Genomic DNA, 124,602 nt, shown 5'->3' with positions numbered 1-124,602 from the left:
AAATAAAACCATAATGTAATGAAATAAAGTCATGTATATATAGATTCACTGACAGAAACAACCACAAGAACCTTAAAACTCTTATTAAGTGTAGTACTGTACATGACTGAAGGACTTCCCTACTTATTGTGCCTGCAGTTTTGGCTGTTGCGCTTCTTCCAACAACTGCAACAAATTACTGTTTTATATCGTTGCAAACCGTGCATGTGACCAAATAATATCGCAAACCCGCTTCCGTCCACTCTGAATGAAACAGACTCCAGCTTAGCTGGTCCAGAGAGCAGAAGGCCTCCACAGCAAAACCTCACTGCATTCCTGTCATACACTGGTATGCCTGGGAAAAGTGAATGTGCTAATAAAAATGTGAAGTTGCACCACTGTAAGGATGTCGTGAGCCAGCCAGTGTTTGGGGTGACATGGGCAAGGGGCAAAAGTGAGAAAGAGACAAAGAGAGTTGAGTCACTTCCTCTCCGAAAAAAAGCGAGAGTGTTTACTTTCAGTCACTGAGGAAATGACTGCATGGGCCTACGGAGAGTTCACAGGCCGCTCTAACATTTCTCTCTGCCTCTGCTACTCGCCATCACTGCATCAGCGGCTGCCAAGACACACACACAAATAAACCGTCCCTGAGTATTATTAGTACAATATAATTACTTCCCCTCTGAAACTGAAATGGTGGCATTACTTATTGCATCAGACAATAATGACAAACACAAATAAACAACCCTATTACACAACCTAGAGATAAAAACAGATGTTAACATAGAGAAGGAACTTTGTCTTTCTGAAGTGTTTATAGCCTTTAATAAAGTACAATTCTCAATACCACAATATAAACACAAGTCAAACTCTGGCATTCAAAATTTTACTTGGATAAAAGTGATCAGCAAAATGCACTTGAAGGGTCAAAAGTAAATATAAATACTCTCAATGCAGCAAAATGGCCCCTCTATTACAGATGCATTAACATGCAAGTAGCATTTTATATTCACAGCCTACAGCCAATTAAACATGTAACCCAGTTTTTATTCATTCTATAAATATCTGTAAACAATTCAGACAGTTTTGAGATCTGTATATTCTCAATACTCCCTTCAGTTGTAAAGAGCCGCGCATTCCTGCCACATTTGACAGATGCTTTATTCAGGGCTTGGCCCAGTCATGGGGGTCTGTTCTTTCAAAGACGTGTTCATAAACGGCTTATTTTATTTGGCTTATCATATATTTATATATGTGAATGTTCGGAAATTCAATATCTCCAGGTCACAATTCTTCAGAATTTCAACAAATTTGCAGCTTCACAAGATAAGATAAGATAACACTTTATTGATCCCCGGGCGGGGAAATTTGTGTGTTTTCTCTTCAAATATCACTCATTTCCTCATTTCACAGCCCTCAGACACACTCCTAGACTCAGTCATTGAAACCGCATCTTCCAGAAAGGGAAAGGTAGGTAACATATTCTTTATCAATGAAAGAAAATATGACAAGTCTTCACTCCCTTCAAGGCCAGTGGGAGGGGGATCTGGGTATAGAAATTTCAGAATCCATTCTGGTCATAGGTGATGGGGGAATATATTCATCTTCGATATGGTGGAAAATACTGTTATGCAGTTTCAAATTTTCCGCCAACTGCACTGGAAGTCAAATGAATCCAGTTCGAATCCAATATAGATCCCATGAGTGACCATTTCAAGCAGACCCAAGCCACTTTAATTCACATGTTTTGGGATTGATCTATCAGATAAAGCGTATTTATACAGTGAATAGTAAAGTATTAACAAATATTTCAGAAGTAGCATTTTAATGTTGCAGCAGGCCAGGATATAAAACTATTACAGGTATAAAACTAATATATGAAACAATTTCACATATTGTGCAGTAGTTATTTACTGTGTACACACAGTAAATAAACACATGATATTTTGTATCAACCAGTATTTGCAAAGTAACTACTAACCATAGCTGTGCAGTGAAAAGTACAATAGTTCCCGCTCAAATTTAGGAGAGTACAAGTAGTAAGTACCTCAGAATTGTACTTACGTACAGCAGTGGAGTAAAAGTACTGGGTTACTTTCAGCGACTGTTTATTCGAAAATGAAATGTAATTCATACTATACTAATTTATACTAATTTATAGTGTGAAACCTGCCAATAAGCATCAGATACTGCACCCAGTTTACTGCAGGTGAAGTTTATTTTGCAGTAGTATTTTCTGAGAGATTTACTTTTTTCTCTCTTCCTGATGTCACTAAAATAGCTGTTGTGTGACTTGTGTAAATGCACCTTTATCCCTCTAACCACTCGGATGCTTCACTGTGTCGTTTGTCACGAATCATGTGCTCTGCACTGCGTGAGCTTCCACTGATGCATTCAGGAAAAATGTTGTGTTCCAGTGCCCTCCACATCACTTGCTTCAGCTTGAAGTCATCGTAACTCCCATTTGTGGTCTGTTTCATCGAAACGAGTTTGCTTCCTTCCACGTGAGTCTCTGTTTGCCTACCATCCACTGGGTCTCAGTAAAAGTTAAAGAAACAGTGGTTTATCATAGCGACTTCAGATATTTCTGCAGCAGTTCCTGTTCTTCTGAAACAGCAACAAAAACACTACAGCGCTAAGAACCATTACCATAGTCATGTCTTAAATCGTAAAACATTGTTGCACAGGCATGGTAATACAGTAGTTACACAGTGTATTGTTTGGTCAATTCTAGTAGTTGGTAAATGTATCTTTTCATTTTTTTCCCCTGTAAAACACTGGATGGGTTTATCGCTTCGGGTTTCTAAAAATCATTCAAATTAAACAGACAATTTGAGCAGGTAAACAAATCCGAAATATGAGGAAATGCGTAAGCCTTGGTAAGGGGCAGGAGTTGCCTTTCTATAGTTTTCAAAGGGCACAAACAAAAAAGTTTGGGAACCACAACCCCCAAATTTGCCCTTCAGACAGATTGAATTGATAATTTATCTGAAAACTATGTACAGTATAATCACTGAGTTGACAGACTGCATTTAGGACTTTTGCATCGAGGAAAGCATAAATAATGGCCTAAAGAAAACTGCACTGTATATACCACTGTACATTATTGATGGTATTTTAACTATACTGTACATCAGTGATACCACTATCTTCTCGATGTACTATTTGAATTTTGTATTTGTACATGTCTTCAACAGTATTTCATGTTAACACCGGGTGGGAAAGACCAGGATAATCTAATGACTTGAAGCCTTAACTTCACCATATCTATACAGCCGGTGCAGTGACGGGATGCTTCATTAAACCAAGTGCATTAAGTACAGTATGATCGCAAACCGACACATATCTTAAAGCTGCGATGTAATCAGGAGGTCATTTATTCTGCGCTATGTTAGACAACCTTCAAAACTATGGAGGCACTTGCAAATTAAGATGAAACCATGAAGATCCTGTATGGAAGTTTGCAGCATACTCTATGTATCTTTTGGAATTGGAAAGAAGGAACTAGGCAATACCAAAGCATCACACAAAAGTTATTGGTACTATGGATAACATGCCACTATATGCTCAAGTGTTTTTCAGTTCCATTTAACCTGATAAGCTTCTGTAATCACACCAAAGGCCGCCTCAGATAGCAGTTTGTGTGTGTGAAAACAGCTGCCATTACTCAGCACTGAGAGAAGAGTAAGGTGTGATTTGGGATCTGTCTTTGGGTGTGTCCACAGCACCTACACTGTCAACATTTCAGACGGTGTGGTAATTTTCCTCCAGGGTTAATGGGGTTTTCCTGCCACGATACAATGAAATGTAGTAACTCAAACTGAAGTATAACGCTGGAATAAACAGATGGAATGATCTAAAATTAGGATGTACTTGTGGTTTCATCTTGGAGCGAATTGCCACACTGCTAGATTGATTTACTGTGTTTTTAATTTGATCTCAAAAAGTTTGACAGTAAATTTAATCAGTAAGACTCATATGGGCGTTTTTGGCTAAAAGCATAGAAACTCATTATTTCACAGAAACTTCTCCTTCATTTTGATATATTGAACAGAAAGCCACAGAGCAAAAAGACATACAAACAAGGCCCTTTAATATAGTAACATTTACAGTAGGTAACAGGATGAATGTGATGTGAGGGAATATATTTTGTACACAGAAGCATAAAAAAGTAATTCATTTCACATTTAACACTGACCTGTTGGGGAAAGAATGCCATTTCAGTTGAAACCTACATGCAAATTCCCCCCGTATGTAATACAAAAATCAATAAATATGATTATCTGGGATAAAGACTACCTTGGCAAATTGTACTGTGGGTATACAGTTACATATATTCAACATTTTGAGTGCCTTGTAAAATGACTTACACTTGTAAATGTACATAGAGATCATTATAGTAGTAGTATACATGGTAAATGACACCAGAGACCTACAGTATAGCTCAAAAGGCTGTGAAGAATAATGCTCTGTTGTTAAACCTGATGCATCAGTCGTGTCATATCAGAGCATCAGGAAGAACATCAGGAAGAAATTTAATAAGGTTTTATATATTTACATTGTATATTAGCATACCGATGGTTACAAAGCACGTTACATTAAAAAAAAAAAAAAAAGTAATTGTTGCACATTAACTTTTCCACAAACGTTAACCCTTATTAAACTGGATAAAATGGCTAAAACTACATTCTTATATACAGAAACACCCAGGAGGCATCGTTGCCAGCGGAGGAACAAATATGCACATGCAAGCACCAAAGTCTGTCTGCTAGTAATCGCTAGTAACTGGCTGGTAACAATAATATAAGTCTGGGAAAGGAAAGGTTCTATAGACATATAGTAGCAGCTTGCATGATAAACAAAAAACAAAAACAAAAATGGAATGCTAAGATATGGTCCAGAAGAGAGAGATGATAATCGGACAAGAGAAACAGTAAAACATCTTTTAAGCTGTGTATCCTGGTGCAAGCTGATGTTCTGGATCTCTTGAAATAACCCAGTATGTTTTGGTGCAAAAATAAAATGCCTGTACTTATATCTTCAAACTTAAGATATGCTTGACACAGATAGCTTCAGCTTGACAAAATGTTACGACTGTGTAACTGATGAGGGCTCTGCACAGTGAAAAGAAGAGATAAGACAGAGCAGAGCAGGACTTAGAGAGGAGGGGTCAAACTGGTTCATGCCTCATCAAGTCACACACTCATGACCGTGTAAATTCACTCAAAAATCCACCCGGTTATGTCAGCTAGGAATTATTTTTGTCAATTAAATGTTTTTTTTACAGTATTTTTGTAGTCATTAATTACTACTTGAGAACAACGGTGACATGTGTGGCATTACAATAATATTCAAAAATGTGCTTTGGTCTTGAATAAGCATTGGGTCCTTAAAATGTGACTGCATCCAACCACAGTGGGACAATCACTGGGAGAAACAATTTAACAGACTTATTCATAGAATCATCTTAATTATGAGTCAAAGCAATCAGATGATATAAGTAAACTAAAAAAGGAGGATGAGTACTGAGGTAGACCTGGGAGACATATTGATAATCTCCATATCATAATAGGAGCCTGTTATCAAGTGGGATTTTGGTTAATAGTGCCAGTTTAAATGTTGGATTTTCCTGGTCTTAAAGGATGAAAGTGAAAAAGATCAAGTTACAATGTTGTTGTTCAGTTTCTGTTGTAGATTCTGTTGGATTCAAAAAATACTGTGTGAAAGCACCAATAGTAGAGATCCAAACGTGAGCACTCTGCCAAGATCAAAAACTTGAACCATAATACTGTGATAATGGGTTTAGTCAAAAATGCCCAGCTACACAATGAACATGGTTTGTCCTACACATGAGGCATGAACCAGCACTATGCATCTATTGCTGTGTACTATACTTGAGCAGCTCTGTGTGCTGCCAAAAGCTTTTTTTAGAAAATCATGTCTAGAGCTTGTCCTGACTAATGTTCCAGGTGGGGACAATCTTAAACGGCAGCAGCAGCAGTGACTCAGTTGATGGTTGAGTGAGTGTTCAAAACACTTATATTTTTAAAGTGGGGAACCAAATCTTGTCCACTTCTGCCATCAATTTCCCAAATTATTGTCGGGAAGCTGGAAAACCAGCAAATGCCTGTGCCAAGAACAACCTTTACTCTACTGCTGCTGCTTGATTAATGTCCGGGAAAAAAAGAAATACTTGCTGCTGACATGAAAACATGAAAATGTCAGATATAAACAAAACTTAGGCTAGTGTTATACGTAGCCCAATTCTTCACTCTAACAGCATGGAATCCATCATGTTAAACTAGAGGAACACCTTATTCCATGTTTTATGGTAAGATTACCAACCGACAGTTACTCCTCTAATCATCCCCTACACACAGTCCACAACTGAGCTGTCGTCTTCCTCTGCTCCCCACTCCCCAAACCTCATCTGAGGGGATGGAGCTGCGGGATGGAGGTTGTTTATGTCATCCATGGCATCTGGGTCTGTGTCATCACTGGCACCAATTCCCATGTGACCACCTTCCTCCCGGTGCGTGCGGATGTGTTTCCGCAGCGCTGCAGGCTCCTTGAAGCTGCGGTTGCAGAAGGGGCAGCAGCACGGCCTCTCTCCGGTGTGGATGAGCTGGTGGTGTTTGAGGTGCTGCAGGCGGCTCAGGCGCTTCCCACAGATGGCACACACGTAGGGTTTCTCTCCGGTGTGCGTGCGCCTGTGTTTGCGCAAACCGTCCAAGTGGCGGAAACAGTTTCCACACTCAGAGCAAGAGTATGGCTTCTCACCTGTGTGTATGCGCAGGTGGGTTTTAAGAGCTCCTGACTCTCGGAAGCGGCGGCCACAGACTCCACACGGGTAGGGCTTCTCTCCTGTGTGGATGCGGATGTGCTTCTTCAGGCTGGAGATCAAGCGGAAGGTCTTTCCACACTCCAGACAGTGGTGAGGCCGATCTCCCGAGGGCTCACCTGCTGTGTCAGGGGCTGAAGGTCCTGCCGAGTCCTCTGCTCTGCCCGGGGAAACACTGTCTCCTCTTCCAGCTCCAGAAGTCCTAGCCAACACTTTCTGTCCATCAAGTCCATCCTGCTGCATGGCAGCGCTGCATTCGCGCACAGGCCTCTGGTGCCGCAGGGGGTGAGTAAAGGAACGCTGAGAACCTCCCTCCGCAACTTGAACGTATCCAAGGTCACCCACGTTGTGGGTCGATCGTTCTCCGTCTCCGACTCTGTTGTCATTACGCAACCCAGACTCCTTCCTGCTGGGCTGCCCGGAGCCTGAAGCTGGTCCCTGCTCCTCTTTAATCTCAAACCTGGATGCTCCACCTGGTCCCTGAGACTGCCTCTCATCTAAAAGACAAATCCAAACAAGCAGGGACAGTTAATATAGAAGTATGATTATAATAAAGAAATGAATCCATGTGTCAATTTACGGTAAGTTACTGATTCATTTGTTTGGACTCTCAGGAATCCCACAGTTTACAGTTTAACACAACAGCACACACTTTGTATTTACCTGGCCTGCTGGAATCGGAGCACATGTGAGAAGTGTCGGATGCGAAGGAGTCCATAGCGTGGTTAGTTACAGAGCCATCTGGTTGGATTGAAAGTTGGCACATTTTGTAGTCATCTCTGGGCTCAAACCCATGAAGCGATTCATCCACAGATCCACCGAGACCCAAGTCAACACCGGCTCCGTTCACATTCCGGGGGTTCTGGTGGTCCCGGTCCAAGCCTGAAGTCAGTGAAGCCATGGAAGACAGCGATGGGGCGAAAACCGACTGATTAATCGTATGAGGGCCCGAGTATGAGATCTGAAGCTGATCTATGAGCTTCTGAGCACTACACAGGCACTCCTGTAAAGTCTTCAACTCCCTCTCTGACACCTCGAGACGCACTTTGAGTCTTTCATTCTCCTGCTCCTTGTGCAGCAGCTCCTGCTGAGTCTCATTGAGCACAAGCACCACTTCGCCCAGCAGAGTGTCCACTGCAGCGGACATGGCAGTTTGAATGGTCGGGGCCAGACGGGATTTCAGCGACGTTACAGTCATGTTGCCCTGCGAAGCTCCGTATCCTGTCTTGTCCGGTTTCCGGTCATAACAGGACTCTGCCCCGGTCCTGTCGGGAATGTTAATTATACTTTGTTTACGATTTCCACTGTGGACCGAGCTGCTGCCGCTGTTTGACGGGGAGGAATCCATGCTACCAGCATAGCCTGTCCTCCTGGAAGTCATGATGTTAATGCAGGTAGCTAACGTCTATAGGCTATGCTTAGGTTTAGTGTGCTACTAAAAACAGTCCGGATTTCTAACGCACTGGGTTGTTTTACGCGGGTTTTGTTGTTTCTGTTGCTGGTACGCGTCACCAGTTACATCCGCCTCATTAGCACTTTAACTGGCGTTGCTAACAAAAACACTGTAGTGAACTCTTCGCTGGGCCTGGCCCCGCTCGCTAACATTAGCCCGCTAGCTTTGAAACTAACGACGCCAGTCGGTCAGAAGACGCACTCTTGCAAACACTGTGACTCTACGGCAGAAATGTGCTGGTGGTCTTTAACTGCGTCACTCACGTACATTATTGTTCAGAGACTCTGGTACCACGGCCCTCAACGGCGGCTCGCCCATTTCCAGCTTCTACCTGCAGGACTGCACTCTACTGTACACTGAGGCCTGTCGCACTGAGATGATGTAATCCAAGCGGCGACTCGGTTCGTCTATTTTGCCCTGGGTATTGACATGAAGGGAGTTTCATCGCTTCTGCGGAGCATTGCAAAGAAGGGTGGTGTTAGATACCGAGCCTTGGGAGTAGATTCTCGGGAGAGTGAAGTCTGTGTCCCCGTCCCTAAACCTGAACCTAAATTTAACACGGGTGTTGATAATTCCAGGCGGCTTTCCCTTTTTCTTTAATTGACTTACCTTCCGTGTACCAAGCCATTTTTGTTTCAATTCAATTTCATTCTTGCATATTAAAACGTTCTTTTGCATTGATCTAATAAAAATCTAATATTTCATAAAATGTGTTTTTTAAACACCACATTCACAAAATGACCAGTTGCGATCTACTACTGTACATTAAAAAAAAATCCAGCCTCATCTTTTGTGTGCGCACGTTCAATATTTCTCCAGCAGGCACAAGTTGGTGAAATTGACAAATTCATTTCCATTCATCCTTCTGATATTCAGTCCGATCCGTTTACAGTTGGCTGATCAAGATACAGAGCCACTAAACATGGACTGAACTCTCAGAGTGACAGGAGTGAGTTCCCTTTTAAAGATTGTTGTTAAACCAGTATGGAGGAACGTCATGTAAGGGGTTTTATAGGACACCATTCATTTATACTTGGACAATAAAAACACAAATGAATAAAATATTTTCTCTTTTTCCAAATGAACTGATTTATCCAAAAACTACTAGGTATTTCATTAATACAAAAAAAGATGGATTTATATAACAATTTAAACATGAATATTTTTAATCCACCAATAAATCCATTAAATTAGAGACACAGTCGTCACCATAGGCCATTGTAGCCTTTAATGATTTATATAAGTATTTATCCTTTCTGTTTTTTAGACCTGTTTTGCAGCATATTGGTTTTTGTTGCGCATTTAATGCAACATTATCACAGCACTTTGTATTGTTGTATTGTATTAAATAACAGGCAGTATAGTATATGATTTAGTGCCCTTCTGAGCGCTCCTGGTAGCTAGGCTACTTGTAGTTACTTTCTTTTACTAAGGCCTGACTTTCAAGTCTGACTAATGTATTTATTAGGGAGCCGGCAGTTGAGTTCGTGTACAAGAGTAATATGCAGCCCGTTCGTCAGCCTGCAAGTCAGAGCTCGGGATGGAAATGTCCAATAGTATCGTGGTGCAGCAGCCATTTGGGGGGGGGAAAGAAGTTTAAAATTACGCTTCCAGGGTTCAAAATGTAGAGCCCCCGCAGGCCGCCGACCTCTCTGCGGCTTATACCAACCCGGGAACTCGTGGAGGACACCGTTTACAACCGTTTACTCCACACCGACGGTCTGCCGGAGGCTGCGCTTGAAATGCAAGACGCTGTGGCCCGGTTGTTTCCATTTCGCAACCGGACCAAACGTACCATAAACCCGCCAGTGCTTCGCAGACGATCCGCTCATAGCAGCGCAATCCGCCATGCGAACGACTTCATGTCACGCACACGCAGTCACAGCACTGAACGGCCACGGGCCGAGTCTGGCTCTGTTGCTCGAGACAGCCAAGAGTCACGTTTCAAGTACGTGTCTGCGTGTGTGAATGCGCGTGTTGCTTCTGATCATTGGTGTCGGCTCTAGGGGGCACTGTTGACTGACTTATTAGTGAACGGTACAGAGGCCGTGCAATAAGCCCTACATTAGGCCTAATCATTTCCCGTTGGAAAAGCTCCTCACAAACCTCGGAAACACCGAGCGCCTGTTTAGTATAAATCCATGGTTCACTTTTTCACGTTATTATTGGTTGTTCAGAAAGGTGAGGTGAATGAACTGGCTGCAGGATCCATTACATTGTCAATGAGAATGTGTGTTGCAGTGCTGGATATTTTAATGATGAAATGAAGTTTAAAAAAAAAAAGAACTGAATACAGAAAAAAAAAAACCTTGGCTTGTTAATGCTGGTTTTTACAGATCACCTTTATCTCATTCAAGGGGGTCAGTGGGCCAAAGCTGAGTGGGGTGGGGAAAAATGACATGGTCCGTGACAAAGAGGGATTGTTTATTGTGGGCTTATGTATCACGCTAACAAACAGTTCGCGTCTGCCTGAATTAGTCTTGTTTCTAGTGAAATATTTCTTCCTCCGTGACTCCAAGTTTGTATCCTAGTCTCCCGCCACACCATCTTTTTTTCCTGTTTACTTGTAAAAATGTTTGTCTCAGCTTCTTTTTCACTCTGCTAGAGCTGAACAGGTGCTTTACCATTAACAACACGGGTAAAAATAGATACATGTTTATCAGTATTAGATTCACATGTTATACATAAAACCAACCCATATTACACAACATATAAACATGCCATTACTCACACACATCCTAGATGCGAATACATGCCTCTCCTCCACACACCCACACTCTTTTTTGTATGTTCTTTCCTAGACCGGAAACACATTCGCTCACCCCCAGATAGACTCACATACACGGAAGAAAGAAAGTCAAAAAGAACCTGTAAATATATAATGATAAAAGAAATAAAGGTCGTACAATTTTTATGTCGGGGAAAAATTAGATATTCACAAGTTTCTACCTGTCAACATACTGGTTCCAGCAGAATGACATGAGGGACAGGAACTATACCGTGGCAGGAATAGGATACATCAGTTAAAACAGCTTTCACCGAGCTGTTGTTAATCAGTCAGAGCTGACTGAGATAACTTCATCAGTTTTGTGAATTTCTCTGGCACAGGACAATGCGAGCTAATTGCGGTCACTTTTTGTGCAGCCTAAACACAGAAGCAGAGTGGATATGTGAGTGTACAGCTGGATGTAAAGCCTCAGCTATCACATAAAGTGGCTTTTGTCACATCAACAAAACATCTCGTTCAGTTCCTCTCATCCCTAGACACTGGAGGCACTGCGTGAAGTTTCCTTATTGTGATGTTGGTGGTGTCTCAAATTAATTACCACCCCCTTGTTATTTTACCTCTTATTTTAATTCATTTCTGATTTTTTTTTTTCAAGAAACGGAGCAGTTTGGGAATTCCACACGTCTCGTGTCATTCCGGGAATAAATCCAGTAAGGTTCATTGCCAGTCTTTATGGAGCCAACTGCACAACAGTTTTGGTCCTTTCAGGTTTGCTGCGCCGTTTCCAGTTAAGTCATAAATTTTATTCGGATGAAAGGTTAGGCGTCTTAGAAGTTCAGGCTGTCTGCAGACTCTAACATATGTCATGCCTGACAAATTCCTATGAATCAACAAAGAGAACTGACATAGCAAACCTCCCATGTTATTCAATTTCCCCCACCCCTAAAAGGAAAATAACAACTCATTAATAAGTGAGACATGCTCTGAAAAAACCTTCCCACTGCAAAGGAATGCACCAAGAATTCATGCGGTTAATTTCATCACAAATAAGATGACAGACATGCAACTAATAGCAGACTCTATTAGTGCCACTAATAGCATGCACATTCACTGACTCAGTCATTCACATTACAAAACAATTTGGCAAGGAGGGAGGTGGAGCTGGTGCAGCAGGACCGGGAATGGGGGGGGGGCTGTTGTTGTGGAGAGGGAAAACATATAAAGAGGGAGAGAACCAGACAGGGAGCAAGTGGAGGAAAGACAAGGAGAAAGGAGCTCCCTCACATTTTGATAAAGACTACAAACTTTTGCAAGCAACAGGTAAGCTAATATCTTGTAACATTTTACACATTTTCACTCTTTACACAAGCAAATAGAGTTAAGCTGTGGCAAAAACAAAGCACATAAGGTAAATTAGTATTCAGGGGGGATGCCTGCTCTGTTTTTCATGCAGTTAAACACAGACTTATTTTTGTGTTTGTTTTTTTTTAAATGGACTTCATTGATATCTCTCTATGACTCTTCACCACAGAGCCTATTTCAGGTATGTTAGCGTGGATTGTTGTGGAAATCGAAAATGTGGCCTCACTGTAACTTGATCCAGCTGCGAGGGGGCTGCCTGTATCTTGGGTGTGTAGGCATTTAGACCCGTTGCGCAAAACCTCCTGGAATGCCGAATTAGTGTCAAGTACCTCCAAAGCTTAACAAATGAGGATTATTCCTAGGAGCTCTGTATACAAGACCATAAATCATTGACAGAATGATACATTTCAACTAATTAAGTTTCCACATTTTTTTCATTTGCTTACTCAAGATTCAAACAGTGTGCTCTAGTTTTAAGAAATGTATGCTTCAAAGTTATGGAGATTTTTTTATTTTCCAACCGAAACACAGTCTTTCCCTCACAGTCATATAATATCCAAAAGACACAGGGTCAGGGAACAAATAACTTTTATGTCCTCATTCAGGCTTTTTCATTCAAGGCAACAAGAAACCGACTCTGAAAGTACACATAGCTGGAAACGCAAGGGGATGATACTTTTCACTGCTATGCAAAAAACAGATTTCCCTACACACTGAATTTTACTTTCTCTGATCTCCAGACAGCACGATGGCTGCCAGCAGAGATCTTCCTTTTATCCTGGCCATCATCAGCCAACTTTTCATCCGAGGCTACTCTCCCCTGCCTATGATGTCACGAATGACAGGGACAAATCCCATGAGACCCCTGAGCCCAGGTGGGTTTTCGAATGAGGCCCTTCTGTTTACTACAGAAGATTACACTCAACTTGAGGACATAGTCCAAACTATTCTACCCAGAGCAGTGTCTCCACATGGAGGGAGGCCTCAGAAATGCAACTACGATCCCTGTTTGGAGAATCACAGCTGTGCTGAGCTAGGAGCTGCCACTGGCTGCCTGTGTCCGGGGCTCACTCCATACAATATTGTTCCAGAGGCTCCCAGGTTGAAATCAGTGTCCTGGAACGGGTCGGAAGTTGTTATTCAGTGGTGTGCACCTAATTCATATGTCAAAGGTTATGTTGTGACAGTATGTGGGAAAGAGAGGCAGATGGTTGGGAAGGACCGAAGGAGCAGTCCATTGGGGGATATAAACCACTGTAAAGACATTTGTGTGGTTGCAGTGAATGACGGTGGAGCCAGCAATGGGTCATGTGTAGAATATCCTCCCGGTGACAAAAGCCTGCCTCTGAAAGCAGGACTCATCGGGGGAGCGCTGGGCTTCCTGCTGCTCCTCTTGTTGGCTGTCTTGCTCTTGAGGCGCAAGAGGCAAAGGAAACAGGAGGCCATCGTCTCTATGCATGACACAGCTGAGACACAGTGAACAGAAAACAGAGCAAGACTGGATGTTCAGTGAGATAAGACTTTGTCCCATCAGACTCTTCAACGTTATTGCAGTTAATTTACTTCGACTCCATTATAATGTCTGTGGTTTTCTGCACAAAGAGGCTTTTCTGAAAGCGCAGGGGAAAAAACATAAATACGCTGTATCTGACTGGTTATTTTCAGTGCTGCAAATATTTTTGAAAACCCCTTGGTGTCGATTTGAAAACCTGCCATGGAAAATATTCATCAGCTGTGTTTTCTTAAAATTATACTCAGGATAGAAATTACAAGACCATTGCAGGACAGACAATGTGAATTTGCTCAGTTTTTGCACTTAAAAAATTAGCTGTTGGGTGGACAGCTCTGAAATATCAAGTGTCAGGACTTCAAGGAACATCCCAGCATGTAGTCCCTGCTTGCAACAGCTGTACTGTGTGTCTCCAAAACATCACATTTTCATGAGCTAAGAAAACTGTCATGTTTTCAGCTTTGTCAGTGCATTTGTCCAGTAATCCAGTGAGTTTTTACATTTTCTTATTTTTTGCTTAAGAATTAACAGAATTTTCTCACTCAAAATCCTTAGGAGTTTTTCTGGTTTTCTTTGAACAGATGACTAAAACGAACTGATTCAAATCAGACATACGCACTAATACAAATCAGGAATTAATTTACATTTTTTTTTTTTCAAATGAAATTTGAGACAAGACAATAACAAGAGCTTTATACCAGATACAACAGCTGATGGGTACAAAAATGACTTGGTATTATTTGTGTTCATGTTAGAATAATTTAATTAGGGTTAGGTAGAAGTTGTTGTATAGTGTATATAGAAATATATAGTAAATATTATTTATATTTATATATATATATATATATATATATATATATACACGGTGGTATGAAGTTCCTTTGAAGCTCTTTGTGAGAGATCCTCATGTTATTTGATTGTGATTTTATGGACTAAAAGTAAATGATGTGCTGTATTATGTAATGTATAAATGGTTATCATGACCTTGTACATGTTAAGTGTTTGATTCTTTGACAAGTTTCCTTGAACTGAAGTTTGGAGGCACTGTTCAGTGCACCCATGTGTCAGAATGTGTAGTTACTTTACACCCATCCAGGGATTGTTTTTCCATCAGTCTTATTGTTGGAACTTGTGTCAGCGCACTGGATGAGCACAAGTGTTCAGTGCTGTTTTTCCAGCTGTCATCATACAATAGCCTATCAGCGGATATGGATTTTGTGAGGCTTGTCTCATCCCAGCTGAGACTTCCAGTCATCCAGCACCGGGCAAGTGAGAAGCTTCAGGCTTTTTTTTTTTTGCAATGATGAGAGAGAGAAGAAAGTCCAATATTTAAATCCTCCCACTTTATCTCATGTTCAACCTTCCATCTGCATGTCTCCAAGCTATGTTATAATTCCTTTTTGCTCTGGTTGCTGCCACAGAGTGGAGTTGTTCCACTGCTTCTAGCATCTTTCTTATTCCAAATGCACTGCACAACTTACACCACACAGAGCTGTATGGAAGTCAGCTAACATCTGTAATTTGGAGGCACAACAGATGTTCATTTCTGTCGCTGAAATGGCCTCGAGATGTTGCTTTTATGACACACAATCAGCCTAAGTGCAGTCACTGTCAAACTGGGAGGGAAATCTTTGCAAGAATGGGCCATCGTGAGATGAAATGCAAAAACATGTGTTTTACAATATCATGTGGGGGTAGCAGCCTGTTTTGAAATGAAGGAGTAATGTAATTTAATTATGTAATGTACTTGAAGCAAGTGCAGAGTATGTTTAACTAAAACCACAAACAGTGACAGAGCTGTGCTGTTCTGGTGATGGCAGCATAACAGAACAGAACGTGTACATAAAAAAGAAAAAATAAACATATTTCAAAACTAATGTGTTTTGCCTTTTTAAATAATATACTTTTACGAAACTTTGGATGTTTTTGAATGTACATGAAGCAATCAAAATTTACCTACAGTATTACAAAAGTTTAGAACGTTCTCAATGAGCTAACTGGCATCGAGTCATACGGCTAAAAGGAAAATTAGGGAGTTGGGTGTAGTTAGAGTTAAAATGCTCATGAGCCTTTTGATCATAAGAATGCACAGACAGGATATCTGTAACGTCAAGTTAACAATAGAAATCTTAAATGACTGTAAGGAAAACTGGGAGGGGAGTTGGTAAATGTTTCTATTTTCTCTTTAAGAGACTCTCATAATCTGCTGGTATGGAGGCAAAAAAACGACTGTAATAATCTGAATTTTAAAAGCAATTGAATACCTAATTTTACAGTAAAATTTAACTATTACTGAACAATAAAATTAAAATCCCAAATTTATAGAATTTAAATATTTAAAATTAAAATTCAAATGTGCAGGGCTTCCAGTGGCTAATTAGTCTTGGATCACATTACTGAAAGAACATTATACCTGATAGCACAGAGGTCTGATCAGTTCCATTGATTCTGTATTGTTTATCCTCTGTAGCTCAAATATTCAAGTTAGAATTTTTAATCTTGAATGTGGGTATCTTAATTTCACCAGTACAATTAGAGCAACCTGGTTTTTTGACTTGACTTGAATTTATAGTTCAGGAAACGACTATTTAAGCAATGTGAATGTAGTTTCTGAATATTGGACACTTGAATTTTTCTTAAAAAAACATTTAAACCAAGATTTCAAGACAGCAAAATGTGAGACTTCCCTTATCAAGGTAAAATAATCCAATGCAGTATTTCAACAGTAAGTATTCAGAGTGATTGAATTTCCAAAATAGGTATTCAGTTGTTTATTAGAGTCAAATCCTTCCGCCCTTTCTTTTTTGGCTCGCTGGTGATATTATATTTCTTGTTAAGAATCCCATCACGGATTGAAATTAAGGATGGTTTTGAATGGAAAAATTTGAAGATGAATTTTTTAATTAAAAACGTCACCTAATGACTTTAACCACATATAAATTGAATAAAAAGCAAACTAACTCATATCAAATGAACATATGGCACACAAGATACACGGTCTGTTGCATGACTTTGCTACTCATTTGCTGATGCTGATTTTTACTTGGAAATTTAGTGCTTCTAAGGAATGATTCTCTTGAGTTTTACAGTGGAAAAATTACACAATTTTACACAAGATAGACAAATCTCCTCCCTCACAGGCAGGGAGCCTCTCTAAATAGCTTTTGATGTTCGCAGGAATGAAGGGAAAGAACCATCCGGAAGACTCACAGATGTGAGGTGCAGAATGTAGGTAGGAGAAATTTACCATCAGTTCTTCTGCTCTGTTCCTCATGTGATGCCGGTGTTGCTGACTCTTTTTTTGGTCAATCCAGGCGAATGTTGCAACAAGGTCAGTGCCAGGGATGGGTGCTGACAGGCCACTTCTCATTCAAGACAAGCCATGGTGAATCATTGCTATCTCGTTCAGAAATCTGGTGACTCATGTTACTTTTCTGATGAGGAGGTTACTCTGTAAACAGCGAACTAGCTTAATCAGGTTTGTGGAATTTTACAGGAAAATACCGTGCCGGCCTCTACCTGCCACTGAATTCCCCAGGTTTAGTCAGTCTGTGACTAACAATGATACTAATCAGTATTTGTGTGGTCTATGGACTGATGTTAGAAATGCTCTTATTTGTATTCATGAAGTTTTGGATTCTACCCGCAGGTGTTGCTTGATGTTATGTGGCTAATGATGATTAAATAGACAGAGCTGAAAAAACTGCCTCACCTAATTAGCTCTACTAAATATGAAAATGTCACGCAGGCCCTTGAGCAGACGTGACATTTTAAAGGAATATGAAGCAATCCAGGACTTTCATCCGTTGCTTTTTCTAGGAACCAAGACAATTTTTAGAACAGAAACAAATATATTTTTATTGAAGCAGATATCCACAAACCGAAAGGGTATATACAGTGTATCAAGATGCATAAAAAGCACCTTTTACAGGCCTCTTTAAGTGCCTTCAGGCTTGGGCAAAAAAAGTCACCTTATTGCCCTTTGCTGGCCACATTCAATCCCGAGAGAAGAGGCCTGATTGTACTAAAAGGCAGAAAAGGACGTTAGCCTTTGCTGGCTGGAAAGCAGCACTTTGAAAGATGAGGTTTCAAAGCAACATAAGACAAAACAGATCTTCAAAGGGGCTAAGTCACCTGCACTCTAACACTGCAGGTCTATCAAAGTACTGCAAAATTAAAGGTGTGAGAAGTATTTAGATACTTTACTTCCAGATGCTCTAATTAATATTTTTATATTAACAATGGATCAAATGATGGTGTGTAATGAAAGATGTTGTACATACTGACAAACCCAATTCTCACCTGACTCCACAGCTCCCCTCAGCTCTAAATATTTAGTTAGAAGTAAAACATCCTGGTTTCAGAATTTTCCTTACATTAACATATGCAAATATTGTCAGCAAAATGTGCTTAACGTACCCAACGAAAAAGTACTCATAATGCAGAGTAGCCCCTGTTACTGTTTTATTATATGTTGATGTGACTGATGCAGTAAGATGAAAGCAGCAGTTTAATGATGTAGCTGGTGCATCTCTCTCTCTTTCTCTCTCTCTCTCTCTCTATAGAGAGAGAGAGAGAGAGATGTGATAATAATGATACATAATAACAAAAATATATCCACTACTGTGCAAACGTATTTAAAAAGTCAAAATGAACAGAAACCATGACAGCGTAAGTTAAACACAGAAAAACTGAAATGACAAAGAGGAAAAGCTGTTGAAGTTGAGACTAACCTTCTACAATATGATGAATAAAAAGAGTTTATACTGAGCCAAATGTCAACCCAATTCTATCCTCTCTTATAGGGGATGCAAAATTGAATTCTTGTGTTTACATTATTTTGTCTACCCTATGTGTTGTATATGACATTACACTGAATAAGGAGTGATTATTTCATGTCTACATAAAAGCCTCTCCGTTTATTGATGGTATTTTTAAGGCTACAGCTTGTAGCTGAGGCTTTAAGAGGCTTTACTGCAATGAAAGTAATTGTAGGTTGTAATATTATGTTGATCTCATAACATTATACTTGTACCTATTCAAAACCGTCATTCATTTTCAGGCAATTAATTATTCATGAAAAATTAATCTGGATTTGGCCCTCCGAAAATGAATGTTGTTTTTTACGGCTAGTATTCCAACAGCAGGGGCACTAATGGCTGCTCTCTCTGCCCGCTGGGGTCAGCTTTTACAGGGCATAAAATGTTCAAAGTAGGTCAGGCATCCATCAGTGTCCATTACCGGAACCAAACCCTCCTCTACACCCAGCCAAGAAATCTGAACATATACCGGTTTAATTCTCATGTAAAAAAGTTTCTTTTTCTTTAGTCCTCTAAGCATTTTGTAGACAGCACAATGAATTAAAAAGAACGGCAAATGAAAAGGTGTCAATAAAAGAAGTTCGTGCAAGATGAGCTTGGTGGTGTTCAGCATTAAAAGCTGGTTTTCGACAAGGGGAATCTGGGCCATGTTGTGTTTAGTCTGTGTCTTTCTGTCTTGGCTCAAACCACAACACTGTAAATTAAAGGTTACCGCCTGTCTCTGGGTGTAATTGTGATTTTACTGGAAGGATTATCAAGGTTTATGTAAATGCAGCAGGAGATATTTTTGATTCGATTTTGGCATCATCGTCGATAACTAAACAAGAGTGTGGTATCTTTCACCATCCGGACGTCTTCCAAAATGGGCGGTGTGAGTCCGAGCTACCTTTATTTGTTTTCATAGGGACCACTAGAGGTCATTATTGCAAAGAGCACTGAAGAAATTAAAGCCACCTCTGGCATGAACTCACTGATCATGAAGTGGAAATGGAAATTAGTTGCTCTAATAGGGACGAAAATGAGTTTGCAGAAGTAATCAGCTCAGCCACATTTCTACATCACAGGAGAGAGTAAGAGTTTGTGTTTGAGGAGGCTGCTGAATGTTTTCTTTCTGTCCCTGCTTCCTTTTTACTCAAAAACTTTCACTGACTGCGACAGGCAGGTCAGCGCTCTTCTCTCAACTCAGCTCAGAGCGTTTCATTAAGGAGGGGAGGACAAATTCATTTGCTTTTCATTTCCTTGTATGAAGAGCTAGGGTAACCATGGCAACCTGGCATTATACAGGACAGCGCTGGCGAGGCTGAAACTGAGTTCAGCTTGGAGAGGAGAGTTATCAATCACTTTGGCATCAGCAGTGTCGCAAGCACACGCACGTGCACTTGCTCTTTCACCCACATGACTTCACAGGCCAGGAATCATGACAGTTTTCCTTTTTCATCAGAGTACAACAAAGTCTTCTTCCGTGTGCCAGTGTCCAGTGGATGGATCTGGATACAGAAAACACTCATGTTAATGGTGTTTGCAGGTGCCCGAGTTCTCAAAACCATTGCCAGCTTGCCAGATTATGATTCATCATCTTTCGGTCACACGAAAAGAGTCCACTCCAATCATAAAATTAATTTGGTTAATGTATAAAACAGAAAAAGGAAAAATCTTGAAATCATAGAAGAACACGATCTCTCAGTTTTTATTCTTCCTTTTTTTAAAAATTTTTATGCTTCACTTTGCTTTGCATTAGAAAGACACAACTGTTCTTTGTGCACTTACGGAAAAAATTGGTGGACAAATTGAAGATCTCTATGATTTAGAAGCTTACAATGAATATAAATTAATTCAAATGTTTGATTTTTTTAATGTCAACAAACATGAATAGATTTATAACATGAATAAAGAGCAAAAACAAACCCAAACCCTGCAAAAATAAAAAATAAAAGCGACCAGTGTTTCAGTTGCAGATGTATTTCAAGGGCCCAACATGAGGGGAATATTTTATCATTAGAATGCTGAATATTATAATACATGCAGAAAGATTTATAATGATAACCATGTGATGTCCTGTAATTTCATTGTAATGTTTAATAATGTGTTCATATCTAAGAGTGGACATTTAAATCTGTTGTGTTTACCAGCTTTTAACATGCCACAACATCTACAGTATGTCACATGTCATAAATTACTGCAACACTCCCAAGCTCATTTATCATTTTTCCCTCCTTAAAGTCTATTTTCATACACATCATCTTGTCAAACTAACTGGCTGCATATAAAAGAAAAATGTTTGCACATTCTTGATACAAGCATGTATTAGCTTTGTATGCATGCTTTAAACGTTTGACAGCTGATTTGTTTTGATTGAATTTGTAGAAGGCTTCAGTTCCAGCTCTTTAAGAGCGCAGGAAACCCGGAGGGACATGGAGCTGGAGCTGGTGCTGTATTTAACCATGTGAGGTTAGGTAGTTTTCCCAGAGCAGCTGCATTGTTCCAGTCCCCCTCTCTTCTCAGCTGATCTGGAGGAGGTGGCTCTTAATTCACTTTATAAAATAACATGTTGTTTCTTGCCCCAAAGGAGAATCTCCTAGTTTAAAGCTGACAGTGTAAAAGCTGCATAGTTCTGCCACTCTGTCCAAGGAGACACCTTGGATAGGCAGCTAGTCTGCCATCAAATCTCCACTCCAGGAAACGTGCATGAAAAAATGGAAGTGAAAAGTCCAAAAACTGAACACCAGTCCCTCTTCATCAGCATCACTACAACAATATGACAACTTTGAATTGGGAATTTTTTAAATACAACATGCAGAAAGGTAGTTTTGTGCACGTAAATTATTATTTTATTTTATTATTATTGAAAATTGCTTTCCGGTCTAATAAACACATGCAGTTTGTTCATAGAATACCTTTAGATGAGATACTGGGGCATTAACTAAAATCCAGGACTGATGCATGGCCAAATGTTGAACAAAACAAATCCCACTGACCCCTCCCAATCCTGCTATAACAAAATAAATAAATAAAAAGAACACTACAATGGGGCAGGAACAAGCACTGGAACAAGAGATGAATCAGGGACAGATTATTCAGGACAAAGTCACGGGGGATAGTGAGCTCGAGAGAAGAGCAATGACTTGACCTTTTCTGAATATTCATGATGAGATAAAAAGAGACATGTAAACTGTTTCTGTGAGCTAAAACCTTTGTGGAGTCTAACAACGCAAGGCTGCTAGTGATTGCAAACATAAATATATCTAGCAGAAGTAACATCAGGATATCTTGGCTGTCTGCCAGCGAGAAGGATCAATAGCTATTAACACCATCATCCATGCAGTCAGAGGACAGCAAGGATCTGTGCTTCTGCAGAGTATTTCATCATGATGAGAGGCGGGTTGGAGCTTTAGTTACAGTAAGAGCCTTCCTCTCCGCGCTGCTGAGAGCGATGCTTTCTGACTGACAATGTCATCAGTGTGCTGTGTATGTAAACACATCCAGCTGCCTGGAGAATCTAGGTCATTTTCTGGCTGGGATGAGATGAGGAGGAGGAGCCGTCTGGAGACACACCGGGCCACAAATGCGTGCTGTGTTCATGTGTCAGGAGTCAGGCTGTAATCCACACGCACCTCTTTTATCTGCTTCATGAATCAAGTGAACATGCCTCCAGTGGTGATGAAAATCGCTGAGAGAAACAGGTAGTGAAGCGGAGGGTAGGAGGAGGGGGGGGGGGAGTGGCGAATGCTTGTAATTTTTTGCTCCAGTTCTCTTTGCTTTAGCACTGAGGACACATTGTTCATTAAAAATCCAAGCCTTCAGTCTTCAGCATACACAAAGCTCTGTGTCATGTAATATTGACATTGGCTTGCATAAATACCAGGAAGCAATGCAACCATGTGGCAGGAATTACACACTGGATCTGGAACATCATGTGCTGCATCGCTACAGAGACTGTGGTTATGCTGAGGTTGTTTTTTTTTTTTTGTGTTTGTCATTTCAGATCTGTCCTTGAAGTTCGCTGCAGCATCAAAAAAGATTTCTCTTGAAGGCCATTAAAGTGTCAGGGCATATAACACTCAAATCCATTTAAAAATCAATTAATGCTTTAAAATATGTCTGAGAACAGTGGGATGCTTTTGTAAAACTCAGACTGCACTCAATCAGGTTTGAATGCTGGAATAATTACTGAGGCAGCGAAGTGGGCTCCATCGTGGTATAAATAATTTTATATTGTGTTATGGATATATAATTGGATATAGTAATTTTTTGGAAAATCAGTTGAGAAACAGTGAATTAAATGCATGACAAATCGAGGTACTTTATCTCACTGATGCAAAAATCATAACAAGACTAAGAGTCTACAACCATGCTTGAAGCTCTGTGAGCCTATAATTGAACAGGTACAGTATTTACTAAGTTCCCCCATCTTAGTTTTGTGTTTTAGCATGCAAACATTTGCTAATTAGCTAAACACAAAGTACAACTGAAGCTGATGGGCATGACATTAGTTTTGCAGGTATTTGGTCATAAGACAAAGTATTGGATATAAACAACAAATGTTCTGATGATGGCACTAAGGGATAAAAGATTTTACAAGTCATCCTCTTGGGACAATGAATGTCACAAAATTTGATAACCAAACCATCCAAAAGTTGTCGAGATATTTAAACAAAAACTAAAAATTTCAGCCTTATGGTGGTGCTGGAGGAAAAGTCAGAGGATCACCAAAGTCATGAGGATTCCTCTGGGGACCATGAATGTCTATACAAAACATTTATGTCAATCCATCCAACAGTTTGTGAGGTATATCAGTCTGAACTTCAGTGACGACTGACTGACGGCTCGATAGACCAAGGTTACTGTCCCCAGCGCCATACAGTGGGGGTGGTAATATCTCTTACAGCTGGCAAATTTAAATAATCTCACATTACATTGCCAACCACTCCTAATGAGCCATTTTATTGAGAGAAGCAAAGCATTATATATATATATATATATATATAAAATATTTTTTTTTTTTTTTTTTAGGAAAATTGATCAGCCTTTATATATAAATATATATATAATATATTTTTTAAGGAAAATTGATCAGCCTCTCTCAATAAACTACACAGAAATGAAGATAGGCAACATATTGTCAGCCCCTTGCTAGCCTTCCTGGAGCGGCTCTGTGCTGCCTTCTCATCCTTCTTTTCCAGGTAGGGTAATTGTTGTGGTTGTGGGATTGATTTATATACAGCGCCACTCCGTCTTCTCTTTCGACTCTTCTGCCTTCAGATCCAGGTGATACAGGGGGTAGATGGTTAACAGTGTATGATTTATTTCAGGGAAATGTCCAGGGAAGGATGCCACTAAATTTCTACCCTTTCATCGTCTTCTGTCGTTTATGCCTTTGCTAGCAGCTGAGCCTGTTACATTTTTGTTATTTTGTTCATTTTGTGGCTTTCCATCGTTGGATTACAACTCAGTATTTTTAAATTTGGAAGAATGATGCAAACTGCTCCATCAAAAGCACTTAACAATAAGCAGCTGCACAAAGCAGAGCTCATGAAATGTCACAAAAGAAGGTATTGATATATCACTTCTCAAAACAATGGGACAAAGCTTCAAAAAAAAAAAAAAAAAAAAAAAACTGAAAACACCACCACTCACTGGGAAGAATCACAGGACAACTGCGCAGGTCATGCTATGAAGATACACATGCAAAAGTTACATTTTGGCCAAGAAAAAATAAACTAACACATAAGAGCTCTAAAAGTAAAAGTGAATCATTAAAAAAGGCACAAAAAGAAAATGTCCAGGTCATGAATTTAAGACATGTAAAATAACCTGAAATGATGGCAGTCCTACAGCTGAAATTTTGTTGCCATGAACAACACGGGAACAGGCATTAATATTTTAAAACAGAGGCACTACTGCAGCACCTCATTAATGGAATGTAATGAGAATATAATGAGGATTTAAGGCTCCACACCAAACTCACCTGATGATTACACAAACCTTTTATTCCTGGTAACAGCACAAGGCAGACGTCTCGGTCACCATATGCTGCTATTAAGGCTCTAATCGTCCAGGAGCAGGTGGGCAGACTGTGGGTGACATTACCGTCTGTCTTGATGCCAGGGAGAGAGGCGATGGTGGCGGAAGTGCCAGTTTCCAGTTCACATTGGTCAGCAGTATAATGTTTACATCACTGGCAGGCAGTTTGTTGTTGTTCAGTTTTCTTTAGCTGACATGAGCAGATGGAACAAGCCTCTGACCACTGACAAGGCTGATATTTAACTCAAGGTAGAGTCTGGAAAGTAATCTTTGATTGTACTGTAACAAACCAGATTAAGAATTTTAATGTTTTAATCAAAGTGTCTACCATGTCTACCATGCAGTTTAATCTGCTAATAAAAGTTAAGTAAACTGACCATTCCCTGCGTCTTTTACTTCCCATTTGCAGCTCATTCATCCATTACAGTGAGGTTTATAAAAGCTTCTCTCCAACAGCTGATAAATGACCACATATCTTGTACCAGTTAGGAGGCTTCAGTGAAATCATCAACAATGACTGCAATCCAATTACTCCCACTGTATATACATCAAATCCAAACCAACCACTCTACTCACTATCAAACAAAATCACAAAAAAAACACATTCTATCCTGTGGAAAGAGCTCTGAAATCTCCACATGGAGGCAAACAATTTAAGTCAACATGTTCAACCACACAGAGCTCAACAAGAGTTACACTGTAGGTGCATGTTCAAGATGTCAATCAGCTTCCTGAATCTGCTCTAGTCAGTAATGACGACAACATTTAATTACTTTCAAAATCATGTTTATTAAATTTAGAAAACACCATTTTGTTAACAGTTTCATAGCAACAGCAGGAAAGAACTGAAACTGTAAGAGAGAGACGTCGATGGGGCCTGGGCCAACCCCTGAGTTAAAAACCAGCTGTGTTTTGGAGCTCATCTGTCCCTACGCTTCTGCTCTCTGGGGTTACCTGCATCTAACCTGGCATAGCCTAGAAGAGACAGTCAGTGTGGTAGTCAGCATCTCAAGGTAGAACGCCTAAAGAAACGAGACATAAGAAAACTTTGTAGACATCAGGTAGAAAAGTTGATTTGCAAAGTCACTTTTCAAGTCAAGGTATTTCCTGCCAAAATATACCGAGTATGCAACATTAACATGTAATTAGGTTGCCAAACCGTATCGGTATGTAGGTTTAACCACTTGGGGAGGGGTTTCTGCACAGCTGGAGGGGAGGTGGAGTTGGAGGGGATACTTGGGGATGCAGTACAGATGTAGTCCAAAGAGGAAGTGCAAACAATGTCTATAAGGTGTGTTTGTTGAGGGGGATGGTTGGGCGAGGGGTTACGGGGCTCCCCCCCTTTACTCATCAAGGTGCTGAGAGGGGCGACTCTCTAGAGGGTGAGCCTGAAATATCCTCAGGGGGAAAAACTGTGAGTGTGCAGGCACGGATCCCGCCCAGCGACTCGGGCAAGTCAAACACTTTGTGCCATTCGTCTTTCTCAGGGTCATACTTCTGTACTATTTCCACCATGCAGCGATTGTTCCATGAGTAGCCCCCCACCACATAGATCTTATTCTCAAACACAGCCACGCCCACGTCGCTCTGGCCTCGCAACATGGCAGCGATAGGTGTCCACAAGTCAAGGGCAGGGGAGTAGTATTCGCAGCTCAGCACGTCGTCGTAGTCGCTGGTGCCCCGGAAGTGATTGCCCCCAATCACGTAGAGACGGTCCCCCACTGTGCACATGCAGTGCAGGCCACGCACTGTCGTCATGGGTGCTTTCTGAGTCCATTTATCCGCATCTGGGTCAAAGCACATTAGCTCCTTCTGAAAAGTGTCATGAGTAATTCCTCCTGTAGCAAGGAAAACAAAACAAAAAAACAAAAAGGTTGAATTATTCTCCACACTGATCATTTTGGGGAGGAAAACAGCTTTGTAGACTTGTGAATCAGACCATTCGGTGACTCATTCACTCATGTCAACCTACATTTTCATTTATCTGGGCCATGCGGAGCACCGCCCATGACGCTCAGTACCATTATGAAGAACAAGAATCAGGATTATGATACAATCCCCATTTTTGAACCTTAACTCAAACTCAACAACAAATACACAGGGTAAACCTTCATTTTAGAAACTAGAGTGACATCAAAATTTGTTCAGCCTCTTTTCTACAGTGTGAAATAATGCTGATGATGAGCACTCAGCACAATGAGGAACACCTTTACAAAGCGTTCATACACATACGCACTTACTGTAGACGCTGGGAGGAAAAAAGCTGAGGGAAAGTGGGGAGGTGAGGTTTAAAAAAAAAAAAAACAAAAAAAAAAAAAAAAAAAAAAAACAGGACATGTCTACAGGGAAGGCTTAAAATAAAGAGAAACACAATCCCAGCATGCATTTGGGTGGAAGCCAACCCCCTGCCCTCCCCCCGGCAGAGTGACTAGGAGCAAATGCAGTGAAGATTTGCAGAGCATGCCGAATAGAGGCAGAATCCCTCTTTCGCTGCTTCCCAGTGATCATGCGCTTGGTTTATTGTTACGGCCTAAGCTGTCTATTCAGCCGCCATGACTCAGATCTGTGATGCTGTGCCTCCTTAACTGATCAAATCCAAAGATAGCCTGACTATCCATTTTCTTTATCCAAGTAGTCCACAGGACAAGTCTGCTATTAAAATCCTGACAAGAGAACAGTGCTGGAGTTGACATGGGGTCCTTCTAATTCCTCTCAAGAGGCCCTGCTGTTATTCTAATTCAGTTCAAGGGCTTTGGCCTTTCCCTGATACAATGATGTCTGATTAGTATCCCGGTATTCTAATGTCTAATCAGTTCCATTAGTGAGACATTAAGAGTGGACAAGGTTTTGCCAAATTGAGCCGAAAAGCTTTTGGTCTTCCAGAGACAGCACAGGACAGACTGGGTTATGGTTTGTATAGTCTGCTACATATGCCCATAGTTTACCATATAAAAACATTTCCCTGTTTAGCCTTGTTGATATAAAATAGAGTCCCCCTTTGTGACCTGCTTGGTTGGTTGAATCAGTGCTGGCACAGCCAGGACCAAAAGAGAAGATGGAGAAGACACATTTAGGCGAGACAGAAAAAGGGGGCTCAGAATATTCCAAAAAACACCCCATAAAGGAGTAAGGGCATCCAGACTTGAACTTCAACTTCTAACAATCTGTACTGGTGTTTGAACAAAAATGTACAGTCAGATACCTGAAGGATGCACATTGCTAGACACCCCCAAGTTACAGCTGGGATTGACAGATTTAAAAAAAAAAAAAAAAAAAAAAAAAAGGATGGCTAATAAGATCATACATTCAAACAAATTTAAGCGGTTTCTAAAATCACTCCCTTGCTCACTAGGTCATTACTCTCTATATAACAGACAGTCATATATATAGTGAGCACGAAATTGAAATTTCAGACACTTATGACTCATCATTTTGGGTCATCACTGAATTTTTTGAGGGGACTATATTGAGCATAAATTTCACACACAGAATTTGGACACTCAAATAAAATGGCAGAGGAGGAATATACGGCAGTGTAGGGGTGTAGTCTCGTGGTTGACTACTCACCCAACCTAATAGAGACTGCTAAGTCTAACTTATTTAACATTTATGAACATTTACTCGGCTCCAAACTAACTGACACCATGTCAAAGAAATCGCTGGTGTGGCTGCATTTTGTTAAACAGATGACCACAGAGTCAAGTGTGCACTTTGCAAACAGCAGTTTGCATATCACAGCTCAACAACCAACACGGCAAATCATCAAAAACGGTAAGCTAACTTGTCTGCATTAGGATGCTCTGTCAACTTTCATGTTAAAGTTCTTGTGATGGGATCACCAGTTCATATAGTTCAATTTTGGGAAATCATATGAATTTGAGTCTGTTATTATCATTTCAGTGTAAAATAATTAAGTTAAAATTATTTAATATGCTGAAAATACTGGCTTTTGTGTATTTATAAATAATTTAGGCTCATAAGGCTACCAGGTAGAGTGCACTCAGTGCAGTGTGGCTGGTATGGAGATAACACGCAGTTTTGTTTTTTTTTCCCTGCGACCAATTGATTGGTTTAAGAGTAGGTACGATTTCAGTCGGCCAAGATTTTCTTTCCGGTGTGATTTTGGACACAGTCTAAACTGATCCCCAGATTATAAGAGCTGAAATTATAGGTCGTCAATACATGCGATATTTCAATAACGATCAAGTGGGGTGAATTCTAGCAGACATTACAGATCGCCACCCTTTTCTGTATAAAATTCTCATATTAAACAGTTATGAGGACATTTAAAAAAAAAAAAAAAAAGCCTTCTTGTAAATACCATTAAATGCCAGAAATTACTTCCAAAATGACTTGAAATAAATCACAAATCATAACAATAACTGTAAAGTCTGGCCTGCGAGGATTCATCTGTCACAACACCCGCATCTAAACTACTAAAATCATGCAGTGTCCATTTTGTAGATGACTCAATAAACAACTTAAAAAATGAATTGCAAGACAACAGCTTCTTCATACCAATCTTAATCTCTCAAATAAGACTCTTGACCAGAGGCAGTGTGGCGCTGCACCATTTCAGTACTCATGTCTGTACGCTACCACACCACGTGAGCTATGATGTTCTGTGGGCAGAGTGTGTTTGTCAGGTTCATCCAGCTGACAGAATACCTTCAGACAACGCAGCACAGCTAGACTATAACCTTTCAGACTGTGGGTGGTACAATAGGGCCTCAGCGCAAAAAAATTCCTCTAACCTGTATCTTCTGCATTAAAAGCACTACAGTCTGTTCAAGACAGTTTTCATATGAACCATGTATGCCTGTTTCTCAGGTTATAACCCACAGCTGTATTCACAAAACTGCTTGTTAAGCTCTGTTCTGTAACACACAATATTCACCCCCCCCCATGCACGCGCACACACGCGTACTTTTAGCTGCTGCAGGTGCAAAGCGTGACATTGTGTCACAGCTCACCCAGCAGTTACAACGGTGAGATTTACCAAGCTATTGGCTTGCTATTAACTGCTTCACTGCAACATGACACCAACAAAAAAAAGAATCCATTGCTACATCAAAAGGGTGAGCAAAAAATACCACGAACTGCAGAGTACAACCTGAGGCAGAGAGATTGAAAAAAAAATTGGCTACTAGCAGATTAGCTTAGTCCGTGACTAATATTAAAATAAACTGACCTGATGAATAACATAAGTAAAAATGTGGCTCTCATTTTTGCTCCATTGCAATGTCAGGCTTGCCAAATCGTGGGGTCTATACAGTCCCAAATAGGCCCCAGTTCTTGTGATTGCCAAGTGAATTACTAACTAACTAAAAATGTTATAAAGTTTTGCTTTTTGTTTATATAAAAAGTTGATTGTAATCATGTATAAAAAGGTAAGTAGTTTCTGGGCTGTTTCCAAAATGTCAGCATAAGTTAATATGTAATCAATTGATAATGATAAAGGTTTGCAGGAATAATGAGATCTGTGGATTATGAAACTGAATTCATTGGTGTTGTGCAAAGTAATCAAAAATCAGGGAGTGTATCTAGTAAAACTGTGTATGCTGGTGCGCACCTTACATTGTAAATAAGCTTAATAGGACTGCTAAAAAGCTTTTCAATATTTTATTTTCATTTGCCTAAGCCTCCCAGGTGGTATTGTAAGTACAGTATGTGACTAGTTCAAAGATATTAATTTATGTTAATTCAGCAAGGCTACTAATGATACTAATCTATGCCCAGTGCCAATATACCACCTTTTTAAATATTCCATAGATGCTAAAATGCATCGAGTGAAATTCTGACATGATTATTTGTAGTTGTTTTACTACTCGACGAGCTGGTGTTTATTTCTTTGGTGATATGTGTGCACAGATTTTCACTAGATCTTGCTACAAGTATCTAAAACTGATGATGATTTGAACTGTGATCTGTGCAAAGCACTGTAACTGGTGCTTATTACCGGTGACAATCAAGAACATATGCATTGTACGTGTATTAAGAGATAACACCTCAATTGCATTTTTTTTCTTCCCTGCCTCTGTCATGCTGTCAGAGACAGAGAGAGAGAGACAGAGAGACAGAAATCTACACTTCTGGAAACCTCTGGTGATTTCCTTTTTCATATTTGTGTTGTAGAAGGATGCCGGTACCCACGGCCAGGAGGGATTAACACAGGCTCTTCTGTGTTACACCTCCTACACAGGCTTCAGTCCTCTACTTTGCTCCATCCTTCCCAATTTGCCTTCCACATCCCCTCCTCCCCTTTCTTTGTAGCATCACTCTGGATTAGTCACACTGAGAAACTAGGGCTCATCTCCATAATGCAGGATTTGTTTTCAAACCTACGAAGTGAACAAGTACTGGGGTGAAACCTAAAGAGCAAGTACTGACTGCCAAAAGGCCCCATCTCAGTGTCCACCCACTTCACCTGTTAGCTCAGCATAGATGAATCAACTGTGAGAAATGATTTGTGAAGTGTGAAGGACCTTAATGTATGCATGTACTGTGTGCACTATTTATTAAAAACCGAAACAGCAAATTCCTGATAAAATAATTTTAATAATACCGACCTGTGTTTTATTAGTATGACCCCACTCCCATTACAGCCCTCTATTTCATTATGTGTCGATCATAAAATTGAATAATTATTATCATTAATTAGTTTGAAAAATTTAATTGAACATGAAAAAAAAAAAAAAAAAAAAAAACAGACATAGTCCTCTCTGGATAACTCATGGCAATGCATTACACATGCAGTGGAGCTTGGAGGAAAGACATCAGATGAGGGAACCATAGAACAGATTTTATGGCCTTGAATATAATAATATGTAATCAGCTGTTTTCTGCCATGAAATACCTGGGATAACTGGATATCACAAACAGAAGTTCATTCCAATTCCACTTACCTGAAATATACATATAACCACCATACACTGTCCCAGCATGGCCATAATGTGGCTCATTCATTTTGGCAACATATGTCCATTCATTTGTCCTTGGGTTGTAGCACTCCACAGTAGCTTGAAGAAAAGATTAAAAAAAAAAAAACGTATTAGTAGAAAGTAGGTCAAGACACAACTAAGGAGGACAAACAGCAGCAAATGAGGCCTTGGAGGGTCTCAGCATGGGAGCTAAAACACAGATTTAAATACAGAGTACACATCCCCACAACCCGACCAGCACTGAATACACTGACTGCACAGGAATGAGGGAGATTGTAAGATCCTTTATCTTCAGGTCCCTAAGAATAGTTTTACTTTATCTGTGAGAACCAGGAATAAGGACACTGGGATTTATGAGTGATGCTTGTACGTGAGCGACTCCCTGTCCTTTTTTTTGGGCGCAGAGCAACTTGGAAAACCAACTGGAGTTGTTTAGACCTAGATATCTAGGGTTCTTCACCTCAGAGTGTTATAATTTAAGATTACAACAAGAGTGCATGCTTTGTGCTTTTTAGCCTTTGTATCAAACACTATCATCAAATAAGCATAATCTTCTTGTTCGTATTATCTTCCCAGCTGAGGGAAGTCTCATCAGCATATAACAGGATAAAGAGGCACTGTATTTTTGGTTGCATGTCACAAGTGTGGTTGGATGGAATTCAAAGAATAAACTCAAATTATGTATTTTTTTAAAGGCTTTGGTTATATCAGTTCCTTGAAAAATGATTAAAATTTATCATACTGGTTCAAAAATACAGTCGTAAGCTCAGGACCACAAAGGAGTGTGAGCCATCTCTGGGCCAGCTAGGGAAATCTCAGCGGGGTAAATGAGTGAACACCTTGCTCCGCTTGCTCAACAACTACCAAAGTCAGCTTGGGCGGTACACAAAGTTGTGCAGCCACTCTGTGGAAGTAGTACAGACATTTTAGAAGACAATGATTGTACTGAACAGATCTAAAAACACAGCAGTTAAATTGTACGGGTTGGACTGAAAAAAAAGAATGCAATTACAGGTACGCTGATTTAAATTGAACATGTTTTTCACTCAGTCAGATTTAAATCAGATTTTACTATGAATAGCTGAAAAGGTTTCATTCCTACTTAGCATGAATGTCTCTTTCTGCAGGCTGTTCACCAAAAATGAATGGAACACTCCGAGGATCAAGCTGGTAGCTGGTGATATCTGGCAATGGTCACTATGAAGCATTATTCTCTGGCATACAGCAGTGATTCCCAACATGGAGGTCAGGAATGTAAATGATCTGTGGAGGCTAATCGGTCCCAGTAACCTCAAATGATTAGCACGAGAGGAAAGAAGAAAAACACTGTGCAACACAGAATCCTCCTCTGTTTTTGTAGACTTTAATTTTAGCTTTAGATATTGCTTTGTTTGAAAGGGTGGGGATCCCCAAAAAAATGAGAACCACTGCCCTAGAGATCTTTGCCGATCTGTATATTCTGCTTCAGTAAAGTGGGTCATAAAAAGAGCCTATCTAAGCCTAAAAGACCCTTAAAGCAAGTTTACAAATTCCTGAGTTCAGCTTTCCTTTTACATTAAAGAATATGCTGCCTCTGGGTAAGAATATCATATACAATCACAAAATTAAGAATTTTTAATATTTATCAAATGCCAATGTAACACTTTGTGAGAAAATATTTTCTTCTCTCATTCATCTGACTGAGGTAAACAATTAGTTGTTTTAAAAGACCTATTCAAGATCTAACATTAGGGTAAAACAGACAAATTTGTCTGACAAACCTGTAATCAAACGTAAATTAACTACCCCACCCTCAAATAAAAAGACATAGCAAGGGATGACATCTTAAAAATGAGACCCTTATATTTTTGCCATTTAAAAAAAAAAAAAAGATAGAAACAGCACAAAACCTCTCTACGTAACCAAAAAAATGCAAAGTATACCAGTTAAGATTAAAAGCTTCCTCCTGTAAATATCTGTCTTGACATTGCTGAGCTTTTTTTGTTTGTTATATATATATAAATATTTTTATGTATAATCTGAGCATTTCAGATGTAACATCAAAACCACACCCATATGACCTGCTCAGAGTAAACAAATATTATGTAGGGGCTGGGCACAGCCAGAAAACACAAAAGATAAACCACATGCAGTGAAAGAGCAGTGGAACGTAAAGCAGGAAAAGTCAGTTGCGTAGACAGGCAGTGAACTGGGGCTGTGCTCTTTGGTCTAATTATAACCCAGAAGAGGAGACTGCTCACACCATGGCCTCGCTCTGTCCACTGCAGTCACAAAGCTGAATTTAAGTACTGGGTGGCAACTCTCTGTGGTCCACAGTAACGGGTGAAGAGATTCCAGGCTGGTTACTCACCATCAACAACCAAACTACAATAACCAGATTTATCTCAATTCATTGAAGTGTTACGGGTGTAGGCTGTGGCTTTGTTGTACTGGACTGCACTATATCATAAAAGGTGAGAGGGGGGAAAAAAAACAAAAACAAAAAAAACCTTACAATATTATATAATGAACCCCAAAACAACACCTCACCAAAATACAGCCCCAGAAATGATGGAACAACACTTCTGACACAGTGAGAACTAAATATGAACATTTATGTTTACACAAGATTCTGCATGTGTTGAAATGTTCCTGTATTGGATTATATTTCATAGTAAAAAGGTGTTCATGATAGTGTGCACATCCTCTTAGATAATGCATGTGACATGTTGAAACAGCAGATGATGTGCTGGCACAACACTTGAATACTAACGTGAGTATGCTTGCAGCCCTCTCCTAATGCTCCTTGACATTTAAGTGTATAATCTCATACAATATTAATTAAAGATTTCCATTGTAACTTAAAAGTAAAGACAAAAACACACATGCAGAGAAATAAACTCACCGAGCTCCCCGGCAGCGTTCCTTCCACCGACCGCATAGAGATGTCCCTTGAGTGCACTGAGGTGGAAAAAGGTACGTTTCTCATTAAGGCATGCCACCTGGATCCACTTGTTGTAACGAGGGTCGTACCGGAACACAGTGTCCACTGCTGTTTTGCCTTTGGTGTCATAGTTGCTTTGGCCACCCACCACATAAAGAAAGTTGCCAATGACTGCAATGCCGTGTTGGTAGCGGGGTGCATCCATAGGTGCCAGCGCCTTCCACTCATGAGCCTTCTCATCAAACAGACGCAGCTCCTTACTCACAACTAGCTGCTGGCGCAGAACGCCACCCAGGGTGACCAGGTGGGCACTGTCTGAGCGGATGGCTGTCCGTTCTGACTGCATAACTGGTTGCATGTAGGGCATCATTTGGTAGTTGCTAGCTTCCAGGAGAAGGTTGACACAGGTGTTGTCCGTACGCATAAAGTCCACTGTCTGCACGTGATTGATGAGCTCCTGTGGGTTCATGAGGGGAAAGCGGATGTTCTTCATGAGCTTTGGGGCATAGTCCATACGACCATCTTCGTAGCGTAGCCAGCGGCAAGCAGCCTTGAACAGGTCCAATTCAGTGCAGTGTTTCAAGCTGTTACTGGACAATACAAAAGCCAGTCGTTCCAATGGTAACTTGACAAACTCGCCCGTGCCCAGCAGTGAGGGGAAGTTCTTCAGGATGAAGTTGTTGACATATTTGTCCACCTCTGTGAGGTTATACGTGTTGGCAATGCGGCCCACCTCTACACAGTTGTCGAGAGAAACCTGCAAGGAGGAAGATATCAAAATCTTGGAAAATTGTAACTAACACTAAAAACTCATCTAAAGACATGATCTTCCCAACTTGTATACAGAAACTCATCTCCTTAGACAGAATGATTTCTAATTAAAAAATAACAACAGTTATTTAGCTTTGACAGATGCTGCAATCAGAGACAAATTAACATACAGTCTACACCTGTAACACAGCGCATACAGGTAAGTAGGGCATAAGAGTATTTTCTGCTTCTGTTTGTTGTATATCATCATAAACATATTACCTTTTAGTGTTTAGACATTTGGCAAGATACATAAACCCTTTTAACATGCCACTATGGCTCTAGTGAGTATTCATTAAAAAAATACGATTTAAAAAAAAAAAAAAAAAAAGAAAGAAAACCAACAATTAAAGTTATCGTTAGTTGCGGGCCTAATTTGTATCCACACTAAATTAGTTTTACTGACATTTTAGCAATGTATTCAAAAGGAAAAAACAAGAACATACCTTTTGAACATGCCAAAGTCCATATACATTGATTTGGGTAATTCTGTCTGACTGCTGCCATTTTTTCGATAATAACACCTTTAACAATTTAGCTGGAGCTTTTCTCACTTATTCATCAAGTTTGCTGAATAAGTGCACTAAAAACATGCAACAACTCTTTTTATTCAGTTCATGTTCCAAATTTTAGGGGTTTCTGGGTTTTACATATCAAGGAGGCAATCCTGCCTTATGAGAAAAGCCCTGAATCTGGAGCTACTGGTCAATATATTCTTCAGCAGGTTGATCTAACATGAGTGTAGCCTACCAGAATTTGTCCACCTTATCGTAGCTCTCTTCTTCTGTATTGCCTGACACTAGTCCTTGTTGCTGTCAGTCACTGATATCTATTCAGCTTTTTCAAACCACAGTTAATTCTTGACTGTAAGACAGTAGGCAAAGCAAAATGAAGTCTTAATGAGAGCAGATATAATTATGAAAAAAATATATATCTTCTGACTGAAAATTTATATGTAATGATAACAGAAAACATCAGTTTTCTTTTATCATCAGTAAAACCAAACCCTTCTTGATATGTGCTTTCATGTATGTGCTTGCCTCCTCTAACTCACAGACACTCACAGGACTTCTAGAGCAGCTTAAATTCAAAATACTTTGGCAAAAATTAATGACTTTAAACCACTGAATTTATTTTAAATTTGGTTTGAAATCCTAATATCCATTATTTCAGCCAATGATCTTAAACATGCTCAACAGCATTTTGTGTTATTAGATACAACTGAATCGGACAGCTAATTTATAACTTGTGAAGACTATAGGAAAGCTGCGTACTGTACAGAAATGTACAGCTGCTTCCTTACCCCAGATATAAGAAAGACCTTGCAGAAGTCAAGCACAGGAAGGATTTGTAAGAAGCTGGCTGCCTCAAGTGTGTCTTGTAGGTTCTCCATGTTGAGTGACAACTTGGCTGTGTAGATAAAATCAATGATCTTCTTCAGGCCTATTCGGTTAACTCCGTGAAGTTTGATGCACATTAAATCCTGTTCTTTCATTCCACCTGCATCAGGAGAGAGTATGGGATACATGAAAGCAGATGCTTATACTTGGTACAGCTCATACATAATCTTATTTGACTGACAGATCTGTTAGCAGCCACACCTATTTGATTTTTTTTAAAGAACTTGAAGAATAAAGCTCACATGGCTGTACAAATTCAATTTAGGTGAAAATTAAAAAAAAAAAATACATTACTTCATCTAGATGCATATGCCCTTATGTGTAAATGTCAGTGAAAAGTTTTCAGTGTCAAAGGATTTATGTTCAGAAAAGACTGAAGGTCTTAGGGAGAAACCTTTGCTCAGTATCTATGCTCACGGAGCTTCCTTATCACTAATAAGAAATCCCTCACTGTAAGTAGTTTCCCATTACCTCTACTTTAAAGTATATGATGAAGATAAAGAAAGTTCTGCAATGAGAACAGAAGAAGAGCTTGTTAATGTCCAAACTTACTTCTGCTACTGCCATTAAATGAGATCCAAAGTAACCCTGTCAGCTGTTCCAAAATTAAAATTCACTTTCACTGCTCATTATATACTCCACTTCGTAATGTAAATGAATAGGGTTCTAAATTCAAAGCCCTGTAAAATAAACACCTTAATTTAAAAAGGCTACCACTTTGTTACCAGTTTTCCTTGTTTTTAACTGAAAAAAAAAAACCCATATAAAACCTTGTACAGTATATGACAGGTGTCTTTAGTTTAATTACCTTTTGCATCCTAAAAAAAGTTTCCCGTATCTAAAATTGAGGCCTATTTTTTCTATTCCTGAGAAGAGCTTTCACACTGTTGTATGTATTTCAAAGCACTCAAGGTTCTTCTGCCTCTGCATACAGTATGCCAAGGAGATGAAACATGACCGTTTACATGAATTCATGACATTGACTTTACCATGTTGGTTTTATAACATAGAAACCTTTATGACACACACACACACACACACACACACACACACACACACACACACACACACCGACATTTCTCAGGAGACAAAATGGCAATGACATGTCATGACTGTGTTAAAGCATGAAAATGTTCATTATTTTAAAAAATGCCTTACTAAAGAATACAGTGCAGGTGGATGAAGATATAAAGCACTCAAATGCAAAGAGTCAAAGCAACAAGAGCACATCCCACATAAAGCCTTAACTGGTACCAGTAAAATAGCTAACCCACTGTTGAGCAGATGATGTGGTCCATGTGAGGCTTCATAGACCCACCTGTGAACATGGCTTTGAAATAGTCGGAGGAGGAGGCCATCATGGCACGGTGTACAGGGAAAGCTTCATCGCCGTCCCCGGCCACCAGCGTGACGTCACATAGCAAACCCTCTATCCTCAGCTGGTCAAATCCCTAAGAGAAGAGGAAAAAAGTGAGAGACGAGTGTTACTGAGCTATGCAAAGAGGACCTGAAATATGCAATGTTTTTATTCCAGAAAAGCAGACTGTCTCTGTCTTAGCCACCGCATTCAAGCATGGTACAAAATACTGTTTGGCCACCGTCAGTCAGATGTGAGCTCACACTATGTGGTGGCTACTTGGCCTGTCTGACTGACTGTGGCCTGCTTGTTTTCTTGACAGTCTTGCACATAACTGGTTCGGAATTGTATTTTTAGAGAGACAGCTATAGTGTACCCTTGTAGGTATAGCAAAATAGAAGGGAGTTATTCAGCATTGAGGAATTAGCTACAGCTTATCAGCTTTGGCTTCACACAATTGTTGATATTTAAAAGAAACAATCCCACTCTTATACTTCAATCAGTAAGTTTTGTGGTGACTTGGAAGGCTGTACTGTTCATTTACATGATGCAGTCAACCGCAGCGACTCTTTACGGAGTCATATTTGCACTTTTTATCATTGTCTAATCACTTGGCTGCTGCATGCTTAAGATTACAAATTTGTGGTCTGAGCTTTTTGTCACCCTCACACCACATTCTTCACACATGCAATCAATGATCCACACACTTGATTTCACTGACAACCACATCCAATGAAAAAATGGTTACAGCAGTTAGTACTTATGTTGTGCAAGCCAGAAAGTATATACAAAACATGCCAATCCTGTAACATACTACAACAACTCAAATTCTTGTAATAATCAACTAGTTTTTAGGTGGGTTGCTTCCAAATGCACCACCTAACTGAGACTAACTGATTGTTCTGTCAGTGTGCAAGATCAGATGACCTAGAAAAATCATTATCATTCCATTACTGTGCCCTGACATCAGCAGATTAATGAGCAGAAAAAGCAGCCAACGGCCAGTCATTTTCAGTGGAAAGCTGGTGACGAAGGGCAGCCACTGCTGTGGCAGCAACAAATAGCGCAATTTTAACACACCAACTACAACTTTATGGTGATCGTAACTACATGCAAATTGGTGACATACTGAAGCAGTCTGCCTCTCCATAGTGGTGCAATTTTGATAGATTATTCAGTTTTCTGCTATATGGGGGCTATTTTTTCTTGTTCTTTTTGTGAGCTTGGCTAGCATTAGTAAGGTGAGATATACACCTCAGGAAGAGAGTAGTTTATATTCTTTGTCAATATGATGCTATGTACTTCAACTGTTAAGTGACTGCTTCAAATACAGATCAATTCAAAAATATACTACATTCTATTAAAGCTTTTCTGATAAGAAATATATCATAATATTCATGTTGTGCTCACTCAAATTGAGAGATACCAAACCCAATATGCTTTTGATTTATCAATGCAATATTATCTAAGTTATTAAAAATTGTACCCAGTCATGGGCTCTTTGAGGTACTTTTGTTTTTGTAGCGTGGAGGTTTTAAACTGTAAAGAAACTAGATTCTAGTTTGCAGCCCTTTAATAGGAATAGATTAACTTGGATAGACCTCTTTTCTAATTTCAAAAACGCTTCTAAGAAATCAGAATCATGGTCTTGCCAGCCTGCAATATAGCCTACATCGCTTGCATGAAATATAAAAGGAACACAAAGAAAAAATGTAAACATTATCATCATCGGACAATGACAATATTTGACTTAACATTCACTTCTTCACAGGACACTGTCACTACATGTCTGAACTCTCACCTGAAGAACAACTGAGCTGTGTGTGTTGCTTGTGAAAAATCTAGTGTTTCCAGTCTTTGATGCCTGAAGGTGAGCAGAGATGCCCATATCACCATAGCCCAGAGCAACTTTCATGTGAGCGTCGTCGTCCTCCACGAGGGATCTAGGAAAAAGGAAAAACGTTTTTACTTCAAAAGTGTAGCAAAAACCCGTTTCCATATAATTTTAGCTTGTGGAAAGTAGGACAGAAGATTTCAAAGTGACAACTTAAGGACATATTGGGTGGTGGTAGCCTAACTGTTAGATGTGTCACCTATAAATTGCAGGTCTGTAAGCCCGTGCCAGTTGGGAAAATAGTGGCTTGGAAGTGAAAATGGTATACTACACCGTTCCCAAAGTGCCTTTGGGGAAAGAACTCAACTCCTCAGTGGTCTAAAATATGACTTGCTGCTCCCATATCTGATTTTTTGGGCCATCTCCATCTACTCTGAAAATACAGTGTTTTCCTAGTTTAAAAAAAATAAAAAAGAAAAAGAAAAAGAAAAGAAAAAAATCCATATTGCTTAGATATTTTCAATAATTCCCTGAGATATCTGTATGAATTAACAGCTTGCAAACAGGAGCTCAGAAAGTAATAGGTAACATTAGCTGAAAGTCATTTTTAGCTAGAAGCTACACAAGTATGCTGGATATATAACCTAATACATGTCTGACACACCACCAGCAGGGAATAAGAATGATGATGTTACTTGATTAGTCGATCTGTCCATTCAACAGTTTGGTCCAAAGCAAGATATGTCAACAACTGGCCAGAGTGTCTTGAAATCTGGCATGACCATTCATGGTCCTGTGAAGACCATTTTCAGTGTTATTTGTGACTCCCTGACCTTTTATCAAGTGCTACTGTCAGGTCAAAAACAAGTTGCTGGATTTCCTTGAAATTTGATGTGGATATTGATTGTACCCAGAGATTGAATTCTGGTATTTTACTGAGACCCTGACCTAGTTTAGCTTCACAACTGACCATCTACACTTGGGCCGGCTTTGACCCAGGACGTTCAGTGGGTAATCCACTGGTCACAGGGGTGGCAGTACGATCCCCAGCATCTCCTGTCCACATGTCACTGTCGACATCAAAAAGTGTCCTTGAAGACACTGAACCGCGAATTGCTCCCGATGGTCTGGCCAACACCTTGCATGGCAACTGGCTTCTTGCTGCCATCAGTGTGTGAGTTTGTGTCAGAATGGGTCAATGAGAGGAAAACTGTAAAGCCCTGGATGAAAGTGCTACATAAATGCAGCCATTTATCATTTGAACACAATAAATACCCAAATCTGAGGTGCGGTTTACTAAAAATAAAAAATTAATAAATAAATGCATTGAACACATTCATGCTCCTCCTCTACTCAGGCCAACATGTCAACTTGAAACATAAGATATACCTCATAAATATAATAAACATACTGCCAGAAAATTTACACGGATCATTTGCAAATGAATAAGCCATTAAGAACATTCTCTCCTCCTCCACCATACCCAGGACCAGCTTTGCATTTCTTCATGTTGTTCTGTATTGCGGGATATAATGTACACCGGGGCAACTAAGGGCCACCGGCAAGGCTTTAGGACCCAAGACATTAAACATGCATCACAGAAACATATCAGTAAACCCAAGTATTTGTAAGAAAGTGAAAGTGAAATAGATGAATTCGAGTTGTTGCTTTACTAGGATATTTTTGGGGTGCATCAAAACTAAAATTATTTTGGAGGCTTATTGAGGTCTTGGGATATGGGTACATTTTGTGCTGACAAAACTGCCATCAGAGTATGAAGCTAATTTGAGTAAAAAACTGTAAACAGTCCGTTTATCATCAAAATCAGCCACGCATTTGTCATCTGCTACAAAACAACACAACTGTCTCAAAAGGTTATGTCATAACCAACAATGTGGATGGCACCTCTTTGACTTTGATAAAGCTCCTGTGTGCTTCCCTTCAAAAGTGACATTGTTGCCTCTGTTAAAAGAAAAACAGCTGGCCTTGGTGTTTACAGTGTAATTTGTTAAACAAAAGACTACGAAATAACCCATCTCTTACAGCAGTTCTAGAAAAGAAAGTTTTGGAGGTGAAACATGCAGAGCTTCAAGTAAGGAAATGAAGTTAGTGTAACATCAAAAGGAACAACTTGTGACTGATAATAATGGGGCGGTTTGTGTGCCTTAACTAGCACTATTTCAAATAAGAGATAATGCACAGAAAGAAGTGCTAAGAACCACAATGATGCATAAAAATCTGCATTTCACACACTGAAGGAAAACTCAGCTAAAAATATAACAATTATTCTCCATGCAATATATAGAGATGACAGAATAGTCAATGAATGTGGCATCCAAATCTTAAAAGGCATTCATTTTCAGATGAAGATTGGCCTGGTTTTGATAAAATGTTCTTTTACAAAAATGTCTGGCTCAGCATTGCAGTAGATTTGTGTCTTCAAACAGGCCTATGAGCAGGCAGCGCTTGTCAGATGTAGAGGACTAATGGTTTTTGGGTGGACTATTTATATAATGAAGCAATTTCAGGTCCTTGTGTGGATGAACACTTGATTTCTCTGTGGTTAGAAGAGTGGTTTTACCATTTGTAAGCTGATGTCCCCTGCACTTTGAGGGGACATTATTCAACATTTTTGAATAAAACATAGCTTTTAGATGTTATTAAAATGCTTGACAGACTACTGTCCAAGCCATACAGTTCTTCCTGTTTGGAATTAACTTGTTCATTAATGAGGCAGATTTCAGCTGATAGTCTCATATTCAAAACTTCTTTCACTTCAACTGAAATCATTCCTCTCTCCTAATGACAGTGGCACAAAAACAAAACAAATGTGAAGATATGCACATTTAATATTCTTTTCAGGTGCAGGATAAAAAAGACATATATTCCACCAATAAAGAGCCTAAATGTCCTTAATGCTAAGAAACTCCCATAAAAATATTTTTCACTTATCAGACTCAGTATATGAACATTACAACTACACTGCACCTGATATCGATCGATATGATTGGACCATGTGTATAATTTTACTTATAAATGATAAAAAACATATTTAGTGAGCTGCTCAATGAGCTGAATATTCTTCAGAACTTTACAGGTGACCAAAAAAAAACAGGTCTTGTATGTAAGTGGATTGCATAAATAAAAGTATGTGAGAAATATCAAGATTTGAATATCTGTATCATAAAAACTGCTCTGTCTTTTTATTCTTTTACGGGTAAAACACAATGGAACATCTGATTAGAAAAAAATGTCAGTAATCTGTATTAATTTCATGATTCTGACAAAGACTGCAATCAAAATGTTAGTAATAAATATGATCCCTTTCTTTACAATTTAAAAATGGACTGAGGAGATTTTATGTTACATTAGTGTAATTACATGAGGACACATCTAGGCAGAAATTTGGCCACAGAGACTCAGAATAAGGTTACACTAACAGCTGAATCAATAATCTGTACTGTCTTCATGGTTCGAAGGATTTATGTTATTTCTGCCTAAAGGTTTACGTAATTCAGCCATGAGATTAACAACAGCAGCAATCAAAAGGGAAAAGGGACACATGACCTGCCAACTTCAAAAACAAATGTCTAATACAGTCCCCCAATAACTTGATACAGTAAAACAAAGCTTTAATTGGTATTTCGATAGCTGCTAGTGTTCCTCTTTTGATTTGTGAATCAAAATAGCAAATAAGGCATGTGACAGCTGCAGAAACCTTTGTTTTACTCTGTTTTGTTTTACTCTGCTTTGTTTATGAATAGAGAATGGAACAGTCCTGTGATGTTCACAATATGCACATTAAAGATAATTATTAAAAAGCACAACAGTTTCATATTAAAGTGCTATTATACAGACAGACTGAATGAGAATGCTGGGAGTTGTTCTCCATGTCATGCAGTATGAAAAAATGAAAAACAGAACATCATACTGGCAATGCATAACATTATTTATTTGCAAAGTTGTGAGTAACAATTATCTAATGGAGGTGAAAAACTGTCAGCACTGCTGTGGCTGCATCATCTGGTTACAAATGTCACTGAGGTTAACAAACTGAGAGAAAGTCATGCAATTTGACATTTTAAGTCTTACTGAAAGAAAAATGCTTTCATGGCCACTTATCTAAAGAATTGCGGAATGAAAACTCTCTCTTTTCTTGTCAAAGAAACTTCACTTTAGGGCGCCGATACTCTGAGCCGACCTCAAGGCCAACAAAGGCTGACTGATCAAACGTTTCATGTCACCTCACGTCGCCTCACATCTTTGCACTTGAACACACCAAGAAGTCCTCAGCAGACTAAAAGTTGACTTGAGTCTTTTTTTCAAGAAGATTAGGCCAAAGACATTTGGGACATATGATGGATAAACATTAAGAGAAGGTCAGGTCAAATCTAATTGTCATTCTGTTAACATGCCATACGAGAACTGAGGAACAGGTAAGAGGACCAATGAGGATACATCAACAACAAAGAAAAAACAAGCACAAAAACATGGACATTTCTGCTACCACAAGAGGTAAGGAAAACTAGGTACACATGCTTAACATCTATTACTTACGAATCTCATTCAGATATTGTATATAGTATATTTTTACGACGACGATGAAAGGGTGGGATCAGTAATAAGGTACATTTTACAAGGACATGATCAAGGACCACATCTAGCAGGAATTTTTGAACACCATCACCTCTAAATGGTGAGAAACTAGCATGGCTTAAACAGGGGTCAAAAATCACACTGACACACAGCACAGGCAATGTACTAGTACATTTACCCCGTCAGGTGGTAAGTCGGAGAGGCAGCGAGGAGAGAGTGGCTTGTCCAAACCACAAAGGAGTGTTGGTGGCTGCCAGAATGAAACAAAGAAGACAACAGCTACAGCATCCCACATAACAGCTTTGCTCTTCCCAAAGACACCAGAGACCTAAACTCTAGTTGTATCCGTGACCAGTGAGTGTTTGATGAAATTATGAACAAAGATTCAGAGCAGCTCAGCACAGACCAGTGCAAAAAATCATTTTATTAAACATCACAGAAGAATTCACAAACTATTAGCCTGTAAAAAGCCTGCTACTGATGCCATTTATGGGTTTATTTTAGGCATGTTAGAACTGTTTCGTGTGTGTATATCGAGTTTTTTTTTTTATTAATGTTTTCATTTAATTTTTTTAATGAATGAAAAATTAAAATTAAACCCTCAAATACATTGGTTAATATGGTTTTGTTTTTATAGTTTTATTTTATATACAGCAGTATATTACAGTAAATTTTTCACACTTCTAACAAAATGAAGATGACTTGAATATGGAAGTGCTAAATTATAGACAAAAGGTAAAAGCCTTTATTTTTTGGTTTAATAAGAAGACCAATGCTGGCTCTTATGCTTATACATTGTATCTTAGTTTCCCAGAATGATATTTACAATCTGGTTGTACCTTCGATCCCTAATCACATTAACAGTTGGTTGACATATTCACAGTACCCATTAAATTAGAAGAATCATCACTTGGTATATATAGTTTTGGTACAGAGGAAGATTTTGTTTCAGGTTCTAACTTGAACAAATACAAAGATATCCTGGTAGATGGATACATGAAGAAAAAGAAACCTATGATTGGTTCGGAGTGCAACAATTGTCTCTTCCCACAACGAGCACTAGAAAATACATTATTAACTACAATGAAAAGAACAAAGTAACAGACATACTATGCTATGGATTGTATTTTAATGTTAGAGATACTTTGCACAAGCAGCTACCTTCATTTCATCAATTTAGGGTTTGATCAAGGCTAGGAGAAAGAAGCGGCTGATGGAAAAATTAAGAAGCATGGGAGGAAGCTGGAGGACTGAAAAAGAAGTAATGAAGTAACAAGGGGAGCAGTCTATCCAGTCCCATCATGTCAGTGGAAAGCTAAAGACATTCCTCCACAAGTGACAGTTCAGGAAGCTAAATTCAACTTGGATTTTTCCCGGTGATGACAGTGGAAGGGTCTTAAAAGATTAATAAGTATAGCTTTGCTCTCTTGTCATGTTTAGCCATGCATAGATAGAAACTTCATTAATCTCATCTATTTCAAGTTTTGAACATCTGAAAGAGCAATGTCATGGTTTCTGGAGCAAAATACCTAAGAACTTGTTTTATGGAATTTACTGGAAAATACTTTTGCACCCATGTTAAAGGATAAGTTCACATTTTTTTTCAAGTTTAGCTTAAAAGAATAAATGCCTCATCTTTTCTGACAAGATCACTATCATCAGGAGTGAATTTGCAGTACTGTGATGCGGTTTATCACTGGTCAGTGTTAGCATCGTTGTGGTCCGTTAAAAGCTATTAGACATGATGATGTACTGGGTGAATTAGTCTGTATCAGACAATTTCTTTCTGGAGTCGGTTCCAGACCATACTTCACTTGCTCATTTCTTACTCACAGGAGACAGGAAGCATAATAAGAAAAAGAGCCAGACATCCCAAACAAAATGTGTGTGTGGTGCTAGTAAAAAATTGATTGCAGCCCATTTTTCTTGGACTAATTTTTGCATTGCACAGCCATATAAAAGTTTCATTACATTTTTCTAGTTGCTTATGGTTACAACAGACTAATGTGACATGTTTTAACAGGAACACAGGAAGAGCCTGAGAGCAAAAAAGAGAGACAATGAGGCAGCAGTGGAACTGACAGAGCAGCATGAAAAGAGCAGCACCAACATTTTATTTTTATGTATATATATTTAAAAAAAAGATACTTCCGCCCCATTGACAAAAAGATTACAAGACTCCTACAGTCTGACTGGTGTTCTCTGAATACAATATACACTCCAGCAGCTGTATCAAAACCACTCACATTAAAAAAAAAAAAAAAAACTCAAAAAAAAAAAGGCATAAGAAAAGGTGATAACATGCATAGAAAACGTCTCTGAAAACCTCTGAAGTGATGTGAATGGAGTCAGAAGGTAAATCCCTAGTTGTCCTAGCAAGCAGAACAATGGCAGACACCTCCACTGAAGAATCATCTCAATTACCAAGCACAGCAATGCAATAAGGCTACATGGTGAACAGTTTCTGCTGCTGGGGGAAAAACATCTAGCGCTCAAGTACAGTTTGTAGAGATTCAGAAAATAGAAACCCCTATATCATGTAATGCAATACAATAAAATTACCCTGCAAGATATCCCACTTTCATAAGACGTGGTCTTAAATGGACTTTTATGCCATAAAAAAAAAAAAAAAAAAAAAAAAGAACAGGAAATCTTAGACACATTTTCCAATATAATGCAACACAATACATTTACCGGACCAAGACCACAGCCCTAAAAATTACAATAGCAACGATGATACGGGAGCAACAATGTGCTATAGCAGCAGCATTACTGAACTGAAGCCCTAATTGCAAATGTAAGGTATAGTATCGCCTGGATTTTTAGTATTGCAGAGGCTGTCTATGGATGTAATTTCAGAAGAATATTCTGCTTACTTATTAGCATGCTAAACCCTTCCAAACACCAAACCTATATGATTACTGCATACAAACATGCCTAAATTCAGCAGATGCATATTTTTTCTGGCTTTTCCACATTCCTGGCAGCAACAATCCATTTTTATTTTTTTTTACTTCAACTGAACTGAAAAATCACCACCCCACCACACACAGAAAGAAGCATTACGGCAGAGAAAATGAGGTAGTTGTGCAATCTTAAAATTCTTCTCATATACTGACTCTATTCCATCAAACAGATTTTGCAACTAAAATGTGACAACACGTGATGGGTAGACAACAATATGGAAATGTGAATATGTTCATCATCATAATTAATATAGACTTTTTTTAATGCAACAAAATATAAAAATGAGCCATAATCTATTCAGTTGAGATACTCGATTTTCTTTTTCATCCATTCATAGAGCTCCAGTATAAAGGAAGCGATCACCTATCATTCTATTTCAAACATCTGTGTCCCATGTGTCTGACATATGTTTTTTGCTCTGCCCATTCTGATGAACTTTCATAATTAATCCTCCATCTTAACTAACTGAATGGATGGTTACAAAGTACTATTCACAGACTCAACAGTAACTCTTTTGAATGCTGGAAATCTCACCTGGACTTCTGATTTTAAAATGGAATAGCATGGGAACTGTAGTTTTAACTGAACTGTTGGAAACTGAAAAAACCAGTTACTTTGAGTAGATTTCACAGTTGAAAGAAACACAGGAGTTATATTTATGAGAGGATGTCTTTATGAGCTTCAGTGAAAGTGCAATGAAAATCTGTAAAATAGTAAACAAAAAGTGTGAAAACAACCACCCAGGGTGTCACAAAGTATATGCTGACAGATATGTGATTTCCATTAAACTTCTATGTTTAGTGACTGTGTTGCATCTACTCAAATTTTTGAACAGGTGTTAGGTAAGAACTGTCAAGGAGACTATTAAGCATTAGTTCCACTGATATTCCCAGTATTTTTTGTGGCTCCCTCTGCCCAGGACAGACTGGCTATGATCTCCAGATAGTTGCTCCAATCATTGCTAATAATCTTAGCCGTTTGTATGCTATAATGAGTCTGTAATTACACTTTATAATCAGAGAGCACTTTAAGGTCAAGGCTTTTACATCAAAAAGGGCTGGGGAATTTATGAGTGCCTAAAATTAAGTCTCAACCACAGTTTCAACCTGCATCACAAGTGGCTAAGCCAAACAAGCTTCAGAGCGTGTTTGCATGTGGTTGGAGCAGACATTCTTTCCACATGTACCAAATCCTAAATTAACCTAAAGGATGCTGTAGGAAGGAACATATCCCAGTTGAGTATGTGTAGTCCAAAAGGACAGCCAGAATAATACTAATTTGTAAAGAAAGTTTGCATAAATATTTTTTAGAAATGGCTACAAATTAGGCTGTTCTTTAATGTCACTGCTGAACTGTGGAATTATTCAGCATATGTAGGCATGGCAGGGTCTTAGTGTAATCTAGGACTGAATCCAGATTCTACACAAAAAGCCAATTGATGTGTCAAGGCAATAAGTAATAAGAAGTGTCAGCATAATTTTGTGCTAGTAGGCAAGTTCTACAATGCATCAGGATTGCTTGATTAATTTTTGTCAGATGTAATGAAATCCACTGGCTGGTCAACTGTGTGGTGAAACTCCACCCAACTTCATCACAGTTCAGCTTTGAGTAGGCAAGTGTGTGTGTGTGTGTGTGTGTGTGTGTGTGTGTGTGTGTGTGTGTGTGTGTGTGTGTGTGTGTGTGTGTGTGTGTGTGTGTGCGGCAGAGAGTGAGATGAGCACAGACATGAATGTTTCACCTGACTGAACTCATTTGATGCTCTGCCAGCCAGACTGGCTGTGCCTCCCCTCTGGCCTTTCAGTGAAAATAAATGATCCCTGGGTGGCTACTGCATTTTGTACAAAATGGACACAAGTCATCAACAACTTAATGTCCATTCCAAAGGGCAGGTAAATTAAAAGCTCCACAACAATTCTCTAAAGTTGATCATTTTTCCTGGAGCAAAGCAAATGTCTCAGGTTTACCTGTGAACAATGCATTGTTTGTGTGTCTGTGTGTGTGTGTGTGTGTGTGTCTGTGTATGAAGCTGGACACTTATGAATATCAAAACCATGGCACAATACTGGCCCCATTTAAAAACAGCTGCAGATGTTGCTCTCAGGGAGGGGGCATTCAATATTTCTGTTTTGAAAACAATTAGCAAGCTCACTGAAAATGTTTTATGAAAATATATGTTGTTTCACGTCACTGTGATCAGTGACAATCCAGTGTAACATCACAGTGTAATATATCTGGTGGGACCCTTGAGTATAATTCCACTGTTTTATTAATTTTTTTACCAAGAAGAATGTCTTTTTTGTCAGTGGAAGTTGATGTTCAAAGTCAAAGTAAATGAAAATCCTCCAGTGCGATCAACAAATTAATCTAGGTTGGTAATGAAGTGGATTTTAAAGAAATGGGCCATTTACCTCAGAGACTGTAAAAATCATCTCCTAGCAGTAGCACAGAGGATTCTGCAGCAGCAGAAGCAGAAGGATCTGAGTCACATGAGACATGTGAAAAATTCACATTCGCAAAAGTCTGTTAAACAGACTTTCAAAGCTTTCATTTACCCACAGCTGTATGATCTGTGTGGAATCGAATCTGATCACACTGGCATTAAATAAAATCTCAATACTCGAACAAAAAAAACAAAACAAAAAAAAAAAAAAATCTAAATCAGCGTAACCAAGGGATGTGTCCCTTTTAGACTCCAAAGTGCTAAAGCAAAATATGAATCTCAAAATATGCAAAATGTGATTTCTATTTTAGACTGTCCTTGAAAGATTGATTTTCTATAATTTTGTCTTGATTAGATTGTTGACATAGAGTGACAGGGTACAAGGGGAAAGAGAAAGGGGGTATGACATGTGCTAAAGGTCCCTGACTGGAATCAAACAGGCGTTGCCGCAGTGAAGGCTGCAGGCTCAACATGACGCTTCCAAGAGGTGATTACTAAAGACAGCAGTCACACATATTAAGTGCTTAGTACAGAACCACGGTAAGATGAGGGATGACATTCATTTCAAGGACTTTTAGTGGAATGAAAGATAAGCCCAATGACTTCTTACTGAGCTAAAGATTATTCCATGGGCCAAACTGGCAGGGAACCTTTACCATTCCTCACTAGCATGAAATCTGCACCACACGCAGTCCACCACTCTATATATAGATTAGGGTGGTTTCAAAACAGCCAAGCACATCGTGGAAACAGATCTTAATTCTTTATACATTATGTACATCGGATATTCCAAAAAATCTCTACTGTGTCCGCCATCATTCTACTCCATATACAAAGATTACCCTACCAGCATACCAAGTTAAAAATGTCTCCAGAGCCAAACAGACACAGGCACCACTCAAAGGGCCTATAAAGAGTGATTTCTCCCTGGCCACAGAGGAACCTATAATTGGGGGCCCAATATCAGCCTGCCTAAAAACACTGTTTACAATAGACGTTTCAAAATAGAAGTTGGTGTGGTGGGGCTAAGCCACACTGGGCAGATTAAGGTGGAGCTTCAAGGCCTGAATATGCTTCACTTGCCAGAGTGTGAACACTATCTGCTATTAAGATAAAAGTAATATACAGTAGTTAAGTCATTGACACAGCATGATTTATTCAAAAAAAAGAGGTAGAGTTTTGAAATAAATCTACATTAAACAACTCATATTACAGATCGTATTGCACAGTGTTAGCAATTAAACTACAAATAACTGGGAGGTCCCCAGTTTGATCTACAAACTGTCAGGAAAGGGGAAGTCAGGGGAAGGGTGTGTAGCCCCTAAATCGCTAAAAACTACTGAGGTGCCCTTGAGCAAGGCCCTTAACCTCATGCTGCTCAGTGGTCAATAGCTAAGATTGTGCTTGTAATTGGGAGCTTCCAGGTGTGGATATAAATAACTGTGTGCGTGAGGCAGGGTGTTCCAGTTAAACTACCCTGGTTAAATAAAGATTAAATCCATAATTACCAAGTCAATAGTGTCAATAGTGAATCATTGTAGACTCTTTACAGAATGACACAGAGTGATATAATTTTGTCAAGACTTCTTTAGGGTTTGAAGGTGGTGCTATATAAATGTACAGACATACTGTATTTTGTATATTTACAATTAGCCATGTTGCCGATATCAATTGTCTGACTGAGCACATTTAAAGGAAAATTTGCAAAAACAGAGGTTAGAGCACATATTTCTCTTGCTGTGGTGCAGTAATTTTTAAAGTAAACATTTCAGTAAAACTAGCAAAATTAAGCTCTTAAGCTGATTAGTAAAGCTGTAGACTGTATAAATCCAATTTTGTAAAAATCCATCCAAGTAAGCCCTACTAGCCTATGAAATTACCTTTAGGCTATCAGCTAGCCTAGCTTATCTTGAAAACTGTGTGTGTGTGTTTGGGGGCGGGGGTCTGACTCTTTTGGGCCAGGAAAAGCTCAGGAAAGGGGTAAAGAGAGAGTATGGCGAGAAGCGGTTTGAAGCACTTCCATTCTACCCTCCCCCCCCTCCTGAACAGTAGCAGATCACAATAGCTTCTAAACCAGGGCACGCCAGACATCCTGACAAAGGCAGGCTCCTCCCAAGCTGGTGAGTCCCTCTTCCCAAATAAACATAGCCACAGGGAGAGGGCAAGAGTCGGGGATTTGGTGCTTGCCATGTCAAGACTAGCGGCAAAATGAGCCCCTCTGACCAAGGGAAAAGCATTCTGCCAGTGAACCATAAAATTCACGCTGGACAAGGCGAATCTCTTGACACACTACAAGGCTCAATTGCATTCTGCCTAATTAGGGCTGCAACAAAAAAATAATAATGTCACAATAATTTACAAAACAAAACCAATTCATCTCCATATACATGGCCACAATGGTATAATGTAAATGCTATTTAGCTCTTACTCACATGTATGCAGGCGAAAGGGGTGAGGACCTGGATGTCTTAAGAACAGGCACTGGGAATTTCCAGCTGACAGGAGAACCGCTTTTCCATTTCAACGGCATGTTGTTGTCACCAGAATGGTGCTACAGCAATACCAACAGCAAAGACCATTTCCATGAAAAGGTTTCCAATGCAGTCTTCCATCCCACTCTGCCCACACCATTTAAGGGGGAGGGAGAGTAGCAGCAGCAGCTATAGAAATACAGTGGTAGAGGCAGTGCGGGCTACAGTCAGGGTTGTGACTTTAGCGGCAGCACTGAGAAGCCAATAAATTGCATCCACCACGACTACTTGCCCTGCTGCATTCACGGCTGTCTCGTGGTAGGAGGGGGAAAAAGCCCTGCCTTTCCATCACCCTTTCAGGGTTCGTGAAAAGCCCAGTAGCTTCGCAACAGTGCCACCTTGTTAAAGGAGTTGTGATTACAGCTCTGGGCGTGCTACGGAAAGAAGTAAAAGGAGGTTAAAGTAGTCAGAGAAAGAGAAAACAACTATTATGAAATTTGTACTATTCAATTACTTTGAATCACATAAATTTGCTATCCTCTAAGGTTTAACATGTGGTTTTGTGGAAGTCAAACTTTAATTTCTGTCAGTGGTAATGCTAAAATAAAAATCAACCAGATAGAACTAGAAGTATTCAACTATCCAGTGAGTCCCAGTTATTCCTTATGCAATGAAAGGTGGGTTTTAATTTTTTCAGTTATGTTTCAAAAAACAACTGGAGCCCTAACGACACATTTTATTTAATAGTGGATGTAATAATGAAATGCTACAGATTTTAAATTTGTATGATCTTTTCACCATACAGTATGTCTTGTCACCATAGCAGTCCGAGCTTTAAGAATTGGAGAGCTGTTTCGGCAAATTTCTGATAATTCTGAAAACATACCCACACAGAGGCTTCACATACAGGCTTTTTCCACATATCATTTTTGGACAAAGCTGTATTTTGTGTTCTGGTTAAACAAAAAAGATAGTGGGATAAATGAGAATTATTCTGGAGCCTCCATGGGTAGAGGAAGCCATTGTCAGCCCAAGTACCATCAGTGTAAAGCAATAAAGATGGACCGACACAGTTCAGCAAACACCTTATATACTTATGACTATTTCAAACTTCTAGAAAGTGCCAACACCAATTTAAAAAACTCCAGTTTAGGCTATGCATTACATTTTTATTAAACTAAGTTTAGTGAGTTTTGAATCAAAATTTTCTTTGCACGATCCCTCTCATTCCACCTCAGTGTCATTAACCGGGTAGAACGCTCAAAGCTTTGCTGTGATGATGCCAGAAACCTTGACACAGTAAAGGCTGCTGTACACTTCAGACAAACTAGACTGAAGAACACGCTGTCTGACAACATCAGGCAGCTTTCTTCAGCCAAGTCCTTTATGACTTAACCGAGCTTGACAAACTTGAGCACAGTGCAGCAGATTATGAGCATAAAGTTGAAAAATGTCCACATCTCGATCTGGTCCACCTTTTATTAAGCATTGGAATAGCCCCATCTTCTGTGTCTAATAATTCCTGCATCTGCCTCACAATTCAAGCCTTCCAGCCATCTAGAGATATAAGCAACTCTTTAATTGTTAAAAAAACATTAATTTATTAAAAGGTCATTGTTCATTTATTGCCTTCATTGTTGTTGTTCAAAGTAGAGAAATGACAGGAAACAAGGAGAGAGAGAGAGAGAGTGGAATGACATATTGCAATGTTGTGGTTCATGGTCGGCAGCCTAAGGGTCGGGTTACGCTGGAAAAGAACTACTTTGTACGACATGTTGTTGTATGGCTTCTAATGGAGTATAGTGGTGCCTTAACCCCTACACCACCAGGGCACCCCCATAAACTCTCCAATTTAAACCACTTGTTTGAAAACCAGTGTAAAAAAATAAAAAGGGTTTTGGTGAAAGAGAGGGAGCAGCACTATACCTAATATGGAAAACAGGAAAAAAGGAGAAAAAGAAAATCATATTTTAAAAAGGAAAACAGAAGTAATCATGTCTATTATTTTTGCCCCACTTTAATCAAATCAGTTACATTTGGTGGATTATTGTGCAAGTGATTAAGAGACAGAAATTTTTGATGTCATTAATAATTCTATAAAATATACAAAGCCATCTTAGATAAAAGTGAAGTTTTAACAACCGGTGTCCAACGCCCTTTCGGCCACAACTATCCATATGTGCCGCATTGTAGTTGAAGCACGAGTAACTGAGTGTATAATTTAAAAGTAGAACATCTACACTCAAACAGATGAATGCGGGTGAAGTTGCAGTGGATTCAGTCCTGTCCAGTATCGAAGAGATAAATTCCAGTTTAACTTCTTCAATTAAGGGAAAAAAGCAAATACCCTCTTTATTGGCCAGTGACACAGACAAAAAAAAAACATCATTACGGGTCAAATAACTACAGAAGCGATGACCCCCACAAAAACAGAATACACAATCAATCTCAGGATTCACAAGCACTTATGCCAAACAAAGTAGCAAAAAAAGGGGTTCTGACAAAGAACACATTAGTCCAGATTATTTCAACGCAAAAGTCCTCTTTTTCCATGTTATTTTATGTATCACCAAGTTTTAATCATCATCAGATTGTTGCAACTCCAAGTGGTCAAGATGGCACTGTCAAGCTATTACAAAAAAGGCTTCACAAGAAGTGTTCAAGTGGGAGCAGAAGTTGCTTCTCTTAACAGATTTTCCTTTTGGAAAAAAATGCGTATTTGTCCAGATAATCTGTTCTTGTGTAAAATTTCAGCTATACTGTATACATGTACAAATACAATACCTGGTGTTTAGAGGATATTTCTGCATATATCATACATTTGTCCACTCATACAAACCCAACCCTACCCAACCAATACGACAATGGCTGCAGTACTGTTGAACACTTAACCACCAACTTTATACCGGATAGTTTTCTCTACGCTAGCATTATGAAAAACATTAAAGAAAAATCTTGAACCAACTGATACCTTTATTAGACTAAATGACTACCTTATGTGGTTGTTTGTGCTACTTTCAAAACCACAGAGCTGGTTTACAAGTCTCCTGGGGAAGGTAGATTCCTTAACATCTTGGTCGTGACATTTTCCTCATCTTCTACCACCTGCAGCTCCATCCACATAACAACCTTGTCATCACACATTCCAGCCTCAACAGCTACTGTAAATGGCAGAATGGCAAAGGCAGCAGTCATTTAGTCTCCTCTGTCAAAGCCTGAAAGCTCAGAGCTACACCTCTTATCCTAATTTCTGCTATATTACTGTCCTCCCAGAATTGCAACCCCCTCCCATCTGGATTTAAAAAAGAAAAAGGAAAAGCTATTTCTTTCTGACTTTTACACTTTCAACGCTCTATATAGTACAGAATGACAAGTACATGCACTAGTAGTAGCAGTACAATAATCCCAAACCTTTCCAGTGTAAAGATGTTAATTTACCTTTTAAGAACTATTGATTACTCTTTCTAGGGTTATTCAGAGAAGTATCTGTTTATTGATTGCTCAGGCTGTGGACAGACAGTATGCACTCTGACTCCACCTGCATTAATTACAGTACTTTACACTGCCCATCCAATTGGTGTAGTGTCTCATTGACCTCCACATGTTCACAAGTAAAGGAGAATCTTTTGCTAACAGATTAAACCAAACTCACATCAAACAGGTTCGTTTCCCTAGTACTAGTGCAGTGCCTGTTCAAAATGTGCTTGTTATCTTAATAGTTCAATATTTTATTCATCATCTAATCATTATTATATAATTTCCACATTACTGCAGTGTTATGAGATCAAAAAACAAACAAACAAACAAACAAAAAAAAAACATTAATAATAATAATAATAATAATAATAATAATAATAATAATAGACCCTATTTGTCAGATACCTGATCAGAAAATACTGGACCACAAAATCAAAAGGACTGCTGCCACACATACACTCACTTGCCAATTTATTAAGTACACCTAGACAACACTTATGCAGTATAAAACAAATAGGCCTATAATAAATCCTCCCTTCATGAGGATTATAATGTTCAGTTTTTATTGAATCTGTTTAAGAAGATGTTGATTTATTTTGATGGTCATTGTGGAGGCTGTCATTTGTGGTGCTGTTGAACTGTGCTGGGTTTACTGAGAGGGAGGATTTATTGCAGGGCTGTTGTATTATACTGCATTTGTTTTATCTAGGTGTTCAAATGGGCAAGTGAATGTAGATTAATTTAATCACTGTGTGTCACTGTTACCATTTCCCTGAACTAAAGAATCAGTATTTTTACTGAAGAACTTGACTTAAAACCAAAAATTGGGTATGACAAGGATTTAATTCATTACTGGAGTAATATGCAGTTAAGAATATCACTGGCAATTTTTGGATCAGTAAGTATAATATCTGAAATAATTTACACTCTGTAACAACAGCCTGTAATGTTAGTTTAAGCCATGTACTCACTCATACATGGCCGTTAAAGGAAACAGAAAATATACAACGGCTAAATAACAATGTTAGATGATGCATGGTTTAACGTTACATTACCATAACAGCAGCTGTGCATAAATTAATAAACCTAATAAATCATGCTTGGATAGAGATAAAAAGCAAACAAAGCGGTGCTGTCCTGATGTTGCTGTGTCTTAAACAAAGCGCTCTGGGATGCTTTCGCCTCAAGTGTCCATGCATTGCAGTTCTACTGCTGTGATAAGCCATTTCCAATTTGCAGAGCTTGAGTCTCTGTCTAAAATACTCCCACACTTGAGATGATCCCGTGCAAGGTTTGGTGGTTGCAGCTTGTTTTCTGGGGAATCCACGCTTTGACCAGGCCCAGCCATCTTTGTGATGCCCTGTTGTCGTAATCGATTACATCAGTTACGTGGATGCATCGCCGCAGTCCTAATCGACTGTTGTTTAATTTTTCTCTTTTTATTTTTTTAAAGAACCGCTCATCCAAAACTGATGCTGCACTTCCTTTGGTACTCAACAATACATACGTCACGTTTGAAGTCTATCGGATGAGCAGTTATCCAGAAAAAAAAAGAAAAATTAAAAAAAAAACAAAAGGTGAGACAGTCAGACAGTCCTCCATTAATAGATTGATTTCAACATGCAGGTCTAATTTCAAGATGAATCTGCGTGAAACCAACTGGCACTGCCTACAGTAAGAAGCCAAAATGTGTGAAATTCACACACTCTTCTACACTCAATACCTCCTCCAGCAGGCTGGGCTTTGACTAGCTGACAGCTGTTTGATGAACGACATAGCTGAAAACATAATGGCCATCTCTTACATCACTCGTTGTCGTTCATGCAAACCTCAACCACAACTGTACAACAACAAATTAATTTGTCAACCTGCATAAGTCATGGATTACCAGTAAATATGATACAATGGGTGCAGTGATAGTGATTAAAAAGCTGGCAGAGAGCGTGTAGGCCACAGTAGTAGGCATACTTGATTTTTTCACAGCTCCTCCCATTCCTGTCAGTAAGGGTATTATACAGCCATTTAACTTAAAGATCCAGAAAAATGTCTCTAAAAACACCTCTTTTCACACGTGATCTACAGTACTGACATAATGTGAGACAGACTCTTCCATCATCTTCCAAGTTTTGTCTTCATTTGTCACTGATGCCAAAAAACAACAAAAAAACAAAACAAAAAAACAAAAAAAACAACAACAACTGAGCACTGTTCCAAGAGTTAGAACTAACATATTCTACCTCATTTGGTATTGCAGAATAACTAGCGTAACATAAACACATCAACACATCAGAGACAGTTGAGTCCCAGAATTAGGGAATTTCTACAAGGAGCACAGTGAAGGTTTCCAAATTAAGCCCGAGCATATTTCTTCCTGACATTCATGCACTTGGGTGTGCCCAGTTATGGCTGACATGGAGAAATAAGAGTTTCTGTTGAGGTCACACATTAGATGTGAAATACACATACATGCTAATTAGAGAACTACAATTACATAATCAAACCAGTTTCTGTAGATTCTCCATTTGACCTTCTCTCAGCTCTTCTGTAGCACTCTCACAGTCAAACTAATATTCCTCCGTGGCAAAGTGAAGAAAAACTTGAAAACAAGAAAAATGCGTCACCCTATCTGTCATTTTTTCTCATACTGGAAGTCATAGGCAGCATATCAGGTAAAGATAGCCATGTGTAAAGCTGCAAAAAGCTCCAACTTTATAAAAACATCCATATGAATGTCTTTTTTATCAGGTTATAAGGTATTTTGATGTCTATACACAAGCAACTTTAGAACAAGTCAGTGCTGTAAAGGGAGACAAGCAACTAAGATGACTATAGAACTCAATTCAGTGGCCATCGTGTCATGTGTCAAACGCAGGTAGTAATCTTCATCTGTTTATACTATTCACTTACTTTGCGTTGTTCACTGATATTCTGTCAGCACTTAAGAACGAAATACATGATCCACCATGATTTTTGTTATGCAAAGGGTTTGTCGCTCATTTGACTCTAACCGGCAGAGACAGGGGGTCAGCTCATAAAGAGATTTGCTTGTTTGCCATTGAAAACCCCTATTTCAGTCTTTGTATACCAAGACTGCTTGCAAATAACAACAAATTAGACATCATCATGCACAGCCCATCCAGGTGTGGAAGACTGCCAAAGGTAAATGTGACTGTAACAGAAACACTGTAATATCTTTCAAGTCATTAAGTGACAACCCGGTAAGACTCTTAGCAGCAGTTCTCAATCCTGATCATGAGCACCACAGCCCTTCTTTTTTTTTCTTACAATCCAATCAGGGATTACCTGATTAACACCTCTGATTCCAAGTGGAAGCTACTTCCTAGCCGGGACTGATACCAGGACTGAATACTGCTGCAGTATATGCAGTTTAAGAATCGTTAACCATCAATCCTGTGAGCAAACGTTGCTTTTTTTAAATAAGTAATTTTACCTGATTGCAATTAATGGTGAGAACAATGAAAACAAAATCAGTTGCAGTGAATCAATACACATATTCAGAGTGGCTAACAAAATAATGGAATATGAGACATTGCACATTACCTGTCATGCAGTCCGATGGGCATCGTCTCCCCTCTGTGTACAGGGTGCTCCATACCCTCACCAAAACCACACCTAAAAAACAGAAACATGATACTTTCAACATTTGTACTAAGTCTTTCTTCCAAAAAACATACATTCAATCTCAGCCAAAAAAACCCCCAAGATAAAGCTGTTATATGTAGTTATTTCTCAGGATTTGCAAGTCAGACTGACATCTGCGCTTTTAACAATACTCACTTTTTATGTTTTCCAGTCTGCACATTTATGTTTTTCCAGTCTGCACACTATTTTAGATACAATTTATTGCCTAACAGTGACCATACCTCAATGTTGTAATTAAAAAACCTACTCCTTACAATTAGTCATGCATGTAAGTTTTCTGAATCTGGTGCTCTATAGCCAAAAGATACATGGAAAACAAAATGAGAACAATTTTTTACTGTACTACAGATCACAAGTAACACTGCTCTCCAGTTCCACACAGTTTTAAAAAATTTCCTACACATGTAAATGCTTATTTTCTGCAACAGAGATGACAACAGAACAGAAATACCTACTATAAGTTAAAAAGTTTCAAAATTGTCTGACTAAACAAGACTAAGTAATTATCAAAACTTTGCTTTCAAGTTTATCCTGAAAGAAAATATTCGTATGTTTCAAAGACTAAACTCCTGTTTATGACTCAAGATTTTTCTTACATTTACAGTCTTTGGCCCTGTTACTTATGAGAGTAGGATAATGTGAATATATTTGCTTTCATGGTTATTTTAGATGTATATTGTCCTACAGAAGTTGATGGCCAGTGGATGGGTGTTTCTTGACACCCCCATCCCCTGCTGAAATGTGACAATTGCATCATATTTCTATAACTTGTTGGTTTATAACGAACTAGGCTAATGGAAGCTTAATATATCTGTAGGGTGTGTTACTTCACAGAACAACTATCCTCGTATTTTGAAATTCAGCTAACATTGTGTACAAAACTATTTTTTTAAGAATGTTATCAGGTACAAACGTCAGTTTGGATCAAGTAAAGTTTCTTTAAAAGTTACTGTTCGGTCCGTTGTTATAACATGTTAAACGTGACTTGACATGATTTTAGTGACACGAAACTGATGTAGTTGACAGTTTCCGTCTGCAAAGTGCTGTAGCTCTTAGACAGACAAGCCGGGGAGGTTAGTTTAAAAGCTAAATGTGACATGTAGGAAGAAACTATTTCCACGGCGAGGTAGCTGACTTGCTAGCAAAGGCTTTAGGCTGTCATCATTTAAAATGTTAGTGTTTGTTAGCCGGACTACACAATTGTATTGTCAAAAGAGGCAACGCTGTAAAACCGGAGCTTTGCTCATTTTCTGGCCATGTTGCCTCAACATTGTCGTTACATCTCCAGTGGGAACAGGCTAAAGCTAACTAGCTAAGCTAACCCTTTAACGTTAACATTGCCTAGCTTGAAATAACGTTATATCAGGACAGTCGACTATGTATCAGTCAAGTTGGTTACAGTTAACCTTCATCCGCTTGCTACGTTATCTCAACTAATGACAGCGTAATAGCTCGGCGTCTTAACAGGAGTTAGTTGGGTTAGTTATTAGTTAGTCTGGTTGGTTGGTTGGTTTGTTTGCCACCAACAACAAATGACTGTGACTTACTGTCAACCTGCTATTTGTTGAGCTTAATATACTATGTATGATATCCCAATTACTCAATGTATCTTAAATACATACTGTGAACTTTAAGAAAAAAACAACAGATTTCATACCTTCAACAACGAGACAACGTTAACTGGCGTCCTTGTTTTCCTTCCAAGCCCCAAATCCACTTATACCACTGGAGCCTCGTTCCTTGTTTTATCCAATGCGATTGTCGCTTACTAGGAGAACTGGAGCATCAAAACTTTCCATTGGTGGAAGAGTATGGCAGTCTTTTCTCATTGGCTCAAAACTTCCGTTACTAAATAAAGTGGCTCTACAGAAGAGTCCTCTGTCTTTGAAGAATTTGTAGCCTGAAATAAATGTCTGCATTGCTGTGCTCTGAACGATTATTTATGGTAATTTAGGGTGGGCCCTCTTAAACGCCCTAGCTTTAGTTTATAGGTAATCTAGAAGGTTCATTTTACAAGTATGAATTTACAGGGAACATCGCTCGTTCTAAAAGCGACTGTAACAAGGACACACTGTGTGGTTAATGCAAAAAGAAAATAATCCCTGTTGCTATACGTGTGGCGATTTTCTCAAAAGCAGATGTATGAATGTTTGAACATGCCATAAGGGTGATGCAAGCGGAATTTTTTAGATGAGGCAATGAGATGCTATTCTTGTTCAAACATGGAATATATCTGTTTTTACAGTTCAATTTATAATCTAAATCATCAAAGATATTCATTAAATGTAACTGTTTGCATCATAACTCCCTTTTCCCTATTCTTAGTGTTATCACAAAAAGTGTCAACACTTAAGTCATTATCTCCTCCTTTTCAAATTCAAGTTCACATTTACTTTATTTGCACGACATTAATAAAGTACAGTTTTGCCCAAGCAGGTTCTTTAATTTTATGCTCTAGTCCTCTCAAACACAGAGACACACACACAAACACACTCCTTGTCTCCACACTCAGAAGCTTCATCAACAAAAGAAAACATAAATGTAGCACAAAAACAATCATCTAAAATAGGCTATACAGCAACATAGAGCTTCAGAGTTAGGTGATGAATCTCTGTGTGTTCTATCAATAAAAGCAAGCCCATTTCACACAGCTGTATCATATCATTCATTGTTAACATAAAATGATTGACTGAACACTTGACAGGTGTGTCTGACAGTTTGTGTTCTCAACCGCGCAAAGCTGACACAGTAATCTTACCAGGTGGGACTTCCACTCCAAATGAGCAGCTTGATGAGTTTACATACTGTATGTCCCAATACACTTAACTAGACATACAGGCTCTCAAATTATTAAAGCCACGCTAAAATAAATTTTGGCAATACCACTGCTTCATAAACAATGAATGGGAAACTTATGTGCAAGACCTTATGTGCACTTCATCTGGTTGTATACACCAATTCAAGAGTTATCTTTCAGGTATCTAGCCTATGGGTTTCATCCCGGACACATTCAAAAACAATGACTAAAGTGTTTTAGAGTTTATAAATAACTGTTTTATAATAGCCTATATTAACATTAAAATGTTGTTTAATGTTAAAATTTCAAGATCCTTGGACCAGGGACACCCATTACATCTAAACATATTGTTATTGTTATTATTCAATAGATCTACTTTTGAATTTAAAAAAATTAAGAAAGATAACTGAAGAGACAATCCTATACATTGGCAATGAATATGGTTACAAAACTTTATACGAAGGAATGCAGAGCAAACAGTGAGTTTGTGATTTAGTTACCAACATTCAAACGTGGTTACGGGATATTGAATTTTGATAGCTTGACGAATGGCTTGCAAAGAATGGCAATCAATATTCAACTAATGCTTGATAACATTAATGCAACTACAGTGTCCAATTACAATATGACCAAAACAAAATAATGTATGCATTCATTAAAATGCACAGAGGCTCCTTTTAATAATCACTCCTCTACCACCTCCACCTTTTGGAGGTGCTCAGTCATCAGTTAATTTGCAAGCTCATTATAAACTCAACTGAGGCACTGATCTGGAACAAAGAGTGCTTTGATTGAATAAAAAAACAGACCTAAAATTCAGTGGTCATGTTGCTGAACTGCTTTACAGTTCTTCATAGTGCCTGCTTACATCAAGTGTGAGTGAGTGGGACCTGCAGCTGCTCATTTATGTCTATGTTTTACCAACCTATTTTCACTTCATGAGTTGCACTTGGGATTTAACGAAACATCCAACTGATAACAGTACCATGTAATCGCATTTTCTAGTATAGTTAAAGTTTACAATTAAAGATTCCCACACACCTTCCAGAATCAGTTATTTCTGTATAGTTTTCACTTTTTTAAAAATTGTTTTGTGTATCACTGTAAGTGGCCCTTGGTTTACAAAGATACACTCAGCACCTTCTTTATTTAGTGTGCAAGTGCTTGTGGAGAGAATAGACTGAATGTAGAAGATATGAGAAGCTTTGATTGACATCAAGAATTGGGGCATTGCAGGGAAGGAAGCAGTGTTTGAACTGTGAAATCAATGTTGATAGGCTATGTGACCAGTGCAGGGCCTAAGAAGAATCAAGGAAGAACATTTTAAATAAGGAAGGGCACCTACGGCAGTAATTCAGCAGGTTTCTGAGGTACACAGTAAATAGTAAGAGTGGACTTACAAAGGTAAGATAATATATAAATAAATAATGAAGAGATAGGTAGATAGATACATAGACAGATAGATAGATAGAGAGATATTTGATTTAGAATGTTAGTTTACACGTACAAAGTCAGACTTTTGAATCAGCATCGTGGACATTTTTGGCCAGCTCTAGTGCATCACAGACATATTGCCATTGGTGTGTATATAAGCTGATACATAACAAGAATATAGAGTAGACATACAGTAGACTGCCCAACAGAAACCACTGACATGTTTGTATTTCAAGTGGTCGGTATGGGCCTGCATATCTTGGTTACATTTCTTAATTAACCAAATTTAAGGAATCCTTATCAAAAATATTTGTTCATGTTATGTACTCATGTTAAAAATCTATATTGGTATCTGCCTCAAAAATCCAGCAGGGATTTCAGTGATTAGCTTTCCTTGGATGCTTGGATGGTGTTTTTCAAGCCTTTGAAAATATGTTGTGGCTACTGCATTCTTTGGATGTAATTAAAATCTCCCTAGTGATACTCCCCACTCAGGATCCCATGTCTCATGACAGCCCAACCCCGGTTTCTCCATCCTCTTGCTCGCCGTTCAATGAGTCCAGTAGGCGGCAGTATGGAGGGGAAACCATCCCCTGCTGCCGTAACAGTGAAGCACAGGAAGAGGGCGTCTGTGCCCCGCCCTTCGACTCACGTCGCTGGCTGAGACGTATTTTTTGTGTTAGTGGTTTGTGTATGACGCGGTCCAAAGGCTCCGTTGGCTTGACAGCTGATTCAGTGTATCCTGTTGTAAAACCGCGCGTTTGAGCTTTTGCTTTCATGGAAGATACTTAGCCGTGAATGAGACATTTAAAATAGGTTGGGAAGCTAGTCAGCAGTAGGTGGCGGCCAGTCATGCGACTAGATTACATTTGTTAGCCTAGCAATTGGCTAGCATAGTTAAACGTTATGGCGTGACGTTGGACAGGAAAATGGTTATTTGACGACGCCTGGGCTAAGCCTTTTAAATAATAACATTAATATCGGGAAGGCAGTATATAGAGAGACTAGCGCATGTGTGCAACACTTGAGTCATTCGCAGGTTAGGCTTTTAGACAGCTGCCTGGCGACTAACTTAGAGTAGCTAGCGAGCTAAATTCACGTTAGCATGGCGTCAGATACAAGTGACACCGAGGAATTCTATGATGCTCCCGAGGACGTCAATTTTACTCCATCTCCAAAAGTGTAAGGAAACACATTCTGCTTGTTTTATCTTATGTGCCATAAATTGTAAGAACCTAGCCAACTTAGCATTGACAGCTAACTGGTTAACGTTCATTTTGCAAAGATGTTCATTTAGGTAACGTTAACTCAGCTGCTTCAAAGACAAGTTAGGTACAAATAACTTCAGTCAATTTTTCAATTACTTTCGCACAGTATTTAAGTTCACCAGCTGTTTGACAGTGCAGGGAGAGTCTGCCCCAACACACAGGTCACATGATGTTATTCCTGAGATCTCGGGATCGCAGGATAAGGATTGTTTGTAGGAACTGGTTCCTTTGAAAGCTGAAGCCAAGATGCAAATCGACAGTTTCCATTCAAATACATTGTTTGTTGCTACATCAAAAGTATATTACTGGCTGTCAGGGTGTGATTTGGGGGTTTTGGCTGGTGAGTAAAACGGCTGAAGTCCGGATTAACCAGTTTAATGTTGCAATTTACAGAGTAATGTTAGGAAATACAACCAGTTTGTGATGGATTGATGTAAGAGAATTACACCAAGATTAAACTGCCTGTTGGATTTTATGTCTGTCTTACATTATGGCAAGAAACTGGCAGAATATTTCTCAAAGTAAATATAAATGATGGAGGCAACCCTAGAAGTATCATTATAATTTGACATGCAAGGTATTAATCATTAATCATCCGGAACATTACTGAATCGAATACTATCATTGTCTGTGTCTTTCTATCAGAATTAAGTATTTGTTAGCAAAATCATCCGGAAAGTTTTTTTTAATGACATCACAGGTTTGAAAGTCTGTATTTTTATTTGGGGTAAAAGAGTTATAACTCACATATTAATGTAAACTCCTTGGGGGGACATTAATCTAATATAACTTTGGTTTTATATTACGTTTGCTTTAGGATGATGTATTTTAAAAATTGACTTTCATTGCTTTTTTGAACCTTACCCCTATGTGTTTTTTTAGGTCACCTGCAAAGTTTGTCATTCCTTCGCCTAAGGTATGTTTATCTAAACCCAGGCACTGTTGAAACAAGCCAGTATATGCTGTGCTGAGTTGCTATTGGAATGATTATTCCAGCATTAGTTTGAAAGTCATAAAGGTTTGAAAATGCAGTGGAGGTAGCTAGGGTTGGAGTTCAGTTAAATATTATCATATTGGAACCCTTTAAAAACCTTTATAGAATCTGTTTAGGTAGTTTGTTATTAATTATTTTGTCAGATAGATTATATCTGTTTGTTAGAGTTTGCTGTTTAGCAAAATGACTATCTGTTTGTCTAGTAGTTTGTTCTTTGCTAGTTAAAAAAGAGCAAGTTTTGTCAGACTTGGTCCTTAAGTAATCTGGGTATTTTACCAGATTCACATACCAATGACTATTGGAACTGAATCCTACTAATAAAATACACCGTTCTAACATTAAGTGTTTGACTATCTAAAAGGGACTGCTGTTTTTAAAGTAGTTATCCCTTGAATATGCACCTACCTTAAGTGACTTCAACTTAAGATATAGGTACCTTCCATGAAAACATTAATACAGCAGTTCAGTAATGAGTCATAGACTGCAAATATTCAACCATTTGCCATGATGTCTGCCTCTTTTGTTGGTTAGCTGGTGCAGCCTTCTAGAGAGATAGGAAAATGGAAATTAATTATCTAGTCTTTCTCTCTCAGCCTGCCCTTCCCACAGACAGTTACAACCGAAATTTTTATATTACATTTGCTAATGAGAGTTGCATAAGATCTACTATAACTGCAACACAATACTGAACTGATACTGGAATGGACCCAGGAGTGAACCTTGCTCACTGACAAGCATTAGCCCTGCACCTAAAATCAGCAAAGTGCACTGAAATAATTGATTTTGCAGCAAAAGGAAATGCATCATGGAACAGTGTGTCATGCATGGATAAAATCAGTGTAAAGACCCTGGAATTGACTTTAGAGTCCACCCTCATGGCAAGTAGATTGTAGAAGAAAATTTAGAAGAAATGTGCCATTAACCATGAATTTCTTTAACAAAATGGGTTTCACTCAGTCTGGATTTGCTTGGCGAGCCTTGACGTAAATTAAAGCTGGTCTGTGACTTATGTTATTTGTGTATCTGTTGTGGGTCAAAACCTTTTTTATTCTTTTCTGAACAGCTTTCACACAGATCAGTTAATGCTGCACAAGATGTGAGCTGCACAGTTGCTGCATCTGAGACTCAGCAAGATGATTCCCTACAGGTAATGGTTTTTCTATTGTTGCACAGGAGATGACTAATAAAATCGAAAGAGAAAAGATCTTTATCAACATATTGGAGTTTAATCATATTCTCATGTATGAGAAAAGTGTAAGTTAGTGTGAATCTCATAGATGTCAGGGGTCAAATTGAGCCACCATCTGTGACAGTGTGTTTTAGAAATTACATATTTTAAAGTACATCTTTTGCTGTACTGTCCCCAGTTTATGTGGGGGTCACTCTTGCTCTGACTTTTTGTTTTGTGATTACTACTGTGACAGAAAAGGAAAGAAAATGTACATGTGCAGACAGTAACATTCTTCTTTTGTTGTTGAGCTGGACATGGGAGCTTGCATCATAATTGCAAGTCCCAATGTTATATTCTTTTCCTCCTTCCTCTTCTATGTTATTTTCTCTTCCTCACAGATCATTGATAGCATCATTGAGGAGAGTCAAAAGGGGAGTGCTGGGGATGATGGTGAAGTGGCTCAGCTGTTAGATCAGCTACATGTTGATGTAAGGGCAGTGCCTGAGCCAAAGGAAGAGATTAATGCTCAGGAAGTTCCCTTGGAGGTAACAGCGCCAGCTGTCGAACCTCATCTCGCTGAGAGGCAAGATGAACAACAGGAAAGAACAGCAACAAACGGAGCTTGCTCTATACCTGCCCCTGAACCCACAGATCTCCCAGGGCCATCGGCTGGGTCACAAGAACGTGTTCAGCCCCCTGACATCACCAGCACCATAGGACAGAGTCAGCCTTATGGGGCTGTTGAGGTTGCAGAAGGGGAGCAGGAGCAGAGACCTGCAGACATCTTAGACCAGGTCCCTATCACAGACAGGTCGGCTGACTCAGACTCCTCTGGGCCTACAAAACCCCCACGCCAATTCACAGTGGAGCCAGACATTGTAGCCAGCACTAAGAAGCCTCCTCCCTTACGCCCACCACCTCCAAGCGGAGGTCCCCCACCGAGACCGCCTCCCCCGTCTTGGCAGAGTCTACCATCCAAAAAGTCTCAGGAGTGTCTGAGGCCAAGTGTCCTGGAAGGTAGAAAAAATTTACGTGTCCTTGATCCACATTGTGTTTTGAAATTTAAAACTCAACCTTTAAGACAACACTGGATCAGTAACTGTTTTAAAGCATTCAACATTGCTGTGAAGTGCAGCCTTAGGAGCAATAACTTTTTCCAAGTCCTAGTTTTGTGAGAATAAGCCCATAAGTTTTGCTCTTTATTCACTTGTACTGGGCATGGCAAAGCATGAGAGAATGAATGACAAGCCTATAACCACCAAGTCTGAATAGTGTTTCAGATTAATGATGAATTGGTTGAACTACAGAAAAAAAAGTAAGTGGACAGAAAGAAACCAAAGGTATGACTTCAAAACAATTGCCACACATTTGCCACACATAGACCTAAACACTCGCTGTTAAGCCAGACATCATACTAGAAGGGTCAAGTATTTTAGGTTTATGCTGTCATCTCACATCCCTTGTGATAATAAGCTGTTCTAAAAATGAACTAGTAGATATAGTAACCTTTTTGTTCACAAAAGGGAAAAATGTTCTCAATGCCACCGGTATACACATGACTTTCCACGAATACATGTTTCAAAGAATTGGGAGAACAGCTCACACCATCCCCTCCTCTAGAGTTATGGTTTTACTTAACAGAGGACAAGCATCTCTAGGCAAAATGTCTTAATTATTGTCCTTTATCAGCTACGATGGCAAACCACTGCACATATGCAAAGCAGACAGAATAGAAGACCAGTTTTTCAGATGAAGTGTTGTGCTCTGTTGTATGATTGCTCAGTGTCTGCAGTCCCCCCGGTCAGCGGTGATGCTCTGGAGCCCTCCGGCCTGGTGTCTCCTAGCAGCACAGTGAGGAGTTTAACCAAAGAGCTGCAGCATTCCTTGGATCTGGCCAGTGCAACCAGTGGGGATAAGGTGGTGACAGCACAGGTGAGTGAAGCTGTGAACCTGACCTCTTTTTGGTGCTCATCCAGAGCCGCTCAAAAATGAAGCTACATATGGGGTAGCAGTTTCCTCATCTATTGTGCTATTGTCCCATTGCTTTCTTTTATTTCATTTAGGAAAATGGGGATGAACAGGCCTCATCCCAGAGTGGAGGACAAGCTCCAGGCCCTCAGCGTCCACGTTCCAACTCTGGTAGAGAACTGACAGATGAAGTAAGATTCCCTCCGTTTCTTTTTATTGCCTTGTTAGCTTGAATCCAAGCTATAACCCAACATCTTCGACATTCCTTCCCCTAACCTTCTATGCACCCAATGTACAATTGTGTGTTATCCTAAAATAGGAAATCCTTGCTAGTGTGATGATTAAGAATCTGGACACTGGTGAAGAGATCCCTCTAATCCAGGCAGAAGAGAAACTTCCTGCTGGGATTAACCCTCTCACTCTGCACATCATGAGGAGGACCAAGGAATACATTACGTAAGCAGAAAATCATTTTTCTGTAGTAGCTGCAGAATTGTTAAATTTTGATTGGCGATTCATAACAAGAAAACGAAAGTAATCTACAAAAAACAGCCCTAAATTGGAAGACTCTTAACATTCACTGACCATGGACTCACATCAGCAGCAAAAATTAGAGACAATAGCAGCCCCTGGTCATTCATTTCAAATTAGTGAAGCAACAGACATTTGGTAGACAATGAGAAAAAAGAATAAGTAGCGCTTTGGTATTACAGCACACTGTACAAAACAAAAAGTCAAAGTTGGACAGAATATGCTGAATGCAGACAACCGACCATCAATTCAAGCTTCAAGAAAAAGCTTTGCAATGTCCTTTTCATTGGAGAGTTTTCACATGTATCAAACATTTTCCCAATATGAAAAGCTTTTTTATTTAATTTAATTTTTTTTAGCCAGATCACATAAAAACAAATGGAACATTTTGTAGAGGAAGTTGTTATATTTTTTCCTCACAGGAATGATGCAGCACAGTCAGATGATGATGACAAGCAACAGGCTCCACTGGCAGACACAGATGGAGGAAAACTGAAGCAGAAAACGTAAGGATTAGTGACTTCTTGTAGCCTGTTCCTGGAAATGGACCCCCCCCCCCCTTCTTACCAGAAGATCTAGACATAGAATGTAATTTGTTGTGGCTTATTTCTTACCAGAACCCAGTTCAAAAAATTCCTGGGCAAGTCTGTGAAGAAGGCCAAGCATCTCGCTGAAGAATATGGAGAGAAGGCAGTCAACAAAGTGAAAAGTGTGCGCGATGAAGGTAAAATATCAGTTATTTGAAGCTTCTATAAAGATGGCTATATTTCAGGAAAACACTTCAAATGTATATGTGTTTTTTGATGTGAGAAAAGTGTCCATATTTGTACTGCTAAATTACATTGTGGGGTGGTCCTAGAACTACTTTAACTCACTAAATTTAGGGTGGTTAGTTTTTTTTTTTTTTTTTTTTAAATAAGTGGAAAACAAGATGCAAAGCACATGTAAGTGCAGGCAGGAAAAGAGATTTGGCTGAGATTGACATTGGTATATGGATGTGGGCACTGAGGATATTACAGGATAAATAGCTTAATTCAAACTTCTCACTATCCATAGATGGCAGTAACCAAATGCACTGATGAATCATTAAAACTCATAAAGCAATTAAATCAGCAAACTTTGTTACAATAATAATACAGATAATTTACTTTATTCACTATATGTGGATTTATAGAACCTTTGTAGAACAATTTCTATTCCCTGAGGATGCCAACTTTTAGAAGATGATTGACTGTTTTACTGTACATGCTTATGAAATACTAATTCTTCTGCGGTCGTGAAGATTTTAATAATCTCAGCTATGCTTTATGTTTTGGCTGGGCTCAGTGTTCCATACAGATCAGGATGATCCGTCATCGAGTGACGATGAGGGAATGCCTTATACCAGGCCTGCCAAACTCAAGGCAGCACACAGCTTCAAGGGTCCCTTTGACTTTGATCAGATTAAGGTTGTGCAGGACCTGAGTGGAGAGCACATGGTAAGAGGATCTCAGTTTTTGACTTTCTTTTCCTTTTTGTTAATGTTTAAGAGAAGACGTGCACCAATAGCTGCTTGTATTACAGCAGCTTTGTCTTGTCCTCAGGGGGCCGTTTGGACAATGAAGTTCTCTCACTGTGGGAGGCTGCTGGCAAGTGCAGGCCAAGATAATGTGGTTCGCATCTGGGTCTTGAAGACTGCCTTTGACTACTTCAATAACATGAGAATAAAGTACAACACTGAAGGTAGCCTCATCAGCATCTCAGATTTGGTGTTGTATGATGATTGATTATTTTAATTAGATGCTCTGCTTTGGCTGCAGTAAGATTATTTTTGTTTCGGCGTCTCCAGGTCGAGTTTCACCTTCTCCGTCTCAGGAAAGTTTATGCTCCTCTAAATCTGACACTGATCCTGGGGTGAGTGAAATTAATAAAAATTTTGATTTGTGGGTCATCACGTCTCTCCAGAAAATATTATAAGATTTTTAAGGTATTTTAATAATAGTAAAAGTATTGCGATGCTGTATATTTTACAGTCTTGATGCTCCATGTTTTCCTAACAGATTGTACTCTTATCTTAGGCAAATTGTATTCCAGAGGACCCAGACACAGAAGATAGGAATGCCCCTTTCCGTCAAGTCCCCTTTTGCAAGTACAAGGGTCATACAGCTGATCTGTTGGACTTGTCCTGGTCTAAGGTGAAGGTCTTACTGATCTATCTTTATCCTTTTGCTCCTCACATATTTAAGACATTTGCAGTACTGGTTTTGTCTCTTGTCCCACTTTTTCTATTTTTGTCTTAATCTAGAACTTTTTCCTGCTCTCCTCTTCCATGGATAAAACAGTCAGATTATGGCACATATCCAGGAGAGAGTGTCTCTGCTGCTTTCAGCACATTGATTTTGTTACAGCCATTGCTTTCCATCCCAGAGTAAGTTGAATCACCTCGCATTACTTATCTAAGCACAAATCAGAAGTCTATTCATTTTGGCTCCCAGACTGTATGTATAGTAACACTCATTTCTTGTTTCCCAGGATGACAGATACTTTTTAAGCGGCTCTCTGGATGGAAAGCTACGGCTCTGGAACATTCCAGACAAGAAGGTGGCACTGTGGAACGAGGTGGATGGCCAAACGCGTCTCATCACTGCTGCCAACTTCTGCCAAAATGGGAAGTATGCCGTCATTGGCACCTACGATGGGCGATGCATCTTCTATGACACAGAGGTGACCGGTCAAGCTACTTTTTTCTGATAATAGATGGTTTCACTATCTCTTTATCATCAATTTTTGTCATCACAGTACTCATTCCAGGTTGAACCAAATGTATTTTTCTGTTCATGCATTACTTAGCGTCTGAAATACCACACCCAAATTCATGTGAGGTCCACCAGAGGCAGGAACAAAGTTGGACGCAAGATCACTGGCATTGAACCTCTACCTGGAGAGAATAAGGTAACATCTGATTTCCACTACAGATACATCTACAGTATGTTTGATGTCCCTATAATGACGTATGTCAGACAGATTTATTAAATGACAAATTCCCTCTTCCCTTAACAGATTTTGGTGACCTCAAATGATTCCCGCATTCGCCTTTATGACCTGAGAGACTTGTCTCTGTCCATGAAATACAAGGGTTATGTCAACAGCAGCAGCCAGATCAAAGCGAGCTTCAGGTGAGGAAGGTTCCCTGTCCTGTAATTTGGGCTTGAGCATTTTGAACTGAAATTTACATGTTGCACTACACCTTCTATGCAAAAATTGATGTATTCTGGGGTGATCCTCCTACAGCCATGACTACTCCTTCATAGTCAGTGGCTCAGAGGATAAGTATGTGTACATCTGGAGCACTTACCACGACCTGAGCAAGTTCACTTCTGTAAGACGAGACCGCAATGACTTCTGGGAAGGGATTAAAGGTAATTGTGCTGCGTGTTGAATGACAAATTGCATTTTAATATAACTACCTGTCTAATTAAAGTTTTCCCTTTGATTGAAATGCCACTGAATCTTTACTTATCTTTCAGCACACAACGCAGTGGTCACCTCAGCCATTTTTGCGCCCCACCCAGGCCTTATTGTTCCACAAGAAACTGGTGCAGAGAAACCAGAAGCAGAGTGTAAGAGCCTGGACTCCACAGACTCGGAAACAATACCCTCAGGTACATTTGCTTGAATTCATTCATGTACAGATTTCGAGACGTCAAAACTGTCATCTGAATGCTATAAAATTGTACTGTCCTTTACAGGAGCCCTGAAGACAGATCACACAGAGGTGCTTCTCTCTGCAGACTTCACTGGAGCAATCAAGGTTTTCATCAATGTAAAAAAGTACTGAGCAGTTCAGAGGTTGTCAGTTCTTCACGTTCAGGCCTATCTGTTGGACATTGGCCCTAAAGACGTGGGACAGCCCCTCAGGAGTCATCTTTTGTCATCCAACTATCTAGGTTATTTGTCTGAGACAAAGAGCTTTCTGTTGATTTTTCGGGATAACAGGGACCCTAAAATGAAAGAGGAGGGGAAGGGTGGAACAAATGGACTCTACAAAGCAGACCATGGTGTGATCCCCAGTCACATTTCTATTTTTTATCTTTAATACCAAGCAACTGTGAATGGTTTGGCATTAAGAGCCCGGAGATGCCAATCGTGTGTGGTTTTGAGCAGAAATGAAATCTGTTCAGATATGTATGTGTAAACTCACAGCTGTATGGTCAAGTATAGCTAGAATGCTGTTTGTAACAGTATGGGCACCTTACTACTTGTTTTTCTCCCACATTTCAGAAAAATTAAGTTAACTCCTAAGAAGCGCAAGACACTGTCCTAATGTAAGTCACAAATTTTAATGTGTCTTGTGTTAAGAGATGTAACCATTTGTCTTGAAAGCAAAATGGTTTGAAATGTAATTTACAAACTATTTGTGCCTATGAAATCTAGATTGCTTTTCTAATTCAACTTCTAAAGCTTTCCTCTAAGATATATCAAGCATTTCATTGGATGACAGCAAATATATGGTACAGGAAATCTGTATATGGTTACTAATGATTAGGGCCAGGTATCCTAAAATTTTCAGGAACAGTACTGGCTCTTAAGTACTTTTGATACATTTCTTTGATCAATGAAAGCACATTATATAAAATAGTACTGTAAATTTACTGTGTAACATTGCTTACTTACTGCTTTTGTAAACAGAACCAAATGATGCTCTATTAATTTCCTCAATAAAAATCCACACACAAATGCTTGTTAACCTTTTTTTAGCCTTGAAAAATTAGTATGAATAATTCAATAGAGTAGCAGTAAAAATATTTTGATACCTGGCCTTATCAGTCATGTCCTCCGGACGCACACGCACATTCATCACCAACAGTGATTTATTTGGTGTCAGAATTTTACAGCAACATTTCTGGTTATCATTTTAAAAACAAACATTAAAACAAAAATATATTTAATTAGGTACAGTGTTCAAACTTCATCATACAAAAGAGTTGAATCTTGCATGGATAGTGTAAGTTGGGACCAAGAGAACATATGTCAGTCTGTTTAAAGCACTGCAGGAGTGCATTGTCGAACCCATGGACAGCAGCAAGCTAAGGGATGACAAGGTCCAGAGTTGAGAGTCAGTGTTTTCTCTTCTTTGTCTTCTTGTGGGAGCGGTGCGGTGACCGTGACCTGGACTTCCTTGCCTTTCGGTCTGGTGATGGTGATCGGGAACGTTTGGACCATTTGGGAGACCTTGCCCTGTTAAACGGGTAGAACACATGTTAGAGTGGCTTCAAGAATCAGGGTGAATGTCGTGGAACGCACATCTCGTGGCACTTGCCTTAAAGGAGAGATGCTTCTTGATTTTCGAGGCTGGTCATCAGAATCTCTACTCCGTCCTTGTTTTCTGTCCCCATCTTCACTTCTTTTGCTCCGTTCCCTGTCTTTTCTGTCCTCCTTTGACCTGTCTTTGGACTTTGATGTTGATCTCTCATTCTTTTCTTCATCTTTTTCAAACTCCTATGGTAGACAGGGTAAAACATCCCAATGTAGTCAGATATAGGCTTTTATGCCTGTTAAGATGCAAAACACCACATGGAACTAGCTTGTAAAACACAAACCCACTCATTTGCACTTAATAGCCTGCAGATTCTCCACAAGAGAGCCGTTTGGTCAAAGTCAAACCAATTCATCACATGCTAAACTGTTCGATCTAAATTAATGGAAAATAACATTATTTCAGACCTGCAGATTTAAACATCATCAGCGTTGACACTTACATGTAGAGAAAGTCAGGTTTTCATAGATACTGTTTTCTCTGTGTGTGGCTAAAATATTACTCTGTCAAAAATCCAGCATCCTAATTCAGTCAGTGAAACCACTAATATACTGGCACTGTGTCAGTGTTGGCTAACCCCTCTAGTATCTTCTCTGGATGAAGCTCTCCAAACGAACCGCGAAGAAAGAACGCATGATGATTGAAGCAACGTAACCTCTGTTCTCACTTTAGTATTCAACAGAAGCTGTAGTCCAGTAAACAAAACATCAATTTTACATATTTAACATGTAAAATACAAACAACACATAAAGAGCAGCTAGGGGGAAAAAAATAGCTTTGCACATCTGAAACTGCCATCCTTGTGACTGTGCAGTTTCACATTACCTATGTCTGGTTTTGAGTGCTTTACATCGGTAACACTGTACAGTAGTAATACAAAGCACTTTTTTTAAATGTTGCCCCATATTGTTCCAGATTAAAGAAATATTTCTATGTTTTGCTTAAGAGGGCCCTAACTGCAGAAAAAACACTGCAAGTAAATAATAACACTTATTAGTTACACTCAAAATTCAACTTCCTATTTGTCTATGGGTAAAATAAAAGATGCAATACAAATTCAAAGCTAAACTAATAGAAGCGGTCCAGTGGCCCACCTTCTGTAGCAGTTTGTTTCTGTAGTGCTCCACTTGTTGTTGCATGCTCATGCCAGACTTTCTTGGCCTCTTGCCAGATTCCAGCTCATCTTGGATCTTCATAACCTTTACCTGTGTCAGATCAATCTAATCAGTTCTACATGTTCATTATCTCTAAGCTTGACATATTTTCATAATGGTTGAAGATGCTACCATCTAGAGGGAATTTTAATACAGCTATGGCGCTGACTGTTCTATTCAACAACTGGTGAAAAATAAAAACTGCAAGAAAACTACATTTTAAGACTGTAGTCTTTCCAGAATGAAGCACTGCATACATCTGTATTAAATGGGATATTGAGGTGAGCTTGGCATGAAGTGGGACTTTGAAGTGGATGGGCTGAACGGCAGGATGACAACCACAGTGTTTCAAACACTTTTCAGCTAATCTAGCTTAGATAAAAATATTTCTGTAAAAATGTGCACTTGCCTCCAGCTCTCTCAGCTTCTTCCTTTTGCTCGCAGACATCTGAAAACTTCTAAGGGAGCTCTGGAAGTCGGCACTGTCATATTTGGACGAACTGCAGGAGTCATCACTGCTTTCACTCTCTGAGTCCTCATATCCATCCTGCGAGTGGACACTGTCAGCGTGGGGGAGAGGAGAACTATAAATTTCCATACCATTTGACTGTTTGTGTACGCTTTGAATGCTTTTCACAGATGATGAATTGAAACCAACCACAGGGGTCTTACCTTACATTCACTTCATCTTCACTGTTTTGCTCCGCCACAGTGTCCCACTTAGACACAGCCTTGGCTGAGAGAGAAAGGAGAATGATGAGCAGGATCACAGGGCAGACTGATATGATACAGAGGGCATCTTGACTGGATTTACCTTGAGAAAATTTCCCAGTATCACTTGTCTTCTCCCACTTAGACAAAGGTACTCTGGAGAGAGGAACGTTGCTGTCATCCACTGAGGGAAAAAAAGACAGCTGGGTGAGGACAAGGACAGGGGATCAACTAAATGCTGTGAGTGCTATGGTTTGTGTGTGCTATTTAATGATGTGATTACTTTTTTTTTTTGTCTTTTTTTTAAATCCCTGTAGGAAAATTCTGTATTTTCATGGCCTGTTCTCATGGAGATCAGCGTGCACACTCAGCTACAGTGCACGGGGGTGGATCGGTGTATTGATCTAAAAACACCTGACCTGGACATATAATTGACAACAGGAACAGGAAACGGTCGACCGTAGTTGAAAGATGTGCTTTTGATATGTGGTGGACTCACAGGGCATTCCATCAATGTCGTCAATTGTGACTCCTAAAGGAACACCGTCTATGTCATCAACAGGGACCCCATCCAGAGGGTCCCAGCCCATGGGGCAGCCGTCCAGGTCATCTACAGGAGCTTTGTCCAAAGGTAACCCATCTATAGGTGTGCTGTCCATTGGCGCACCGTCGAGATTAGAGGATACTTTCTACATGTAAAAAGACAAACGCACATACGTTTGGGGTTTGTGTTGAAAAATATTTGAACAAGAAGAAGATGATGTTCAAACATATTTAAACATGAACAGCTTTCCAATTAGTCAAAATGCCATTAGAAAAAGGTGATAATCTGTAATGAGCAGATAAATGTTCAGCTCACCTCTGCTGTTTCTATCAACTCTTCCCCCACTTTGGTGAAGCCCAGAAAGATGTTTTGAAGGTGGATTAAATAAGGTTCGGGGTATATGGCCCAGTCTTCCCATGCTCTGAAACAACTCATGACTTTTTGCTGTGGAGACGGGAGATAAAAAAATAATTTTTTGTTCTTTTTTTTTTTTTTGGTAAATGTCCTTGTTCGAGACAATTGAAAGACATTATTACCTTAAACTGCTCAGCCTGTAGCCTGGCTTGAATGTTTTTGTGTGCTGCATTAAGGTCTCCAAATATCTGTGTTAGCTTTGTTTCAAAACTGAAAGACAAGAGATAAAAACCCTGTAAGACTGTCACATGGAGAGGAAAGAGAACATGATAAATGTGTTAGAGCTTAATTATGGGAAACTTTCTCACAATTTACGATAATATGATGCACCAGCTACTTTGGCACATGAGTTGTGCAAGATGTCTGACACGAGATACAATCTGGCAATCTGTTGGAACAAGGACAAAAAAAAGAAGGAAAATAAGATGTGAGTGAAATAACCTATACTTTACAAGGACATTTTGTGTAAGTTTGTTTATTTAAAGACTTTAAGGAAGTCACTAGCCTTCTTCTGAAGGGGCGTCTGAAGTAAAGAAAAAGATTCAGTGATGTGTCCCACTACTTCCTCTGCTGCATCTGCTCGCTCAAGACAGAACAGCATGGCACTGGCAATATCTTCTCTGCTTGGAGTGAGCTCTTTAAGATATGTTTCCAGTCTCTGTCTGTGCCTAAATGGTGTGTACAGAAAAATAACAGGTCTACATTGAACTACTTCAACTTGAGTTACAAACGTAAATGTTGTATATGCCTGCTAGACAAACTTACTCATTTCTGAGCTGCCCTTTCTTCACCTCCTCCTCAGGGGAAGCGTCCTCCTCCACTTCTGCCCTCTCTTCATCTCTCTGCGAGTAGTTGTTCAGAACAGGGGGTCTCCATAAGGAGCCTCCTCGAAACATACGAAAATCTGTGGTTCTCCACTCCGTTGGGGACTCACCCTGTGGTAGGGATGAAGCCCAGATACATGGATGCTTACATATAGATACACAAGCGTTTGATTTTTCATGGAGTAAAACCATCTATCTGGAAAAAATTGTGAATATTCACATCAGCATGACTCCAATGGCTACTTCCCATAAAAATTAGATTAACAAGTAAGTGATAAATATAGAAAAGTTCTTAGTCCTTCCAGGTAAACTCCCGCAGTTTGTACCTTTTCATAAACAAAGTTTTGCCTTAAAGACATACCTGGAGGATTGAGAACAGTTTCCAGCGATAGTACACATGATCTTGGCTTTTGTTGTCAAAAAGGAACCTGATACAATAAAGAGTGAGCAAATTAAATATGCACTTCACTTGGGAGAACAAACACGACCAGGTACAGCGATGCTTACCTGTATTCTGGATTGTTTTTCTCCTTGTTCATTATTATGGCTTCAAATACAGGGCCTTCACGCACCACAAACTCTATCATCCTGTGAATAAGCAATAATAGATTCCTGTGGGGGAAGAGGAGTGTATCAGACCAGGGTTTGTGTCAAAACTCTCAATGCAAACCTGTGTCTGTCTGTCAGTTACAGCATGAGATCTCTAATACCTCTTTTACAGTGAACTATTGGCCCCTGCAAACTGCTAGCTGACTGGCACACTGAATGCAACTGACCCTAACTGTGTTATTCCATGTCAAATCAGTGACTATTTTAAAAATGTAATGAGTTAACAGCCCATGGGAAATTCCACTGCATAAAACTGTACAGTCACTGCCTTCTACATGGGACAGACACTGTGTCAGCATATTTTAATATTCCTGGGTCACAGTGTCCATGAAAGCAGTAAAAGAAAATCACACCAATCACAATGTCCATTCATGTACACTGACTTGGTTAAAAGCCCCAATCCAATAATTAAGTTTAGCAATTTTACCTTGATTGATGAGAAGAGTCAATTATTTTGGCTCTGCAAGACTTTTGTAATTAGAGTCACTGGACTTGACAAGGTTCATCTCAAGTTCAAAATTCATACGTGGCTGTATTTCAGTTGTATGTCCACCAAATATCTTCTTTAGATGTGATGGTCTTAAAATTCACGCCCTAAAGGCAATAACTTGCACGCGTCATATTCAGCACATAATAAGTCGGCATCTGGTTGACAACATTTCAGCAAGCAGCTACACACTGTAGAGGAGTTACTGTGGATTGGGGCTTCAGGCCTGAAATCTCTGAACAGGAGCATCGATGTTGCTGATTATGTGTCTTATCTACCGCTGCAGTAACATGTTCATGTTAATCACAACTCTACCCTGAAACATTACCTCTCGTGATTTGTGGCACTAGAATCCAACTACTTCTGACACAATCTGGCTTGGGTTAATATTAAATCTATCTGCCTTCTAGCTGTATCGGTCTGCAGTGTCTCAGCCAACCCACAGGTAACCCAGGGCTCAAAGATGTTGGTATAAATCAATGTCTCCACCAGTCTACAAAGTATACTGCTATTCACTTCACAGTAACACTGCCCTAATATTGTGTCGGAAACAACATGAAGTATTTGAAGGTATTTGAGCAAACTACAAGAGAAAATACAAATGTCTATAAAACTACTAAGCACATTCATTGCATATAAGTCTAAGACCATAGGGACCTTTGACATCTACAATAAGAGCCCTGAGCGCCCAGCTGCAGATGTCAAAATGTCCACTGAAAATGATGGGTGTTGCAACACTACAAAGAGTTTGAGGTGTAAGCTTGGTTACCATATCCTATATGTCAAATACAGTAACAGCTCTTAGAGCTGTGACGTCCTGCCTGAAAGAGTCTGTATGGATATAAGAACATTGCACCACAGCCTCTGTCCTATAACACTTGTGTTATTAACAGCTGGTCAGTCGTAGTAAGAAGAGTGTGTGTACCTTTCGGTTGGGATAACCACTTTGACTACGGCTTCGGACAGAGTCTGTTTGTGAAGTCAAATCAAATAGTGAAAATATTAAAAAGTGAGTACTTGTACAGATGAAACACTGCAGGATACATACAGCATAGAAAACGACGATAGCATTCATAGTCAGTGAAATGGGGGGAGGGTGATACAGCTTTATTACTGCAGGGAAATGATTCTAAAATGCTCAATCATCTAAACTACCTAATTTATTTAAAAGATTTAAGAGCTAAAATGCATCAACACTTTGAATACACATTCAAATTGTTACTATGTGTAATGCCATACCCCTTCATCCTGTAATGTGGCACTACATGGACAAGGTGATCAATTAAATGAATGAACAAACATGCAACATAATTGTAAACATGATTCCTTTTTTTTTTTTTTTTTTTTTAATAGTGTTTTATGAAAAATTACAGTTTTGCTCCTTAGACATGGATTTATTCTGAATCAGTCGCATAACCCGCTGCAGTTTGAACTGATTTTAAATTACACATAAAGGCCATGTGATGAATTCACAGTCATCTTTTTCAAAGGCTCATCTTTCCTTAATTGTCACTTTCAACACCCATTACTTGTCACTAAAACATAAGAGCCCATAGTGCCAAGTGAAACTCCACATTACAGAAAATGGTCATGCAGACACCGCAGAGAACAGAGACAAGTTTACCTTGTCAAGCTCCCCTTTGGACATGCCCAGTGGCTTGGTGAAGTCATTGCGGAAGCGACCCCTTGGCTGAGCGTTGAAAGGCAGACCAGATGGGGGTGGCGGCGTGGCCCTCACCCCCACTGGTGTGTAGAGAGGCTGAGGTGGAATGCGAGCTGGTTTTCCCCATCCCAGCTTCATTTCAAACCCCATAATCACTTTACCTACAGTACAAAACATAATTCCAAAATCGCAGTCAGTGTGGAACATAACCGTACAATAAAAGCAAATGGGGGATGGTTATTAGAGTAGATATTTGATTTTCAAGAGTCAACTGTACCCTCAAGTGCAGCCAAGGCTCTCTCTGCATCTTTCCGTGTCATGAACGCCACAAAGGCTCTGTTGGAGGTCCTGCAGCGCTCCTCATCAGTTCGGGGCCACATAATCTTCACACTGGCCAGGGGACCATACTTACCAAACTCTTTGCAGAGCATCTCCTCGTTCATCTGAAGAATTATAAAAATGATCAGTGAGAATGGTACATCTGTGCTGCCCTGAGCCAATCAAAGTCAATTCTGAACCTTTACCTTTGGGCTAATGCAGCTGATGTAGAGGTTAGTGGTGGTTGGCACTGTTAGGTCATCGTATAATGCTGTAGGGGAAGAACGGGATTGTTCTTAGCATGATTTAGAGGATAGCAACATCGTCAACTAATAAAACACTGATATTTTAAGGGACTATTACTTGATCGTCCTGATAATGGTATGTCCAGATCTCCATATCCTCCTTCTCCTCCTCCGCCAGGGTCATTTTTCTTCCGTTTATGCCTTTCCTCGCGCTCTTCTTGTATTCTGCATTTTGTCACATATAAAACCGTGTTACATATGTCAAAAAGATATCAACGGATTTAACTGAAACATATGGGGCAGATCTGCAAAAACACTTACAGCTTAAGTTCTTCTTTGAAGAGTTCAAGATTACTCTTCTTTTTTTCTTCTGTCTTTCTTTTAAATGTCTGTTAATCAAACAGGCAGCCATTGCGGTCATTATTACAATTGAATGATTTGTACTGACCAAAGTATCAAGTCATGAAGAACATTTGAAGATCAGTGTAAATATTAAGTTTGCATTTAAACTGATTTCAGTAATTATGCCATTATATAAACATCAGGTTCAAACTTACAGACTTTTTGCTTTCAGCAGATGATACTGGTAACAAATTCTGGGAGACAGGGACAAACTTTGTAGCAGGTCGATACAGCTTACTTTTCTTGACCTCTGCTGCTTCCTCCTCTGCAAAAAGTATAGAAATTCATGAATACTTAAAACCCCAAAAAATCATTAGGTGTGTAAATTGTAATTTAGGTAATAGTAATTTAGATCTGTAAAAGCAGGAGGAGGCTCTGTTATTGCCCCTGTTCTTTTGTCTGTTAGCAGGTTATCGGAGCAGCTTCCTGTAGAATCAGGTAGACAAATCAGCCTTGGCTTCAAGAAAAAGTGATATGAATTAGTTAAGTCTCAATCCTGCTGCTGTGTTTGCAGTAAATATTTAAATGTAAAGTAACCTCTTTATGTGTAACAGCAACTTGAAGAATTGCTCAGTATTGTCAGATCAATGTGATAATCGACTGCTGACTATGGGTTCCTGGAGTGGATGAATTTTTATAAACCATCCGTTGTTCACTGCTGAGTCAGCTTGATATTCTTTGATAATTATTTTGACTTCTCTTAAGGTGTCCAGATAAATCAGCTCAACATTTTTGGAACAAATAACTCATAGTTCATCTTTTGTTCAGGCAGAGGAACAGAAACCTGATGTAGATGCACCTTATTATAATGCTGGATTTAAAGTCACGAAATCCTAGCTGCTGACCTTTAGTTGCATTCACGATACCCCCACGGACAAAGGTTTTCACTCTGCTTTTCTCACTGGTCTCAAATGATGCCAAGAATTCTTCAAAAACCTCTGCTGCTTTTTCTTCCTCCTAGAAAGTCACATAGAAGCATGCACAGTATATAGTATGTATTTTATCCCTCCCCTCAGTCCACTGTTGATCAAATTCGAAATTTTAAGATTGGTGATTACTAACATGCATCTATTTCACACATATTCCTATTGGAAAAACACTCATCCTCAAATTACAAAATGCAGTTCTATAAATCCATATATATATATATATATATATATATATATATATATATATAGTATAAATGTAGTAATATATAGTATCTAATATTATACCATCCCCAACCTCCTTACCTTTTTCTTGAGCTCCTCTTGTTCTTTCTTTGTGAGTGTTTTGATTGGAGTGACAGGTTTTCCCTTTTTATCTGCCATGCTCAAACTGCAAAATAAAGAAATAAATGTATACAATAAAAAAAAGAGAGGTTACTGCCAAACTGCTAATTTGTACTAATTAAATGAATTTAGTAATTAGTTGTTTAAACTGATATGAACCATTTCACCCATTTGGTGTACAAATTACTGTACTCCTGTTACATGTGTCCTTTGCTCAAAAAGGTCTGACATCTTTTATGTTGTGTGTACAAGCTGCACATCACTTTCAGGGTCAGTAGAGTGCGATAAAAGGTGAGACACCCCTTACACATTGTGTGTAAGAGGTGTCTCTGGGGGACAGAGCAGGGCAAAAACAGCGTAAGTCTGTGTTTTCGGGCGAGACACTTAATTTGGATCACTTACATACCATCCCTTCTTTAGTCAGATGGTAGATACAGGCAGTGAGTGAGGCAAACATACAGAGGGAGTTGCCAAAACTTCAACTTTGCACGTTTGAGCAACACCAAACCAGTGTACTTTACTTTACCCACATACACTGCAAACTACTGAAACATACGGTCAGAGGAGATTGGAAACTTGGGATGTGAATAACTCTCTGAATAACTGTTAGCTACAGCCAAGCAACTCCATCAATTAATGTAGAATAATGCTATTCAACAAATATCCTGGATGTTGTTTTAGTCCAGCTGTAGCACAAATGCTGCTTAATAGGCCTGGGCTTAAACACAAGCTATCGCTCCAGTTTGCTAACGTTAGCTAACATCAATGTTTAGCTTAGCCAACTGTCGCTGCACTCCAGTCAGATGGTAAGCTAGCATCAACCTTTAGATGAGTAATGGTGAATACAGCGGCTATTTCTCCACCGACCAGGATCCCGTTAATGCCAAAACCCATACAGATACAAACATCCCCGTCTATCCTAATCGTCAACATCTGCTAACCCTGGATGTCATACAGCGAGCACAATTCTCAGCTAGCTAACGTAACAGTCCAATGTGTTCTTCTGTAACGCCACAAAGCACCGAGGGACCAAACGGGAAATTATCAAACCGCAATGCATGCACATAGCCCCATACCTCAGGTAAAACTGGAACTTACAATGTGTGTCATGCTATTGCTTCACCATTTTGGTTGCGACGACAATTGATTTGTATCACAACATGCTATCAGGAGGCGTGATATCCGACTGGAGCTCCGGAGTGAAGACGCCTACTTGGTTGGTGTGCTCGATAATAAATAAGCCTGTCTGAGTACTCATACATATTCATGAAGGAGACAATCTCTTCCATGGAAATTCGACTAACATAAAGTCTGAACAGGAGCCTCTTTTCTGGGGCTTCTACCCTTAAAAAGCTTCATATTTTGGTAATTCCAGTTAAGCGCTTTGTGGAACAAAAGTGTATTTCAGGGATAGAAAAAAAAAGCTGGGTTTCGAACTCAAATAGACAATAGAAAACCTTATGTATCTGGTGGAAAATAATTCCACATAGAACATAATATATAATAAAATCTTCTATAATGAAATCATAGCGAATCTAATTTAATCACTTTTTTCTATGAATGTAAATGACAAAATATTTTTGACACCTTGATGCCATGAAGTACAGTTAATAATATACATTCACAAATGATAATAATAAAACTATGATGCATGAAATATCTCTAACACAAACTTTGCATTGGTGAAATATGCTACAACTGACAGTAAAAAAAAAAAACAGGTAAGTGAAATTGAGCATGTAGACTCTGTTCGTTCTGCTTAAAGCAACTACAAAACCCCACAAAAGCTACCACACGAGCTATTCAGGTCCGACTTTTTTTGGTTTAGAAACAATAACTCGGTTTCAACTGACGAATGAAAGTTTTTGGAAGCAGCGGAGCGAGGAGAAAATCAGCAGTTCGAGGTCCCCTTGAGTGTAAAATGCTAGAATAAAACTCGCCAGAGTTGATAGATATACTTGCCGACCAGCAACTGGGTCAGCCGCGGAGCTACTTTCGGTCCATGGGGGGCTGGCCGTGGGGATGCTTTGGCCGGCTGGAGGGACGCAGGGGCATTTGGGCCAACAGTGCCTGGGGTGACTGGGTGTGTTCGGGCCAACCAGAGGTCGCCGTGAGCCTCTGGCCGAGCCTCCCAATGAGCCTCCGCTCTCCGCTCTGCCAGTAGCTAGTAAGTAAGTAAGTAAGGTGATGAAGCGTAATTGATACCCAGTAAAAAACTGCCGGCCAGTAATAACCCTGTATATGGCTGCTGCACTTTCTTTTTTTAAATCTGTCATATATATACACTATCTGATGCACTATGTATTATTAGTATGCAGAAAGGATACTCCGTGTTGTTTAAACAGCAGTATCTTATATTGTTTTTTATCATAGTGATTGATCGAAGTTTGTCAGTGACCACCCCACTGGCCTCCAGGCATTGGGAGCTAAATTTGTGAGAATCACATTTAGTATTGCATGAAGGGCCCTTGCCCCCTGTGCGCTGCACCGGGGCCCCCTGTTGGGATGCAGGTATTAGCGGGCGGCGGAAGGGTGAAAGCCTAAAATGGCCACCAAACCCTGCTCACCATCACCATCACCACCAGCAGCCGTACCATCTCAGAAGCCCATCCCCTAGCGTCCGTACCGGGAATGTGCCCTGTGTGCGCATGGGCGGAGAAACTGCCGCTGTGCGCTGTTATTATTGTAAGAGTAATTTCTTTTTTACGAAAATGGCGTCTAGTCAGGGAGGTGTGGGAGCTGTCACGTCTCTACAAAGCCATCACTACTCTAGCGGACCTCACTGGAGCCCGGGCATCAGCCAGTTTCAGCACCAGCAGCAGCACCACACGGCCCGCAGCCTGGACCGGGCTCTGGATGATGCCGTGTGCTCGGGGATACTGAACCTGAGCGGCAGGAAGCTGAGAGAGTACCCGGGGATGAGCTACGATCTGACCGACACGACACAAGCAGGTGGGTTGCTGGGCATGCATGGAGCAGAGGAAACCACGGGAGTCACTATCTATGTGCTTCTCGTGAAAACGTGCCTGTAGGTTTATGCGTCAGTGAATGCAGCACGCCCGCATTGTGCAGGGATTTTTGTCTGATTTTCTGGATAGAGGCGCGTTAACGTGTGGGTGACAATATTTAAAGGGCTATTCCGACCACTGAACTGGCTCCTGTAAATGCACACATGTCCGCTCGTCCTCACATATCCCACCAGTTTACTACACAAGGGGCTGCTGCTGTGTGGTTGTTTTGGTCGACGCCAGAAAGCTTTCAGTAGCGCCCCTTGAGACGCATGAATGAGACGGAAGGCGCACCCAAGTCAGGCGCGCTGTGCAGTGTGGTTTGCACACCGAACTGCAGTTGATTTGGCACCGGGCAGCGGGAGCGGAATGTGAATGAACCGAGAGGCCAGGTGTAAATTCGTGCTCTATGAATATCATTTGCGTTGAGCATGCGATACATGTACATCCTTTCGTTCATTTTCGGCAAAACCAGACAAAAGGTGCAGGCGACTTGCAGCCTCACCCCCCTGCCCGCCTGGGTGTATATGCCCATAAAGCCCAGAATCTGCCAGAGAGGAGCAAGACACTAGTCTGCTTTTGGCTTCATGTGTTGGCTGATAGCTTTCTGTCTGATCTTTGGTCATGCATTTCATTGACTTTCTGCAAGCGGTTATTAGAATAATGATCTATCTTATTCTGCATTTAAATAGCCAAACCAGTCAGTAGGTCAGTATTAGACCCACGTTTTCTGAAGGCTGTGTTATCAGGGTCAGGCCGTACATACTAATTTGTATTAAACATGATCACGTAGAAATGGGCTTGTCTTACTTTTACACAGAAAGGACCCCAATATTGGCCATGTTACTGATTAGATTTTCCTCCAAGGAACCCTGTGTAGGAGGATATTTGTGGATGCGTTAGTGTAGAAATACATCTTTTTATACTGTAGGTAAATTGAATGAATAATAGTAAAATTGAACGGAACAATTATGGGGACCTCCTCAGTCATTATCGTGGACTTCTAGATGATGCCTAATGTCAAAATCACAGCCTCCTTCTCTGAGGTGTCCACATACCATATGGTGTAACTCTGGCAAGCCGCTGGTTTGTTGGAGAGCCCTAACCCCAGGGGATTTAAATTTTCTGCTCAAAGCTTTTGGTACCTCTCCATACCCAGATCGTTTTTTGTCGACCCAGAGAAAATCCTACCCTTCTGGAAAACTGACAGATTTACACAGGGAATCAAAATAAAGTTAGAATATTTCTCATAGATCATGATATATACATTATAGACACAAATTAGCTTGGCTGCAGCCTCTTGAGACAAATCAGGGATAGTTAATAGGCTTGGTTGACATCAAGCACATATTTTGGACATGAATGCAGATTGTTGTTTTTCAGTGTCAGTGATCCAGACATGAACCGTTATGTACAAGTGATAAGCTCGTCTCTATCTAAAACAAGACTGTCCAGATTTATCAAGATTGTTGCATATAGGATTTTGAAATAACTGCTGTTATCATGACTGTGTGTTATATATCACCGATAGCAATCCAAAAGGATATGAAAGAGAGCTTACATTTCCATCACACCTTTGTTCTCTTGCTTAGATTAGGACTAATCCACTCACTGTGAATGCTGCAGTCTTTTCACTTTTTTTCACATCTTCGTGTCGATGCCTCGAATAGAAGCTGTGCCAGAGGAGATTCTCACTTTCGAATGTGCAAAGAGAGATCAACACCACACAGCACCATTTTAACACCATGTACAGTCTCCGCGGTGAAAAGAAACAGCTTAATAATGCTGCGCGCAGCCTTTACATTTCTGTCATCACTGGATCGATCACATCCGAAGCCTTTCAAACAGAATAAAAAACAAGCTCTTTCACAATTAATAACGCAATTTCTCCTGAAATGAACACAAAACCAGTTTTTTTCTTAGTTCTCCCCTGACAATGTAGTTGTTTGGTATTTGAAAGTTTGAATTCAAACTAAATAAGTGCAGCTTATTTACCTTTTGTTATCTCTCCTAGGGGGGCAGCTCAAGTTGAGCGGGGAATATTGGCCCTCTCAAGCCATTAAACAGCAGCAGTCATTTCGTACAGAAAGATGCAGTCTGTGGACAGTCAAAAACAGATTCCTTTTAAATACACCGTCCCACCTGTGGGACACTTGGGCCTTGGTGGGGCTACTTTTGGTGTGTTTTGGTCTGTACTGGACTCTGTCTTCACACAACCTTGCCAATTTATACATTGGGTGAAAGCTCCAAACCCCTGATTCTATTTGTGCAAAGCTTTTTAGGATCCCCATATCACTGCAACAGCTATTGACACAAAATTGGTTAAGGCCTGTCGTTATAGCTCAAGGGTCTCCACTCAAATAGGTATTACTACAAGCATTATTTTCCCTTTTCTATGGCAAAAAACAAATAGACGAGGCCAAAAAGCTTCTTTTTTCGGCCACGTTTGTGCCTCTGTAACCTTGGTTCAGTATCTCTTACACTCATTCTGACTTTTTGGTTGTAAAATTGAAAGAGTTATCTTTCAAAAGAGACCAGGGTTATGACTATAATAAAAAGGGTTGAAGAACAGTATCCTATTTATTTTGGGTGCATTTTTTTCAGGCGTCTGCAAAAAAAATAGGGGTGTCTGGGAACAGTTCAACTTTTTTTGCAGCCCCAGACAACTGAAAGTTGATGAAAAAGTAGAAGTGACTGGTTCCTCTAAACTGTTTTAGTTGTATGTTTCTTAGCATTTTATTACCTCATACAATATGGAGACTATTTAGGTCTGGACTGCTCATTTAAGCAAAAGCAAATTATCCCATCATAAATTGAGTATTATCCGTCCTTTTTGCTCTTAGAAATTAAATAGGGTTTATATACAGAACAGGATTTATCTGAGCGGTCTCCATCTGACTAATGAGTAGCAGTCAGTGTACAGACAGGGAAAGAGAGAGGCCTGCTCACACAAGGGTGTCTGTTTGCAGTGTGCTACTGGCAGTTTGTCTCCAGTCAGTTTGTTCTCCCATGGGAAAGTGCAAGAGCTTTGAGCCGCTGTCCTTACTTTGGAGAGGGGCTGCTTAGCGGTGCATTAACCTGGGCAGATGTTTAGGTTCATATCCCAGCATGCTCCTGCTTGCCTTGTGTGGTAGCTAATACACGAACAGACTTTTAAACCAACAACTTTGTTTGGTTTCTGAGAGAACATAATGACTCATTTACAGTATACCTAAGAATATTGGGTGTGCAGGAGATCGTGGCTGAAGTTTATTTTCCCTTTTTTCAGACTGCACAAAATCTGTCATCATACTACCAGTCATTCACCTTCTTGCACTTTGTTGCGTCCTCAATGAGGAGTTTGGTGTAATATTTAACAGCCACATATTACTTTGAATGAAAAGAATGTGAGGTCAAAGAAAAGATAAAGACGTATGATTTTTGTCTGAGGGTGCATGCATTAGTGACGTGACGGCCATGGACAAATTAAAAGCTGCAAGACTTATTTTGTGTCATGGGCAAACTTGTACAGTTTACTGATTGAAACAGGTGGCAAAATGAACATTGCACATTTCATTTGATTGTGTGAAGCACATGGTGAATCTCACATTGTATGAATGCTTATTCGTTCTCACATTCCTTAGAAGTTTGGTTCTTCAAGACAGCTTGTGAAGGACAATCTCCGAAAGGACACAAGTACCAAGGTAGCATTCTTGGATTTAACGATCAACCAGTGCTGTAAGTGTCACTCCCTGAGTACAAGCACATTGCAGGCTCGCTCATTCAAAAAGCATCAAGAGGCTTTTGGGATAAAAACATATCACTGCACTTAGTTACTCATACCTGGCTCCCCGTCCTAATCAGTCAAAATCAACTCCTGGTCCTGTCCTGTGTTTGCATGTGTCATGGCTTGTCTGTGAAGAATAGCAGATGCAGCTGGGAGGCTATTCAAAAGAACCCCCCCCCCACTAAAAAAAAACCCAACAGATTGAGCAGACAAAGTATAGAACATATACAATGCATCCTTTGAGAAAATTGCTGGTTTTCTTTACTTCTAAGTAGTTTTCGAGTGATCACAGCAATACGAGTGTAGCGTGAAAAAAATTAACATCCCGGACTGCTGTTTCTCTCCCCGGGGCACCTTCTATATGTGCCACTGCATGTGTATACAAGACATATGCTTACCTGTCAGCAAGAACACAATGCCTTATCTCATTAATGATGCTGCTGTTACGTTTTTGGATAGTAGAACTAAACTACTAAAAATGAAATGATAGTATTGAATAACATGTATCCTCACAAGACTTTATTATGTTACACATTTTCTGTATAAAAAGAAAGGATTCCTCTGTAATTATAGATTTTAATAACACAGTGTCCAATGATTGACTGTTTCCAGGCTAGTAACCAGTTGAGGAAGGTTTCTTAGTAACTGGAAATTATTCCCTGCAGTGGCAACCTGTACGTTTGGAAATATGATACTAATCTTTTTTAAGGACATGTCTGACAAGCGCACTGTACCCCACAGAACTTTAGCTTCTCAATATATTAAGAAGAGATCTGGAGATGTACACAGGTCAGAAACCTGTGGTTGACCCTATTTTAAGAGCTGGATGGAAAGAAAAAACTGACCAGTTCCTCACAAGCCCTAAAACTGAAAGAGACTTGTGAGTAATTTAGGCCAGAATACAATGTTAAAAAACAAGTACTTTTAAAGTATGCTGGTGTTTGTGTGCTAGCTTGGGGTTAATTTCAGGGCTACAACTTGCGATTATTACCGTAATGCATTTGTCTATAAGTTAACTACATTTTAAATGAATCAAGCAATGTTTTGGTCTATATAATGTATAAATATAAATATATTGTTTTATTGTATCTTTTAGTATACATTTTGTAAAAACAGAGATAACCTCCACATTAGACAAGTATGAACCACCAAGTGTTTGGCATTTGTACTTGAAAACTGACTTGTAACCTGCAATCACTAAGTTAGAGTTAGTTGGGTTAGATCAAAGGTTAGCAGGGATGTCTCTCACATGTGACTTGTTTAATCAGCAGGTAGTTCTAGTGTCAAGCTAAATGGTTCTTCATTTACAGGGCAGAATATGGGTCATATTTATGATTTCATTCAATTCAGTCAGCAATTGTTGGGGTAAAAGACTAAGGGAAAAATGCTAAATTTCTTGAAATGGCTTCTCAAAACCTGATGAAGAATCCCACCAGGGTATCTCCAAGAGCAGATTGATAGCAGGAGCACCTAGCTGACCATCCATCAAACGCTTTGATCGCCACAGAAGTTACCTGCCTGCTCAGAACACTCCGCAGAGCTCCAGACCACACCCAAAACCTGCCATCCAGAAACTGTGGCCTCATCTGCTGCTGGTTGCAATTAATTAACCCCAATTAATAATGTTTTTGTTCTGTTCCGTCTTTGTTTTCATTAAACTGAACCTTGTAAGAACATTGACGTAGTGCTACGGTAAAGAGCTTTAGGATTGATGAATTTTGGTGTCTGTTTCTCTTCAGTTTTTGCACTCGATGCTGGGATGACTTTTAAACAATTATATTTTTGCCCTGTTGTATGAAGCTGATGGCAGGTTGAATTTCTTATTTGTAGTCGTAAACCGAAATATTTCCTGTTCTAAATCCCTCTGCAGTACCTTGCAGTAGAGAGACAAAGTGTATTCTATTATTTGCTCCAGCACTCAGCAGGATATCTATTAGTATAGAGTCTGCTGTGTCATGGGAAGACATAGCCAGACATCATCTGCACTACCCATAAAAATGAATAGATTGCTGATTTAGCATGAGGGTGCAGTGCAGCAGAGTGGAGCCTTGGTGGAGTGCTTGTCTGCGTGGCGGGCCTTGTCCTGCGGGAGATTTAGGCAACCAGCAGGTAGATAAAAGACCCACTGTGGGCCGCAGATGGTGCATGGTCTAGATTGGAGGAGGGAGACAGGGGCGGAGATGGACAGGCTCACAAAGACTGCGTCCACCCACCCACCCCCATTTCCAGTCGACCCACATGATTCCACTGCTACCGAAGAATCCCCAGCTGTGGGGCTGGAGGGAGGGAGCTGGGTGAGTTGTCCATGTACGGCTGGGTTACAGAATCAAGATCCTAGCCTCAGGGAGAGGCAGAATTTACTCTTAATGGAAAACGAGTATATCCTGTGACCTCAGCTTTGGTCTTTCCCCATGTGGCAATTTCCGTTTCCCTTAACCTGTCAACTTCTTTTCCTATGTGCTGCTGACTGTCTCATGGTCTGTTTCTCACTTCTTCTTACTGGCTACTGTCAGAGCTCAGACCACAGCTATAGACTGAGGCCTGTCAGGTCTGTTGCTGGTCATTTAAGGCTTGTCAGAATTGAGAGCCTATTTAAATGCACAGATACTCAAAGTGTTGCTCTTCTCATGACGTGTTGTAACCTCAGGGAGTAGGGATTAAAGTCTGCAATATCTGCATAAATATGCTAAAATGCTGTTTGAAAAAAAAATACTTATAAGATATTTTGTATATTCTTTATGCTGCTAATCCATCCACAGTAAACTGAAACCTCTTAACAGTAGGTCAGTGAATATTTGCTTTCAGTAAAGCCCATACGCAGTAGCTTAGTTGTTTAATAAGGGCAGTAGCTATATGTAATTGCATGAATTAAGAGGATGGAGGTTGTAGTGTGTCCTCTTCCAGCAGTATGGATGTAGCAATTCAGTTAGGTGGGACAGAATAATTGAAAGCTCTTTGTGCTTATCTGTGGCTGTGCAGGTCCCCGCATAGGTCTCTAATTACCGTGTCACCCGGAGATAATTCAGAAGACAGGATTGTTCACACACAAGCACACACACGCACACACACACACACCCATTACCAGCTGCTGAATCAATATACGTCTGAAGGTGAATTCTGTAGTATCCTCATGTTACCTGTTTTAATAGATGCTTTTTGTGTCAGGTTGTACTTCATAGAAGACACAGAGAGAGAGAAAGAGACAGATAGGGCGGATTTGTGTGCATGAAAATGTTTTGGGCTGTGTGCGGGATTCAGCAACCTTGAGGGATAATGTGCCTCATGCAGACATGCAGACATGCAGAAAATGTAGACCTCCAGAATGAGCACGAGCCTGGTGGATAGTATATATTACGATTTACTGAGCACAGTCACAATTCAGATGATGAGCCCTTTCCATTTTGAACAGATGATGAGCTTTTTGTCTTTTCACTATGCCCATATCAAATGTTCAGATATTTGATATTTTACTGCCCTGATGTGTCTGCAGTATAAACCTTTAGGAATACATTGCATTTGTAGTCTCACCACTAGTTTGGCTGTAAGAATAGCAAAATCATCAGTATTCTGTTTGTTATGTCTGACTCCATCTCAAACTTTCTTATTGCTGGAAGTAATAACAGCCATAATGCAAAGTCAGACTATAGATGAGGGGCTGTAGGCTTCTAGACTTAAAGATCTGTTTGATATCAGATGTCAAAGAAAACATTTATGAAACAAAAATTGTAAATTACTTGGAGATTTATATAAATGGGAAAAAATGAGGACAGACAGCTGAGTAACTAGCTTCACTATCAGTATCTGCTTGAGTGTACTCCTTCACTTTGACGTTCTTAGGCAAGAGAGCAAGTATCTAAATATTTTATCATCAAATCAGATGCAGATGTGAGGTCATGCTCATAGTCATTGACTAAAGGAGGGATTACATTCATATTCTTGATGCAGAACAGAAGCACCCACTCTTAACTGGTTAATGCAGGGTTGTGATTTTGCAGCAAACTCGCTTAAATTGTAAAGCAGTGCACATGAGTTATTGTCACACACTTTTAATTACAAGCAAATACTTTTCTATTTCTTTCTTTTTTAATGTATTTTTTCAAAAATAATACGAAAATGCAATAGCAGTACCTAATTTATAGTTCCAGTATCTTTGCAAAATATATGCTAATGCTTTTAGCAATGCCACTGGCATGGCTCCAAGGATCCAGACTGAAATATCCCAACAACTACTGGATGGATTGTCGTGAAATTAGGCAGAGACATTCACGGTGTCCAAAGGCTGCAGTGATCCCCTGACTTTTCCTCTAGCTCCACCATGGGTTTAACATTTATCGTTTTAAGTGAAATGTCAGTTTTTGGATGGATTAGGGGTTTTCCTCCAGCGCCATCATCAGGTCAAAGTTGCAGTCTGTTCAATACTGAGTTTATGACTATATACTTTACAAAACTATAATGACATTCCCATCAGCCTCAACTGTATTTTTTGTTTATTGCTGATTGAAAAGGAAAATGTTAGCATCCTAACGTGCTAAACTAAGATGGTGAACATGGTAAACATTATTACTGCCAAACATTAACATGTTAACATTGTCACTGTGAGTATGTTTCCCTTTTCCTTTAGCTTAGTGGACCATTGTGGCCAAGTAAAGCCTTATTCAAATATATTTTAAAAATGGTCTAATTTGCCATTTATAGCACAATATAATCAGGTATATCACATTACATTACGAATATGCTAAATTTATGTCCAAATATAACATCATTCAGTTATAAGTTATATAACTCAGGCGTCATATGGACTATTAAAAAGATGGGTCTGAATGATCAAGCTTAGAAAGATAAATCTATAAAAGAGCTAAATATTTTTTGTAAATTATTCCAGACTTACCAGTGGTATAGAAAACCTACCACTCTTTTGCCCAAATCTCCCTTTTTTATAACTCTTTGGTGATTATCTTCTGTTGCTTGCAACTGATCTTTCAGCAAAAAGAAAAGATGTGATGTGAATTCTAACACTTTCCACCCATTCGTACAAATCTAAAGCCATTACTGTGCCACTCCCAGTGAGATCGATATTGGAAATACTGAGATATTACACTGTCAGTAGCACTCAAAACCTTGAGGCCCAAGACTCTGGTGTAATCCTAGACCAGTGGTTGATGAAGAGGCACGTTACGCACTGCTCTGTCACGGAAATGTATTGATCAGTCTTTCAAGCCTTTGGCTTCTCATGCCTAAAGCAAACATAGTGGACGATCCTTAGATCCTAAAGAAGTTAATGTGTATGTCCCCTGTATGTTAAAAGTGTACACATTTTATCATCCTCTGCGTCTCCACTTTGCAGATTTGTCAAAGAATCGCCTCACAGAAATCCCTCCAGAAGTGTGTCTGTTTGCCCCCCTGGAGTCGCTCAATCTCTACCACAATTGCATCAAGTGCATCCCAGAAGCTATCATCAATCTGCAGATGCTGACTTATCTTGACATCAGGTGGGTCATCGCTAACACTGTACTTTCAGTTTGGAATGTTTACCAGTGTTCAGTTGTATACCTCTCAAGAGGTGCTTCTTCCCCTTTCAGTACATTAACTGTGAAAATGCCTACATGAAAGAGAAGCATTTTCTCTGTTGCTGAAACTCAGTTCCCAATCACCGGGCACTCACTGTTACATGTTTCTGTATGCTATCTTAAAAGAAGTTCAATGTTTTGTCTTCCTGTACAGTCGAAATCTCCTGTCAGTTTTGCCAAAATACCTGTTCAACCTCCCCCTCAAAGTTCTGCTTGTGAGCAACAACAAGCTTGTGTCCATCCCTGAAGAGATAGGCAAGGCCAAAGAGTTAATGGAACTGGTGAGCAGTGTGTATGCATCAGTTCATATGACCTTATGTACTGTTTATTGTGCAGCCATTGCAATCCCTTTTCCTACACTCTGCATCCCTGTGCAGGATGTGAGCGGTAATGAGATCCAGGTGCTGCCAGCTCAGATGGGGAGGCTTCAAGCCTTACGAGAACTCAACATCAGGAAGAATTGTCTTCACATGCTGCCTGAGGGTCAGTCAGTCCGTCACTCATGATTTCCTTTAGAGAAGGTCTGTCATTCATTTCTTTTTTACAGTTTTGGCAAGCATACCATTCCTCTCACAGCCAACAATTACATCTCTACAGTGTTTGTTTTGTTTTGGGTGTCATGTTATTTTATTGTAAAATCACCTCGATGAACACAAACAACATGTAGCAAGCAATGCTGTCACACAACAAAAGTGAAGCATCCCTGAAGAGCAGCATCAAGCCACACTTAAACAATTATTGACTGCCTCTCATTTCGTTTATATTTTACAAAGTTAAAAAGCAAAAGTGTAAGTGTAATTTGGTCCCATGGCTGCGAGCAACTTTGTTGGAAAAGTGAATTTACTCCGAATTAATTTACCAAACCTCAACTCTGTGGTGCAAAGACATAAAGCTAGTTGCCGGTACTTCTTCCCATCTCTTCTGAATTTGAGTGTGTTAAATTAACAATGTCACATGACCACACCTTTAAGTTGGAGGCTGGAGCTTGGAGACTACAACATTTGAATGGAAAGCTGCATTAAAAGAGATGTGGGCATCTACCAGGCAAGGAGAGTTTAATGTAAGAGTCCAATGTACAGATGCTATTGATTGTATTATGGGAATTGTGGGATCTAGTGTTATTGGAGCTTGACCCATACTAGGGACAAAAAAGTCAGGATATCTTGGCCTCTGTTACGTCAATTTTTACCAAGTCCCCCAACTTTATAGAGCTGCAATTGTAAATTGCTGGAGTACTCCTTTCAGATGTTATACTACTGTATACAGCAGATCAACCCAGAAATAAGTAATTAGTAAATAGAAATAAGACCGATATGGACTTGGCTCAGTTTTTAGGGTATTGCAATACGTTCGTTATGTCTAACTCATCAGTGTGACAAAGCATGCAATGTGTTCCCCATTGCATGTTGTAGGCAGTGCTTCACATTCAACAAAAGCTCTTAATAAAACTCTTCTTTTGTCTGTTCCCGCAGAGTTGGCTGACCTGCCTCTCATCCGACTTGATTTCTCCTGCAATAAGATCACAGAGATTCCTCCAGCCTACAGGAAACTCAGGCAGCTGCAGCACATCATCCTAGACAACAATCCTATGCAGTCTCCACCCGCACAGGCATGTGCATTCATTTCATGTTTGTGTTTGTGCATATGATGTGGACGTGAAGTATATGTGTGGTGTCAAACTTTCAGTGTTTGCATGTTCCCTGTGTGTGGTTGAGTTGCCAGGTTGTCATTTCCCTCACATTCGAATGAACCCGGTACAATTGCACTATCTAGTGGATGATTGAACATTGACAATTATTCAGACTCTAGAGACACCTTGTGTACATTTCTACGTTTCAGATCTGTCTCAAGGGCAAAGTGCACATATTCAAGTACCTGAACATCCAGGCATGTAGGATGGACAAGAAACCAGACACCCTGGACCTTCCCTCCCTCGGCAAACGATGCCTTCCACAGCCACTTACGGATAGGTACTGATCCATTTACCAAGTATTGTTTCATGGTGACATGAAGCTTAATGCATCTATTTATCACTTCTGTTCCTTTAATCATATTGTTATTTTGTTTTTTTTTTAATTCCTCATGCATTTGTTAATGTATCTACACCCAGTTATGTTTTATGTTTTTTCATGATGTAAAGGTATCAAATGGTATCTTTTCAAGTGCAGATGAAAATTTGATTTCCTCTTTCGCTGTGACGAACAGAAACCCTAATGAGCTGTTTTTTTTTGCATACTTCCAGCATGGAAGATTTTTATCCCAGTAAGAACCATGGGCCTGACTCTGGAATTGGTAGTGATAACGGTGACAAGAGGCTGTCAACAACAGAGGTCAGTGTTAACACAACATTAACTGATGGCATTGCCAATACATGATGAGCGTGTGGTCCTACAATGTCAAAGTATACTTTCTGGAATTTTGTTTCTCATTCATCATTTAGAAATGTTAAATTATATTAAAGATAAAAAAAACAGCTTAAAAATTGAAGCATTCTTGGGTTCAGGCAATGGGACTCAAAAGCAGACTCTTCAGACAAAGCAGTAGAGGATAGGACTGTATTTACTAGATCAAAATTCAGCCTCGCAGTCAACACCAGAGAAGCAAAACACTGGCTGTGGGTAATAAGAAAGGTGGGCAGCCTGGATAAAACAGTGGCTGGATATATTCTGGCAACCAGGCACTGCTCAAACTGTTGCAAAGGATGCTCTCTGAGGCCGACTGGTGGACAGATGGGGAATAACTGAGTCTAAAATGACAAGCCATGTGTGTGGGACTCTGACTCAGTCCCAGGCACAACTAACCTCCCTCCTACTGCTGAGTCATGAAGCATGATATATGTTTGCATGAGAAGCAAACATATATCATTATTAATGACAGCAGGATAACATGAGAGACTTAATCCAGTCTAAGATGTATACAGTCAAGTTCAGAGGTATGTCTTGGTAGACGTCTAGAGCGGGCTATAATTCTTAAACTTCAAATGATGGCAAGAAATGGAAAGACTGATACAGTATATAGTAATGAATATATGAAGATAAATTACTATTTCTCTCAATAGTTTAGAAAAGCAACAAGATGCAACAGATAAAACAGATTAAGCAGATGTTGAATCAGGTGAAACTGTGATGCAAATTCTGCAGGTGCTGCACAAGTATTCATATGGACAAGTTCATCTTAAAATGACAATCGTGTGCAAAAATGTCTATTTAAATATGTAAAAATACGAGTACTAAAATGCAGGTAAACAGACCAGGACAGAAGTTTATTTGAACCGAACCTGGAGATCCCTCCTCATTCTTTCCGTCTCCTGCAGCCCTCAGACGACGACACCGTCAGCCTGCACTCTCAGGTTTCAGAGACAGCCCGTGCTGATGCCCTCTCGCTCCTCTCCAAAATGGACTCCTGCAAAGGTTACCGAAAATAAGTATCACATATTCGCTTTGAAAGCAATAACAGAGACACAGGGTTGTTGAATGAAGTGCCTAAAATGTAAGTTTATGTGATCAACGCGGATGCTTCCTCCCTTTATCAGATCAGGATCTCTATGACTTTATAGAGCCCAACCCTGACGAGGATCCTGCTCTGTCAGAGTGTGATGGTCAGCAGAGCAGTCATGTCTCTTGTATAAAGGTATGAATCTAGCGATCAAAAATGTCTCCATATACAAACATGCACGCACACATATTTGAAAAACATATTTAGCCATCATTTGGGAAAAGGGTGATGTCAAACATCAAGAAAAGTATGGGGAATCTATGGGAAAAGAAGGAAAGATAAAAAAAATGTCTGTTTATTGGTCTCCAACATGGCTGGTCTGTGTGTGTTTCAGGAACTGGAAAAAGTTCTTAACATGTCTCACCAAAGCAAAGATAAAGACAGCTGGAAAGAGGAGTCAGGGTGAGTTTTTTTTTTCAATCCTGATGCAAATGATTTTATTTTTTAGATGTAAATCTGTTTTGACAAAGACTTTGTGGGAGTGAGGAGTTTTCTGATCACAGATTTCAATGAGTCATCAGGGCTGCAAAACAGTTCTGGACTAGTAAAGTAGCTGGCTTTGACCAGGATAAGCTTACAGTAAAAAAAAGGGGGGGAAAATGCACAGAGATGTTTTGTGGCTGATGTTTTGAATAATTTTAAGAATAGAATTTAGAATATCATCAGAAATTCATCATATTAACCAATTTTGAATTATCAGAATATTTAATAAAATGTCCAAAGATACTGAACGACAACGAAAATTGCTTTCATACAGTGAAATAAAAATACAGACATAAAATGTATACTTGACACAATTATTGGCACCCTTTTGGTGGATTAAATTAGTTCCTCAAACAAAATAAAAATCAGATAAAACTCACCTGTGTTTAATATTCAGTGGTCACATGACCTGAATTAGACAATGAATGATGGATTTACTGCATAAAAAGGGGCTGATTTGTTTCTAGTTTCATCTTCACAATGGCGAAGACACGAGAGCTGTCTGAGAGCATCAGAAATGCTATTAACAAAATACATAATTCCAAAGGCTACAAGGCAATTGTCAAAGATGGTGAAATCCCTTTTTCAACAGTTCGTAATGTCCTCAAGAAGTTTCACAGTCATAAAACTGTTAAAACGCTTCCAGGACGAGAAGAAACTCAGAGAAGTCTGCAAAGGTTGATGCTAATTGTGGAAAAAACACCACACAAGACATCTAAAGAGCTTCAGGCTGACCTGGAGCCATGTGGAGTGGTGGTTTCAGCCCGTACCATACGCCAGTAGGGCTCCATGGGCGAAGGCCAGGGAGGAAAACGCTATTGGAAAAGAACACCCGACCTACAGTAAAACATGGTGGAGGTTGTATCATGCTGTGGAGCTTCTTTGCTGCCTCTGGTACTGGAGGCATTGAATGTATTAAAGGAATGATGAAATCCCAAAATGTGTTACCCAGTGTCAGAAAACTAGGTTAAAGGCATCCTTGGGTCTTTCAGCAGGACAACGACACAAAGCAAACATCCATTAGCACAACAGAATGGTTGAAAAGGCAAAGATGGACTGTTTTAAACTGGACATTAATGAGTCCTGACCTAAATCCCGTTGAAAACCTTTGGAGAGAGCTGAAATCTGCTGGAATCCTGCAAGCTTAAAAAGAGCTTGAACGTATAGCAGTGGAAGAGTGGCAGAAACTACCAGCAGACAAGTAGAAAAAGCTCCTAGATGGCTACAAGAAATATTTAGAGGCTGTCGTTGTTGCCAAAGGGTCTGCAAACAAATAATTGTGAAGGCTGCCAATAACTGTGTTTGGGGTAAATTATGTGTTTGTACTATTTCACTATTATGAAAGTTTTGTTTTTTTATTTTCTTTTGTTCAGACATTTTATTAAAATATTTTGATTATACAAAATTGGTTATTTCGCATTGATTTCTTAAGATATTCTAAATTCTGCACTTAAAATTCAGGGGTGCCAGTAATTTCAACCAGGACTGTAAATACTTTTAAATCCTCTTGATTGTGATGACACAGCATTACTACTAAGTATAAAAAAATGTTTGTAGATATAAAAGTAAAGATTTCTCTTCAAATCAGGTATTGTAAATCGAGAAATGAAGGCTGAGAACATATTGTCCATAATGAGCTGCTTACTACCGACAGCACTGACTAGTGTTTACAGCTGCTGACTGCTCAGTCAGTCAGCTAGATGGCGAACCCCCTAGTGTAAGCAGATTAGTCATCAAGTGGTCTGGTTGATGTACAGGTCTAGCATATACATGAACCCTAGAAAACCAGTTATGCAATGATTGCAGCTACTCTGAATAGTCACATTCAGTGTGCAGTCTCTTAAAATATTTACAAATATTTTGGAGAGATTATACTGTGAAATTGGAAAAGTTTAGATAACATATTTTAGTTTACATATGCATGACTAGGTCAAAGAAGATTTTGTATTTTGGTGTGTTTAGGCTTTTTGAATGTGTTATTTTTACGGGATGTGACGTCTACTCTTGGCGGACATTTTGTGAATTCGGGCCGAATTACTATATGTTGTTGCCAAAGGCAAACTCGTGACTCAGAACGGCGAGTGTTGTACTTTCTTTGATGGTAATAACTTTGACTTTGAATTTTTTTTGCAGTTCTGACAAGGAGCAGCTAGTTGATGAAGAGGATGATGAGCTGAAGGAAGTGCTGGATCTGAGGAAGATTGCTGTTCAACTTTTGCAGCAGGAACAGCAGAATAGGTCTGTGGTTCTCACTTCTATTCTACGAAAGTCATCCGATGTCTACTGAAACACTACCACATTAGTTTAGATTTTCATCTGCTGTACTGCTTAAATCCACATTTCTGCTCCTACTGCTCAGGCTAACAGCTTACAGGGGAGATTGTTTGCCAGAATCTGATATTTATTTGCTTTTACTCAGAGTTAGAGTTGTACACACTGTCTACACACTCCTGTGTTTGTGGATTCACTCTCTGTTTATCAATATCCACATAGATATTTCTCCTTATGTCCCCAAATATCGCTCCATCAGTACCATGTGACCTCTTTCCCCTCTGCAAATCAAATTCTTATCAGCTTTATTTCGCTTTCTCTCTTTCCACTCCTGTCCCTCCCTGATTACCTTTTGTTCCCTGCTTTCTCCCTTGACTTGGCTGCCATACATTTGATGTACATCTTCTAGACGACGCTCCTTAATTTGCAGAGCAGAGAGTCTTATTCACCGACGGAGAGTGACTGGCCGGGCACACAGGTAGATGGGTGACTTTCTTTGTTGTCATTTACAGACAGTTTGGATGTCAGACTGGCACTGAAACAACCAGTCTGTGGGGTGTTTCTTTATCTACCTCAACAAGTACGGTACACAAGTAATGCTTTTAAAAACATACATTCCCATACGGGTTTCATCAGGGGTTTTTTGTCATATATGAATGACTATGAGGACATCTGAGTTGTTTTTTATTCTATGAATGTATGAAAATGTTTCCATTTTAGAAGTGGAATTATCTCACTTTTTCCATGAGCTGGTTTATGCAAACTTTGATAAGTGTTGTGTAAATCAGCACTGTTGCTAAAATGAATCCAAGCCTATAAACACACACTCCATCCATTGTGCAAATGAGCTTGCCTTTGTTGCTCAACTGGGGAAATTTCTGTTGAATATGACTCAGCCCAGTTGTTTTCTTTTTCCGGCCAGCTCCATTTGTAAGCATTTTTATATTAATTATTTACGCTGGAAAAAAACTGAATCCACAATGTAACACGAGTCATTGTCATTTTAACAGTTATTGTCTTTATACAGTACTGTAACTGTACCTGAATCTCTTTTCCGTCTCCAGGTTCCTAAGTCACTCTGGGAGCTCCAGCAGCAAACCAAGGCCTCCGCCTCAGACTGCTCGAAGGTACGTACTGAATCACACATAATGTGCCACCACATGTTAAGTACTGCTGAACAGAAGCAAGCATTTATCGGGTAGCCAGTAATGAGGTCATTTGGTATGTTATCTGCTCTGTCCCTCTCTCAAAGGAAACTATAGAGACACAATTGGTAGATACTACTACACTGCTGTTTGATAGAAAAATCTTTTCTATAGACAGTCAGTTTTGTAGGAATTGTATTTTTTTTTTTTTACAAAATACATTGTAGCCTGTTTCCAACAGGTTTTATTAAAAGAAAATCATGCACAAAACAAACAAAAACAAAATTTAGAGGCAAATATTTCACTTTTACTACAGTATGATATCATGGCTAGATTGGATCCTAACATTATAGCCAGACACAGGTAGTACGCTAGAATATTATATAAAGTTGTAAATAAGAATTATTTCACTTTTTTTTGTTCAAGCGATTGATTTATCCTTTAGTCTGTAAAATTATATTAGGTTAGATTCAACTTTATTGTCATTGTGCAGAGGGCCGGTACAAAGCCAATGAAATGCAGTTGGCATCTAACCAGAAGTGCAAAAGAATAGTTTTATTTATAGATAAGTGCAGGTATAAGTAAGTACTATATCATAAGTGGTGTATCTTAAAGTGTTATTGACAATGGAGAGCAACATATAAAAAGATTAGAATATATGTATACTATATTAAATATATTATACATAGAGTTGAAGTGGGCAGAGTTGGAAAGGGGAGTGTACTGTATATATAAGGGTTGTATGTACAGTATAGAAAAAACATGTACAGTTGGTTGTATTTACAATATAAATAATAGTAATCTGAACAACGTGAGAGGTTCAGCCTGTGCAAGAATGGGCAGTGCAACTATAAAAGTACTGAGACAGTGCAGTAATGCTTAGCGATGTGATGTGGAGTTAAGCAGGGTCACAGCCTCAGGAAAGGAGCTCTTCCCAAGGGATCAGAGGCTCCTGTAAAGAATCTCCTTCACAATTTCCAGTCGGACAGATGAAGTCTTTTTGACTGATAGTCCAAAACACAATTTTACATTTTAAATAATATAAAACAGGAAAACAGCAAGAATGAGCATAGCTTAAGATACAAGGTAGTCATCCTGCATCAGCAAGATGTGCTGTCTAGGCTATTCTGCAGAATCACACAGAAATGGGAAAAGTTGAGGACCAGCAATGCAATGCTCAGCCAAGGAAACAGAGCAGCAGACAAAAGATACATCAAGCTGACTTCTGTTCAAAATAAAAAGATGTCTAGCAGCGCTATCAGGTCAGAACTGGCAGGCAGTTGTGGGACCCTGGTACAGCCATATAGAAAAAGCTGCAGGTCCTGACAGCATACCAGGGCATGTGCTCAGGGAATGTGCAGAAAGACTAACACACATCCTCACAGACATCTTCAACACCTTCCTGAGTCAAGCTGTTGTCCTTTCATGCTTCAAGGCTGCCACCGTCATACCAATACCAAAGAAGTCACTAGTGTCAAGCCTCAATGATGACAGCCATGTAGGACCCACCCCCATAATGACGAAATGCTTTGAGAGGGTGGTCAAGGACCATATAACATCCAGACTCCCTGCAAAGTTGAGCCACTCCAGTTTACATACCACCCTAACCGCTCTACTGATGATGCCATATCATCAGCAATTCACCTGAACCTGACACATGCAGCTGCTCTTCATTGAATTCAGCTCCGCCCTCAACACACACGTCATCCCCCAGAAGCCGGTCCATACCCTACTGTGCAACTGAAGATTACACTTCCTCACGGACACACGTCAGTTAATACAAGTTGCAAAAAACACTTCTGAGACCATCGTCCTGAACAAAGGTGTTCAACAGGGTTATTTCCTGAGCCCTTTGTTGTTCTCCCTGATGACTAACAACTGTTGTCATCAAAGATGACCTGATGCGGACTGCAAACACCACCTCACTAGTCAAGCAAGCCCAGCAATGCCTGCACTTCCAGTGACAGATGAGGGGAGCAAACCTCCCCCCTCTTGTCCTCACCACATTCCACATTGGCACCGTAGTCAACATCCTGAACAGCTGCATCTCTGTCTGATATGGCAGCTGCACTGCCTCAGACCAGAGGGACTGAGTGAGTGAGGGGTTCGGTGCTGAGGTTACACCATCGGTTGGCTGGCCAAGCGTTGGAGTTTTCAGGATTGTAGTTGCTCTTTCAAAATGAAAAGGCGCAAACGGTTTCTATAGCGCCATCAGGCGGCATTTACAGGCACTACTGCCAACTTAGTGCCTTTGTCGCTAGATTTACTGAATTTTCACACCCCTTCAATGGCTTTTCTTCAAAAAAGCACATAGTGAAAAATCTAGTGACTTTCTGGACAAACCTTAGAGAGTTGCCAGTATTGCCCCGCAAGTGCAAGGTTGGGCTTTCCCTCCGCAGGCACACCTCTATATGTGTCTCATTCAATTGACCACACGGCAGCTGCATAGACGTCAATGAGCCTCTAACTTTCTCTCTGATTGATAATTTTACAAGTAAATACAGCAAAGCCATTGTCTTTAACCTATGTGTATGGTGATTTTGTCAGACGACACCGCGGTTATAAAATCAGGATTTTAGCAGTGCAGAGCAGCAGCTTGGAAATGGCTTGTAAGTGACTGCTGGTTAAGATGTAGTATTAATGGACCATGTTTCAGTCACTATTTCATACTTGTCCCGTTGTGTGTCAACAGAAACAGAAAAACATGTAAATGAAAACAGCTTTATCGGGAATTTGGCTGCATTAAAATACTGTACATGTGAGCACAGAGAGTAGCAGAGAATCAAACAGATAAAGGGCGGTCCAGCCACATTCTATATTTTGACCTAGTCCTGTTATATACGGTTTGCGCCTCGTATCTGCTGTTACACTGTGCAATAAATCAATGCTTTTATTATTTCTGCAAGTGTTAATGTTTACATACTGTCATATTGTGCAATAAGCTGACTGTTACAATTGTCTATTTGTCCAAAATTTGTTATGACATGGTGCACTATTTGTTATGTCCTAGTTTGTCTCACTTTTGTCAATCATTTGCACATTGAGCTGGGAGGAATGCAATTTTGTTCTGCTGTGCTCTTCTTGCTGTGTGGTCTGAATGACTATAAAGTTAGCTTTGACTTTGACTACAGTCCAGAGAGGTCAGTGGAAGTGGTCTTTATGGAAGACTTGCAGCCAAAAAGCCATTCCTCTGATGGGGAAACAAAGTCAAGTGACTTACCTCTGCACGAAAACACAGGAACTTGGGTGAAGAAAAATGCCTGCAGTTACTCTGGACTCATGTGTCAAATTCTGAAATATTGGGCTCCAACAGAAGGCTGTTTGTTTGAAGAAGGGCTGGAGAGCGCTTTAAGGCTGAGTGTCTGCAGGCAACAGTTAAGCATGATAGAGGTTCCTTGCAGGTTTGGGGCTGGAATTCCTCAAATGGAGTTTAGCATTTGGTCAGAATTAGTTGTGTCATCAATGCTGAAAAGTCCAGACGGATTCTGATCCATCATACAGTACCACCAGGAGAGGTCTGATTGATCATAGATTAATTCTGTGCCATGACAACAACCCCAAACATACAGCCAGTGTCAAAAAGAACTATCTTAAACAACAAGAAGAACAAGGTGTCTTGAAACAGATGGTTTGGCCCCCACAAAGTGCTTATCTCATCATCATGGAGTCAATCTGGGATCACATGAAGAGACAGCAGACACTGCGACAGCCTAAATCCACGGAGCAACTGTGGGGAGTTGTCCATGATCCTTTGAACAACCTAACTGCCAAGTTTCTTGAGAAAGTTTTTGCCAGTGTACCAAGAAATATTGTTGCTCTTCCAGGTAAAAGTTGATCAGACCAGATATTGATTGGATTTAGGGTTTTTCTGTTTGCCTCACATTGTATGAAGTTGATCTATAAATAGAAATTCATGGTCTTGTTTTTGAAAGCATCCTCATTGTACAGCATTTCTTCACAAGTGCCTTAAGATTTTTGCTGTATGTATACAGTATATTCTCCTGAGATCTGGAAAAATCAAAGTTGTTGTGTCTTTATTCTAGTGCTTCTCTGGATGAAGGAAGTAGTGCAGCATCAGTGCTAAGTGGACAGGTACAAACTCTTTTTGTCTCCCATTCCTTGTGTGATGTTTTCTCTCTGGAGGATGCAGAGAATGATTTTAATTTTTTCTGTCTACTTTTACAGCCATCTTCTTCCTGCTCCTTTGATGGCAGCCTGAAGACAGATCAGTCAGATTCAGAGCCAAAGTGGCCCGAAGTCCCACCTGTCCTCAATCAAAATGAAGATCGCAGGAGGAACAAGTACCTGAGAAAAGATTACCTTAAGGTAAGAGTTGCGCATGAGCCACCAGAGCGGCAGCAATCTAATCTGTGGGTGGTAAAGTGGCAGCGGAACAAAACTCGTTAGTTGGCTAAATTCTGACTCTGGGATCATTGTTTTCCAAGGCAGATATGTCAAAACCTTTGCCAATAAAACCTGCATTGCTAGATGCCATCACTGGTGGGAAAAAACATGGGTGACTTTGAGAAGTTATGTGCAAATGTGTGCTGGTAACCACAAAGATCCTTGAGAAAGTCCCAGGTTTTCTCATTTTGATTAAACATAATATTATGAGAGAATGTATGATGATTATTAGTTGTTCTTTTATCATTATCATCCCACCCACATTATGTATGTCAGTATGATATCTACAAAATAAATATTCAACGTCAAAAGTCACCTCAAGTTTGCATCTGTAGTAGAACACCTGTCCAGCTGTAAACCATGAATAGAAAAGAAGCAAAACAATATGTGTCAAATCTTAAAAACGATTTGTTTTTCTTTTCCATACAGTACAAGTGTCAGAGCGCTCGGAAAAACTCCAGTGGGAATGATGACTGTGAGGTGCGTGTGAGAAACATCCTGTTTGGGGAAAAAACAAAAATCCGAGTAGGTTATCATTTGAAAACATCTCTCGGTTACATTATAACATTACTTTTCTGATTTTCTTCCCCAGGAGGGCTTGCGCAACAATGATTTCAGTACCACTTTGACAGTGTTTGGACTAAAACCAAGATCAGGTAATGCACAAGTTCTTTTTGTTTTACTCGTATAGCCTTAACTTTATGGATCTGCCTTTTTTTCCTTTTCACTGCAGTAATAATCATGGAACTTCGGCTTTTAAATAGACTGACAAACATTTTACTGTGTGGTGGAAACGTGTGAGCCAACTTTGGCGTGAATGTGAGAAAAGTCATGTCAAGAATGACAACAGTCCATGTCCATTTGTAAGACCTCTTTTGAATAGATTCCTGTAGATAGTAATGAAATAGAGACTTGAAAGGATGTAAACCCTTAAGACTTGATAAATCCACAAGCTTAAGTAAAAATTAAAAAGTGGTAAATAGCAAAACATATTTGAAAAATTTCCTCCCCAAGTATTTGCTATATGAATGAGTAGAAACCAGTCTCTTTTACTTAGGACACCCTCAAATCAGTGGAACTAAATAAATGGGTCTATATTTGGTACAGTTAGCTTGCATAAACACTAAGGAAGTGTTTCACTTTAACCCAAGGCTCATATGTATGATGTGAACGCTTTCCTTTTCACATAAGCCAAAACATTCTTAGGTGGAGTCCCAGAGCCCTTTCTCTGGAAGTGGGGAAGGTTTCTGAAGAATTGTTGATCTGTTTTATATCAGTGCATTAGCCGTTAAGGCTATGGGGATTTAAGACAAAGGAAAACTGCTAATCTTTTTTTTTCTTACTTTGATTAATCAGTTATTAAAATAGACTGTACTGTTGGGTAGTTTAATGTATAATCGTGCATCATATGTTATAACCTCTTCATATGTTTTGTATACAAAATCTTAATTGAAAAAGTTACTACTAATTATATGTTTTACATACATTTATGGGAGTAAAAAGTACCATATTTCCCCCTAAATCATAGTGGAGTAGAAGTATAAAGTTGTACCTCTAATTTTTGTTTAAGTAATAGACTTGAGTAAAGGTACTTAGTTACGTTCCACCACTGAAAAACACAAGGAATCTTATAAAGTGCCTCACTAATTTGGAAAACATTTTCTCACATGTATGTAACTTTAACCAAAAAAGAAAAAGAGTTGCATAAGTTAGGTATCCTGTATTTGATTGAAAATTGTCCTTCACTTTTAGGATGTTTGGGGTGAAGATTAGACGACCTCCTAAGTGGGAACTGAAACTTTGAATTAGTTTTAACACCATATATTACAAGACGCTTAGTTCCCTGAAGTAAAGGAGCAGCAAATCGTCTAAAGGGAAGAAACCTTTCATCAAGAGCTGTAGGAAGTGTACTCACCCATGCTATCTAGCAGTAAAAGAAAAAAAAGGTGAAAGAATAACGTCTGAAGAATACCTCGACAGTCGCTAGAAACCACAGTGGTAAAGATGCATCGATAGATATTTCTTTCACCACAATGCTGTTTTTGTCCTCACAGGAATGAATTGTGTGTATCTGTGCGATGTGCATATCTGTTATCACACAGACCTCACACAGATCTCAGGTGGCTCGAGGTTGACCTGCTTGTTTCACTGTATGTTATCTGAAATTTAGAGCAATGTACTTATTTATTATTTCAGCCTTCACCAGAGGAAGCCGTCAGGAGTACAGCTCGACAGACCCCAGCTTCACTATGAGAAGGAAGATGGAGCACTTGAGAGAGGAAATGGAACAGATAGGACTCTTACGGCAGGTCAGACGCCACACAGCTTGTTAATGCCTTTGCATTTTGCACAAAGCATTGAGTCATTCAGATGCCAAAGCCTGTCAGATCCTGCTTTTGTTCCAGTATTTATACCGTTCAGTAAATAAGTCATTTAAATCAAATGTCCTGAGGATTGCGTGTTTCCTTAGTGTGAGTGTTCCCATGTAGTGACATGGAATTGTTAGAACCAATGTGGTCTCCCTTGGTTGAGTCATATGGGGGAGTATGCTTTTACAGTAAATAAACAAAACCCTATCAACTTGTACATATGTTGACACATGGTAAAAGTATTTAAATCAAAGTGCAAAATAATTATTAACGCTAACCCATTACATAACATTTACTCATTTGGCAGACGCTTTTATCCCAAGCGACTTACAAGTTAGGGACAACACCAAAGCTTCAGTACAGTAGGAGACCTTGAAGTAAGTACTAAGTACTGAATCTGTTCAATAAGACAAAGTACAAGGAGACCAAGAGTTCCAAAGTTGGGCCTCATGGGCCACCAAAGTTCACAGTAGGTGTAAGTTAGGCATGTTAGGGTGTTGGAGGTGTTATGAGAGGACGTGCTCTCAGAAGAGATAAAAATACTCTGCTTTTGAATAATAATTTGCGCCTCATATGGTTTTTCCATAAAAAAAAGTTCAATTACCTGTTCACAAATTCTTAAAATTATATCTATGTCTTCTCCCTCATTGATAAATCCAGAATCTATGAAAAATAATTTTTTAATTTCAAAAGTTTAACTGCTGGATACAAGATGTCTTCTGCATCACTGAAAGACCATTCATAACATATGTGTAATGAAGTTAGTTCTGATTTCAAAAATCTTGCTGGCAGATCAGATTTTAGGTGAGAATAGAGAAACTTTCAAAAATGAATCTTAAAACAGCCTTCTAGTGTCATACTCTGCACATACATCATTCTACACAGTGAATCAACATTGACTGAAACACATTTTTGAATTTTAAGTATTTTAAATCCTGCATTGTTTACATCCATTTTTTCTAGGTAGCAGTCTTCTTCGTTTTTGTCTTTGTGGTTCATTGCTGCATATCTTGGAACATTACTGCCACCTGTCGATCAGTGAAATAGTGTCAAATCACAGGCAGAACCGTATATTATTTCAACCATGTGCACATGCATGTATATCCTTGTGCACTTGCATGACACAAACAAAATGGGGTCCCACTCATTAACAAAATTGTTCCATAGTGCTACTAGAAGTCAAACACGCCACAGGAAACCATTAACATACGTGCTTTGAGATTATTGAGTGACTGAAAGCACTGTCAGTTCCAGCCATAGCTCTTTGATCGCAGGGTTGGTTAAAGTTTAAACTAGTAAAACCAGAAGTACACAAAAACTAGTATTTTATGTGATCTTGTATCTTACTGAAATAATGTCAGTTATTTCATTATGCATTCGGATCATAACATATCACTTTTCCAGGAACACTGAATAATATTTCACTGTATTTGCTAGCCATTGAGTTAAGACTTTACAGTTGTTTGTGTTTTCTTATAACTGGCAACATGAATTTGAAAATCGGACCCAATAATGGAAAGTTTGAAGAAACAATGGACAGCCATGGATGGAGATTAGGATGCTTAACTCACCATAAATTTGTAATGGCCTTGTCATCGATGGTGCTATCTTTTCCTACAAGAAAAGGACAAAGAAAACATGTGGATGAGGTACAGTAAGCTGATTAACCAGACTGATTTCATTATGATTAACAGTGTATAGCCCTGTCAGCCTGTTTTATACCCTGGTTTTAATGCTTGGAGAAAAACAAAGGGTTTGCTTGTAAAATGCCTGTACAGAAAAAATAGAGAATCAAATCCTCAGCAGCAAATTAGAGACTATAAGACACACCTAAACTATGTAAAAAGAGTGTCCTTGGCTTTAAGTCAAAGGGAACAATAGTAGAAAGGAAAACTAAGACCTTGAAGATACAGCAAGATTAAAAGGTGACCCAGACTGTCCAGAAGAAAAAGGGTACAAACATGAGCTCATTTACCGGGAGGAATGCTTTTGAGCACTTTGTTAATTAGGCAGAGGAAGTGGGGTGCAGCTTAGTGTCCTGAGCCTGGTGTCCTGTATGAGATCACCACGTTAATGGTGGCAGCTACAACCTGGCATCACCTGTCACAGAAATGATAGCTTGACCATGACATGTGAGATACAAATAAAATGTGTACAGATGGGCTATGTGCACATCCCAGATGTTCTGGACTTTGCATCATGCTTGCATGTGATTTCAGAGGTTCAGATGGCTTGATATAACTGCAGGACTTTCCTAAACAGTAGATGCAAGGTGTTTTATAAGAGGAAGAAAAGACAAATAGAGGCCAATAGACACACATGATATAGTGTCAAAGGACAGGGACAACAACTGGGAGGCTGTTCCAAAGTTGAGAAGCAACAAAAGGAACGCAAGACATGCACCAGAAATGCATTCCATGCTAAGAAGAATAGAGCAGACATGCCCTTTACTGGCAAACCCACCACTGACTTGGGAAACTGTTTACCGATTTTGATTCTTCATTTCATTTTCCAATTTCCTGAATATTTCAAGGTCTACTCATCATCATTGTTTCAAAATTTTAGATTTAAAGTTCAGTCTTGACATTGAAAACAGTGGTTGGCTTTTTTCCAAGGTCAAGAATGAACTTTGAATCTCAATAAAATCATTTTCATCGCCAGTGAGAAATTGCCCTACTCTCTTTTCCCAGTAAAATTTTCAGGATGAAAACAACTACTGACAGCAGACAGAAACAGGCTGGTTTCAGGAAAGAAAAATTAGAAGTAAAACATGTAGCAATGTTTTATTAGACACACACAGAGGGACAGAGACTATAGCCAGATTGTAAAGATAGAGTGAAACAGTGAGTGAAGATGATTTTTGTCAATCTTCAGTAATAGTTCAAACAATTAAAACACTTCATCGGCCTCAGTAATGAATATTGCATATGAGGTCACTTTACAGGGGCTCTTCATTAAGCCCCAAAACCCCAGCAGTAGTGGAACAACCGTTTAATATTTAGACGATTATAGCTGTTTCCTTCCGTGCCTTCCGGCTTGAATGTGTGTTTCCTCTCTCTTAGTGGTTTACAATCGGTTCAAGTCTAGTGTGATATGTTGAGTGTGAAAGTTCATTCTTGACCTTGGAACAATAGTTTGACAAAAAAAAGTTACAGAACAATCTTTTTCTGGAGCTTTCAGCCACATCTTGCAGCCCTCCTCAGTCGATGGAGTTTGCTATGTCCAGGACTGCCCCGGAGAGGTAAACTGGCATCAACTCCAGTCACGTCCAATCACCTCCATATGACATCACCTGCAGTAACTGAAGGAGCACTAGATCAGTGAAACAGCAAGGGTCCTGGCTGAATAAACACCAGAAAAAGAATAGTTCACAGCAATCAGTTGGAAGGGGTCAAAGGTCATTGATTCAGTGGACAGCCGCAGAAAGATTAAGGAGGCCATATTTTAATAGAGACAGGGTTACCATCTTCCCCCATATACTGAACAACCACCTGTTATCATGTGACCATAGTTCTGTACTTAGTTCATCCGATTACAACTGAACTGCAGTATATCCAGGGCAGCTCCGGTGAAGAAGACTATGGATTGTGGTTGAAAGCTCTGAAACAAACTAGCAAGTGGACCTGTTGAACTAGTTCAATATGATAGAACTGGTCAGTTAAGTAGTCATTAAGTAGGTCTGTTTAATTTTGTTATCTGTTTAAAATTATAATCCAGTCAAAGGAGTTATAAATAATTACCTGAAATCTACCGCATTGATTGAACCACTGATTGTTTTTATACTGACAACACAGGGCTAATTAACTAATATTTCCTCAAACAATTTATCCTAGCTCTTGCAGGAAGAGCGCACGATTGCAGATCCAAAAGTGTCTTCTATTCAACTGATATTCCACTTTTAGCAGCAGAACACACCTTTCCAGCCATGCACACAGACTGTCTTAAAAAAGCTCAGCGTCAGATCTTATTTAGCGTTACTGACTACAAATCAGATGATCTGCAGGATGACCTTCCTGGTAAATATAGAAGAGAGAGGAGACAGAACACACTGTGAATAATTCAATAAAAATAAATAAATAAAACACCTTTTTCAACAAAAAATGCACTTTTGTTCAAGGACAGCAATGTCATGAGGTCCTTGTTAATGTGTTTGCAGAACATTGAGTCCAGACTGAAGGTGTTGCTCCCAGACGATGTTGGAGCTGCTCTAATGGATGGGGTTGTTCTTTGCCATTTAGCCAATCACATTTGTCCTAGATCTGTTGCCAGCATCCATGTACCATCGCCTGCAGTGGTAAGCACATTAAAACTCCAAAAAGGTTCATTTTATTTGTAATCAAAATGCCACAGTGTTATAGATTCTTGAAAAATCTATAAAAAGCTTTCTAAATATATGTTGTTAATGACAGTTACATACTGCATATTGCTGTCTACATGACGTACATGAGCTTCATAACCTGTTTTTGCTTGGTCTGCTTTTAATTGTTAACGTGTCTGATTTTTCTGCCTTCCAGCCAAAGCTTAGCATGGCTAAATGCCGTAGGAATGTGGAGAACTTCTTGGATGCCTGTAAGAAGCTGGGTGTTCCACAGGTAATAATTTTAATCATCAATCATTCTCAGTTATGTATAATTGAAATACAGCTGTTGAACATAAATTACAAACCTAAAATATGGACTGATAAATCTGATAATGATAAATGTAACTGATAAATGTAATAAATATCTGCAAATTAAGTCATGCACACTAAATAAAGGTCATAGTAATAAGAATTTTTTAAGCAACCATATAGTATAGTATATACCATAATAGTAAGCCTTATTATGAAATTCGGTCACTACTGAACATTGACATTTAAATACCTCTAAAATTATTGTACTGAAATATTTTCATTTGAAAACGAAGGTGTGAATTTGAGGAAGTTTTGCAATTTCAAATACTTTAATTTCAAGGTTCACAAACTGAGACAGAAAATTCAAGTGTCCTGGGTTTCCCAACATCTGTACTTCTCTTTCTTGGATCAAAGCCTGACATAATCTAACCTATTAGAACAGAGGTCTGATCAATTATATTCTGGCTTGATTGCCTAGCTTCACTAGCCTGAGTGTTTAAGTTTTTCATTTTTAGCAACTAGATTTTCTTGACTTGACTTGAATGTATGGATAACAAAATTATCAACTGAAGTTGAATGTAGGTTTTTTTTAAATACTGGACAAATCTGAATTTGTAAACCTTTAAAAAAACATAAATTCATTTTTTGCACAATCTGAAATTATGGAGGTTGGGGACAGTGCCTGTGGACTGGCAGACTAGGTTGGTGGTTCCAATTTGTAAAAAGGGGGAATGGAGGGTGAGCTTGAATTATCGGGGTATCACACTGCTCAGCCTCATGGGCAAAGCTTATGCCAGGGTGCTGGAAAGTAGGCTCAGCCCGATTCAGGAGGAGCAATGTGGATTCCGTCCTTCCGTCATGAAACAGTGGACCAACTCTTTACTCTTGCAAGGCTACTTGAAGAGTCACAGGAGTTGGCGCATCCAGTCTTCATGTGCTTCGTGGGCTTGGAGACGGCCTACGACCCGGTCCCTCAGGGGATCTTGTGGGGGGTACTGCGGGAATATGGGGTTCTGGGGCCGTTACTACGAGCCATTTGGTCCCTATAGTACCGGAGTGAGAGTTGTATCCATATTCTCGGCGGGAGGTCAAACATGTTTTGGTGAGTTTTGGCCTCCTCCAGGGTTGTCCCTTGTCACCAGTCCTGTTTGTGATCTTCATGTATAGGATTTCAAGGAGCAGACGGGGGGAAGAGAGTGTCTGGTTTAGAGGCCTCAGAATTGTGTCTCTCCTCTTCTCTGTTGGCATCATCAGACAGTGACCTTCAGCAAACACTGGGGCAGTTTGCATCTGAGTGTGAAGCAGTTGGGATGAGGGTCAGCACCTCCAAGTCTGACGCCATGGTTCTCTGCTGGAAAACAGTGGATTGCTCCCTTCGGGTTGGGGTGGAGTTTCTGCCCCAAGTGAGGGAGTTTAAGTATCTCTGGGTCTTGATCATCAGTCAGGGTAGGATGGAATGGGAGATTGACAGGCGGATCGGTGCGGCATAAGCAGTAGAGCAGGCGTTGTACTGGACCATTGTGGTGAGGAGGAAGCTGAGCCGAAAGGCAAAGCTTTCAATTTACCAGTCGATCCACGTTCCAACCTTCACCTATGGTAATGAGCTTCGGGTAATGTCCGAAAGAATGAGATCGTGGATACAAGGGGCTGAAATGAGTTTCCTCTGTGGGGTGGCTGGGCTGAGTCTTAGAGATAGGGTAAGGAGCTCTTACATCCGCAGAACATTGGAGGGATTATATATCTCATCTGGCCTGGAAACACTTAGCGGTTCCCCCAGGAGTAACTGGAAAATGTTACTGGAGCGAGGACATCTGGACTGTCTTGCCTAAACCGCTGCCACTGCAACCCAACTTCAGATAATCTTAGAAAATGGATGGGTGGATGGAAGGAATCTGAAATGACCCCTTTCAGGGTCAAATATTTCAATGCTGAATGAATGAACAAAAGTGATTTTGTTTCACAATTAGGGATTCAGTTGCGTATAAGGTTGAAATCCTTATCTTTTTTTTCTTCCATAGTTTTGATGTATTTTGCCCAGGTATTGAGAGCCGCTACTGAGATTTTTGCTTCACCTAATACTATGGATGTGAATGGCATTTCAATTATGGTGCTGGTACACAAAGGGACAGATATGTCAAAACCATACTACCAGAATTATCTGCATGAAAATGATGACAAGGCAGACATTAATTTGGTAATAAGGACATTATGTTTCTTTTGATTGTTTTAACTGACCAGATCCTTTAATAAGAGATATGTAAAATTTTTTATATAGAGAATCAAGCCGTGTGCAGCTCAGAAAGTCAACTTTAGTCAACCACAAAGATCTTTGAGAGGGTCCCAGGTTTTCTCAAGAGAAACTATTAATCATTTACAGTATAACAATATCTAATTAAACATAACATAGTCAAAGAATCTGGGATGATGAAAATCATAGATACAAGTTTCAGAGATGAATATCTCACAACCTCAGAACATAAAACAGAAAATGATGGTTGGTTGATGTCCACTACAGTTGAGTAAGAATGTATGTCTTTTTTTCTACTGTGGGTGAACGAACCCTTTAAATAATGAAGGAGAAGAGGAGCTGTGTCAACCCCATCTGTCTTTTTTTGCTGTGACTGACTAAAGACATCTCTCTGCTGACTCAGGACAAGCTGTGTCTGCCCCATCACATCCTAGAGGAGCGCGGTCTGGTGAAGGTGGGCGTGACTGTCCAGGCTCTGCTGGATCTGCCCACTCCGAAGCCCACACAACTGTCAGCTGTTTGACACAAGCCTGAATGTTGCATCCAACCTGTAGTCATTCAGCCAACCCCTGTCCCCAGCCCAAAACCACATCCTATCGCCAGGGACCAGAGAGCCCGTCGGGGTGAGGACCCAGTGGGCGGTGGGTTTTTGGGAGTCTGCTTCTGCCTGACTGAAACAGGAGAAAGGAGGCTGAAATACCTCTGTCTTCTCATATGATGTCAGCTGCCACCATTATATTTTCATTTGTATCATGTTCTAGTTACTGGGTCATCCTGTATGTGTTTGGACTAGCAATGTTACTGTGTTTTTCCTGAGCTGCACAGTTTGGACTTGTACGAGGAGAGAGAGACAAGCAAAAGGGTCTAAAGAAAGACCTGTGCATCCCTCTCAACATGCTCAGTGATTAATGAGCCTACAAGTGCCCGTAATGACAACATTTCAATGCAGGTGTTGGAGACATCGGCAGTTAGGAGATGACAGACAGGGACTCACTTTTTAATTAAAGAGACCTAAGCTGCACGTTGGCCTCGTAACCCAAAACCACTGACTGACCTCAAGTGGTTTTTACACTCTTGAGTTTCTCTCCTTTTTTGTGTATCTGTTTTCTCATGAAAATTCATTTTTGAATTTATTAGCATTCTATTTTTTACACGGTTTGCATCGGGTCCCTACTGTACCTTTTTTTTCAGCAGCCAAGCCTGATTCAAAAGTAGTGTTGATTTTTTTTGACAAGTATAGCATTTGAGAAATTACATCTCCTCAGCTTTTTGAGGGAGAATGCGAGGCTTGTCTCTGAAAAGAAACTAGTTATAGATGTGACAACTTTCGGGAAGTCAAGCTACAATTGACATTGTGCCCATTTTCAAACACAGGTGCGGTTTTGAAATCTTAAAATTACTATACAAATCATATGCAACTCCGTACCTAAGTTGTTTATCAATACAAACCTGCATGCACCAGTAGAAGTGCCATTTGACCACTGTGAGAACATGTTTGGCAGTTGCCAAAAGCATAAAGGTCCTGTTTTTGTAGCATTTTTCCAGTGTACATGCAAGGTTCCCATTTCCGAAAAATTGTATTCTAACTTTTCTAAAGGTTTTATACTTTCTTCCCAGTCATCGCCAATTATTGCTTGTCATTCAGTTCAGAGCATGGGAGTGCCGTGTTATACACAAAGCAGTTAGGATTTTATAACTTCGCATACCCTCAGATGAACCATGGTTAAACTGTATTTGTTTGTGAGTGGAGGAGTCTGAGTGATTGTTTCTCTGGATCAGAAAGTGATTCAGTGGAAATCATTCCTGCAAACCTTCAACACAAAGCTGGTCTCAACTTACTGCCAGGCCACCCTGCTGTAAGTGGTTTCTGACACAATTTATTATTTCAGGGAAATGTAATTATTTATGTATTTATTTACTTGTTTTATATTTATACGTTGTTGCTCTGTGTGTCTTAACCCTGTTCAGGTGCAGCTGAACAATTAGATCTCATATGTTTTCTGTATGTAGTATTTCAAATTGGTTGACTCCGGTGTAACGTAAGAATCACTCCGTGTGGAAGGATCTGCCACCATCTGTCAGTAGAGCTGACAACAATGCTGAGAGCATAAGATGTTCCTGCAGGAGAGAGGCTTAATTCTGTTGAAAACATTGTGCAAGAGCTGATTGTGTTCACATGACCAACTTTATGGATTTGTAAACTGAAAATTCAAGTTGTGTGAGAGTATAACAGAATTTTCATCTGTTCATTTATTTACAACCTATTTACCTCTTTACAATTTATTATAACTTCCTTATATGAATCAATGTTTCTGCAGGGCAGTGTCTGTCTTCTTGTCCAGTTGGTAGCATGCGAGTCTCGACTTTTTTGGATAGGATAAAATTACACCAGGCAGCTGCGGTGCATCATTCATTTTAAAATGAATTCTCACAGATTTAGTGACCTTGGAAAGACATTTGATCTCTTTACACAACACACCATTCCATGCAGAGAATAATAATTTGTGAAAATAAAGCTGAGGAATCTCATGCTCCATTTCTCACATGGCCGCAGAGTGTACTGTATCTGAAAATGCACCTTTGAAGAGAAGCTGAGGATTGAATGACCTGTTTTGACCTGATGAAGTTAGAAATCAGCGCGCAATATTAAACAAATCTGTGGAGGTCTACTGAGAGACTTGTTCTTGAGGTTTGATGCAATGACTTGAATCAGCTTTTCACTGTTATTGCTTTGCTCTTTGTAGTACAAAATGTCACTTATATGTCCCATGGTCGGCTGTATTGATTGACTTTGTGCCATCATTTTCCAAAGAGCAGATACCACAGAGATACAAAATTATACAGGGCTTCCAGTTTATCCGTCCTCGACTGTAAAATATGCACTAATCACCACAGAGTCACATGTCACATGTTTTTCTTATTCAGAAAATTCAAATGAATTACAGTGTTGGGCAACATAAAATCACACAAAAACAGTCATCCTCTGGAAATACCCTTGTCCGTTAACACTGTCCTCTGCTGCAGCAGACAGGTCATCTTTTCTGATTCTGGCTATATTATATTTATACTATGAAGTCTGCATATCGTAACAGTGGACTGCCTCTTAGACCAGCAGTTTACTGAACATATGTCACTGCACATATTCACTGTTATTGAGTTGTTTTTTTGTTTTTTTTTAACAAAAGACAAAGTTAATTCAAAATTTAGAGTAAGATGAGTTAAAAAGTGAAAAGAAATTAGTCCAACTTTGTAGCCGATTTTTAATTTTCATGCATTTTCATGATACTGGCACTGAATGAGCACAGAAGAAAGAAAAAGTATTTTGTCATAATTGGCATACAGTATGTGGTTACTGTTTTGGTTTTAGTCAGATTAAAGATCAAACTATCAAAATTTAATAGGAAAAGCAGCACAAACCGCTTGTAATTATCTCTCCTGAGGCTGAACCCTCTGAACCAAGTATTACTACCTGTTAGCAACAGAATTGAGCTTTTATCATCTTCATAAAACATAAAATGGTAGTTCCAAAATGCCCAGACTATAACCTCACCCACTGTGAAAGCTCTTTGTCTTAAGAATAGAGTCAGTTAACTTTCTTTCACTATACAGCTCTAGGACACTGTTGGAGGTGCCAGACATGACTCATACACAATTTTTCAATTTTTTTTAATTAAATCCTCAGTAACACGCAATGAATGCCCTGGGGCCTGTTATGTCTCCCTTAAGTGCATTGTTAAGAAATGTTTTTGTCCTACACCCTCACTTATAAATCCAATGCAATGCATTGTAAGTGTGGGGCTCCCCCCTCCTTCCTTTAATGACCATGCGAACAGGGGCCTCACAAGGGTGGATGAGCTTTGTCAGTTGTACACCATAAAAAGTCAGATGACTCATTCACCTGTCAGCTAAGAAGAGCAGAAGAACGGTGACTTCTGTTTTCTGTTTGTATGCAGTGTAATTACATCGTCATACAGTATGTCACCACACTGATGCCTTATTCTTGTTTTACTTGCAAACACTGCTGTATGTCACGCTTCCCTTTCATTCGTCAATTTTACTGTAAATTAACCCAGTGACTACTGCATCCTTTCACTAGAGCCTCAGCCTCAAACACACTCAGCCTTTGTTTAACAATGGTTTCTGCATAACCTATTATATAAGACTTATATAATAGATCTCCTCTTACAGTTGTGTCTCATGGTGAGTTGTGGAGGAGGGTTTGGCACACAAAGAGGGAGTGTGGTACTAAAAAGACTGTAACTCTTGATTTTTCTAAGACAACTCCTTAAGCCTCATATTAACTTTGGCTGAAGTTAAGGAAGTATTTTTAAACAAAACAAGAGACTGTGCGTTTTGTCCCCCATTACTTACATTGGTATCCTATCAAAGAGGGTTTCCTTTAGGGCCTGTTTGGACTGAAGGAATGGTTGTTGAGACTGAAAATTCTCTGCACACACGTAGGTGGCGGTGGAAAGCACACAAGATGTGAAACTTTTGGTGTTCAAAGGTTGAGGCTGATTGTCATGTTTAAACATTAATGTGCGTGTCGTCATCTGTGAACATGGTGTTTTACTTCAAGAACAGTTCTATCCAGTTCTTTATTATTTGATTGTTCTGTTGTACAGTTCAGACTAATAAACAGGTTTGATGGAAGGTATTTTATGAGGCCTGGGAGCACGTTTGTGTGTTATTGAGAAAAAACAAAGCACAGAATGTTTTTCATTTTGCTTTCACAAAACACTCCCTTTACAGCACACTTGCAACAAAACTTAATGAACATTCCCGAAATGTCTGCAACAAGGTGTCACATTGCCGTATCATTTTCTAAAGAATGGGTGCTGATCTACATTTCGTAATGTGTATGTGATAAATGCATTGCACTAAACTGTAATTAGTTCATGAGCGACAACAGGTATCAGGAATTTTGCTCATCGGGATTTATGAATTGTCATCCCACCCAAATAAAACAAAGTAACAATGAGTCATGTCTAAATACTACACTGCCGAGAAAATTCATACTCATGAAACAAGCTTTTTGTATTTTAAAACAAATCAAATGCATGCAAGAATACTGAATGACTGAACCTGTACATATCATCTGTATAAATTCCAGGGTTTTCTTAAAAAACAAATGTGGTCAATATAAAATAAAGTCAACTTCTTTGCAGCTTAGGCTGTCTTGTCTTTATTATATGCAACAGAGCTCTAACCAGTAGGATACCTTGCATGATATGCCACCTAAAGCAATGTCTCCTAATAATAAGGTGGCTTATTGTCGGAAGGCATCAGCTCCTAGAGGGGGTATATAGTGTGTAATTAATGATTCTTGTGTCAGTGGCCAAGACAAAGATTTTGGGAATGTACTAATTTAGACATAAGACATAATGGATGCAAATCAGCCAATTAATTCCAAAACAAGAACATCAATAAGTCAGAAGTATAGAAGTGTAAATCTGAGCCACAGCTGCCCCATCCCTCCCATTTCCATTTCCATCCCTCTGTCTTTTCATTCTCTCTGTCAGAGCTCAATCTGCTTTCCTTTAATTTAAGAATCAACAATAGCAATATATCCCTCTGTTCCAAGAAAAACACAATTTCTCACAACACAAGACTGCAGATAATTAATCATAACGTAGTCTATACTGTCATTTTGGATGTTATGCTTTCTTATTTTATATTGTTTCTTATAGTTCAACAATTATTCACTGTCTTATGGTATGAGTGCACAATGCTGACCTGAATAGGGAATAAAGATTCATAGCGGGGGAGGCGGGGCAATGTTGTTCTTGGACATTTTGTTATAAGGTTAGGGCTATTTTATGCACTTGATGCCCCGCCTGTTGATGGCGGGTCTGCACTCTGATTTTGGGATGAGGCATTCATTTCTGCAGGCCTGTAGTTTTCATTTAGCTGACAAGCTGCAATTTAGCATGAACAACAATTGGAAGAAACGGCTGCCAGTAATATGACCATTATAATGGCAATTCAAGGCAATGCTTCAGTATTTAGTGTCAACTGTTGTGAGGTATGATAAATGACGTTTGGAGATGACATCTGGCTTTCAGAAAATGCAATTGTCTTCAGTACTTGAATATACAAGCACACACATGCTGAAATTCCTAACTACCTGCAGGTATTTTTCCTGGGAAAAGGAGATGGATTTTGGCAAGGATCCTTGATCACAGTACTCTAGCCTATTCTGTTTTTGTCTCTCCCTTGTTTATTTTCCTGTTTTCTTTCTTACAGTGCACCTTTGTTCTTCAGCTTGCCTTTTCTGAGCCTCTGCTCAAGTCAGTCTGCCTCAGTTCTCTGCCCAAGCCGATTCCTCTTCATTCTCAGCCACAGCGTTGTATTTCCTCCTCCAAGTTCAGTCATCTTGCCTCCATTCCCTGAGCCTCATCATCCTGATCCTGTGGGCCTATATGTTTTTACTAAGACCATCCTACTAGTTTCCAGCTTCTGGGCTTACCCTCCTCAGCCATTTCCTGTCTCTACTGCCACCAGGTTTTCCCCCGCAGGCTGTCCCACTAGTTTCTCCAGCTTCCGAGCTGGCATCCCAAGTAGTCCCTCCTGTGTCTGCAGTTCAAGCTATTTCTTCTGACTCCTTTCCAAGTGGTTCCTCCAGGCTGCTCAACCTCCTGGCAGCCTTCCTGGGCAACCCTGTCTGTTTTTCCTGTGCTCAATGCGTGCGTAACGGGCTCTATAGTTCTGAGTGCCTCTGTTATTATGCCTCTGTGCACCACCACAATGGATGTGAAACAAAGTGTAAGTGTGTTACCGCCATTTTTATACGGTCCCTCACTTTCAGAGGCTCAAAAGTAATTGGACAAATCAATATAATTATAAATATAAGGATTATTTTTAATACTTGAAAAATCCTTTGCAGTCAATGACTGTCTGAAGTCTGGAACCCATGGACATCACCAGTTGCTGACATTCCTCCCTTGAGATGCTTTGCCAGCTGCCTTCAGTTGCTGCTTCTTTGTGGGTCTTTGGGCCCTCAGTTTTGTCTTCAGTGAGTGAAAAGCATGCTCAATTGGGTTGAATTCAGGTGACTGTCTTGGCCATTGAAGAATATTCCAGTTCTTTGCCTTGAGTAGCTCTTGGGTTGCTTTCACAGTATGTTTTGGGTCATTATCCATCTGTACTGTGAAGCACCGTCCGATAAGTTTTGCAGCATTTGGCTGAATCTGAGCATAAAGGATAGCCCTATACACTTCAAAATTCATCATAATACTTCTCTCAGCAGTCACATCATTAATAAACACCAGTGAGCCAGTTCCATCGGCAGCCATACATGACTGTGCCATAACAATGTCTCCACCATGTTTGAAAGATGATGTGGTAGACTTTGGATCATGAGCCGTTGCTTTCCTTCTCCATACTCTTCTCTTCTCTTCCCATCATTCTGGTACAAGTTCATCTTGGTTTCCTCTGTCCAAAGAATGTTGTTCCAGACCCGTGCAGGCTTTTTTAGATGTTTTCTTCACCAAGGAAAGAATTCTGGGATCATCCACTTTAGTTGTCTTCGAAGATCTTC

At 39.6% G+C, this 124,602-nt stretch overlaps 6 protein-coding genes across 11 annotated transcripts; 3 read left to right on the top strand and 3 right to left on the bottom strand.

Moving 5' to 3' along the window:
* Positions 1-4,055: 4,055 nt before the first annotated feature.
* Positions 4,056-8,769, bottom strand: si:ch1073-224n8.1 (zinc finger protein 70). 2 transcript variants are annotated; one of them, XM_040150602.1, is made up of 3 exons: positions 8,541-8,769; positions 7,484-8,085; positions 4,056-7,317 (listed from the first exon to the last, which is right to left on the bottom strand). In XM_040150602.1, coding segments are annotated over exons 1-3 (1,572 nt in total). In that variant the 5' UTR covers positions 8,543-8,769; the 3' UTR covers positions 4,056-6,349. The 2 variants fall into 2 exon arrangements, with proteins under 2 accessions (XP_040006536.1, XP_040006534.1); XM_040150600.1 differs by having other exon boundaries at positions 7,484-8,769.
* On the top strand, positions 8,140-15,695 carry LOC120802611 (LRRN4 C-terminal-like protein). Of its 2 annotated transcripts, none has more exons than XM_040150604.1 (2): positions 8,140-8,214; positions 13,104-15,695. In XM_040150604.1, exon 2 carries the CDS (start codon positions 13,112-13,114, stop codon positions 13,841-13,843), a length of 732 nt encoding a protein of 243 aa, XP_040006538.1. In that variant the 5' UTR covers positions 8,140-8,214; positions 13,104-13,111; the 3' UTR covers positions 13,844-15,695. The 2 variants fall into 2 exon arrangements, with proteins under 2 accessions (XP_040006538.1, XP_040006537.1); XM_040150603.1 differs by lacking the exon at positions 8,140-8,214 and adding an exon at positions 12,227-12,321.
* A 9,788-nt stretch (positions 15,696-25,483) lies between these two features.
* Positions 25,484-61,469, bottom strand: klhl13 (kelch-like family member 13). 2 transcript variants are annotated; one of them, XR_005709274.1, is made up of 9 exons: positions 61,251-61,469; positions 59,492-59,563; positions 39,947-40,088; positions 38,107-38,239; positions 36,692-36,888; positions 34,540-35,335; positions 31,620-31,733; positions 25,874-26,552; positions 25,484-25,736 (listed from the first exon to the last, which is right to left on the bottom strand). XR_005709274.1 is itself a non-coding variant. In XM_040151139.1 (8 exons), the coding sequence occupies exons 2-8, from the start codon at positions 59,542-59,544 to the stop codon at positions 26,065-26,067; spliced, it is 1,923 nt and encodes a 640-aa protein (XP_040007073.1). In that variant the 5' UTR covers positions 59,545-59,563; positions 61,251-61,469; the 3' UTR covers positions 25,484-26,064. The 2 variants fall into 2 exon arrangements, 1 of the variants encoding a protein (XP_040007073.1); XM_040151139.1 differs by having other exon boundaries at positions 25,484-26,552.
* A 2,998-nt stretch (positions 61,470-64,467) lies between these two features.
* On the top strand, positions 64,468-74,607 carry wdr44 (WD repeat domain 44). The gene is made up of 20 exons (XM_040149858.1): positions 64,468-65,006; positions 65,975-66,008; positions 67,150-67,233; positions 67,656-68,274; positions 69,041-69,189; positions 69,321-69,416; positions 69,545-69,681; positions 70,179-70,262; positions 70,374-70,480; positions 71,083-71,234; positions 71,340-71,478; positions 71,585-71,649; positions 71,814-71,930; positions 72,041-72,163; positions 72,268-72,459; positions 72,586-72,687; positions 72,796-72,911; positions 73,027-73,154; positions 73,263-73,397; positions 73,485-74,607. Exons 1-20 carry the CDS (start codon positions 64,930-64,932, stop codon positions 73,571-73,573), a joined length of 2,745 nt encoding a protein of 914 aa, XP_040005792.1. The 5' UTR covers positions 64,468-64,929; the 3' UTR covers positions 73,574-74,607.
* A 13-nt stretch (positions 74,608-74,620) lies between these two features.
* zgc:163098 (uncharacterized protein LOC100037380 homolog) lies at positions 74,621-84,952 on the bottom strand. Of its 3 annotated transcripts, none has more exons than XM_040149861.1 (24): positions 84,771-84,952; positions 83,656-83,740; positions 83,269-83,380; positions 82,579-82,688; positions 82,343-82,410; positions 82,140-82,246; positions 81,983-82,047; positions 81,736-81,901; positions 81,420-81,619; positions 80,721-80,764; positions 79,207-79,311; positions 79,061-79,127; positions 78,641-78,810; positions 78,381-78,543; positions 78,184-78,263; positions 77,998-78,085; positions 77,777-77,905; positions 77,417-77,606; positions 77,021-77,101; positions 76,879-76,942; positions 76,616-76,766; positions 76,147-76,257; positions 75,056-75,234; positions 74,621-74,973 (listed from the first exon to the last, which is right to left on the bottom strand). In XM_040149861.1, the coding sequence occupies exons 2-24, from the start codon at positions 83,731-83,733 to the stop codon at positions 74,853-74,855; spliced, it is 2,649 nt and encodes an 882-aa protein (XP_040005795.1). In that variant the 5' UTR covers positions 83,734-83,740; positions 84,771-84,952; the 3' UTR covers positions 74,621-74,852. The 3 variants fall into 3 exon arrangements, with proteins under 3 accessions (XP_040005795.1, XP_040005793.1, XP_040005796.1); XM_040149859.1 differs by having other exon boundaries at positions 84,793-84,951; XM_040149862.1 differs by lacking the exon at positions 76,147-76,257 and having other exon boundaries at positions 84,793-84,952.
* A 1,398-nt stretch (positions 84,953-86,350) lies between these two features.
* lrch2 (leucine-rich repeats and calponin homology (CH) domain containing 2) lies at positions 86,351-118,224 on the top strand. Its single transcript, XM_040150754.1, has 21 exons — positions 86,351-86,646; positions 95,813-95,957; positions 96,190-96,316; positions 96,413-96,518; positions 97,508-97,644; positions 97,875-98,005; positions 98,278-98,365; positions 99,349-99,445; positions 99,568-99,665; positions 99,865-99,932; positions 102,147-102,251; positions 102,694-102,762; positions 103,349-103,411; positions 107,473-107,521; positions 107,615-107,755; positions 108,263-108,313; positions 108,426-108,489; positions 110,030-110,142; positions 114,359-114,496; positions 114,717-114,794; positions 117,466-118,224. Exons 1-21 carry the CDS (start codon positions 86,406-86,408, stop codon positions 117,583-117,585), a joined length of 2,229 nt encoding a protein of 742 aa, XP_040006688.1. The 5' UTR covers positions 86,351-86,405; the 3' UTR covers positions 117,586-118,224.
* The last annotated feature ends 6,378 nt before the right edge of the window (positions 118,225-124,602 follow it).

This window comes from Xiphias gladius, chromosome 17, assembly GCF_016859285.1.
Source record: "Xiphias gladius isolate SHS-SW01 ecotype Sanya breed wild chromosome 17, ASM1685928v1, whole genome shotgun sequence".
Taxonomy (NCBI): domain Eukaryota; kingdom Metazoa; phylum Chordata; class Actinopteri; order Istiophoriformes; family Xiphiidae; genus Xiphias; species Xiphias gladius.
Note: the sequence above shows the minus strand (reverse complement) of the source record. Positions and strands in the feature narration are given on the sequence as shown.

What these genes read in the sequence shown, in the direction of transcription:
- si:ch1073-224n8.1 (XM_040150600.1), bottom strand. Translation starts at nt 8,201, where the DNA reads ATGACTTCCAGGAGGACAGGCTATGCTGGTAGCATGGATTCCTCCCCG. An exon ending in CTCCGATTCCAGCAGGCCAG is followed by an intron (nt 7,318 to 7,483) that starts GTAAATACAAAG and finishes TTTGTCTTTTAG; the next exon opens with ATGAGAGGCAGTCTCAGGGA.
- LOC120802611 (XM_040150604.1), top strand. Translation starts at nt 13,112, where the DNA reads ATGGCTGCCAGCAGAGATCTTCCTTTTATCCTGGCCATCATCAGCCAA.
- klhl13 (XM_040151139.1), bottom strand. Translation starts at nt 59,544, where the DNA reads ATGGAGCACCCTGTACACAGAGGGGAGACGATGCCCATCGGACTGCAT. An exon ending in TTTCAAAGCCATGTTCACAG is followed by an intron (nt 36,889 to 38,106) that starts GTGGGTCTATGA and finishes CTCCTGATGCAG; the next exon opens with GTGGAATGAAAGAACAGGAT. An exon ending in AGGTCTTTCTTATATCTGGG is followed by an intron (nt 35,336 to 36,691) that starts GTAAGGAAGCAG and finishes TCCTCCTTGCAG; the next exon opens with GTTTCTCTCGACAACTGTGT.
- wdr44 (XM_040149858.1), top strand. Translation starts at nt 64,930, where the DNA reads ATGGCGTCAGATACAAGTGACACCGAGGAATTCTATGATGCTCCCGAG. An exon ending in AGGACCAAGGAATACATTAC is followed by an intron (nt 69,682 to 70,178) that starts GTAAGCAGAAAA and finishes TTTTCCTCACAG; the next exon opens with GAATGATGCAGCACAGTCAG. An exon ending in CTCTACCTGGAGAGAATAAG is followed by an intron (nt 72,688 to 72,795) that starts GTAACATCTGAT and finishes TTCCCTTAACAG; the next exon opens with ATTTTGGTGACCTCAAATGA.
- zgc:163098 (XM_040149861.1), bottom strand. Translation starts at nt 83,733, where the DNA reads ATGGCAGATAAAAAGGGAAAACCTGTCACTCCAATCAAAACACTCACA. An exon ending in TTCAAAGAAGAACTTAAGCT is followed by an intron (nt 82,247 to 82,342) that starts GTAAGTGTTTTT and finishes GACAAAATGCAG; the next exon opens with AATACAAGAAGAGCGCGAGG. An exon ending in CGACATTGATGGAATGCCCT is followed by an intron (nt 77,102 to 77,416) that starts GTGAGTCCACCA and finishes TTTTTCCCTCAG; the next exon opens with TGGATGACAGCAACGTTCCT.
- lrch2 (XM_040150754.1), top strand. Translation starts at nt 86,406, where the DNA reads ATGGCGTCTAGTCAGGGAGGTGTGGGAGCTGTCACGTCTCTACAAAGC. An exon ending in GACCGACACGACACAAGCAG is followed by an intron (nt 86,647 to 95,812) that starts GTGGGTTGCTGG and finishes TCCACTTTGCAG; the next exon opens with ATTTGTCAAAGAATCGCCTC. An exon ending in AGATAGGACTCTTACGGCAG is followed by an intron (nt 110,143 to 114,358) that starts GTCAGACGCCAC and finishes ATGTGTTTGCAG; the next exon opens with AACATTGAGTCCAGACTGAA.